Source organism: Haemaphysalis longicornis, unplaced genomic scaffold (assembly GCF_048455015.1).
Source record: "Haemaphysalis longicornis isolate Haplotype H1 unplaced genomic scaffold, Haemaphysalis longicornis Haplotype H1 scaffold_12, whole genome shotgun sequence".
Taxonomy (NCBI): domain Eukaryota; kingdom Metazoa; phylum Arthropoda; class Arachnida; order Ixodida; family Ixodidae; genus Haemaphysalis; species Haemaphysalis longicornis.
The window spans coordinates 92,004,183-92,146,168 of NW_027526225.1; the positions used below are offsets into that span (position 1 = coordinate 92,004,183).

General features: G+C 47.3%; 5 protein-coding genes across 9 annotated transcripts; 3 read left to right on the forward strand and 2 right to left on the reverse strand.

Annotated features, from left to right (window-relative positions):
• Positions 1-34,699: 34,699 nt before the first annotated feature.
• LOC144163023 (protein phosphatase inhibitor 2-like) lies at positions 34,700-52,240 on the forward strand. Of its 4 annotated transcripts, none has more exons than XM_077693805.1 (6): positions 34,700-34,821; positions 36,092-36,253; positions 39,991-40,070; positions 44,215-44,359; positions 48,455-48,506; positions 51,537-52,240. In XM_077693805.1, the coding sequence occupies exons 1-4, from the start codon at positions 34,739-34,741 to the stop codon at positions 44,322-44,324; spliced, it is 435 nt and encodes a 144-aa protein (XP_077549931.1). In that variant the 5' UTR covers positions 34,700-34,738; the 3' UTR covers positions 44,325-44,359; positions 48,455-48,506; positions 51,537-52,240. The 4 variants fall into 4 exon arrangements, with proteins under 4 accessions (XP_077549931.1, XP_077549930.1, XP_077549929.1 ...); XM_077693802.1 differs by lacking the exon at positions 34,700-34,821 and adding an exon at positions 35,400-35,671; XM_077693804.1 differs by lacking the exons at positions 34,700-34,821; positions 51,537-52,240 and adding an exon at positions 35,386-35,671 and having other exon boundaries at positions 45,196-48,506.
• A 4,283-nt stretch (positions 52,241-56,523) lies between these two features.
• On the reverse strand, positions 56,524-65,611 carry LOC144163025 (protein XRP2-like). The gene is made up of 9 exons (XM_077693806.1): positions 65,280-65,611; positions 65,074-65,191; positions 64,265-64,356; positions 63,812-63,984; positions 62,492-62,598; positions 61,736-61,846; positions 60,055-60,132; positions 58,166-58,256; positions 56,524-57,551 (listed from the first exon to the last, which is right to left on the reverse strand). Exons 1-9 carry the CDS (start codon positions 65,363-65,365, stop codon positions 57,385-57,387), a joined length of 1,023 nt encoding a protein of 340 aa, XP_077549932.1. The 5' UTR covers positions 65,366-65,611; the 3' UTR covers positions 56,524-57,384.
• A 357-nt stretch (positions 65,612-65,968) lies between these two features.
• Positions 65,969-93,485, forward strand: LOC144163026 (SPRY domain-containing protein 3-like). Its single transcript, XM_077693807.1, has 10 exons — positions 65,969-66,115; positions 66,382-66,560; positions 71,370-71,567; positions 72,415-72,559; positions 76,818-77,006; positions 78,310-78,459; positions 78,547-78,604; positions 80,287-80,349; positions 81,046-81,206; positions 90,694-93,485. The coding sequence occupies exons 2-10, from the start codon at positions 66,454-66,456 to the stop codon at positions 90,826-90,828; spliced, it is 1,206 nt and encodes a 401-aa protein (XP_077549933.1). The 5' UTR covers positions 65,969-66,115; positions 66,382-66,453; the 3' UTR covers positions 90,829-93,485.
• A 2,064-nt stretch (positions 93,486-95,549) lies between these two features.
• Positions 95,550-101,829, reverse strand: Vps26 (vacuolar protein sorting 26). Its single transcript, XM_077693809.1, has 7 exons — positions 101,710-101,829; positions 100,522-100,741; positions 99,403-99,559; positions 98,514-98,678; positions 97,041-97,216; positions 96,210-96,352; positions 95,550-95,795 (listed from the first exon to the last, which is right to left on the reverse strand). Exons 1-7 carry the CDS (start codon positions 101,710-101,712, stop codon positions 95,697-95,699), a joined length of 963 nt encoding a protein of 320 aa, XP_077549935.1. The 5' UTR covers positions 101,713-101,829; the 3' UTR covers positions 95,550-95,696.
• A 124-nt stretch (positions 101,830-101,953) lies between these two features.
• On the forward strand, positions 101,954-119,304 carry Snf (U1 small nuclear ribonucleoprotein A snf). 2 transcript variants are annotated; one of them, XM_077693810.1, is made up of 5 exons: positions 101,954-102,028; positions 102,248-102,318; positions 104,247-104,419; positions 114,894-115,219; positions 118,992-119,304. In XM_077693810.1, exons 2-5 carry the CDS (start codon positions 102,252-102,254, stop codon positions 119,149-119,151), a joined length of 726 nt encoding a protein of 241 aa, XP_077549936.1. In that variant the 5' UTR covers positions 101,954-102,028; positions 102,248-102,251; the 3' UTR covers positions 119,152-119,304. The 2 variants fall into 2 exon arrangements, with proteins under 2 accessions (XP_077549936.1, XP_077549937.1); XM_077693811.1 differs by lacking the exon at positions 101,954-102,028 and adding an exon at positions 102,061-102,130.
• Positions 119,305-141,986: the final 22,682 nt, after the last annotated feature.

The following is a 141,986-nucleotide window of genomic DNA, read 5'->3' on the forward strand; positions in this document are numbered from 1 at the left end:
TTAAAAAATAGGAACGCCAGCATGTTTTGTCAAACGAACTTTGTTCTGTTGTAATTTGCCGTCTCATGTTCTGGTTCACTGAGCTTGCAATGCCACAAGAAAGATAAGGGTTACCCTATTTATAGTAGGTTCGAAGATTAAAATAATGCGTTTTTGTATCAAGGATCTTTTCGGCAGCCAGATTACCGATCGGTTTGAGCTAATTTTTCGTTCCACTGTTACAACGAATATTGGATATAACGAACTAAATTACTGTCCCGATACTACGTTACTACGATAATAAGATGTTCGACTGCATGAAATTAGCCCGACTTTCAGACCTTTTAACAGGATGTCACCCTAGGACCTGGGCACGAAGGGGCTTACAAAGACGGTAGTGGCGCTGCCGGACGCGGTGAGGACACCGTGCACCAGCAGCAGCGCTGCCACGAGAGAGTAGGAGAAGCTGACGTAGTTCAGCCACATGTAGGCGCCCCAGAATTGGCCCTGGACACGCAGGCTCACCAGCAGCAGCGTCGACAGCACCTGCAGGCCCCAAGGATGATGAGATGGACAGGTTGGGCAGGTTCCATGATCCTCTTTCGAAGCAATGACATAGGCCGTGTTCACACGTACAAACTGACTCCTCAATCACGGCCACCGGTTAAAACGCGCTGTAGTTACACTGTGCCCGAAAAAGGCAGAGAATGTGACCCAGTTAATTTTCCCTGCTGTGCACTATGTAAATTATTTGTCTATTCTTCTGCCCTGTCCTGCCTAGGGCCTTGCTCCAAGGCTGTCAGTATTGTGCAAACAAACAAACAAACAAAGAAACAAACAAACAAACAAACAAACAAACAAACAAATAAATAAACAAATAAACAAATAAATAAATAAATAAATAAATAAATAAATAATGTTTAAGCATAAAAGACAGCACATAAAGCATCTCCCGATACTTTTTTCCGTAGCTGACGGTTTATGGCTCAAAAAGTTATCTTTAGCTGTTTTTTCCATCGAAGGAGGTATAATGCACCGAAGTAGTTCATTAAATTGCTGCGAGATTTTGTAACAAGCCTCAAAATATTTGCGAATTTTCAGGAATATTTTTTGCAAAAACCACTCAACGACTAGGCTGCCATTTCGGGTAAGCGAAAATTTGCTGCTTAAAAACCCGTCTTACGCGGACCAAATTCATATGCCGTTGGCGTCAAATACAACCGAAAGATCTAACAACAAAAAGTCAGAGTATATTCTTGATTGTTCCACGTAAATATTTCGAATGAATGAGGAGAAGCTAGAGTCACTGCGTATTAGGGAATAGCGGGTTAAATTTGGCCATGAGGGGAGGTGGCACACATCGTCTGTCTCGTATAGAGAACAACGTCACCCCCCATTTCCCAACATTTGCCTTTAGCGCTTTACATCAGACCGCAGCTGAAGAGGACGACACCTCACCAGGGCAAAGGCGACTGCAACGCCCCTAGTGGAGCCCATGAACCGCCAGTTAAACACCAGACTTTGCTGTAAAAGAGAGAAAAGGCTGTTGAAGCTATTTTACACTCGGGGCACGGCAGCAAACTTAAAACCACAGGTAACTGCGCATGTTCACAAATCTATGCCCGTGTGCAGGCCTTTTCAAAGTAATTGTTCTTTGTAGTATACTTTGACATTCACATTTAATAACCACCACGTTCCATGCAGAAGTTTCAGTTATCTACCGGTCTTTTAAAGGTGCAGGCAACGTCAACAGAATTTTTTGTAGCGAAGGCTAGACTACGCTACCTAGGGCAGTCTTCCAGGGGTGATCAGTTTTGACCATGAGAGCTAAATGGCAAACCAACCCCCTTCCGCAAGCGCCTGCCACGGGCAGCGGCCAAATGGCCGGGAGAGATAGGCGAGGAGGGAACGAAGACGTTCGTGGGAGCCGCGTCACTGGTCGGCGACTTTGGCTAGTTTCGGTTTTCGAAATTGTTGCGATCCTAGCGGCATGGTGCTGCGGCGTGGCCCTTCCCTTTCCCTCAGCGTGTCTTTCTTTCCACACCGTCAACTCTTCCACGCCTCATCACGCATGCGCAACAGCTCACTGGCGCCAATGTTTTTTTTTTTTTTTTTTCTTTTTCTCGGCACGCACGGCGTGCCAGTTCGGTACGTGCGTGAGCGAGCCGGCGTGCAAAGGGTTGCGCGGGTTGCCTAAACGCCTCCACGGGCTGTAAGTTTCGCTGCGTTATAAAATACATTCGAATGTATTCTAAATATGGGGCAGCGTAGGAATCAGCGTTACCACTCCTGCGCAGCTCTGTGGTGCAGCAACACAGGGCGGTACAGTTCGGCCAAGTTTCTCGCCTTCTCCAAAGACGACAGGTAAGCAAATTAGCTTTGTACAAGTTATAGTGAATTCCTTAAAAGCCGACCGGTTGCACTCTTCTCTTTTCAAAATATTTCGCGCATGTAACGGGAAGTTAATGAGACATGTCGCCCGTCTTGGAGTGGAAACTAATGTGCAAATATATCCCAGCTGTGCAGGTACGCAAAGTTTTAGTAGAAGTAAACGCGTCTTTGGCACGCACACTCTTGCGCGCAAGATCGATTTGTGGTGGCATTGCCGTTTTTTAGATGCAGAGCATCTCATTCCCTCGCCTTGTCCCTCCGGCGTCGTCGTCGGCGTTGTCCGCCCCTCCCACATTCTCCTCGCCACGCCAGTTGCGGTCTCCGCCGCTCACCCCCTCTCCTCTCCGATAGCGAACTCTCTCTCGCGAGGGGCATCGGATTGGATTCGATTGGATTGGCTTGGATTGAATTGGCTTGAACTGGTTTGGATTGGATCTGGATTGGATTGGATTAAAGTGGATTGTGTTGGATTGTGTTGCGTCATAGCCGCGGCACGTTGCGTCGTAGCCGCGGCCGACGCACTGGGGCCGGCGCATGTGCAGTACTCTCTCTTCCGCGGTTTCCTCTCCTTCGGGCGCGCTGCGCATATAACCGGTGTGCCGTTCTCCGGCGAAGCAACATCCACGCTTGGCTCAAACACCTAGAGTCCACGCCGCTTTACAAGTACGCCAACGTCGTCATCGACTGGGACTGGCTTACGCAGCCCCCTCAACGTTATGCGCGCTATAAAACGCGGTCCCTTCGCCGCTCCGCCTATGCGTCGCATCTACACAGGGGTTCCCGCGAGGGGAGGTGGGAGTTTTTTGATTGCCTTAGTAACTGCTGGAACGTCGATTCAGTATACTTATCAAGGTATTTTTTGTTGTTTCGTGCAGTAGGTATGAGTCTATGTTAGAGCCCCAAGTCGAGGACGGTTTGCGACTTCATTGGATGGATTGAGGAGAGTCCGGTGACTCTCCTCAATCCATCCAATGTCATCACGACGCACCTGCTCACAAAGAAGGCAAGATCAACTGTACGCGCTTCTTGCCTTTCACGGCGTACCTAGTACCACAACGATTGGTGGCGTGGAGGTGCTGCGCCCTAAGCATTTTTTCCTCCCCCGTCTTGCTCCAAAACGTATATTTGCGGCGAAACTACTGCCAAGCGTTGCTTCAGTGCCCCGAAAAATCTGACGTGACACTGCGGTGTTCAATGCAAGTCGATTTTCACATGAAGCAGTGGAAGGTCATACCGAAATACATGCGTTGTCTGCAGCCGCCATTGCAAGCGTTTCGCTCATTAAAAAATAATAATAAAACCAAGTAGCATTGCCGGCTTTGCTGTTCAATCTAAACTGCGCGACCGCGTCTTGTCATCTTATCGCGAGTGGGTTTAGTGTTCCATAGTTCTGAAGTTAGAATGGTCATGCCGTATCGGACAGGATGAGATAAGAGGCGCTGCCCAGACACGAGCTAGATGGTAGCTTGTAACAACCTGGCCGATATCTGCGGCTTACAATATAGGACAGATTTTTTTCTGGGTGTCTTCCCCTCCCCTCCCCCCCCCCCCGCCTTCCCTCCTACCCCCGGTAAGCAGACTGTTAATTCACGCGTCATTAGAAAAAAAGACGGGTGCGTTCGATTTGTGTTCTGTGTTATACGACGTGCACATGGTTGCGCATTGTTTTAAATGCAGAGCATTTCAGTAACTCACGATGTCACCCGCGTTGTCCCGTCGTAGTCCGCACCGTCGTTGTCCGCACCCCTCCCCCTACACTATATAAAAGAAAATACTATCCGGCGCCTGGTTTCGATCCCTCGACCCTGCGGGCGGAACGCAATGTACATGGTGCTCTACCCACTGCGCCACAAAGCCGACACAGAATGGGACGCTACGAACGCGCCTTATATCGTTGACTCATTCAAATTACTGCTGAGGAGCGTTCTCTCGTTAGCAGTTGCCACATGTGCAACAACATTAACGTAACGCAAACTACTTAACGTCGTGCGCCCCCGGAAATGCTCTGCATTTGATCGTGCCCCTCGCGAGGGGGATGTTTCACTGCGTCGCCATGCGAACAGTTTGCCAAGCTTTAGTTTCAGTTCTTTCTTTGCTGGGGTGCCGACGAGCGGCGCCACCTCCTCGCACTTCGCCGCGGGATGATCCGCGGCGGGGGCGAGAGATGGCGCTGGCGTCTCCGCGGCCGCGTCTGCGGCCTCCGCGGGCACCGGCGCCGGGTCATCGCCCTTCTTTAAAAGTTTAGTTTTTTGTACGTATATATAATCCAGCCAGGAGTGTCTACAGTGCGGTCATTGTGTCGCAACAGTTTTTTATGGCTGCATTTTGTTGGTGTGAACGTGATTTCTCGGAAGTGTATGCAGGTTAATGGATGGGTCAACGCTTTCTTTCTGAATTTGCGTTAACTCGCTCGAAAGGCAGGGCTTGAAGCATACGTGTGCCTGCATTCTTTTAACATATAGATTCCCAATTATTGTGTCTCTGAACTGAAACGATTTTTTTTAATGTCTAAAGAACATTCCTGTCTCGAGGTGAGCCCAAGAAATAAGTATACATTGAGTGGAACTTTCAAGTTCTTTTCTTCTCCCGCCGAGGTGTGCGCGAAAAAAAATCTGTGTAGGGACAAGAACTTTCGAAGTTCTTTCGTAATCAAGTATTGTGTAGCTAAATGTGTATTCAAGGCTGTAACTCGCAACTTTAGACGGAGACAGATACAAAAAGGGACACAAGGACCTGTATCTGTCTTCGTGTAAAGTTGCGCAAAAGTTACACCCATGAATTCAGAATACCAACTAGCCCGCCTAACCGTGTTATTGTAATGTGTATGTAGCACGTTTTTTAAGTGCGAATGCACTTCTTAAGCGACCCTGAATCACGCGTCCACCGCCGTCCGTCCATCCGCACCACATACCCACTTAGGGCGATTGGCCAAGAAGAGTTCCTTCGCTACCCATTTGGCATATCTTCGTGATACTAACCACTTCCTACGGGAAATTAACAACATAAAAATCCCTGATGGCGCCTTCCTTGTAACTATAGATGTAACTTCTCTGTACACAAATATACCTTACCGAGATGGGATTGAAGCCCTGGTTGAATCCTATAGCATACATCGGGATCACGAGGCGCCAAGCCCACAAGTCATTGAAACTTTGACCAGGCTAGTGTGGAATTAAGTAGCTTTTAATTCCACAATCAGTATTATCTTAAGCGACCCTTAATCACGCGTCCACCGCCGTCCGTCCGTCCGCACCACATACCCACTTAGGGCGATTGGCCAAGAAGAGTTTTTAAGTGCGAAAGCGACCCCACCACATACCCACTTAGGGCGATTGGCCAAGAAGAGTTCCTTCGCATCACCCGTGCATTCGCACTTCCCCATGCTCCCCTTCGGGGAAATGCGGGTGAATTTTTTCCCATTGTACACTATGGTATGCCTAAATTTGCATGTCATATTTTTTGCTTAGTCCAATACTGTGTACATAAAATGTATGTGCAATATATGAGTGTAGTACATGTGTTTTCATGACTTCGAATCAAAGACGTCCTCATATAAATTTTGAATAAACGCAAAGCGAAAAAAACTCCCACCTCCCCTCGCGGGAACCCCTGTGTAGATGCGACGCATAGGCGGAGCGGCGAAGGGACCGCGTTTTATAGCGCGCATAACGTTGAGGGGACTGCGTAAGCCGGTCCCAGTCGATGACGACGGTGGCGTACTTGTAAAGCAGCGTGGACTCTCGGTGTTTGAGCCAAGCGTGGATGTTGCTTCGCCGGAGAACGGCACACCGGTTATATGCGCAGCGCGCCCGAAGGAGAGGAAACCGCGGAAGAGAGAGTACTGCACATGCGCCGGCCCCAGCGTGTCTGCCGCGGCTATGACGCAACGCAATCCACTTTAATCCAATCCAAATCCAATCCAAGCCAAGCCAAGCAAAGCCAAGCCAATCTAATCCAATGCCCCTCGCGAGAGAGTGTTCACTATCGGAGAGGAGAGGGGGTGAGCGGCGGAGAGCGCAGCTGGCGCGGCGAGGAGAATGGGGGAGGGGCGGACAACGCCGACGACGACGCCGGAGGGACAAGGCGAGTGAATGAGATGCTCTGCATCTAAAAGAATGTTTGTGTAACACTCCAATTAATATCACCACAAAGACAACAATTCGACACCAGAAAACATACTATTACCTGCATGTTTTTCTTTGTTCAATTATTAAACACGTTACTGCACACGCAACAAACGACGGGCGGCGGCCATTTCGAGTCATCGCCGCCGCTCGTCCAACTTTCGCGCCTGGTGCCATTGCCGAGCGGCCCATGAGGCAGCGACCGGCGGCAGTCGCGAAAGTTGGGCGAGCGTCGGTTTCAGGGGCCGGAGCGCGGCGGCCCGGCCTGGCTGCCACGAAAAAAATGACGTCAGCAGCGTCCGCGACGTCACCAACCTGCTTTCTCCCCTCGCCACTCGTTGCCATGACGATAAGTGCAACGTTTTTCAGACGCCACGTACCACTAGGGGAGGATTTGGCGCTGTTGCGAATTACGCGGGACCACGGTGGATGCTACAAAGTCGCCACCTGGCGGAGGTAGGCGAGGAAACCGCCATCGCAGAGATAAGCGGGCGCCACGAAAGAAGGCCAGGAAGCCATGTGCGGCGCAGAGCCATGTGCGATGGGTGATGCTTCCGCTATCAACTAGGTTTAACCAAAACTAAGCTGCAGGAATTTTTTTTCATCTGATGAAATCGGACCACCACCGGGTTACCAGTTCTTTTTTAAGGATGTCAAGTAAAAGCTTCGTTCTGGGTATTAGCTAGCTTCATATTGGGTAGCTGTAATAGAATCTGGCAGTGACCATCTACGTCAAGGCCTGAAATTGGTTTCACCAACCTTAAAAATGAGGATGCCCCCAGGCTCGTCGTCTTCTGACAGGTTAAACAGTTAAGACCGCATGCATGATTTAAGAGCCAGGATTCTCCACCGAAAGCGCCTACTCAAAACACGGGGATAAGAAGGTAAGTTGCCGTTGTTTTGTTTCCTTTATTTATGGAGTAGAAAATAACGTTTGTAGGAGAAACTTTTGCTACCTTTTACGCGCTTCGAGAAACGGAGCCTCTGTTTTTATGTTGGCGTGTACGCCGAAGCTACTTTTACAAGCTTAATCGAAGGTCCCGTTGAAGTTGCCGTACTTTTTCGCGAACACCCAAAATGCCCAGCCCGGCAACATCTCATCGACAGGGGTAAAGCAGTGGCAGCTCCTTGTTTTTGCGATACGAGGCAAGTTAACAGAGCCCACTCGTACAAATGGTTCGACGCGAGGCGGGAAGGTGGTTTCGGTTACGTTACGCTTTCACCGGTCAGCTTGAACTTGGAACGGGCGGTTCTTCGACTGCCTCTTCAGCAAGAGGTGTGCCGTATGAACGCTGGGTTCCCGTGAAGCGTTGATCATTCAAACCCTTCGTTTACGTCAAGGAGTTTCATTGTACAAACACGAAATTAATGTTCGTCCATTCTATGTAGTCTATATCTCAAACCATTACCACTCCTCATATGTATTAAAAATATGTCAAGTCTAACACTTGGACAACTGTTATCACGAGCACGCACAGACGGCCGAGCCGGTGCGCCATCCATTGCTAGACCGAGCGACCGAGCGGCGGCGAAGCAGCGGCTAAACCCTCGCTTATTCCCGTGGCGCCGCATCTGCGACGCCTCTCAGCTGCAGATCACGTGACGTGACGTCACACCTACCCCACTCGCGCTCCCGCGGCTCAAGGTCATTGCGACGCGATGAATGACTTAGCGAGACATGGTGTCGGAGCGGTTTCACTCTAAAAAGAAAAGGGAACAATCGAAGACGCTATACTCACAAGCACTGCCACGAACGGATCACAGACGCCTTGCGAAGGGGCGACTTGGTTTCCTGGAACTGGAGGCTGCGATGCCATCTTCGACGGTGGCCCTTCTTCTTTCTTTCTTTTTTTCCTCTGCCTCTAACACGCTGCTTGTGGGCTTCGATGATGACATTGTGGTGCAAAAATGAAAATTGCACGCTGGAGTTGCGTGCACGAAGGGATGTTGTGCGTGTGCGGAAAAAACGAAGAGCGAGATGGAGCAAGGAAGTTGTATTCAGCGTGTTGCAGTTATGAATTGGCGTGTTTAAAAATTACTCATGCGAAAGCCCCATTCTGCGACAACGCGCCGTTGTTGTCGTTGTTCGCCGCTCAAGAAAAAACACACGTGTGGTCCGAAGGGATTAGAAGCAGGGTCTTCCCAGCAATGTCCCACTGTACTGCCACTGCGATAGTTCCGCGTTTTCTTTTGTTGACTATGCATTCCCCGCAGCTTCTCCAGGGTAGAACGAAAGTTGTAGTTGTTCCTTTCGTCGAGGACCATACTAACTGGGGGGATTGGCCAGGAATCAGGAGCATGGAGGGGCAATGTACCGGCTTGACTGAATTCGTAAAGCTATGAATTAAAAAAGTAAACGTTGTCGAATAGTGCGTATCACGTGACACCACGGGAGCAGAACAGAATCTTGTCGAAGAAATTTTCTCCCAAAGACCAGAAAGACGAACGCGAAGAAAGAGACGTAAATGCCATGCAACGGTAAAGCAGTTGTTTTATTTATTTATTTACTTATTTATTTATTTATTTATTTATTTATTTATTTATTTATTTATTTTGTGAGGATCAGGGATGTGCATTGAGACTGTTCCCCGTGAACCTGGCATCATCATCATCATCCATTCTGGTCACCAAGGGGTATGCTCCTCAACCACTCCCAGCTAGCCGTCCATCGTCATTATCATCTGCGGATAATCATCTTCATCGTGGGTTCGGCCTCCTCGGAACGGTCGGAATCAGCAGCTAATAAACGCGTCCTCAAGGAACCACCCGTCTCTCTCAATTTATTTATTTATTTACAGCAACGTCTGTTGAAAGGCACCGTACTGTATCATACATTCCGGTTTGTACAGCGTTACCCAATACACTGCTGCGGGTATGTATCTAGAATAACAGCAGCAACAGCTGTCAGATATGCGCCCCAGCTTAGCAATACATTTTCGCTTTCATTAGCATCGTTTACAAACACCTACCTATCTTGTGCCCCCTCACTTGTCACTTCTGCCCCTCTTGTAGTACCACTTACCACACAGTGTGGGCCTGCCAAAGCACCTCATCTCCCACCGCAATCCCAACCCTTCTCCAAAACAGTAAGAGGGCCTGCTGACCAACTCTGACCGCGATGGCCAAAGCTCCCTGGTCACCCGTCCCAGGACTGCAGCCAAGGCCCACGGTTACCCCTTAACTGTGCAACCCCTCCCGCCGAGTGCTCAAGCACAACCATTTGCCCCGATAAGAGTTTATTCCCTTACCACTTCGTTTTCTTGCTCCTCTGCAGTCCCTGTCAAGAACAGGAAACATTTTTGCCAATAAAGTCTACGCTGACTCGGCCTACATTCCGGACGTCATCTACAAACGGAAAACGCCTAGGCACCCTGCTAGTCCTCGGTGCCCCTACGGCGGCAGCAACAATACACCAATGTTCAGCTTGCTCAACTGACCGCGACCAGTTTCTTACAAAACAAGTACGCCCGACGACTTCTGAAGAACACGTCCAACGTGTCAGAAACAACCCCCAAATGCTAAGGCAAATTACAGAATTCGGTCTAAAGACAGGTCTCTATAAAGTAGTATGATGGCGGATCGTTCACCCCCTCTCTAGATGACCCCCCAAACACACCCTTTGTGGCTCCTGAACGGCTCCTTTTGGATACCCGGATGATCGTCGTATTACAGAGTCCTCGCCACATCTTAAACTGTGCACATGGTACCCCTACGGGCGTAACCATACATAACGTGCTAAGTGAACGTTTAGGGTGCAGTGAAAAGACTCATATGAATCCTCCTCCCCTATATACCTCTTCCCCTTTCCCTATCATTTTTCCCCATGTCTCACAACAGGGCCTAATGGTCTCCTCCTAATAAATTCATCCATCCCATTCTCTCTCTCTCTCTCTCTCTCTCTCTCTCTCTCTCTCTCTCTCTCTCTCTCTCTCTCTCTCTCTCTCTCTCTCAATCGCCTCCATGGTCAACATGGCACCTGGACGGCCCATATTGCTAGGCATTCCGATGTTTCACGCGATCCGGGTAGACAAACCAGTTTCGCATTCTTTCGCAAACATGACGGCGACTGATAATACTTTTAACCATTTTTTTTTCTGCCTACTCGCAACGCTCTGGTCTGTTCCCACGGTCTAAGCTTAACGTTAACGTGAGAATGAGAACATGTCTCGCGCTCAAATTTGTGTTGTTTGAAACTGAAAAGCGAGATCAGTAATACATGTTCCGTTTGAGATTGGCCTGAACCACCTGGCGTGTTCAAAACTACTGACGAGGAAGCTTGCGTCCTCTATTAGTAAAAGGTTAATGCGTGAAAGTCTTGTTGGTTCATTCCAGTAGGCGACACCATTGGCGCACTATAATGCTATGTTTTGGTATATTTTTTAAATTTTTATTTGGTATATTAACAACTGCGTTTATCGCATTCAGGCTTATTTTCGCAGGTCACAAAATAAGTTTACTTCCTTGGTATTGCTAAACGATGGCGGTATAGCTCTTGCGGCTTAAAAATACAGGCAATTACTTTGACGGGATGTTTCGTGAGCGATTTATGAGGAGTCATCCCAGTGGACACGCTGAGGCCGTGTGTCAAAGGCGTGGCACCCAGGCAAACCCGCAAAGAAAAAAAATCGGCCCCAATCCACTCTGTGAAGGTGGTTGGAAAGCAAAGCTGTGAACGACCCCCGCAACAATTACACGTGCGCCGTCACTTGAATTCACACAAGTGGTTTTAGAAAGAGTGAAACCAGAGATTCTACCAGCCGTTACCAGGGATTCGCGGGGGCGCCGTCCCGAACGCAGCAGCGTCGGTCACGGCAGGGCTCGAGCGGCGGACGCCGCCGCTGTAGCCCGGCCATGCGTCGAAAGAAAGAAAACGGAGAGGAGCGTATTTCGAAGGGTGAGACAGCGGAACCTAGCCATCCTGATGTGCTAGCTCGGGCTACACCCCCATGCGACACAAGCGCAGACACCGAAGCAATCCGGCATGTGAGCTTATTGATTCTTATATATACAGATTCAAACTAAATAGTTTCGTAAGTTTGACAATTGTGATAAAGCTGGCGGAACTTTTATAATTGCTATTTATCAGAACCACTTGATCCATTCGTCTTTTGTAATACCTGTTAAAACACAACGGAAATGGTATTCAGGACTTTAGAAAACGCAGTACCATTCGTGACAAGCAGTGCGCAAAGGTGGCGTTTCTCTAGCGGACAGATGCCTGTAAGTGGTCTCTACATTTTGTTTTCCCGCCCTGCAAACCAATCATTAACGTTTCTTTGCCATACGACCACTTAATTCCGTCGAGTCCGGGTTACCCAGGGGGTGCTGTCGAACAAGTTAAGCCGTGCGAAGTAAGCGCGCGATGAACGCGAAGCTGCGCCAAAACAGGCCCAACACCGTCGCTAAAGCAGACGACAAAGCCGACGGAAGTGTCCCGCCGACGCGCCCGCCGGGTTTTGCCCGGGGAACGCTGGGTAATAGCGCCCTATCGCCGCGCCATCTACACTGTGCTCTGCAAGTGAAAAGCGCCCTCGCCTCCCCAGCCGCGTTGGGAGTTTCTTGTCACGCACGCCACGAAAGAACCGTTGGCTGGTAGAGGTAGAAAGCCTTGCTTTAAAAGATAAAGAAACGATGCACGCAGACGACAGGTATGCCCCCGTTAGGGATTCATAGATAAAATCACGTCGCTTGCTATGAATGCAAACACATTTGGTTGCTCAGTCAGACAGTTCATGTTGGAATTTTATTGACTTTCCCACGGCAAAGTAAACTCCTCTTCGGGCTATTTGTGCCTTCGTCCTTCATTGCAGGCGCCGATGTGGTCGTGCGACTGACCCTACATTTATTTACAGAGGAGGATTCGGTGGCAGAAGAATCCCCGCGAGTCGGGGAGCGCCCGTGGAATGCGGCCGAGCAGCGCAGAGGCCTGGGTGTTCTCTGGCGCGTGGCTCGTCGTGCGTGTCGTGACCACGCGCTGCTGACGCTGGCACAGCGGCCCATGGTGATGATAGTGGGTGCATGCTTTGACGGCGAAGAGACCGCTACAGTGTAATTGGCGTGTAAAACGATTTTTAATGTTGCATATGCTCCACAAGGTTCTTACGCAAATGTAGCAAGCAAGTAGTAGTGGCGCAATAGACGTTAAGTATATGTTTGCCGTTGTTTCTGAACAACAGCGGCGGACACCTGACGCGACGAAGTTTCGAACGTGGCGCGCGCGACACGCCCAGCGTCCACGCGCGTTCCCGGGGGCACCCGATGCAGCAGCCGAGCGAGCCAGCAGCACCAGCAGCAGTTTCGGGGGCCCAACGCTGAGAGCAGCAGCCGGAGCGGGCTTGCAGGACTCGTTCTCCCGGACAATCAGACGCCCGCGTAAATCAGCGGCAATGACGGGTGATGCGGCAGGCATGGCGAACATCATGGGAACTACGATGAACCGCATCGTCGTGGTGAGCCCCTCGTTCAGCGAGTCCAGCATGAGCTCTTCCGACTCGGACGTGGACGCGGTGCCCTGCGGGGGGATCACTGGCGAGCCGACACCGAGCATTCACCTGGAGCGCACCCCGATGCGTGGCCTGCGGTCAGGGCACCACATTATCGTGACCAAGGGCCGCGGCGACTTCGGGCCGCCCGGGGTTCCGTCTCATGTAATGCCACTGCGGGGCCTGGAGCGTGAGCAGAAGGGCCAGAAGAAGCAGGAACGACGGCCGGTGCGTATACGCTGCCGCTGCCTGCGCACTTCGGTAGTCGCATTAAGCCTGTTCTACATGGCGTCAATTTTGCCTGGGAATTTGCAGCTGGGGCGCCGCTCGCGCGGCAAAGCGGTCTCTTCTCGCTGCTGTGGCAAATGGCCGAATGTTTGGGACAGTCGAAAGTCTCATGTGAACGCCGCTTGGCGTTTGGCAATTTGCCGCAGCAGTGAAAATAGGAAAAATAGATCGTTTTGCCGCACCAGCGGTGCTCGCGTTCCCGTCTTTATACGCGTGTGAGGACGAGTTATCCTGAAATTGGTTTCTGGACAACTGTATAGGTTATTTCTATCAACAAAATCCATTGGATATTTCAACGGTCCGGCAATAAAAATAGAAATTCCTGAAAAAAAATTAGCACTTCCCATTCTCTCAGGCGCGCAATTATTAAGCAATATTGACCAACACCATATAGGAATGTAGGAGGCCTTTGGAAGGGCAAAGTACGTGTTTTCAAGGAATTCGCAGTACCTATTCAGGCAATTCGTTTTTGCTTACAAATGCTGCCCATACAATTCTCCGAAAACTAATTTCACGATTTTTCCTCGGAAGGATATGAGTACGGAGAACGGTTTCTTAAAGGGGCCCAGAAACAGTCTTAAATGCTAGCAGAGCGTAGTCAGTGCACGAGCTCACGGACACAGCGGCCCCTTTGCACATACAGGATTCTTCGACATGTCAGGGGTATTTCAGAGACCATATCTGTGTACCATTCTGTAACATGTTCATCTGGTGCGACATCGTTTTTAACACGAAAGGGTTTTATTCCTGGATACACAAGATTTCACTGACGTCGTATCCGTCACGGAAATGATGCCAGTGCAACGAAGCAAGCGACCTGTAAAAGGTGCACCTTTGCTCACAGGGTCTTCTTGCGGGGAAGCAACCTTTAATAATAAAGAGTAAGTTATACTTAGGGTTGTTAGTTTTCACGTTTTATATTTTAACACGAAAGTGTTTTATGCCGGGATACACCAAGATTTCACTGACGTCATATCCGTGACGGAAATGACGCGGTACACCTTTGCCGAAGTGACCCGCCAGCAGGGCGTCGCTCGCCAAGCCCACCCACAAGACAGCCGCCGACCCGCAAATCATGCTCAGCTGCAGATTTCGCTGCAAATTTTACTTTCGTGTTTTACCGATTCCTGCGACAGAGGAATGAACCAGTTTTGTTGCTTGCCTCGAGGCAGCAGCTATAAATATAAAGCCCCTTGAACAACTGGAAGCGTATTAAATAAGTGGGACAGTGATCGGGTCAGCGGCCCTACGATGTCTTTGATTTTCATCAGGTGAAGTTTGTGGCAAGGTCAACCCGGAGGTGCAACGATTTATCCTCTTCTTTAAGTGCCCATTTTGATAGCTTGTATTACTGTGTCGTTTTATTGCGCTAATTAAGATTTGCATTCGAAGGTGGACTAAAAATTCTGTCAGTAAGTTTTAGTTATGGGACAGCGGCATCCATAAACGTAGTCAGTACGCGATAAATTTAGGGCGTGCTAATGGGATACACAAACGTATTTAGGAACGCGAGCTGGCGGACCAATATAGTAACTAAAACTCGTTAATTCGAACTCGGTTAATTCGAACTTCCGGTTAATTCGAACTCACGCCGTGGTCCCGGCACAGCCCAGTATATTTCAATGGGGGGGGGGGGGGAAACTCCCAATAATTCGAACGCGTCGGTATTACTATGTGTTGCAAATCCAAAACAAACCAAATTTACCAGAAATGCAAAACAGCGAAACAAAAAAAAATCAGCAGTGGCTTAGCTCGGCTATGCCAGGGTATACGTAGCGTGAGCTGAGGTTCAGCTGGTTATTCTTAGGTTTCCTGGTTGTCTAGGATTAGCTGATTATGCTTGCTGCTGCTAAAACGATTTCCAATCCAATTCAGTCCAGTCCAGTCCAGTCCAGTCCAGTCCAGTCCAGTCCAGTCCAGTCCAGTACAGTACAGTACAGTACAGTACAGTCCAGTCCAATCCAATTCAATTCAATCCAACCAGTCCAGTCCAGTCCAGTCACTGCTCTTCGCGCATGCTCAGCACGGCTCTCCAGGAGCCACGCGAAACGGCTATCAAGCGGCTCCTGCGCAGCGTCAGACTTAGCTACTGCGCAACGGAGGCGCACAGCTAGGCCCGCACGGCGCCAGTGTGTCTGCCGCGGCTGTGAGGTCACTCCTCTTGAATGCGCAGACCGGCGAATGTGCAGACCCAATTCTCTACACACCCGTACTCTAATTATCCAACACAATCCAATTAAATCCAATCCGATCGGATCCGATCCAAACCAATCCAATGCTCCTCGCGCTTGCGCAGAACGGCCCTTCACGGCCCACGCGAAACTGCTCAACCTCGGTGCAGCTTACGCTACAAAACAACAGCGCGGAAGGCGCGCTACGCTCCTTGCAACAGCTTTTTTCGCGTCTACAGAGGGCGCTGCGCCACCGGCGCCAGGAAATGGGGGGGGGGGGGGGGGGGGGAAGGGGGGGGGGGAGCGATGGGAGTTTAATCTGGTTTAATACCGCGGGGGGGGGGGGGGGGGGGGGGACTGATCCATTAGGTTAGTGGGGAATGGGACAAGTGGGTGGAATAACGCAGGCAAGGTGGCAACCGACGTCCCGATACAAAGGGAGGGCCTGTAATCATCGTCATCATCATTGCTCCGGCGCGTGCCATCATTATTTACGAAACATTATTTACGAAACCACCTACCACAAACGTGTAGTAGCGCCTAATTCGCGATAACGAGTCCAGAGGTGGCTTCTTTATGTTGCACCCGCGCAGTGTGGCGCGATTTCCATTCATTCTAGCGCCTGCCCGCTAATTTGAACTCCTCTTAATTCGAGCAGTTTTATGGCCCCATTCGAGTTCGAATTAACGAGCTTTAACTGTATAGGATTCAGCCGTACCAAGTGAAACCGGAAGGAAATTTGTCCTGCTGTGCCTGCAGCTGTAGAATAAATTCTGCACAAGATAAATATAGGCTAACGGTAACAATTGTTCTTAATTGTATTGCTCGATGCTGTCATGGCATGTCGTCACAATAGTCGAATAGTGATCGATATTTTTTGCCCCAAAATAAAAAATGTTTTGCCACGCTCGTTTTATGAACAGCAGTGCTCATATTTTACAGGGGCAGGACGGGAACGCGGTCGACGTGGTGGTCCGCCACGCGAGCTGTTGTAACATGGATCCAAGGTTCAAGGCTGTCCTGTTCTCGATTTGCCTTATCTGCCGCCTAGCCTTGGGCTCATGGCTTTGGACTCTTGTTCATCAGTACAACCTACTTGGCACTAACAGCCGGAGTTCAGCCGCGGATCCCGCGGACTTGCCTCTGTTTTCGGGCTGTGAAGAAATGGCATGCCAGGTCTACAGGGAAGCACTTGAGTCTACTCTCAACCGAAGTCAGGATCCCTGCAAAGACCTCTATCGGTTCATTTGTGACGGATGGGAGCCCCGTTACCATCTCTCCGTCGTCGACACCACCGAAGAAGCTGCGTACAGCCGCGCCCTTAACACCATCCTTGACGAGGAGTTCATCTCGTCAGATGCATGGGGCGTTGAACAGAAAGTGATCAGGTTTGTCAGATCAGGCATGCACTTCGCCGAAATAAGCTTGGCAGATACGAAGAAATGTATGGCCCGCCGACATCTGTCTTGGCCTCCTGCATCTCGCTGGGACCTGCTTGAAGTGCTTCTTGACTTGTCCGGGAACTGGAACCTTCACTGGTTCCAGGTGACCTTTGAGGTGGATCTCTTTCGCGGTGGGACTGGAGAGCCAGTATTCCGGATGAGCCACAGCGCTGCCTTTCGCGCCTGGATCGCTACCATGCGTTCATTTGCTGGCCGCCCGGTAGCATCGACATCCGCTTGCCGGTTTAAAGATATGTTGGGGTTTTTCGACATTTCTGAGTCGAGAGCTGAAGAACTGGCCCCCAAGATCGTGGAGATGGACCGGCTCACACTGGGAGCGCTGGAGCCGGCGATGGCGGAGCATGATTCGAGGGCTCTGCGTATGGCGATCCGCAATCTCTCCTACACAACGACTCCTGAAATCGCGGCCGGTCGTCTGCTTCTCCTTTTTGACGAGTACTTTATATGGGCGCGCCGTTTCTCTGCTAGGGACGTCGTGGAAGTGAGGAACCCGGGATTAATGCGATCAGTCGTATGCTGTACGGTCCACCGGGGAATCGCGGACGTCACGCTCGACCTCACGGGTCTGCCACCTTCCGCACACTATCGTCGGTGCCTCCGCCAGGTTGAAAGCGCCGTGGGCGTCGGATGGACCAGCCTTTTTACAGAGCAGTCGGGGATTGGCACCCTCGTGGAGGACGTTCGACTGGTCCTGACCGACACCGTCGAGCGGCAAGGCACGCCTCCGTTCAGGCTTCAGGCGCGAGCGGCGTCTGCCCAGTGGAACCATGAGAGTCCCCTGGCGATCGCGCTACCGCAACCGACCCCCGGAGAACGGTTCTTCAGAGACGGGATGAACCTGACGAACGTGCGCTGGTGGCTCCAGGAGCAAGACCTCTCAAATGTCCTCAAGCCGGGATCCGTGCTGAACCACCGCTGGAGTTTCCACGGCAACCTGACGGTCGCTGAAGGCTACTTCGTTTTCCCTCTTTACCACCCGGACTTCCCGCCGGCCCTCAACTATGGGGGTGCCGGGCACCTTATCGCCGATGAAGTTTTCAGGGGTCTGTTCTACGAGCCTCGCTACAAACACTTACTTGGCCATCCGCACAGCCATGAAGGCCGCAGCGAGTACCATCCCCTTCGCAACGACAGCGGCTCTGGGGAATCGTCGCGGGACTTTCAACAGCCCAACGTCGACACAAAAGCCCTTCTTTCCGCGCTGGGTGCCTACTTGTGTACATGTCTACTTTTGTAGTATTGAATAATATAAGTACCTATATTTTTTTCAATTTTCAAAGTGCTATATTTTTCTCGCTTACACTTGAGTGATTGCCTTCTTTTGTTGCAAATTGATATCTGCTGTAGTTTTTTGTTCCTTGTTATTTTGGTTTGCAACCCCCCCCCCCCCGCCCCCCTGCCCCCGCTGTAATGCCTTTGTGGCACTGTGGGTAATAAATATATGCGCAACCCGACAGATTCCAAAGACAACGAGTGGAGTATGGCTCAGGACAGGCTTTTCTGTGTGGCCTCCTGCTACGCATTGTGCTCAAGCAGCAACTCGGTGGACACGTTGTACGGAGACGCAAGCAACCGGTGCAACGTGCAAGCTGCCTTCCACTGTGTTGAGCCGCGCGCCCACGACTGAGATCGCCGCGGCTGACCCTTTCCTTAAAGTTTTTCGAGTATTTGAGATGTCCCAATCTTAAAAGCTTTACTGCGGTGCATGGTCTATTAAATCCGTTGCTGAGGGCCCTTGCTCGGCGTGTCATTACTTTACTTCTGCGAACAGAAAGGCAAGCTCCTATGCGAATCTCGCGTTCAAAATCGCAGGCATCCGAGGCATTTTATATAAGCGCCTGAAATAAGCGAGAGTTTTCGAATGCCACTATAGCTGATACATTGCCGATTTTATCCCATGACCTAGAAGGAAGGCCCGGGCGATGTTCTGGCGGCCTTTTTTTCATGTTGGTGATATTAAAATCAGGGCAATGGTTATATTGTCACGGGACAGGACAATCCTTGCGACACCATGGCCCACCAACAAATGACAAGGAGGACGCTCGGGGCGGGGCGCAGCCAGCCCGGGCTCTGCAGTTATGGCTGCATGTAAATAGTTCTTCACTTGATGTAAATATATCGCTTCATCTCCACATGGCTCGTGTCATCTGCCGCCACGTTACAATAGGTTGAAAAGTTAAATTGGCGCCGGCCGGTACATTGAAAGGAGTATCATTGACACGAAAATTATCCCGCCAAATGACATCCGGACGATGTTGACATTGTTAGAAGGTATCTGGAGCATCTCAAATGCGCACTTCCACATTTCGCTTCGCTGAAAAAAGCATGCGAAGTCACGATAACTTCCGATGTTGTTTAAATTCTGCGAAACTATAACCCAAAGTTTAATATGCATAAACTTTAACCTTAATGTGCTGAGACAACTACTCGGTACAGGTGCGCCTAGTACAGGGAAGGTTTATGGAACAATTAGGCCACCTGGGGTGAGGGGGGGGGGGGAGGCTCATACATCGTCGAAAGGTTTAATACGCTAAACCCAGTGAAAGGGGCTCAGCCCTTTTCAATGTGTATGAACTTCAGCGGGCCAATACATGGCTTTAGCTCCATTCGGAAATCGTAGTACTCCCCTCCTCCCAAGCAGCATTCCAGGGATAACAGTATCAGCCGATTGCCAGAAGACAATGACGGGAAGCTAAAATTGACGTTGACCTAATGACGAACTCACCTGCCACCATGTTCGAAGCAGCTGGGTGTCGAACCGGAACCGAACCAGAGCAGAATAGCGGAACCGAAACAGCGTTTTTGCTGGAACTGAACCCGCACCGTTATTTTTTCAGCCCTCTGAACCTGAACGGAAAGTGGTGGTGATAAAGGCATTTTTATTGAGCAGCCAAGGGAGCTGGAAAGGGACGTGGTCAGCCTCCTACGTCCAGTGGGCCGCGAGCCTGCGCCGAATCCAGGGCTCGCTGCACCACGGCTATTTGATGCTCCGGCGCCGAGCTGGTCAGCGCAGACTCCCACTGCTCAAGGGAGGTGGAGTGAATGGGGTGGGGGTGGTGGGGACATGAATACACAAGGTGGTAGGTTGTGAGAGGGGTGCCACATTGTGGGCAGTTGTGTGGAAAATTGGACGGAGATATGTGGGAGAAGAAAGTGGAGTGAAAAAATTTGCTTTCCTGTTCACGACAAAGTGGTTGGACAGTATATACGGTGTTGATATGCGGGATCAGTGTCACGCATTTTGTTGTTGCCGCGAACTCTCGGCAGCTTGCAGGCGATTTTATTGATTGATTGATTGATTGATTGATTGATTGATTGATTGATTGATTGATTGATTGATTGATTGATTGATTGATTGATTGATTGATTGATTGATTGAAAGGTTTAACGCGCCGAAACAGCACAGGTTATGAGGCGCGGCGTAGTGGAGGGCTCCGGATTTTTGACCACCTGCGGATCTTTAACGAGTGCCGAAATCTCGAACACACGGGCGTTTTTGCATCTCGCCCCCATCAGAGCGGCCGGCGGATAAAGGACATTGCGACGCGATGAATAACCTTGAAAAATATAGCCTAGTAGGGCTTTCGCTGTAAAAAGAAACAAGAGAGGATACAGCGCGATGGATAACTGGTCCAACTTGCGATTTAGCTTGAGCGAATAGTGAATTATTACTTCGAGGGCCATTAGAAGCGAGGACTAAATTGATTCGAATGATTGTTTCAACAGAAATTCCGAGTAGCGAAACCGCTACAATTCAGATGGCTTTCTGGGCTTTAGACGTCGACAAGTTATAGCTTCTCCTCACAGACAACTCATGATTAAGATCAAGACCCTCTCAATTATGGGCCTACGGAATGCGAATCGAGCACACATCTTCTACACCAAGTCCTATCCTTGGCTCTAGCCACATAAAAGGTGGGCTATTTGGAACCTTCGAAATAAAAATGTGTATTATAATTTATTGATTATGAGGATTGACGCGCCGAAGCTACACAGGCGATGAGGCGCGCCGTAGTGGAGGGGGATTCGAATTAATTTCGAAAAAATGCGTATTATAGACGTGTAGTGAGGCCTACGGGAGTCATGTGAGCATGGTAATCACAGAAGTAGCGCAGCACGTTTACGGTAATAGCGTACACTCTAAGGCGATGCCGCGCTTGAGATTCCCAATAATGCGCTTAAATGACCAATCCATGCGTCCAACAAAGTGAAAATTCGTGGAATTACAGTAATGTGCATGCCGTTTGACGCAAAAACGGGGTCTGCGCCGTGGCACTGCGTGATGCGACAGCGCAGGACCGAACTTTTGAGTCAAATTGTATCCTCCGCGTCCTTATTTGTTTAAATGTCATTGTTGGCTGCATGATTTGGTCAATCGAGTGTTTTGCGGTGAATCTGAACCACAGGATTGCTTATATGTATATGTAGGGCCGACAATGGCTAGGAAAAGGAAAACAAGATAAAATACGAAAATGAGACAAAGGGAAAACTTGGAAAAGGATCATGGCCATGGTAAGAGAGGACCAAACCGCTGGAGTGCTGCTTTAAACATGCTAATCACAAGTGTAGCAAACACGTATACGTTAAAGCAGATATGTACACAGAGCTGATGAGGGCGATCAACCAGCCTCAGAGTCATAGTAAGGCAGAGAAAGAGAAAACAATGCAATGGGAAAAGGATTGCGACAATCGTAATAGTGGGACACAACTGCACCACTGAACACGTTTCTTCCGTCAATGCTGTCTCTACTGCGACGGACTCCGAAGCGTCTGCCTCAGCCGCAGCTGTGAAATGTGGTCACCCCCGGAAGTACGCCTCAAAAAAGGAAAAAAAAAGATGCAAGGGAAAGCAAAAATGCCGCCTGGCGAGCAAAGGGGCAGACACACGTGCAGCCAAAATCGTCACAGACAAGGATGACCTGTGAAGATGGGCGCAGTGCACAAAATTAACGAAACAAAACACGTTTATTTGTAAATGGGGATCGAGCAATTAGCACTTATCTCAATAAAACTTTCAAGGACTCGAGATTTATCCTAGTTGGCAAACATGGAGCTGTATATTTCCCTCCAGCGCAAGGACTCGAGATTTATCCTAGTTGGCAAACATGGAGCTGTATATTTCCCTCCAGCGCCGTAGGCATCTTACTGTCTGCGTAACACACCAACCCAATCCGCTCGACCACTGAGGTCACCGGAAAGTTCGCATTGGGACGGTGGACGTAAACGTTTAAACTCCCCGCCAGCACAACGAACATGTCATAAATGAGGGCATAAAACCTACATCAACGCGTACCCCCCCACCCACCCACCTGCCAAAATTGTCGCTCTGAAAGCCCTTCAAGCTGAACAAGGAATCAATTGGCTCATGTCGAAGTTGCTGCTCATTCGGCAGAGATTCCCACCTACTCGGCGATCTGGAACTTGCGCTGGAAACGGCGACGGCAGAGGATTTCTGTTGTTTTCGCACCCATTCGCGCTTCTGTTTCGGCAGCCGCCCTTTTTATTCCCGCTGTACTTCCTCCGAGCGAACGACACGCGTCTGTCCATAAGGAGTTGAAACCTGGAAGGACTCGAGCTTTACTCTAGTGGACAAACATGTGGCTGTCCGTTTCCGTCCCACATAGTAGGCATCTCATTGTCTGTGTAACGCAGCAACAACCCAAATCCCTCAACCATTGAGGACAGCTGACAGGTCGCATCGAGCCGCGATACTTCCACGTTTAAATTCCCCCCCCCCCCCCCCCCCCCCCCCAGCACAACGCAAATGTCATCTGTAGCGGCATGCATGCACGTCCCCCTGCTTCCACCTCCAACCAGTGCACGCATAAACCGGCAACCGGTGATAAGCGCGTGCTTAGGCGTGAAATACACGGGCGAAAACGTCCCTCGGAAAACTTTTCAAGCTGAAGAAAAATTATGGGCTCATGTCGGCGTTCACAGCGGGAAAGTTGCTGTGGTTTCGCCTGATAAGGGAGCTACCACCATTATCAGCGAATTGTGCAGCTTGTTAAAGAGGCATCGGGGGTGGCGAGGGGAATGACAGTTGTGAAAGCGTGTCGGCGGTGACGAGGAGTGCCGCAGCGGCGCCGAGTAAATCGGCTTCACCGGAATGAAAACTGGGGGGTTCATACATATACTGCTTCGCAGTAAAAAATTGTCCGCCGATCCGCCGTGCTAAAGTGCATGTTCAGCGAAGCTGTTGTAAACCATTACACGTGGTGATGCCGGGAGGGTATGAAATGTTCCTCGTCGTCTCGGCGGGCTTGTCACTTGCGCTCGGCTTCTCAGGCGGCAGAGCCTGACGAACGCGTTCGCCCTCGAATGACGTCAAGACCCCCATTTTTGCCAGTAGCAGCACACCTAGCCTTTCCCAGGAACATATAGGGGGGTCTCATTGTTCACAGGTGCCTTGTTATCTATCGTGCTGTTTCGATGCTTGTTTTGTGGAGATTTTTTCACGAATACTGAACTCTATGCTGTATGCTTGATTGCAAAGAAATACGGCTTCCCTGGCGGGCAAATGCGTGGTCCTGCCTAGCCTGACGCGTGCGCTCGGCGTCTTGGGTGAGAACTATACTGGATCCAGCCTGGGTTGTTTTGTTTAAGACACGAAATTTTGCGACCAACGAGAGGCTATCAGCTTCGTTGTAAAAACCTCTTCCACACATCGGTTTCCCAAGCTCACGAAATCTGCATGCTCTTTAGTTGTGTCATGTTGGTGCAATTCGACACGGCTGTTTCACCGCTGTCATACTGTTTCTTGATGCTACCGGACGCGCAAATAAAAGAAAAAAAGGTTTAGTCCGTTTAGGGGCAAAGAAAAAAATCCCGAGCCACCTCCACTAACGTGAAACCTGGGGATGGGTGAAGCATGCAGTGTTTAAGTGTATTCTTGGCGCCTTGGTGTTTTTGCCAACGGTGATGAAACCGTTGTGGGGTACAGGTGCTGTAAAAGCCGCATGTCTTTGAAGCACGAAACTGTCTAGCGCGAAGCGTTAACTAGAGTCCCGGTGTTCTTGTTTTAGTCCGCGTTACGTTCTAGCGCGAGGCGTAAAAGAGTTTCCCGGTGCTTTAGTACCGTGACTACATGAGACGACGATTACGACGACGAGAGACTCCAACAGTACCAGCCCCTAAGGTGCTTCGCCGCTAAACAGCGCTGAGTACAGGGCCAATGAAGCAGCTACAGACGCCGCTCGCGCCCAAGGGCTGCAGGCCGCCATCTGGGGGGGGGGGGGGGGGGGGGGGGGAGCAGTTTAGCAAGACTCCCACTTCCACTCCCTCCTTTCACTCACTTTAGGACAAAATAAGATTATCATCATCAACAACAATGGCAGAACGGCTCGGCTTGTCTGCCGTGCTAGGGATGTTCTGACCAGGTTCTTCTTTTATTTCTATCCCCACTCCTCTCGTGTACCGCCACCCTCTAGTGTGGGCTTACCCCTAATACCTATACTCCATCCCTTCCTCCCTGTGGAGCAGTAGGATTGCAAGCTAACGAGCTGCCTGCCAGAGACGCAGGCTAACTTTGTGTCTCAAGCAAGAGCGGCTGCCACGGCTCGCGGCTTTCGGACTATAGGTGGTGTTTATTGAAAAGTTTAGCTGTCAATTTCTTCGCCTGGCAACACTGGAGACGGCCACGGACATGGCCGCTGTGCCACAGACATGGCGCGGCTTGTGCCACTGCGCCCGCACGCCGAAGAAAGAAACACCGGCGTGCGTCGTCTGCTCCGTTTCAACCCGTTTCTCAACGGTGGTGTCAACAGAGATGTCATTAATCGCACTTACATTAGACTCGATGCATTCCTTTGCGTTCGGTCGGGTATACTTTGGTACGTCCAAAACAAATCATGTGCTTAGCACGGACAAGTACCGCCATCACGCGGAGCCCGACGTAACCAGTGACGGCGCACTGACATGGTTGCCTGCATGCGTGCCTCGCCAGTGATTACAAGCTATAAGATGGCCACCCACAACACCTTCTTCCGTGCTAACAAGCGTTTATCATCAATGTAGTGTCGCGTCGGTGACGGCCCCGAAGGGGCGAAGTAGGAGACGTGCGCCGCTCGGGTTGAAGAGTCAAGCCAAAAAGGTAATTTATTCAGAGTGGCGTCACATATATACCCTCGGCGTAGCCCCCTAGTGGTAGAACCACCGAAACGCCGAGATGCGATAACCCCGGATACTACAATCAACAACAACAACCACTCCTCTCCTCTTCTTTTCCCCTTCTCTTTCCAATACTGACTAAATCCTTCCTTCTCCCCCCTTATTTTTGCCTTGTATATTTGGTTTCCGCAGCAAGCTGTCCTTGGCCAATCCCCCTAAGTGTGAATGCGCCATTTTTGTGTGGACCACCATCACCATCAGTTTGTTAGGCTGTTCCTTGAAAAGTGCTATTCGCGTTCTGATCACCAAAGTTTTAAAGGGTCAGAGGTTAACTTTTGTCCCAAGTTAACTTTGGCACCCTGTCACATGTGAGCGAGCCAGCGAAGCAGATCCACCAGGGTCTGGTAGGCCACGATGTTAGGTATACAAGCGGCGTCCACACGAAAGCGGGCAGCCCCGCCAGACTGTTCGAAGGGTAAGCCGAGCAACCGGAGTGAGGATGACACACAGCGGGGCGGCGGCGATGCAGATGATGTCTCCTACGAGAACGACGCAACGGCACTCGACGACGCCGTGGGTACCAGTGACATGAATAACGACGACATCAAGGTGGCTGCTCGCCGCAAGCGCTGTGCCGTCGATGACCCAGTGCTTGAGACACCGTTTGAACTAGGTAAGGAGTTGAGCAGAGCCTGATCCAGGATGGCTTCGGATCATGGCCTGGAGGGGGTTTGGCATGTCCTATAAGCTTAGCCCTTTGATGCCCAAAACTTTATTATTTTGCTTAAGCGTGTGAGAAGTTTCTTTTATCTAAAAGGACTTCCAACATCACAAATATGAAGCTAGAAAAAAAATTTTGTTCATTAGGACGGACACCGGGACACACTGGGAAACACTGGGAAACACTGGGCACTGGCTGACCATATATAACTTGAACAAAAGAGCGACCTTGATCACCATGGTTTATGGTTCAAGTGAAGACAATAACGTAAAGTTTGTATTGCTATCATTTGTAAAAACAACGAAATTGCGTAATTTTGGTTGCGTATCACTAGCCCATTGAGCCACGTACCCGGGTTCGATGCGATTCCCGGATACCCCAAGATTTAGATGACGTCATATCCGTCACGGAAATGACGCCATCAAAACGAACACCGGAGAAACGCCAGAAAATTAGTTTCATTGAAGCGGATGGTGCTGTCATCTAGGAGAGATAAAGGGAAGTAGTGCATCATGATGCTAACAAGCGCCGACAGTTGGCTTAAGCTGCGGCGTAGCGACGCGAACGCCGACTGATTTTATGCGAAGAGAAACGCCAGCGGGTAGCGGAACGCGTTCGCGCGTGCACGGTTCAAGCTACAAGTTCTACCTCTCGCGTTCCATAAGCTGAGATAAGCAGGACTGAAGCGGTCGCACCTATCGCAGCTTTCCTAAAGCGACCCGCTAGCAGGACGTCGCTCGCCAAGCACACCGACAAGACAGCCGCTATCCCGCAAATCATGCTCCTTTCGCCGCAGATTTCGCTGCTCATTTCACTTTCGTGCTTTACCGATTCCTATGAAAGAGGAATCAACCACACCATTTTTTTAGCAAACGGAAGTACGTGCTGCCATCTCTTCTTTAACTTTTCAGGATCCGGGATCATTTGTCTGTCGATAGATGGTGTTAAATATCGAAAAAACCACATAGTGCGAGAGAAAAAAAAACTTTTTTTGAGTTGTTGCTGCTCAGCAACACTGGGCATCATAGGGTTAGCAGGGCTGCCTTTGAATGCACTTGGGGGAAGGGGGTCGAGTACTAGAATGGCGACTGCTTAGTCATTTAGCCTTTTATGGTTTTCTCTCAGAACAGCTGTGTCTGGCGCCCACTCGTAGCTAGTTCGCATCGCAGGGGAACCTTTTTAATGGACTGGACAAGAGGATACGAAAAATATATATTTTTTCGTTACAGCAAATAGATGCACATGCATGCGGAGATCGAAATCCCCCATGTACAATCTTGCGTAATCAATGCGTATGTAGTGTTGCATTCGGGCAGGCGTGCCCGAGCCGAGCTCCGTCGCCTCCGCCATGCGTTTGGTAGCGTGGTGAAGGGAGCGGCCAGCAAATGTTGCTGCCTTGAAGATGACGACAAGAAGCCGAAGGCAAACTTAACTGGTTTACTGCATGGCGAGAGATGAGCCGAAGCAAAACAAGAACAATGCCCTGACGGGCGAGGTTACAGTACAGGACTCGAGCAGAGTGACAGCATTGATTCACTGCTCCAACAGGGATGAACTGCAGCGCTCGGAGGGTCTTATTTATACCCAGAGCGTGAACGGTCAAACAAGCGTTCCCTCTGGTTTTTGCACACGGCGCGACATGGTACAGACACACACAACGCTCTTTCCAGAGTTCGGGACGGGTCGGTTGTAGTTGCGCACGCTGAGTCCGAGAGAGGAGAGAGAGGAGGCCTCCGCAACGGCGTCCGCGTCCTTCGGGCGTGTAGTCACACGTCGCGTTGCCGCCGCCGAAGTTTGAATCACGAAGACAGCGAGGCGCCAGTGATCCGACCTTTCCCACGCATGTAGTGGCTTGTTGGGATCTGTTGGCTGTCGCTGCAAGCCTGAGTTACCGCGAAGAGGCGCCCACTCGAAGGGCGCACGTCGTGGAAGCTCCGCCACAAAGCCGAATAGGGCTGCACGAAGCTTGAAGCACAGCGGCGTCCTGATTCGTAACAGTAGATGCACACATGAGAACTGTAACATTCCTGACTCGACACTCTGCTGTACAGTTTCAACGGCTGTCTGTTTGTTGCTAATTTCGAACGCCGAAGAAAATCTTAGTATTCATAGCCGTGCGACAAATGTGCGACAAAAAATGAGCTCACAAAAAATACAGCCTGCAAACACGAAAAGGGATGCCAATGACAAAAACGATAGATCTGCATGGCCTTGTAGTCCATGTCAGTGCTGAAGGTTTTAAATATTTCACTAATCACTAGCAGAAACTGCTACTAACCGTAGAGGCGGCAGCGCATGCTTCTAGATTGGCTGACGAGACTACGAAGCAAGCATGAAGCAAGCCATGATGCAAGCCACGAAGCAAGCCATGAAGACAAAATACAAGTTGGGTTTATTAGAAAGACTGCTTAGTCCCGATAACAATGATACCGATATCATCGCAATCTTTGAACAAATAACGGAGATATTAAATAAAACGTGTGAAGCAGTCGTGACCCCTAGCCAATTTCCCGCAACTTTTCTATGACGTCACGGAATATTGTATGTGCGATTGGCGGCCGGCTAACTGGCCTGTCGCGACGACACATGACTGGACGTCTGTAATGGGGTCTCTAGTTCCATTTGACCACATCACTTGAATGCTAACGTGCAGTTAACGCACTGAAAATTATGTTTTATTGTTGGTCCGTATGACGTCATTCTTGCTCATAACACGTCACTGTGGCGCAAAACTTGAAAGTTTTTAAATACTTCTTGCTGTTTTTTCGTTAAAAAACATCTTTTGGGGCTGTAATGGAGCTGAGTGAGATATTGAATCCTAGTTCTTCCAAATTGCACGAAGTTGTATTTTCTCTTCATGCCTCCTTTAAGACATCTTAAGGGATGGTCAGGGCTACTGGCCGGAGCTCCCAATTCCCGGAGTATATCCATCGAAAACTCAGCAAGTCGCTTCTGTTAATGTTGTGGAGCTGCCCCAAACTTCGACAACGTGTCCTGAGCTTCCTGCCTTCGAATTCCTAAGTAGATTCTCAAAGAGCAAAGATGGATCACACCCGGGTCACCACTTGTAGGAAAGGAGCTGTGGACTCGGTGAGCAATGGCCTCCTACATTTATTGAGGGGGCGTAAGCCCGGCCGGAACTGGAGAGCGGTGATGGCATACTACCTCCCAGGCGTTCGGTCATGTTTGATCTCTTGTCGCGTGGAACTGCCGACGCTGGCCAGGCACCGCTGATGTTGATTGTGAAAGGATGCGGATGATCATGATAGGGGCGCTAAATGCAGATGATGTTGCCGCCACTACACCTACAACAATCATACTGGCGCCCAGGGACACCTATTCGAAAACTCGAAACTATAGCTCGAAAGCTCAATCACAGTGTCCGTTATACATGGGGCTATATACGTGAGGTAGAAGTTTTGAAGTAAGCTTTTTTTAACTCGAAAGTGATTTGCCGAAGTGCACCAAGATCTGACTGACGTCATGTCCGTCACGGAAATGACATCATCAGAAAAACATCGATTGCCGCGGATGCACCGGGATTTGAACCAAGAGCTCTTTCGCCGCAATGGGAGGTACAAAGCGCGCTCCCGACTGCCCTATAAACAGACGCGTAAACAGGACGACAAACGCGCCTTATATCCTTCCATTCAGATGGTGCTGCCGTCTACGAGAGGCGAAGCGAAGTAGGGCATCCTGACGCTAATGAGCGCTGACAGTTGGCGCCTCGATGCCAGCGCCTACGTGCACGGGGGACGCGCAGCGTAACCTGCGGAGAAGCCTCTAAGGCAACGACCTGTTCTGTGCAACGACCACGGAGTAAGATCGACGCCGACTTGCGAATGTCACGCTCGTGGCACGATCCGCTGCTCCTATCGCTGCAGCGGACGGTGTGTTCACCAAACGATTCGCTGACAACCCGTTTGGTTTCGTTCGCACGGACGGTTTGCGAGCGCCTGTGGTTTCAGTCGGATTTACGCAATGTTCCGGCGCGTACAATCCAGTGTCCAATGTTGATGCGTATAACGATGCCATACCGACGACGAAATATAAATAGCGATGTGCAAATTCATATCGATGCAAATAAACATTCAACTGCTCCTGTGAAGACACATGTCACCTTCGTGTTTTACCGGTTAACCCATGGAAGAGGGATCAACCACATTTTGTGTGTGCGTGTGTTTGTGTGTGTGTGGCAGTTCTGACAGGATGGATGGAAACCAAGGATCTCGGCACGTACCGTCTATTTACGCACGCTTTCAGTCTCAGCTTCAAGCCGCTCTGCAATGAGTGATTCATCCACGACTGAAATGAGGGCATTTCTGTGTGCCCGCGTGCGTTCTTTACGGGTGTCGAATGATGCACACGCCAGTGAAAGGGGTTATTGCTGTACTGGACATGCTTTTTTCGACAGGTCATCAACATTATCAATAGTCTACTCAGGTCCACCGCAGGACGAAAGCCTCTCCCATTGACCTCCAGCCGCTCCTGTCCCGCGCTGCTCGAGTCCACTCTTTGCCCCCAAATTTTCTTATTTCATCCATCCATCGTGTTATCGGCCTTCCATCCCCTCATTCTAAACCCTTCTCTGGGTATCCCCTCTGTTACGTTGGTGGTCCACCGGTTGCAATTTCTCTCCATCCCCACCTTTCTCACTCAAAATTCCGAATTATCACGAACCTATAGTGGAGCCATTGCAGGAAAGTGATATTTCGCATGGATCAGTGAGTTGACTAGGACATGAACACTGTGAAAGAACTTTCCAGAACTCTGAATAGTTTTTGCCTTACTCGCTGTCAAAGGTTAGCGCGCCCATACATTTCAAAGGGATAGTTTCCTTGGCTCTGGAACGTAGTAGAGCTGAGCGCAAAACTTGGAGCTCCGCACAATGCGAGCTGTCGCCCTCAGTATTAGTAGTGCCAAAAATCTTTAAATTACGCTGTAGAGTAATTACTTCTGAAAAAATTGCGACGAGCCAGAAAACTGCACATGCGCTACGTGGCCAGCCCAAGTCCAAGTCCATTTCTAATTCTTCATTTTAACTATGATATCATCTACTCCAATTTGTTACGGGCGCAAAAATGTATGTCCAGCGGCGACACTACAGCGCCTTCGTAAAAAAATCAGTTGAAGAGTTCATTGCTCACCGAAGATGCGCGGGCCTTTGGACGTTTGGATGTAACTATATATAATTCATACCACAAGCTAGGTGCAGCACTGTGGAGGCTACTTGCTGTCCCCCTCAGGGCGCCTAACTCACTGCGAAGGAAGCGACAAAAGGCCTTGCGGTGCCACTTGCCGAGAGGGGAGAAGGGAATGTCCTTTTAGGACCCCCTTCACGGCGAGTTAGGCGCCCTCAGTGGGCGCACTATTGATAACAATGTAGCCTCCACAGTGCTGCAGCTAGCTTGGGGTATGAACTATAAGTCTTTCAATGTTTATTTCTGTAAGTACAATTGAATGAGTTACACATTGTAGGTATACAAGAGGAGGTCCCAAGGTTGGAAACCTCCGTCGGGACCTACACTGAAATTATTTACACCTTCTTTGTCTATAACTAACGCCCTTACATCCCGTAAAAACAAAAAAAAAATTTGAAATGGTGTAATTGACGATAAAACACCCTTTAAAGGGTGTATTCTTGCGTTTTGTTCAAGGGTGCAAGGGTGTTATAAACTAAAAAACACCCTAAAGGGTGTTTGTTCGCTACTAACGCGCCAGCAAAGCGCGTAGGCATAAAGAAACGCGACTTATTTGGGACCCGGATTGATACAGCGACGAGGCAAAGCACACACGGAATGTTCAACACGTGATCTGCTCCGGGTACGACAGGAGCTTTCCCGCAATGCGTGAAGCTTCTCCTCAATACCCACACTTTAAACCCTTTAGGAACCTAGTGGAACCAATATACTGAAGCTATATTTTATATACTGGTAGTTTTCCTTCCCAGGATAACATGATAAGAAAAAAATAACAGAATATTACGAAAACTATCAGTAATCGCGCTGAAACGATCGCCGCCATAGAGTTACGTTCGCTCCTGAGCGCCTAGTGGCCGATGGCTGAACTAGGCGTGAGCCGGCACGGCCGGACTGGAGCAGCGGCGAGCGCGCACTTTCATACGGCCTGCGCACCCAAGAAGGAACCAATACAGCAGATTCTTTACAGTGGGGGCGCTTCGAACCAACCCTCTGCCCTTCCAACCCGCCTTTCTGTTAGTCGACGCATCGCCTCTGGCCGAGCAGCTGTGTGTTTTTGACAGTGCGCTTCGCTGCCGGCGGGCCGCTCAGCCCGACCGGAGCGTGAATAGCAGAATCACGTTTAGCTAAGCGATAACCCTATCTCCCTCGACGGGAAATCATTCGCGTCACTGGTCGTGCCCTGTGCGCGTGCAAACCAAGACATCACCCGAAAAGAAAAATAAAAAATAAGAAATGATATTTCAGTCACGGAAAGTGCCGTGTCTATTTGCCTGTCTCACCATTTTCATATAATACAGTCGCTGATAAGATATGAAGGCCTCGCATATTTTTCTTCATGTGCCCCGAGTTAAAATGTTTCTTTCAATTTTTTGATTAGGCGCTTCCGAGTGATAATGTTAGGCTGTTTGACCCTATTAGACCGAAAATTCAGAAGGGGGAGGAGTCGCCTATTTTAATGACGCACATGTAAATTTACACGGACAGGTATCGCGTGTAACCACGGCAGGGCTAGAGCAGTGGCAAGTGCGCGCGCGCCGCCGCTCTACCTACCCCGCGCGTGCTGTAGGTCAACCGGCGAGGGTTGGTCCGCAGCGACACGAACTAGCGGCGGTCAAAGGTGGGAACTATACCCGAAGCGCAGGCCGTATGAAAGTGCGCGCCCGCCGCTCCTCCAGCCCGGCCGTGGAGCCGGAAAGCTGGGGATGATTACAGCCAATAATTTACACCCGTAAGGGTGTATTTTACAGTGTACCAGCGTTATATCAAAGATCGTTTGAGCTGAGGCAGCCTTCAGTTGAATGGACGTATGGTTGGCCCATGGTCGAAGCATTCCGTCAATGTCACTTCGAGCAAGCGGCTCTCTTTGCCCGCGTCCTAACAACATGCACGTTTTTGAACGTGCGTGTTCTTGAAGCAACGCCGCCTAGACTAAAAAAGGAAAGAAATTCCTCTAGGTGGTGTTGGTTGAAGCGTTGTCCGCCTTGTTGAAGCATCAACTTTTTGTTCAATAAGGTAGTTGATGAGTCACGTGACTTTTCGGTAGAAAGTACATTTGCCTTGCCTAACAAGCAGGACGGCACATCGCCGACTTCTTAAGTCCCAGGAGTCAGAATCCTCGTTGTACTGGTCCACGCTTGTTCGTGAGGTAAGCCTGTGGGGGCGGCGGCAAGTCATCATGAACTAATTCCGACAAAGGTGGGCAACAGAAAAAAAATCGAAGACCCTTTGTTACGAGAAAAAGGGTTAAAACGCGAAACTTTCTCTCATACAACCTGAGTCAAAGTACAAAATCCAAACTGCTTCTACCGCGCCGGAATGGTGCACTCGGATAGACGTCGACTTCACAACGCGAGAGACCCAAGTTCGGTTCCGATCGCGAGAATAAGCGTTTTTATCTATAGGCGCTCGGTGTGCCTTTGCGGAAACCCATTGTGTAAAGTTGGCTTTCCTGCAGTGCGTTTTGGGGACGGACGGTCGCCATCAGTGAGACATAGAAAGCTTCGCTTTAATACCTGCGTGGATGGGGTATTCCCGTCTCTAAAATCAAACACTGCTTGTTACCAGAAGACGTCGTTCTTGTAAAGTATATACCAAACAGCCCCGTCAACTCATGCACATAGTCACAGGAGTTCCCCAAGGCCGGACCGCAGAACTCGAGTTTGTTCTGCAAATATAGTAGATGGAAATGAGTTGCAGCGCTCAAGCAAGGTGTTGTACCCGTTGCAAGTAGTCACTAGTCGAGAGCTTTTTCATGGTGATTGATGGATTGTAGGGTTTAACGCGCCGACGCAACGCAGGCGACGAGGCGCGCCGTAGTGGAGGGCTCCGGATTAATTTTGACCACCTGAGGATCTTTAACGTGCGCCGAAATCTCGCACACAGGGCGTTTTTGCTTTTCGCCTCCATCAGAAAAGCGGCCACCGCGGCCGGGAATCGAGCCCGCGACCTCGTGCTCAGCAGCGCAACACCTTAGCCACTGAGCCACCGCGGCGGGTCATTTTCATAGGAAAGTCTATTGAAGATAAAGTCGACTAACAGCTAGCTGTCACGGCGACCCCGAGCGCGTTGCACGCGTTATCCTGGGACTTAGTTTGAGCTATGATTGAATGGCCGTAACGACGGCATCTGCTTGACACCATGACCTAACGGGTAGGGATGCAAGGGAGCCTCACGGGCGCCCAACAGCTAGTTTGCAGTCTCCATTCGATCTTGACCACTACGAGCCAGTATTGCACATGGCGGATGCGCGCAGTTAGTGCGTGTTCCACTCCGAAAACGAGTATTTAACTCAGCCCCGACAACACAGATCCGGTGGTCACGCTAAGCGCCACACAAAGAAACCCAGGCATACGCGGGTTTCTTGCTACTAGTACTTGATACTAGTCAGTGCCTTGTTCTCAATTTTCTCGCATATTTTGCTGACTTTTCCGATGCCAATAAAACCAGGCGGGTCTACCTTGTTAAGGTCAGGTGAGAAGCACTCAAGAAGCACTTGAAGTCGTGGGAACGCTTCGCACAAGAGTTTGAACGGTTTGAGAGTGAACTTGAATTTGAATTAGGCGGCAAAACCACCCGTAAGAGGCGCTACCAGCGCTAGTCAATTCCAACGAGTCAATTCTAGTTTTTGTTTTTGTTGCTTGTATTCATGCAGTGGGAATATCCTTTGGTAAGGCTCTTTTTCCTAAACTGTTAATTTAGAGCGCATTGAGTGTCAACTTGTGTTTTTGCTTCCACAAAAGCAGCTCTTTTCAATATCCTCTCCATTTTGTCTCTCTCTCCCTCTTGATTTTATTCAAGCGCACCCAAAGATGGCGGAGCAACTAGCGAAGAGGCCTGCTAAGGGAATTCTAAAGCCATCCAGCAGCTTCGAGTACACCGAGGCTAGACGTCAGTAAGTGTAACTTGTTTCAGCAGATGCCGACTTTGTTCAGCAACCGTCCTCTCCTCGTGACAAGTGCGTTCCGGCTCTCCACCCGCCCAGCGCCGTCGTAGCAGCGATCGCTGGAAGCTGGTCGTAGACGAGAGGACGCGCTGGACGGGATGGGCCGTGGAGACATCACTTGTTAATCCCTTCAGGTTGTGTGGTTAGAGCCAAGAAGCCGCTTCTTCCAGGGATACAGTTTCAGGTCGCGCCAACCACGCGCTCCGGACCACCGTTCGTGCGTGGTGGCGTGAATGTCATTGGATCTACCGCGAAGGGAGAGCGCGGAGTTCATACTTTTTAAGCTTTCTCGGAAAGAAGACGAAGAGGGAATGGTGAGGCTAAAGCTAATTTTACCGACGCTTTTTTCGCTCGCAGGAGAGGCGGCTCTGATGCATCAACGCTGACGGAACTGCGATCTTGTGTCAACAAGCTTCCGTTGACATTGGCGCATAGCGATTTGTGGGTTGTAGTGATTTTTTTTTAATTAGAGGACCCCGTATTTCGCGGCCAATCTCCCGGCTGGGTATGTGCCGTTGTAGTAACCGACCAAGTGGGCGGCACCGGCGGCCCGTTGGTGTCGGTGGGCCGGCGCCGATGTGCAAACGATGTCCCATTATCCGCCGGGTGGGGGCCCGTATCAACCGTACCCTCCCGAACAGTACTTAGACCGTGCGTATTTGCAACCAGGACAAAACGTTCCGCCGGGATACCAGCAGCAGCAGCAGCAAGCCTATAATCAGGGCGGGCAACGCTACGCTCAGAGCCCGGGACCTTCGCACGGAATCCTCAAACCATCGGGAAGCTACGAGACAAGGCCGTAAGCTTGTAACATGAGTACAGCGGCCGACTAACTGCGTACCTTTGTCGAGGCCGCAATTTTTGTAGCAGGTAACGCCTCGCGTGGTTTCCCGCGTGCGGCGCAAGTCTCCGTCTGCTTGCAGTTTATTATCGTTTAGTTTTGATTACCAACTACATATTTAGGACAGTTTTAGTCAACAGGGATTTTAACGTAAATTTTACGGTGCATGAGAGTTGGATAAGGAGCATTTTGGGCATGGGGGTCGAGCTGCAATGTGTCAAGGTCGACCTGTTGCGAGTGATTACAACTGTGATGGCTTTGCAAACTAGCGTGTACGCATTGAACGAACGCGTCGTTTTCTGCCTGCCGTTGTACGGTAAAAATGGAGCCAGCGAGGGTGACTCCACGGATCCGTTACTAAGTTTGTGCACTTTGCAGGAGCACGCAAGACCTCAAGTGGGATGAGAAGAACATCAAGGAGACCTTCCACCCAGCCAACAAAACCTACGGCTTCATGAGTATCGACGAGCCCAAGACGCCGTACAGCTACGACATGTCGCACGAAAAGGGTCCCGTCAGTGCAGAAGTCCTAGCGCAAAAGTTAGTGCAGGTTCTTCCCTCACCTGTGGCTTCTGTACATTTAAGGGCTCATGAAGACAGAATACAAGTTTGTTTTATTCATAAGATTTTGCATTTTATAGTGTCTTCAGCGCACATCCGGCAGCAAATGATGCTGTATTCTCTGAGAAATTAATCAATTTTAATTGTCCCGCCAAATTGTGTGTTTTCGCAACGTCAGCAGTGAAGTCATAAGCGCGTGCATTCAAGCGAACTTCCACTGCGTCATTTGGGTCCATGGCCTTGCTTGCCGTCAGCCCTCCCAGATGGTGCTACTATGCTCATCCACGAACCGTTGTCCGCCGTTGCTTTGTTTTTGAGCGTATTTGCACCTGGCTTGTTTTTGTTACTGTAGAAAGCAATCGTTTCGTGAAACATGGGGTATCCTCGACAAACAGTGTCGCGTAAGACAACGTCGCTTACGCCAATCGACCAGTGTTGCGTAAAATAACTTCAAAGCGGTGGAGTGCTGTGCAGCAAAAACAAGCGTAGTGCGCCCAGTACCAACAGCAGTGCGCATCGGTACTTCTATGCTTACGTGCATTTTCGTAACTTTCAACGTTTACTGCACCATTCTTACTGCTGTAAAAGGAATATGCATTACATTTAAGCGCAAATAATTCGTTCGGCAAGCCTATAAGCCGTGCCTAATATGCGTTTGCTTTTGCTGGCCTCGGCCAGCACAGCTGGGCTCATATGACATCACAGGTTCTGTTGCGGGAAATGAGCTAGTGGGTCGCACGGCCATTCCCTTTTTTCCTAATTATGTAGCTTATTTGAACGAAGTGTGTGTTAAAAGTGGTGTCAGTACGATTCTAACGAGGCAATCTTTCGAATGACCTAAACTTGTATTTTGTCCTCATGGCCCTTTTAACCATCTCAAGGTCGCAAGCCATACCGCTATAATAGAGTGCAGTTGCAGTGGCAAACATCAATGCGTCCTTTTGCCGGCTGATAGGGGGCAAATTGAGTAATAACTGCCCTGAAAAAAGAAAAGAAAAAGATGCTGATCGTCACTGTGTGGTTTTTTATGTCGTAGACGGTGACGTTTATGAGGAGGTACTATTTGCTGTTTACGTGGGTTGCTTATACCCCGGCTACACTAGGGTTCGAATCTCGTTTAAACTAAATGTCATTTCACTCAAATAGTGTGCTTCAAATGCCATTCAGAATCCGCCATACTCCACTACAATTTCAATGGCATTTGAAAGCTTTGACAAAAGCTTGCCGTGCTGCATGGCGCTGCTGCTGTCGAGTTCTGTTTTTACACAATAATGCAACAGTCAAATTTAGCAGCAGTCTTTGGCATTAAAATTATATCAAATTATCAATAGCATTAGCCTTGACACTGTTTTTGCTTAATTCTGAATCGCAATCGATGTTTTTTGTGCTGTCTGGCCACACTGGTTTGTCGCTTGCTCGCACTGGCGCTGAGAGTTATTACATCTTGATATCACGATTAAAGTGAACGAGAAGTACATAAAGTCCCACAATTAAGAATATTTTATTTGTTTTAAGTATGTTAATAATGTATTTGTCTATAAGCTGACTTGGAATGCTATGCGTGAGTGCTAGAAATGGCAGTAGAAAGCCTCAAATGTGTGTCTGGGTGCTCATTTGGCTCGAATGTCATTTGAGCTGAGTGGAATTTCAAAACCCAGTGGAGCAGCAAAACTTTGCATTTGAGTCAAATGTCATTTGATCCGAATGACATTCGGATGCTAGTGTAGCAGGGGTGCTACTTTCCTTTTGTATGTCACCTTGCAGTGAAAACTTGTGTGCGTTCTAAGTATGAACGGACGAAACTAACTTGTATTAAACATATCTGGGACTTCGGAATTGCGAAAAAGAGCTTCAGCCGCTACTGCTATCCAGTGGAAATGCAATTGGGCTAGTTGGTGGATTGTGAGAAAAACCCGTGCTTAAATAACATTCCACGAGAAAGGGCTAGTGTACGCCTGCCTCGGCATGTATGTCTTGTTGCGTGAGCTACACTGGCCGAGGTTGAGCAGTTCCGTGTGGCTCCTGGAGAGCTGTGCTGCGCAAGCTCTAGGAGCAGTGACGTCACACGGCGCACAGAACGCTGCTTGCTGCCCGGCGTCTCTCACGCACCCCACGCGCCCACCGTCTTTGCCGACCTCCATTCCGCACATGGCGGCCCGGTCCACTTTATGATCATGCGAGGTGTGGCCGGGTGTGGAACCGATGGCTCGTGCGTCGCAGCAACGTTGGCGTGCACCGGTGGAACCAGCTTAGCTCTGGGGCGATTCGTGACGCTGCGCCGGAGCCGCTTGATAAATATACATGTGTCACATAATGCGTATACCGTGTGTGTGTCATTGAAGCAGCTGTAAGCATAAGCTAATCCTAGACAACCAGGAGACCTAAGGAGAACCAGCTGAATCTTATCTCACGCTACGTATATCCTGGCGTAGCCGAGCTTAGCCACTGCTTTTTTTTTTTTTTTTTCATTGTGTGTGTCTTTCCCACTGCCGCTTTTTTCAAGTTGTCTTTTTCTCCCCAAATTTTAGCTGTATTTTTGTTTTCTCGCCACCAAGCTTTTAGAACCCATCAGGCAAAGATGTTGATGGGTACAGTCAAACCTGTCTATGTTGAACTCGGATGTACAGAACGATTGCTTATGGGTAGGGTTGTTCGTTTTCAGGTTTTATATTTTTTCAAAATCGGGAGGGTAAAAATGGGCGCTATTTTTCGAACTGATATTTGGGGAGAAATCTGGTTTTTGTGAAGCCATTCCGAAATTGTTTTTTTTTTTCAGGTTAAATCAATAGATGGACTAAGTTTATTTTAATACATGCAGTGTATTGTAAAAGGTATCGTGAGTTTTTTTTACTCTAACGGGCCAAAATTGGCGTTTATTTCAAGCTGGCAATCGGGGGGGACTTCAGGATTCTCTTTAAATGTTCTCCGAAATTGGGCATTTGTTTAGAAATGAATAAATAATGACAGTAAATAGCATTGATAACTTCTAGCAAATGAAACATTTTCTTCACGAAAAGCTGGTCATCGATTGTTTCCTCATCCTTGTTTGCATACATTATTGTGATCTGCTTGCGCAACTTGTCGGTCTTCGTTCGAGGCCTGCCTGATCGCTGAACGTATCTCGACTGGGAGAAGGTTCTCTCGACAACAGAGCTTCCATTGGCTAGGCACAATAATGTCAGGGTAGCACTTTCCAGTCTGAGATTGCAGGGGGTAGAGTTATTTCGATACCCAATGAGTTCGGAAGGTGTGTTTGTGGGGCTTGCTTCTAGCAAGTACTGGTTGGGAACAGCGGAACGTCAGACCACCATTGTGCAGATTGCTCCTTTAATAAAAAGGTCCATTCGGGGAGAAATCAAGTTTAACCCGAATCTCCCGAAACTTGTTTTGGGTGTAAGAAACGGGGGATTTTGCCCGAAAAGGAACAACCCTACTTATGGTGCATAGTAAGCAATCCATTTAATTAAAGAATTTCTGTTATGTGTTGTGCATTTTATAGATCTAGTTATCTAATGTATCAAGCTCTTCTCCGACGGGATTTTGGTTCGTTATATCCGGATTCAACAGAGCCGTATTGAAAGTAGCAGCATAAGTCTCATTGGCCAACCAAAGTTGCGTTGGATTGACTGTTAAGCAATGAGCTGGTGTGACAGAAACAATGCCGCACACCTGGACAGAGCCCCGACACTTCATGCATTCCTCCCTTACGTGTGCAGAATTCAGTCGGCCGCAGCACAGCCGCCGAAAGCAACAATGTCTCCCGAAGAACTCAAGAAGATGGCAGAAGATGAGGCAGGTGAGCGAGGCTTGTCTTGTAGGCGTGCGTTGCGGGGCCTGGTTTTTGGCTGGCACCTGTGGTGCTTGGTAGCTTTCAGCAGTTGGGGCAGTTTCTTGTTTTTGTTAGGCAAAGGACGCGTTGTAAGGCTTGCCCTAAATAAAGGGGCCCTGCAACCCTATCGATAGAGGCTTTCACTCTTTTTTTTTTTTTCATTCCTGGAAGCACTGTGAAAGCTGTAGCTATCACCAACACACAGTGGCACTGCATGGTGTGCCCATTGCAGCAGATACACCTTCCAGTTTCTTTGTTTTATTGTGATTTTCTTTAAAGGGGGGTGGGGGGAACGGGCTCTTAAAACAGCTCCTTTTAATTTTTAAGTAAAGCCTGTGAAACTTGCCAGTCTTGCTGCTTTTTTTTCCCACTCATTTCAAATATGCCATTAATTTTTGGGCGAGTCAATTTGTTCCCAAGATAATTGGAGATAATTAGCCATTTTCTGGAGGAACAATAGACAAAACGGTGTTGGTCATAAAACTGCAATATTTATATTTTCCAATACCGCGAGCCCTGGTGAATGCAATAAAGGGAAGCAGTTTTTTAAAGATGCACCGCTTAGAACTAATTTTACGGCTCGTTAAACTTTGATGGCACCAGTGGCCAGGAACCATTTCGAATGCCCACTCCAAACACCAGTGAAAGCTTTGACACAGTGGAAGCTTGGTTTTGCGCACGCTCCATGTGTCCAGAGATTGCTTTTAGATCGACCAACCCGTCTATGGGGAAATGCATCAGTTTTTTTGACAGGACGCCGTCATTTCCACTGAGAAAGTTCTTGCTTTATGAGAGTGAGTGAAGGAGTGATGAAGGAGTGAAAATCTGACAAAGGAGGTGGGGCCACCACCAAGCTCCTTGTGGGCGATCGTTGGCGCACGTTTTTCCGGGTTTGGGTACGCGTGCAATCTTTGTAAATGCCAAAGTGCATGCACGTAACAAGGGCCTGGGAATAAGCCAAGTTGTCTGTCCATTGCATCCTGTACCTTGGCAGTTTGGGGTGCAGTCTGACCTACTTGTAACGATCATGAACTGCCACTAAGCAGTTGTTATATAATTGGGCTGGGCAGAAAAAGGTCATTTAAGGTGTGCTTATTTAACCAGAAATGTGACTATACAGCAGCGCAGACTCTCTTTATACCAGTGCTCGTGCGGACCCGACTCAGTGCAACACACAGAAAAGACCACCGCCATCCTAATAGACGAAACCTTCCGCATCACCTCCTTGACTTCCTTTTTATTATTTTTTTAAGGGGGCTCTTAAAGAATTTCTTTTAATTTTCAAGGGAACGCTGCGAAACGAGCCAATTTTGGTGCTTTTTTCCCACTGATTTCGAATATGCCATTATTTTTTCAGTCATCCAATTAGTTACCATTATAATTCAAGATAATTAGTCATTTTTGGGGAAACAATAGGCAAAACAGTGCTAGTCACAGAACTGTAATCTTTGTATTTTCCAATTCTGTGAACCCTGTGGAATGCAATGAGAGAATCGGTTTTTCGATGCGCTGCTTCGAACTAATTGTAAAGCTCATTAAACTCTGCTGTTTGAAATGGGCATTCAAAATGGTTCCTTCCCACTGGTGCCACCAAATTTTAAGGAGCAGTAAAATTTAGTTCGAAGCGGTACATCAAAGAACCGATTCTCTTGCTGCATTCACCAGGGTTCATAGTACTAGCCTCTTCAGACCCAAGAATGCGGAAATAGAAAAATCTTTCGTAATACACTTTTATTGGATTCAATATCCATAGAAATAAATGCAAAAAAATTACAGTAGCAAAAAAGCAAACGAAAGTAATAGAATTTATGGTACCCATTTGGGTACTCTGGGTTTCAGTGCATGTGGAATGCAAGAGCCAATATTTTCGAAATTCTACAATGCTTCGAAAGTGCTACAAAAATGCTACAACACACTATTATTTGGTTCATTGTCCATAGAAATAAGTGCAAAAAAATTGCAATAGCAGAAAAGCATACGAAAGTTATAAAATTTGATGGTACCCATTTGGGTACTCTGGGTCTTCTTACCTGGTGGACGCATTCGAGCGCTCGCACCGCTGAAAGCCATTTTCGGCGCCTCGCTCTTCAGAGATTCCTGGACACATCGCGCCACCTAGAGGGGCTTAGTGAAAGCAAGGCCTGCTTTTGGCGGGGAGACAACTTCTGACACGCTAGTTTCGAATGGGGGAAAGCTATTGCCTTTATGGTTGTGGTACCCATTTGGGTACCCCGGGACTGAGGAGGCTAGTGAAAAATATAAAGATTACAGCTCTTGGACTAGCACTGTTTTCTCTATTGTTCCTCCAAAAATGTCTAATTATGTTGTATTATCGTGTGGGGACTGACTCAAGAAATAATGGCGTATTTGAAATCAGTGTGGAAAAAGCAGCAAGACTGACAAGTTTCACACAGTTTACTTAACAGTAAAGGAAGCTGTTTTAACAGTGGTGTCCCCCTTAAAGTAATTGCCGTAGGTGCGTTTACGTTTATTAATCGCGTTCAATATTAATAGGAGCCGGTTCATTCGGCTATAACGACGCAGCGCCGGCACTTTCTTTTGACCTAAAAGCTGTCTGAAAAACATCTTCCCTGCCCCTGTTATCCTCTGGGCCAGCACGAGATAAGGGGGGCAGTTCGGATGTCACTTTCTCAACTGCGAGTGGGGCAACTCGGGCGGCAGCAGTTGTGGACGTCTTCTGGCTAATGGAAAGATAAAAGATGCGGAGCGCTGAAGAGCCGTGCGACTCCTGCCGTGTTTACAAACATTCTTCACGCACGTAAGGGACCCTTAGCCGTGTGGAGCATTTCTCGCATATGTTTCTGAATGCTATATTTTGACAACGTGTACAGGTACGAAGTAGTTTGTACTCCATGATCTAGACTTTTAACCACAAAAAAAATTTTGAATGAGGGACAGGCATAGGCGCTATACTTCAAGTTAACTTAGGTTTTATTATGAGGTTTTGTTGTTATGACTGGCAGAGACAATCAGCATCGTACTGATAAGCAGTTCAGTTTGCCACATATCATAGGGTTCAGTTGTTATAGCCAATAACGGAGGGATTATCAGCGTTGTAATGAGGTGCTTAGTTTACCACATGACGTAAAGTGGAGTTAATGGGGCTGCAGCTATTTATTGTATATATCAGTTCAATTGTATGGGGTTTCTCACGCACTTCGTGGTTCATCGATATACTAGCATGCGCTAGGCGGCAACAGTTGTGAGAAACAAAAGTGCAGCCTTTACGCAGGCACATGTGCAGATTTGATGGTTTAATTTGTCTTGTTGAACCCCAAATTCTACGATGTATTCCAGTCTAGAATCAGATTGTTTCAACCGACTACTTGAGACTATTTTGCCTCTGTTTGAGCTTGAATTCTGCAATTTGGGCAGCTCTAGAAAGGAGGCTGGCTTCAATCTAGGCGCTCCGCAGTTGTGGCATTTAGATCACACTCGCTCTACGAGCTAAAGTTCAGTGTGCAGAACAACTGGGTGCGCGACGAAAACGGCGGGTACCACAAGCGAGTGCCCTCGAAAGTTCAGTTTCTTAATTCCGTATAAACACTAAAGCATCAGACATCGTTGCACGTAGATCACAGCACACCATCATTGTCATAGGTATCACCCTGACTCCCCTATTCGCTAATGAAAAATGATGTCATGAGTATGATAAAAATCCCACTCTTAAGCAACAGAGTTAAGCAGGTTTTACCGAAACAAGAAGCAGGATTAAAAGAGGCAGCGATTGATGAGTGAAACAGTCTCTCGCAATGATCGGTCTTCAGGTTGTCCTTATGCTGGCACAGGAATTGACCGTGAATGTGTCTGTGTTGTTACTCCTCCACCTCCTCCTCCTCCTTCTCATTCTTCTTCTTCTCATTCTTCTTTTTATTTTTCTCATTCTTCTTCTGCTTCTTCTTCTTCTCATTCTTCTTCTTCCTCTTCCTCATCTTCCTCTTATTCTTCTTCTTCTCATTCTTCTTCTTCTTCTTCTGCTCCTCCTCCTCCTCCTCCTCCTCCTCCTCCTCCTGCTCCTTGTTGTTGCTGTTGTTGTTGTGCATACCGCATGAGTGACCATGCTTCTTTCTCTGTTTTGCTTTTGCTGCAGCGGCGAAGCACAGAAAGTTTGAGGAGATGAGGAAAAAGCACTACTTCATGGAGAAGCGGGCGCCGGGAACGGTACCGGACGATGACGAGGGAGACGACGACGACGACTAGGACTGGCAAGGCCCGTGGCACGAGCCTGTAATAAGGTGAGGTAGAAGAGGCTGGCCTCTCACCTGCTCGCTCCGCTGCAAGGGGCGTCAAAAGACGGTTGCTGTCTTCTGCTGCCTCTGCCACGCAACTGCCTTCTCTTCTCTTTCCCGCCAGCCTCTCACACTCTTCCCACGATAAACACAGGGGGGGTTTGCTCAAGTCAATTCAATTTTGCCACGTTCCACTGCTTCTAGTGGAACCGTTCGTTACTGTAGGACTTCACGGAATGCCGCCACGACGTGTAGGGTCTGGAGCAAGCGCTTTTTGTGGTTTTGGGTCAAAACGTTCTTATCAGTGCGTTATTTTTAACCTTGAAATAATGCAGCCAAGCATTTTAAAAGAACACTGCAAACACCGCTTATGTATTGATGTCTTCGTCAATTATGCCTGTTTCTACTGGAACCATTCGTTACCGTAGGACTTCCTGAAATGCCACCACGACGTCTAGGGTCTGGGGCCAGCGCATTTTGTAGTTTCGGGTCAAAACATTCTTTTCAGTGCGTCATTTTTAACTTGGAAATAATGTAGCAAAGTATTTTAATTAACAGAACACTGCAAATACGAGTTATGTATTGATGTCTTGCATCAATTTATGCCTTTTTTCTTTTCTTTTATGAAGAATCTTGAAAAGTCTGATTTCCACCAAATTTAGTGTGCAATGTTTTTTCCTATGTAAACATAGTGTTCGAGTATTCTGTTAACTGTTGGCCGGGTGGCTTAATCAAGGGACAGGCAAACAGACAGATCAAAATTTTCTGGCTTAAGTAGCCCAAGAAAGGCTAATGTCCTTAAAAACATTTGCGACCATGGTCTGTCAATTTGTGCTGTACAGGCCTATCGAGCTGCTGTGAACCTCACTCGATTTGACCCTGGGGCAGTCGCTTGTATTGCACGCTGAGGAGATGGACGGAAACGGCCTCATGCAGAATTCAGCTCGCGCTACTCTGTTGTTCAAAAATTAAATGAGTGTATTGTTTTGTTGCTCGAATAGGAGCTTTGTTTCGTAAATTTACATTGACATAGTTGTGCAATGATGCGTTGTCTTTCTAATGGTTTATTTCCCTTTTTATTTTTTAACTGTCAGATACAATTTTTGGTGTGCAAGTAGCAAAATTTCAGCTGAAGTCCAATTTAATTGACATAATTGCAGGGACAGATAATCAAGTTGTAGAATTTTTAGGCGCTTCAAATTCAAACAAACCTCCTGAAAAAAAATGCTAACGTTAAAAATCTCTCTGTGCTAGTTGCACTTCCCATTCTAAGCTTACTAAACATGGAGTGCTTCACTTTAAGCCATAAAAATCATAGTTGAGTAAAATCTGCAATTTTTCTTTTTCTAACAACTTGGATGAGTGTAATAGGTTGCACTGTGTTATTAATGTTAAAAAAACTTCATTTTGTTGCAGCTGTCTTGTAGCACCATATAAAAGCCACCGCCAAAATAAAAGATGAAACTAAATGCACACTAGTCTATTTTTTGGGGCCTTGGTGCCTTTTCTCTCCTTTTCAAACATTTCTCACACGTTTCGATTGGGATGCAAAAGCGTGAAAAAGGAATTATCTGCTGATACAAAACGAAAGCCACCATCGCAATCCGACCTTCCCCTTCCTTTGGTTCTTACCACTTGTAAAACTCAAGGTCACATGCAAGGTCACGTGTGCGTAATTGCAGCTGAGGTGATTGCTGTGCCTTCTGTCCAAACATGGCTGTGCCTTCGCTTGTTGGTACACGCCTACTGTGAGGTCACATAGACAGTACAGTCGAACCCCGCAATAACGAAACCACCGGGGAAAGCCAAAAAATCCACTTTTGCAGGAATTTCGTTGCCGCGAGAATGAAACATAGACAGAAAAAACGGTCACAAACCGAAAATTTATTTCAGAAAGTCGGTTACATTACTTTGCGAGGCTTACCTTGCAGCAATGTCACAGCTCAGCTCTCGCACTACAAGAAGTGTTCAGTGCTAGTCGTCGTGCGTGCCCAGGGACGACCGAATCGTGTAAAACGCGCCCAAAACATCCCGCGTGTTCGTCTTGTCGGCACGTTTTCTCCTTGGCCCTCAGCACCAAGCATCTCCAAGCATGCAAGCAAAGTGGCACCTCGTTGTTCCAATGCTGTTCACATAAGTGAGCACCGCTTTGTTGACGTCCAGACAGGCCACAGCCATCACTGTTTTGTTTTCTGCATGTGCTCAATTAAAGAGTGGTGTCCTTGCTTTTCGAAATAGGAGAGCGAGCTGCAGGGTGTTCTAAACTAGGGTGCCCTAATGTGCCCCCTCACCCACCAAGGGGTGGCGAGGAGGAACATCCTGACACCTTGTTCCAAACTCGTTTCCACCATAGAGTTTCATACTAATATATACTAGAGGGAAATCTGGCGCCACTGTCTAGGGGAGCCGTGCTTCAGCGAGCGTACTGTCATGTACCGGGCAGGCACGTTCCACTTGTCCTGGGCATGGCTCATGAACAGGCTGAAACGTTGGCTATGACTGCAAAGAGGCAACAATATTATCGTAGATGGTTCATTAAATTTGTTTTGTTATAAAATTGAACCTCCAAAATGTCAGTAGTTTTTTAGAAGCTTAATGTACGATGAGCAAAAAAAAATGTTACTTTTTTTTTGTTGATTTTGGCTTCGAGACAAAAAAGAAGCCGTATGGCTAAGCCAAGCAGCAATGGCACCGCCCACGGCGGCCCGCGACTGCAGTGACAGATTTCCCTCTAGTATATATTAGTATGAAACTCTATCGTTTCCGCTATCCTCCCTTTGCCCACCTGGGCCACTGACTAAAGCTATGATGGCTGCCTTATCTTGTAGCGATAAAACCTTATACATTTGGGGTGGCAGAGGCATATTTGAGAGCAAGTGTGTCGATTGCCACACACAACAAACACACATGCGCTGTTCAGCCGGCTAGCGTATACGCCCAAGCCAAGGCCGATCCCCGAGTCACCATGTGTCGCCCCCTGGTGGTGTCGCTGTGAGGCTGCCTTCGCGGCCGCCCGCTACACGGTCTTTTTTGTAAACAAACATGGTGGCGGCAATACAAGTGTGCTGTGGCAAGTTTACGCACTTCGAGTCCGAAAAAAATGCATTTGAACATTTTTGGACACTGTTAGCCTCAGGTGGGTAGGCACAATTCCGACTGGACTTCCAGCGAATTTCGTTCACGCGGGATCGCTTTCCTAAAACATTTCATTGCCGCGAGATATGAAATACATGGGCGTCAATGGACGTTTGCCAGGGATCCGGAAGTACTTCGTTGCCGCGGGAATTTCGTACTCATGGGATTTCGTTATCGCGATGTTTGGCTGTATTACGTGACCATTTGCGGGAGTAGAACAAAACAAAAGCACCTTTTAGCCCTGGTAGTTACAGTTATTTCGAGCCAGTTTGAGCTGTATTAAATTTAGCAAATCAGGCCTGCAGGCATGTGGTGGGGGGCTGGGACAAGTACTGGACTTTAAATATTGGAGACAAACTTGTAATATTTGAAGTTCATAATTAGTCTTGGATTTGGATATTAGAACTTTAGACTTCGGGCGTAACTATTCAAGTAGTTATTCCCCAATTTAAATTTGAAGCTGAAATATTCGCACATCTCTAATCAGGATCGTACAGTTTGCCGCCAGAGAGCACTTAAAACGCAAAGGTGGCTGAATATAGCGGGTGAAACTTATTCAGCAATGCAACTTGGGAAACCTAAACTTCGCTTGCACCGAGAGAGAAAAAAATAGACTAGGTATACCGGTTGAACAGCATTTATACTACGAAGTTATCCACTGCAGGCATAAGGTGTTGTTGCAATACATCACTTGTTCATCACACTCTGCTTTCATATCAGGCTTTACCCCACAGCAGTAAACACTGCAGAAATGCTACAAGCACAACTAAATTATCAGCTTCACACTTCCCTCATTGCGAAAGCTTAGTGCATGCCGGCATGAAAACTGCACCTTTTCAACTGCGGAGGGAGCTCAAATGGCGAAAGTTTACAACGCCATGTGACATAAGCGTCCCCACTGAGCAAATGTACCGCGGATGTATCACAAATGTACCACAAATGTACCATATCTCGTCTCTGTCGCAGAGTGCAAAACAAATTGCCGACGACGCCCGCACAGCCCAGACCACCGCTCTTGGTTGGTACCGTTGCTTTTTCACTGCACAATGCGATTGCCTTTTATTGGTGCACCTTTGATGCTTGCGGACCTTACCAACCTTCCGGCCTTTGTGAGATTCACCCGCGTTCTTGACAGCCCTGCATTCACGCAGTGGATGGTAAACATGTCGAGTATATACCCTGGCACTGTCCAGGCTTTGCTTCTTAGCACAGGAAGGAAGAAATTTGGAACATCTATGTGTAGATATCTGTACATGTAGATTTTTATCTAGACTGCCTAAACTTCTCTGTTTTAGGATTATAGTACAGGTGCCATTAGCGACCTCTTTACACATGTTTCAAAGCTTTTTCTAGCAGCATGCTACTTTGTGCTTACACTTCATGGGAAGATTACATTCTACGGTTGATTCTAACACCACTATCAGCGATGGCACTTATCTGGTTATCTAGAGATTAAATGAACGCTATCTGCTATCCTTGTTTTGTTCTTTGCGTGGACCATTGGAGCCCTCCATATGCGTAAAATTGAAATGCTTCTTGCAGACGGGCTCAAAAGAAAAACTTTGCTGAGGAAAAAAAATGTAATGTGCATGCCAATTACCACTTTTTTAGTTTTAACACGTTTTTAACTAGTAGTGAATCAGAATGGAAAATGAGGGGTTCCGTAAATTAAGACAGAAGTAAGAGTAGGCAGTCAAGAAAGCCAATGAAAGCAAAGGGGAAAATGTGGTTAGTTGTTTATTATTCTTGAAACATGCAGGTTTTTTATTATTATTTTGAAAGAAGAAAAAAAGTGTACAAAAACATGCCCTGCAGGGTGGGATCGGCTCCCACCCTGCGGGCAGGTTAGTCTACACTTTCTTTTTTTTCCTTAAAAAAATTCTGTGTCTGTTTCAAGGATAATAAACCACTTACCACATTTTTCCCTTTGCTTTCCTTGGCTTCCTTAACTGCCTACCCTTATTTCTTCTTAACTAGTATTTATTTATCCTCATGTGCAGAATCAAATAAAATCAAGTTACAATGTAGTTTAGTGTGATCATTGCCAGTAGTAATCATGTTGGCCTTATATAACATAGGTACAGCCAAAAAACATGTCTGAAAATGTTTCGCCGGTTCGCCGGTCGCCGGTTCGCTTCAACGGTCGCCGGTTCGATTCCCGGCCGCCGCGGCCGCTTTTCTGGTGTAGGCGAAAAGCAAAAACGCCCGTGTGTACTAGATTTCGGCGCACGTTAAAGATCCCCAGGTGGGCAAAATTAATCCGGAGCCCTCCACTATGGCGCGCCTCATTGCCTGCGTTGCGTTGGAGCGTTAAACCCTACAATCAATCAATGAAAATGTTTCGTGACGTTGCCAGCAGAACCTGTTTGGCATAAGGTGTTTTAGCTCATGCTGTTTCAGTTTGGCTAATGTGCACTTGGCAAGTATCAGTGTCGTTCCCTTCATACTGTATTCTTGTGTGCAACAAAGAAGGATCTGAGGTCAAGTGCCAGTGGCTATGTTTGCGCACTCTGTGTAGCTCACACCTTGTCGAAGCCTTATCTCCTTTAGTGCTGTTCATTGTGACCAAGACTAGGCGTGCATAAACCGCATACCAGCAATAATAGAATGCTGGCATCCGTCCGTGGTCTTTTGCATGCAGTCGGTTAAAGCTCAGTGCACCCAAGCCAGTTGCGTATCGGAATTTCAAGTTATGGCAACAATTTATACGCAACCTTTGAAAGCGATCTGTGTCAAAATCTTGCATATGGCAGCAGTAGCAGCAGCCTGGCTGTTGAAAGCTTTTTTGATGAATGGCACAAAATTTGGTTATTACTGGCCAGTTTTTTTTTCTTCTTTCCAATGTTAATACAGATTTCATACTGCCAGTTCGTTTTTTTTTTTTTTTTTTTTTTTTTTTTTTTTTTTTAATGCCATGGTGGTGCTGAAAGAATAGTGCCACTTTCAGTATTGGTGGTTCAAAATCAGCAGTCACGTGCTTCTTTGTCAATTGATAGGTTTGTTATTTCATTGCGAGTGCTATGAGCAGGGCCGTACCCAGAGGGGGGGTTTGGGGGTTCGAACCCCTCCCGAAATCTTTTCCAGGCAGCACGTAAACAATACTTACTGTTGCTTTGAGCAAAACTACCCCTTCCCAAAATTCATACCCCCCCCCCCCCCCCCCCCCCCCGAAAAAAATTTCTGGGTACGGCCCTGGCTATGAGTCACAGCAACTTAGTTTCAAATGTTATCGTACCAGTGGTACATCATAGCTTGCACCAGATTTCTTTACATGTCTGTAAAAAACCCTTGCAAGCACAACACTGAGATGCAAAACTAGAAGGCATAAATTTTACGCAGTTTAAATGCTCTAATAGGTGCAGCTTGATAGTTCTGATAGTTATTGTGGTTCACAACGTGTGACAACAAAGTTTAACTTGTAATATTTTTTATTTTGCACTAACTAAGTTGTAAAACATTTAAAAAACTTCAGTAGTCAACTGCTAAATTCTTAACCCTTATTACCCTGATTTCAACCTTTACATTGAAATGCGACAAGTCGAAATCGTGTGAGCACAGTAGTTGGTCAGAATTCTGCTCTGTGTGCTGTGAGCTGTGACTGAAAGGCTTCTCTAAGCTGAAACTTGACATGAGCTGAAAAAAAGTGGACATTCTTTTCATTACATTGCGGGTGGTTAGAATTGGCTTTGTTCCAGGGGGTTAAAACATGCAAAGAAATACAAACAGAACAGCAGTCAGGCAGTTTAAAGCGTTTTAGACAAGAAAAATAACACTTGTCAAAGCTATTTTCCCCGGCCCGCAGCACTCAAATGCCTCCTCCTTTACATGGGTATGACGTGTGAAAAATAGTCTATTTGCAGACAAGCAAGGAGCGTGTGTCTGCTTACTGTCGAAACCAACTTTTTACACTGCTGTTAAGGTCTAACAAAAATAAGAGAGAGTGGGAGCAAGACAGGCTTCTTAAACTAAACTTAGGAATGCCTCTGCTGACCACTGTTTGAGAACCAGTGCCCGAAACGTTTGCACCTCTATTTTTTTGTCTTTGCAGAAAAGCGCTCGTTGGGTCGGTGCCAGGCATACCGGCACTGCCCGCGAGTTCCCTCCCCCCACCCATCCGTCTGGCTAGACTCGAGGTGCTCCGCACTACGAACCACCAGACGCCAAATTCCTCATTGTTTGCCATCCGAGCGGCCGTGTCGTCCCCGCCGACGCTGCGCCGGCCGCCGCCCACGAAAACACGCCCTTTGAGCCCTCCGACATGTGTCCGCTTTGTAGGGGAAAGGACAGAAGTACTCCTAAGTTATTTCCCGGAGCTTTGCTTGTGTCGCAAGCTTGTGTACAATCGTAGAGATTGAAAATTTTGTTTTTCTTTTTTGTTGTCTTTGTCGGACGCCGTGTCGTAGTGCTTTGCCCGTCCCGATTGCTTCTCGCTTCCCACCGCTGCTTGAGACGTGTGAGAGAAGTATGAACTGTGTGTGCTTGAGGGTCGAGGAAGGAAGGAACGCGTCGCCCCCTGGTGCAGACTGGGTGAGGTGTTGGTGAACGACAAGGACGAAGGCCCCAGCACTGCGACTGCGTCCGGTCGGTGGTGACCGCCGGCCCGAAGTCTTCCTCGCGACCGACTACTGCCCCGCACGTGGTGACTCGGTGAAGTGCCCGCTCGCGACGGCGAGAGGGCGTGGTGCATCTAGGAAAAGTCCCTGTGATTTGTGATCCCCGGCCATTAAAGATGATGCAGATTTGTGCCCAATGTGTTGGCCCTTTTTTTCTTGTCATCATCATCATCAGCCTACCTATGCCCACTTCAGGGCAAAGGCTTCTCCCATAGATCTCCAATTACTGTACTAACTGGGACCTGTACTAACTGCGACCAATTTATCCCCGCCAACTTCTTGATCTTGTCTGCCCATCTAACTTTCTGCCGCCCCCTTCCACACTTGCCTTCTCTAGGGATCCATTCTGTTACCCTTAATGACAAATGGTTATCTTGCCTGCCTTCGCATTACATGCCCTGCCCACGCCCATTTATTCTTCTTAATTTCTACTAATATGTCCTTTAACCTGTGCTTGTTCCCTGATCCACACTGCTTTTCTTGTCCCTTAATGTTATTGTAAGATACAATTTTGGGTCTGGTTGCTACCGAGATAGAAAGCTGTGCATTCGTTTCACAGCCAAGTGGACGTGGGTTCAATCCCAGCCACGGTGGCTGCTTTTCAGACGGAAGCAAAAAGCGAACCGCCCACAAATCGAGGTTCCGGCACACATTAAAGATCCGGAGGTGGTGAAAATTAATCCGGAGCCCTCCACTACGGCGCACCTCACATCTTAGGTGTAGCTTTGGCCCATTAAACCCCACAGTCTATTTCCCAGCCAAGTAGGTTTATAAGTGAATATGAATGGGCCATGAAACCTTTCGTTTGATCCTGCAATTTTTACGTGTCACAAGCCTCAGCGAGGCATGGTGAATTCCCGCGCATAGCGGTAAAAAGGTGCTGATCGGGTGAGCAATTGCCAGCATACCACCCAAGGCTACGTCCACCCGTCAGTAAACATCACCACCACCACCACCACCCTACAGAGGCCCCCCTCCCCTTTTTGAAGGCCTTCCAGGTTAGGCAAGCCTACCTCTATGGCTTGTGCAGGCAGCTCTTTCTGTGATTTCTCTGGCAACTCTGGCTGGATAAGAGTGCTGTATAACCCACACAAATTTAAGTGGATTACAATGCAACTTGCTTTCCACTGCACCACCCTTTGCGGTGCTGCAGCTTGTAGGCACTTCTCTTTTTACTGCAAAGCTTTCGTGTCCGCAGATAAAAATACCAAAAAATTGCTGATCGTGTGCATGTGAGCTCGGGCCTCGTGGCGACCGCCCGGAAGTTAGCGAAGCAAAGAAAATGCCTATACTCGGTTACAACTCGAGAACGGCACCACCTCAGGGTCCCGCCAAAGCGCGGGACCCGTGACTTCAGTGCGCGTGCGTTTTGAAAGGGGTTTGCTATGAATGCGTGATATCGTCTGCCTTGTCTCACGCAATTTGTCGTCACTGGAGTCGTTTATAAATATATCAAGTCCAAAAAATCACGGGAACGTCTCACGCCATGTCCAAAATATTGCCAGTAACGCCCTACTTGCGCCGCGCAGAGAAACATCCGGCTACGGTGATAAGGCACAGCAGCAACTTCCAGTGCCGTTCTTAAGTTGTCACCGAGTATAGCGCTCGTGTGCATGCCTGGCGGTGACTGCCCAGCATCCCGTGTGCGCATTTGTCAAGCCAAGCATACCCACTGAGGGAAATTGGCCAAGATTGTGGCGACCGCCTGGCAGTTAAAAAACCAAGAAAGAAAAAACCTTCAACGCATTAAAATGCCTGCAATTTTAGAAGAATTAAAGCCGTTCCACTCAATGTGAAAGCTATCGGGAAGTGCAGAGCAGTGATTCACCATAATGGTCTGTAGCTCGCTGCTTACTGCTACCACCCAATGCAATTCAAATTTGCCGCCTTCGCAGTGCTCGCACGCCCCCTGCCTGAAACAGCACCAGCGGGGGTTCTGTTCCTCTTGTGCTTGCTTTTCCTCCCGCACGTGCTGCCATTGCACTGGCACTTTTTTTCGCTTACTGTCGTAAAAACCGACCCATCGAGCGTTCATAACTGAATGAATGTGGGCGCTGCCGGTTAATTAGGTATATTTTGCTACAACTAGGAATCCACAATACGCTCGAAGAAACAGCAGAAGCACAGAGAGTGTCTCAACTCGAACGGCTATCAGCAACAAATACAGGTCACAAAATCTTTGAAAAACTGCATATCAGATACCACCGACAGCAAGGAAACAAGAGCACGCTCAGCAACGAAGTTCGCCAAGCCCTACGCATAGACCCAATACCTAGGAACGTTCACCCAGAACACAACAAAGGCAGGCGCCAAGCCCGAGCCAAGGCCCTCACGGACAAACTCAGCGAGGATCCCGGCGCTCGCTTCGTCGACGCTGCAGAATACGCGGGCGGCAGCCGCTACGCCGTGGCGGTAGTTGACGCTGCAGGCACTACAAGATCCGCTGCAAGCATAACTTGCATCAAGTCCGAGGAGGCCGAGGAGGTGGCCATAGCCCTGGCGCTTGCCGACCAAGGCTGCACTACAGTCCTCAGTGACTCACGCCAAGCAGTACGGAATTATGCCAAAGGGGAGATCTCACCCAAAGCGGCCCGCATCCTGGAGCGAGCCGACCTTCATAACCGGAAACACATCACTTGGTTCCCAGCACACGAAGGCAAGGTCTCAGAGACAAACGAAAACCGAAACGAGTCGGCCCACGTCGCAGCGCGCGCTCTATCTCTCCGCGCTGGCAACGAACAGGCCACACAACTCTGGTTCAGCACTAAGGACAGACTCGTCAACTACCAAGAGATCACCAAAGCGTATCGCCTGGCTCGCAGGACTCTCCCTCCACCCAGCGACAAGCTGGACAGAGCCCAGGCTGTCATCTTCAGACAACTGCAGACCGGAACCCTCCTAACGCCACTACTTCTGCACAGACAATACCCCGATGCCTACCCAGACAGCAAGTGCAGGGTCTGCCGAAGGGAGACGGCTACTCTAACGCACATGCTGTGGAATTGCAACGAACACCCCGAAGAAGCAAAGTCCGGAACCCTTCCGCCGCGACAAGCAGCGGCGCTGACATCCTACGACCAAGGAGAACAACTCTGGGCCGTCCAGCAAGCCCAAGAGGCGACAACGAGGCAGGCTTCCGACACCCCGCATGTGGGGAGAAGAAACCTAGCCAAGACGTCCCCCCGACGGTGACCTAGGCCCGGTCGACTAGCGTGCGTGCACGCGAGTTTTGCAGGCACATAATAAAGTTTATTCCACTCCACTGCCTCAAATGTACCTGCAGTTTTCTTTGCGCTAAACAACGGGGAGATGTATGAAAAGCGCGAGCAGTTCACGAGTTTTGAACGCTTGTGACTCTATAAACCGCTTGTCTTTCGAAGCTGGGTTACGCCGCGACAACAGAACGCCGTGTGGCTCTGCTTGAGCGAGCTACGGTGACAAGGCTAAAAAGTGTTCAGCACTTAAAAGAATATGCATTAAATCTAAGTGTGCTCATTCTGCAAGCTGGTAAGCCCCGCCAAACTTGCGTTTGATTTTGCCAGCCTCGGCGAATCGCACAGCTGCCCATAATACATCGTAGGTTCTAGTGTGGGAAATGAGCCAGTGGGTCGCATGCCCATGCTCTATTTTCCTCATTATGTAGCTTATTTGAGTGAAGTTTGCATTAAAAGTGCTGTCAGTGTTATCATAGCGAGGTAATCTTTTGAATTTGCTTTCCAACCAATCTTCATGAAACTTTATGGGCTTGTTCGGTTTTTTTAAGCTGATTCCAAAGATCCAATTAGTTTCAGTGTAAGGTATTTAATTTCTGGGAAAACTAAAAATATTTTTTGATTTTTCTTGAAAGCAATGGAAAAAACTAATCAACGAAAAATTACCAAGAAGGCATGAAAAGATACCAGAAGTTGTGGAGAATGAAATGTGGGAAGCAGATTTTTTGTTTTGCAATCACGTACAGGTTTACATCAATTCTAACTTCTAGGTTTGAAGTTAGGCTTCTAGGCTAACCAATTAAAAACAATGCGAATTAAACAACTACTGAAACACAAAATGCAAAATGTGCTTCCCTTACTGGATGGTTTAAACATTCAGCTGTACGCTGCAAAGGAAGTTCTTTCTAGCTGCTATACTTGCTCGGCTGTACCTCTCGAGAATTTCCTATCGCTGCAATACCGCTCGTGGCAAAAAAGGAGAAAATTATTAAAAAATTATTTTTTTCATAATGAGGCCTGTATGGCTTTTATGAGTACCTGGTACTGTTCAAGTACCAACTTTTTGAGGAAAAACTGCAAACTATGGAAAATGTGACACCTAAAAAAATGTCTTTTTTGGGCAATTTTTTGGTCCCAAAGGTCCATGTTGCCCCCTTAACAAGGCAGGTAATTTGTATGCAAGAGAGACTTGGTGCAACTTCAAATAAATTAGTTCGACACGCATTTGGGTAAAAACAAATTGTGCGGTGCAAATTTATTGCTCTTTGGTAAGGTCGCCAAACCTTTTTCAAGTTTGTATTCCATAAACACACACACAAAAGAAAACTCTATCATAATTCGGTTTTCAGGGGATCCCTTGGTTTTCTTTACCTATGGAACCCTACAGGGAAAATCCAGTAGAAACTGTGCTTTGTTGAAGCTCTTCTGAAAGAGCTCCATGCAATGCAGGGTGTGCTGCATTATACTGTCGCTACTAAATCTACCCGCAATAACTGCAAACCAAGGATCAGTGCACTTCTGCTGCCTCCTCAAACATGCCAATGATAGTGTCATGTAAATGCTTTGGCCAACTTAGTTTAAACTTTCACGGTAACCGTCCACGACGTGATGATCACTGTCTCCCTACTGCGACGTTCCGTTTCCAGGTTTGGGCTAGCAAGGCACTTTCTGTTAACCTAGCAGTGTTCAGTGGATAGTTTTTAACAATGCCGCAGTTGTCTTGCTTAGCTACAGAAACAAGCATGCCGTTGAAACTTTGTTGGCCTTGCTGAGAAAGTCACTGTTGTTGAAATTACTTGCAAACCGGGTTCAAGCTACAGCAAGACAACTTTCTTATTTTTACTGTCAGGATTCTTGATGAGAAAAATGCTCCTTTAGATCAGTTCAGCATCTTTTCTTCATAAAAAAAAGGTGGTTTAGTATTTTTTAGGTTTGTTTAGGTGAGGAGAGGAGTCTATTAGCACGTATGATGAAAACTCTGCGTTCCACCGTATGTGCCTGACTTGCAGTGACTTGGAAACGGAATGACGCCTACCCACTGTGACCGAATTGCAGTGTGTTTGAGGTGCCTTCACGAGAAGTTGCACTGGTTGGTGGTGAAGGCGGCTTCGATTTGCTTGTTTGTTGTTTCTGGGTCCTCCGGGGAAATGTAATGGAACCCCGGCGACATAGTCTCCACTTTTCGCAGGCACACTTGTCGACAACCTCTGCCCATGTATTCCAAGGCAACGGCCGATCCTGCGATGTGTGAACAAGTGGAGACTGAAAGTTACACTGACGCGGTCGATTTGTACTCGCACGCAGTTGCAATTCTAAGTCGTGACGTTACAGTTACTGCATTTGTCACCCAGTGTGCGCCCTATCATGCATGCACCGCACACACTCCCACACTACTCTCTACACTGGGTGCACTCTACTATGTAGAGTGCGCTTAGCGTGCACTCTACAGTAACTAACATGCCAAACTATGCTTGCAGAAGCATTTGTCACCCAGTGCACACTCTATTGTGCGTCTACCCTACACCCCTTACACTACACTCTACATTGGGTGCACTCTACAATGTAGAATGCACCCAGCACGCGTACACTCTGCATTGACTAACATGCTGAACTCTGCTTACATTTAATACGATATATTAGCAAAACACAAGCTCAAAGGAGCTTTTAAAACATCTGCACTGACCATAGTTAGCCACGCTTGCCGGTTGAAAAGCTATTAAAACACTTTGGTGTCTGCTTATGAGTCACAATAGTAGTTGTCAAGTTGAATGTTGTGGCGGCATAGGTGTTTTGGCGCTTTGCTACTACGCATGCACAAAAAAAAAGCGATGTATGGTTGGGAAGAGCCTTGCCTCTTTTTGCAGCTTTGTTGTGGTGCCCATTGAAGACAAAACGCGCCAGACCACCTTCTAGGCACGCTTCCTGCGTCTGCACCAGAGTTGCCTGGAATCGGAAAGCATAGCTTGTGTGGGAACTAGTGGGTAGAGTTCAGTTTCGAGGTAACTGGGCGTAGTATTTTGCTTTGCTATCAACCAAGCATTTTTGTGGGGGCAGAATTTTTCCTTTCTTTTTAAGGGCAGTTAATGTCACAAGGGAGAGTGAATGAGTACCAAGGTCAAGCCCATGTAATCAATAAGCTTGTGCATATTCCGTATTGCAAACATTTTGAGTAAGTTTACCGCCAAAGCTGGACTTTATTGACCAATATAGATTTTTTTATGAGTAAACAAGCATGACCATGCTACAATTACCTGATTTAACGAAGTCAGCGGGAACTGCGAATTATTTGGTTAAATCGAGTACTTTGTAAAGTCGGGATTGTCATTTTAAAAGCAGTTGATTCTAAAATTCAATGTGCAAAGGAAGGTGCATCCCAGAAGCTACCATGATATTGTAATTGCGGCGGCCGCAGCGCTTGCTTTCCGATCATTTAGCAATGCACTTAAAGTCCGCGGTGAAAATAAGCCAGCGTGGGCTTGCTTGCCCTGAAGTCGTCGCACCCCAGCAGACGTGCAGAACACAACGATTTTTGTTGTACCACTTCTTAGCCGCTCAGTGAAGCGTTTGTGGCTCTCATATCCTTGAACCACACAAACAGGGTTTCCTCCAACTTCTCGTGCGGGGTGGTCTGGTCTTGAGGTTACTTATCTTCGACGCAATTCCAGACGAATTGGCATAGATGATGGCATCCTTTCCTTTCAAGAATTGTGGAAAGCATGCTGGCCGGGACGCTGTGGTCTGCTGCCACGGGACTGCTGAGTTTATCTAGATGCGTCGTTCTTTCTTTTTTTTCCTGACTCGCAATAATCTTTGCGGCGTTCTGACGAAACACGTTCGAAATTGGTCCTTTTTAGACGTTTCTGTTTCTCGAAATGCGTCGTTAAATCGGGAATGGCGCTGAATCTACTTCGCTAGTTCAGGTTCGTAAAAGCATCGAGCCGTAAAGGCACCTTTGGGAGAATCCGGATTTGTTTGTTAGATAGGGAAATTCGTAAGATCGGGTTTCCTTAGATCGAGCTTTGACTGTATTCACTTCAATAACTTGATTTGTTCACATAATTTTGTTCACTTGACACTTCAGTGCATGCCCTTGAGTGCTAGTGTAATTGTGGCAGAGTTGGGGACACTCCTTGAAATTGTCAAATCTAACCACTAGAACACTTTTAAAAGAATAAGCAGCACGAAACAACAAAACATGTTTAAGTGTAACAGCACAAATAGAACAAGAGACGCCAAAGAATGCACAATACCGCTGCTGCATCCCTCGTCCTTTTGTGCTACTACACTCCAACACGAACACTGACCAACTCGCCCAACTATCCATTTTGTAACAAATCGTGACTTGTATGTCTGTTTGGATTCTCTTTCTCGTGTTTTGTTGTTTTGTGCCATTTATTCTTTTAAAATGTACCAACGCCCGTATCTCCCATTTGACCAAACGACATTGGCGCCACTAATACTATCATGTCAGGAGCAGCGTATCAGTCTGAGCTGAACAGCACTTGTGGGGCAGCGAGCTATGCACATGTGAATGCCCCATATTCACAGAGGCAGTGCAACGAACAGGGGCTATATTGTGAGAAATCCTCAAACACAGTGTTCGATGCGATCCTAACACCTTGGCTTACATGACCATAGTGCCATTTCTTTTAGAATGGGTGTCACTTCCTGTCTCCATGTCTGTGAAGCTAGTAGGTCTGTACGGCTCGCTTAGTAAGGCACACTGCTGTGCAAGCTTTACCTGTGCTTTTATGCCACTTGTGAAGGCCATGGTGTTGCTTTGCAAGTCATCTTCCCAGAAAAGCACCACCAAGCACCTCTGGAAGAAAAGCAAGTCGTGAAGGCATGATGAAAAAAGCAGTCCTGTGCTTGCAATCAACTTGGCTGATCCCTTTTCTGAGTTAACTGTGCTCACTTAGCATCTGAACACTGCCATATTTGAAAGGTAGTGTGAACAGGCATGACACATATATTCTTTGCCACTCCTTCTTTTCCTTTCATTTCAAAGATTTGAGAGCATTTTGATATGTCGGAAATTTCAACTTCTGGGTTTTTTTTAAATGACTGAACAGACTATATGTTGTGCAAGGTTGAGCTTAGTTGCTCATGTGACTAGAAAATGCAAATAAAGTTTGTGGTTTCACTACTTCGATAAAACTTGAAAAATACAACCTTCTTATTGATAAGCCAGAGGCAGCTTGGAAAGTCCTTGATGGGCTTGTAACTATACCAGAGTATTTGGGTTTGTAGAACTTCTTATGTAACCCTTTGCCGGAAAAGAAAAACTGTGCTAGTGACGCCGTAGTTGATGAAAGCCCGCCCACGGGAATGAATTCCTTTTTTGTTGAATTTATGAATCTGCACTGTATTGTAAAGTAGCATAACAATATGAGGCATGAGAGACCTGCTTGAATCCAAAATCCGGCTAGCATGACTGAACGATCGACTTTGTTCAGCTAAAAACGTTATTTGGGTAGAGAACACAACATGCTGCAAAGAGCTTGGGGTTGCATTATAAATTTCAGTTCAGTTCAGTTCCGTTTATTCACTACAAAATATCTAGATGGATATACCGTATTTATTCGATTATAAGGCGGTCACGATCATAAGGCGAGAGTGCAGTTTTGAGAGCAAAAAAAAAAATTGCCATATAGTATATACATACTGAGCTTCGAATGTAAGGTGGGGTATGATTTTGAGACTACGTATTTTGGATAAAAACCTAGCCTTATACACGAATAAATACGGTACATGGATTCCTGGGTTAAAAGTTGTTAAAAATAACTTTACTAGGGCCCAGGCGATTTATGGTGCGGCTACATGGCACTGTAAAGAAATATTAGGAACAAATACAATGTTTCCAACAATGTGTGGTATGTAAACAACAACAACAACAACAAATTAAATTTCAGCAGATATCGAATAACATAACAAGAAGGATACTGAATTAAACATATTAGCAAGCAACACCGTTTGTGAGCAAAATAAAATAGGTCATGGAGATGTACATAACTTAGTGCAACGCAACAGTGACAAATAATTTGTTGAATAAAGGTATAAGCGGAAATAATACAAAAGAGATAGCGGGTTGTAACTCCAACGTAACAAATAACAGCTAAAAATATAAACTCGGACACTGTCAAAAGAACTGAAGCAAGCAAAAACGCCAGAAGTAATTCGTTTCATCAATCCGTACAAAGTCTACAAAATACCGATGGGTTTCCTTAAATGAAAATGTTGCAATGCTTTAAATCTATTAAGAATATCATAAAGGTTGTGCTGCAGAGATTGTAGCTCGTAGTTTTGCCACTATAGCAAAATGGCTTCAACTGCAATCAGGTTGAAGCTATTTAATTGGTAATAAAGAGGCAGCGTATGCTCGCCTTTTCAATGAAAAGCTGTTTTTTAGAGGGACGACTTGCCTCACTGCTGCGCTCGCAGCTGGGGCCGAGCGTGAGGGGCACGTGGCTTCGCATGGGGTCAAAGGTCATGGGCACCGAGCAGGATTCCAACACGGCCTGAGGCGGCACGGCCTGCCTGGCCAACAGGGAAAGTGGCTCAGAGGTCAATCCTCGCCAAATCAGTCACTTCTGATTTTTATAACATTTACAAGACCCACAAATAATTGCGAGACCTAAATATTGGGCGCGTTTAAAGAAACGCAGCTTTTTTTCATTATGGTAGCATGTGCATACACCGGTATTAAATACACCGGTATTGCTGTTCTTTTGCAAGGCAAACGTTTCAAGTTGTAGCTTTGCGAAGCTGCAAACAGGATTGCTCCAAAAATGATCGTGATGCAAGGAGACAGGTTAACAAACTACAGCTTCAAAGTGCCACTTTTCGTGATTGAGAATACCAAGACATGTAGAGCAACATTTTTGCAAATTCACTGATGGTCATGCGTCAAATCCATCTACGAATTGCTTTTCCTGGGCACCAGCTCCACTTCTGAGAATGTGCAGAGCGAAATTTCTGAATGTAGCAAACTGAAGACGGAACGTGAACTCAACACCTAGTAGTATGTTGAAACAGTTTTTTGAAAGTGCAGTAATGCATCTTTCGCTTCGCACTCAAACCGTGCTGCAAGGAGGGCCCCCACTTCTGTGGGCAGCACTTGTGGGATGAAAGCATAACTGTTTCTTTGTGCATGCCTAGCGTAAAAGGCCAGCACTCACCCCCGGTGGGAGCAGAGACCAGTTGGGCTCCGGCCTGGAAGGGGTAAAGTCGTACACCTCGCTCCAGTGATTGTTGAAGGGGCTGAGCCGGGCGTTCTTTAGCTGATCTGAAGCAGGAATGCCGCCACACAATCGCCAGCGAGAAAAGAGAAGAAAGAAGTGGGGAGAAATGGCGGTTTCAGCAGGCCATCCCCACCGGGGAAATAAAGTTTAGCTGGGATGAAGATGCGTAATTTACTACGTGATCGTTTTAGCAGCTCTGAACCAAATGCAGCAGCTGGCGAGCACCGACAGCATTTTAGTTTTGTAGTGCGGTATTAGACCAATGAGAACGGTAGTTCTGTAGTTTAGTTTTAGGCCGAGGGCAGTAGAGTTTAGTTTTAGGCCAACGAGGGCAGTAGTTTCATAGTTTGGTGTTAGACGAACGGAGACAGTAGTTTCGTAGTTAAGTATGAAACCAACGATGACAGTAGTTTCATAGTTTAGTATTAGACCAACGAGGATGGTAGTCTCGTACTTTAGTAATAGACCAACGAGGACAGCAGTCTCGTACTTTAGCATTAAACCAAAGTTTAGTAATAGACCAAGGACAGTAGTTTTCTAGTTTAGTATTAGACAAATTAGGACAGTAGTTCTGTGGTTTAGTATTATACAAACAAGGACAGCAGTTTTGTAGTTTAGTGTTATACCAACGAGTACAGTAGTTTTGTGGTTTAGTATGACACAAATGAAGACAGTAGCTTTGTATTAGAAATACAACGACAGCAATTTCGTAGTTTAGTATTATACCAACGGGGACAGTAGTCTCGTACTTTAGTATTAAACCAACGCAACAGTAGTTTTGTAGTTTGGTATGGGACCAACGAGGACAGTAGTTTTGTAGTTTAGTATTAAACAAATCAGGACAGTAGTTCTGTGGTTTAGTGTTATACCAACGAGGACAGTAGTTTTGCTGTTTAGTATGACACAAACGATGACAGCAGCTTTGTATTAGACGAATGACAGTAGTTTCGTAGTGCAGCATTAGACCAATGAGGACAGTTGGTTTGTAGTTTAGTATTAGACAAATTACGACAGTAGTCCTGTGGTTTAGTATTATACCAACGAGGACAGTAGTTGTGTAGTTTAGTGTTGTACCAATGAGTAGACACGATAGATTACAGTAGCTTTGTATTAGACGCTTCTAATACAAAGTACTGTCAAAACAAACTACTGTCGTTGTTCGCGAACAACGACAGTAGTTTCGTTGTTCAGCATTAGACCAACGGGGACAGTTGATTTGTAGTTTAGTATTAGATTGATAAAAACAGTGACACTTACCTGGGAACTGTTCGTACATGAGCGAGAGACAGCCAAAGCGCATGTCGGAGCAGGCCTCAATGGATGGTTGGGTTGTGCAGCACAGCCATAAATCAATTGCTGTGCAGTCCCGAGCTCGGAGCTGTTGACAGGCAGACGCCAGACGGATCTTGGAGCAGTTGCGGAGGAACACGCTGCACATGGAACCACAAGGGAATTTTATGGGGTCCCATTTCCACTTCCGGAGGCCGCTATTCCACTGGACGCAAGCACGTCTCGTAGAAGTCTAAAAATTTCCTTGTGTAGGTGTTCAAGACATCTTGATCTGCACATTAGCACAGCTACCACACATATATACGAAATCTTGGCAAGACCTCCAAGATGTCTACGAAACACCTGATCAAGATTTTTATAGACATTGTCAAGACGTGATAGAGCCATCCTGTAGCTGAATATGTTTAGGCTGCCTCCTACCTGCCTTGTGTTGGGCCAAGAATGACGACGCAGTCGGTGCAGTCGTCAATGGTCACAGAGTTGAGGTGGTCCAATATGTAGAGGCTAGTACTCTGCATGAGGCGCAGTAAGTTAAGGTCAGTAAAACGAATGCTGAAATGAACTAATTGGCTGAATGTATGCAGGCTCTTGGAGAAGATTTCCGAGCCAGTTTTGGCCGAGTGCCCTAAATGCTCCGGCACAAATGCTTAGCTGCCGATTTGAGTTACAGTACATAATGTGAATGGCTGGAGGAATAATCTCCTATGGCTTACTGTACTGTATTCTGAAAAAAAAATCACAATTTTCTTTATCACTAGACGGAGTATAGAGAGAGCAGTCATAAAGAAAATGATTTGCAATGCTTTCTCAAGCGCTTACGCCGCGTCATCCTCCTCGTTAAACATAGTGCAATTACTAAAAATGTAGTGACGCAAAAGGTGGTGCAAATATTTATTGACCACCTAGTCTTTGTTCCCTAGCTCTTATTTCCGATTTGTTCAAAAAAGAGACAACCTGTAATTTTAGTTGCCTCACCCTTCGTTTCTCTATGACTCAGGAGTGAATAAAAAAAGGAATTAATTCTCCTTGTGCTAAGATTGGTACGTCCGCAGAATTTTTTTTAGTGAAAAGGAGTTACAGGCATTGTCTAGTTATTTCTTTCTTTTTTGTTACTAAAAGATCACTTGTTTAACGAATTCCGACTGAAAACCCTTCCATCCCTCACCCCCCTGGAAGTCTTTTTCTCCCGCATTGCAAAGAACGTTTGCAGGTAAGGTGACTTTACTTACGTGACAATTTTTTATGATGAACTGTTCTCCACCGATACTTCCTGGAGGTTTGGTAATACTTACGTCCTTCGCGTTTACGACAGTATAGTTCGCGGCGTCTACTTTCGGCTTTGCATCCCTGAAAAGTTACATTGTTACCGTAATCATACGCGCTGTACATCTTCCGCCATGGCCTGAAAAAGAGGCTACGGGAAAGCATCACTCACCACGAGTAAGTTTTTGGTTGATCGTAATCCTGCGAATGAGTGCTACCGGATGCAAACAGCATGAGTTTGCGTTGAACTGCTCCCATAGTGCGCGGGTTTCATTGGGATCCCCGCGAACGTCATAAAGAAAACAGGGGTCTATGAGCACATGCAGCTATCTTTCATTTTAGGAGATGTTGTCAAACCAAACCACGCTGTTGCTAGGCGACGGTTGTAGCCTGAAAGCCACGTCTGAAAAGCTTCGACAATTTTGAGGGGAAAACGATATCTTGGCAAAACGCGCCGAATGAAAAATAAATCAATTTAATAGCGGCTTGAGTGCAGTCTCGTACGTCGCTGTTGGCTTGACAATGCAAAGCATACCAACGTAAAATTATTCAAATTTCGCGCTAAAAACTACAACAGGTAATATCTACAGTGAAAACCAAAAAACATTTCACTTAAACTTAGGTTTTATTTTAACAGCAAATTATATTTCAAATTTGCACCAGCAATTTGAAATAGTCAAAATTTGTTCGGCCCAAATATACCGTGTGAGGCCAATGCTGTATCACAATAAACATTATTACTTGAAAGATTTATTTTATAACATTATTATTATGATATTTTTATAGGATTTAAAGCTTTTCACTCTGTGTTATTTTTATGTTCGAAACTAAGCCTTCAAACTGCTTCCTGTGATCCAACCTCTACAGCAGACACCATTGCGCAAAACGGCAAAACAAGTGCTGTTGCTTCTGGTTGCGTGCGTTCCTGCAATCTGTAGCGTTTGGAGTTTCAGGCTGCGATCATTCGTGCTCGTCCAAGCGCATTCCTTCGTGATGTGACTTCCTGAGGTAAGTTGTCGACGTAAGCGTGCTAAAATCAGACCTCACTTAAGCTGTTGCTTTCGCTAGTGCTTGACGTGTAAACACGTACCGTTCTGTATCGTCGCCCTTGATGCCAATGCAAACAGATCACCGCGTTCGTTGATCATGTTTTTACTGTTTGTAATGAATGAATTCACGTCTCACTCTCGTCTTAAATGATTTTTTGCTATGCGTCAAACCTTACCAAGCCGCCTGTTTGAGTTGTCACGAAGACGTGCTGCGATTTAACGCAGGTGGAAGCCACGGCGCCGCCGGGTTTGCTTTTCGATCTCTGGCGGCGAAGGCCGAACTGTCGGGGTGGAAGGATGGACTTGGAAGAGCTCACTCCGTACGGCGGCGGTGCCTTGAAGCCGAGTATGGACATGCGGCAGCTGTTCGTCGACAACATTACGGTCGAAGGCGACACGCTGTGGTGAGCACATCGCATGTTGTTGTGGGTGACAGGCTCAAAATGACACTGGTCACTTCTCAGTTGATGGCTCTGATTTGTTGATTGTGTATTGCAGCCTCTGTGTAACTGACCGGTCAGTGTGAGTTGGGTTAACTACATGTCGGTCAGCATTTCGTCACTTCTGAGTTACGTTCGTGTTCGCTGACTGAGCTGCGCAGGGCTGATGACAGCGCGTTTAAGAATAGGCCGTCTCGGTAACTAAAGCGTTGCGTCGCAGAACACGAGGTCTGGGCTGCGATTTCCCGCCACGATGATGTTTTGTTTTATTGTGCGAAAAAAAAAAAAACACCCCCGTGCATGTGTGCAAGATTTGGCGCTTGGTTATTAAATATCCTCAGGTAATCAAAATTAATTTGTAGCCCTCTGCTACGTCGTTCTTTGTGGCCCAGGTTTAGCTTCGGCACGTGAAACCCCAGTTTGATGATGTGAGTATGAAAGCAGTGCAAGAAACGATGGTGCAAAACTCAAACTAGAGCTGCTGTTGTCAGCCAGGTCCAAAAAACCTGTGATTTTTATGTCTGAATGAGTGCTGTTATCATTATAGCAGTAGCAAAAGCCTGACAAGGGCTCGTTTGATTGGACTGTTCTTATGTGTTTCTTCTAGTCACTGTTGTTTAGCGCTTTAATCTTCAGTATTACAGTATCCGACCGATTTTTCGGACCTGGAGGGGAACAAAAAATAGTCCAAATAAGAGCAGTCTGAAAAAATCCACGAGTCTTTACTCCTATGGGACAACTTTCAGTTCCTCGGGAAAGTCCGAAGTATCCAGCAAGTCCGAATTTTTGGAGGCCAAAAGAACGGTCGGATACTGTACAGCAGCTTGTTTTAGTCATTTCAAACCACTTGTTGTCTATCTGTCTTTAGAACAGGAGGCTCAGGTGAATTTTCTCAGCTTGTAGGGTTGTTGCTGTGCATTGGTGTTTCTGTATTTTGCCATCCGTAGCCGAGAGAAAAACACACCAACAGTGATTTCAGGGGACCGAAAAAAAGCTCAAAAGCAGCTGCTCAAGGTCTCACAGGCCACTCAGCTTCACATTTGTACACCCTATCTTGCCTGGTGGTAGCTTCGTTCTGGTATGATTCATCATCATCATCAAACTATCTATGCCCATTGCAGGGCAAAGGCCTCTCGCTAACTGCGAACAATTTATACCTGCAAACTTCTTGATCTCATCTTCTCATCTAACTTTCTGCTGTCCCCTGCCACGCTTGCCTTTTCTGGGGATCCACTCTGCTACCCTTAATGACCAACGGTTATCTTGCCTTCGCATTACATGCCCCGGTACAATTCGTAACGTCACATGTCGTGAAACGTGACCGGTGTGTCTTCTCTAGCCATCTTCTAAAAAGAGCTTTCACGCGCAAATGTAGGAATAATGTATCTAGCTACTTCTGCTGAGGACATGTTGTTGAAAGAACAGACATTAGGTACAAAATATTTTAAGGCAGGTGGTCTCACTTTTACCGGTGGTAAGCTTTGTTTCAGGTGCAAATGTTTTCCTTGATGTGCAGGTGGAGTGAAATGATTTATACCCGGGCTACACGTACATGAAAGATGACATTAAGTGCTTAATGCTTTAGGTTTTAATGCCATTAATTCGCTGCCACACTCAAAAGTTTAATGTCATCTTTGGTTTAAGGAGTTCCGCACAACTCATTCGCCATCACGAACGCGATGAGCACTAAATGAAACCAACAAAACTCTCAGCACTACAGTGTTGACGTGGAAATGTAGCTGAACTTCGAAATAGGACGATTTTTTGTGCACTCGTGGGGGCGCAGTTCTTAAGAAGATGAGGTTCGTTAAAACAGCCGCAGAAGGCAAAACATCGTGTTACTGGTCGTTTTAAAATTTTTTGGATTTGGCTACTGCTGGCAAGCGACGGCAGCGGCTGAAGCCGCTTTTAGAAACGGCTCTCAACATTTTTTAGAAAAAACTTTTTCTCATGACGTTTTCTTTCACAAAAAACATTCTTGACCCTTGTAAGACGTTTTTCTCTTTGTTAAGAACTTCTAAAATAAGAGTGCATTTCTCTTTTTCGTCAGTATCACTGTCATGCCTAACACAGTCATGCCTTTGCGTTTTTGCATGTAGCATGGCCCGCCCAAATAATGTCATTCGGTATCTTAAGGCCTTAAACAGTTAATGTCATTTTGCGTGTACGTGTTTCACGGGCAGTGAAAGCACGAGAGGTATTGGCTCTATTTACTTCTAGCACATGCATGCTGCCGCATGACAGCTGCCGGCACAAATCAGGAATTATTTGTGCAAATGGCTACGCTTCTCATTGGGACATTGACAGCACTGAGGAGCAGTAAGCTGGATGCAGGGCTCAATATGTCCGCTCTGGGCAGTTTGTGACATGCTCATTTTTACCACAAATGAGAAGTGGAAAGGGGGAAAGCCAGCTTTATTTATTTATTTCCACACAGGAAAGGCATTAATCGACCAGATTTAGGGGAAATCCCAAGGTGGAGTAAGTTTATGCGAAGGAAAGTTTGACATCCACCTCAGTGCAGCCGTACGGCTACAAAGGAAAGCTTTACAGCTTTCTCATAAACTTCGCAGTTGAAGAAAAATTCGTCCTGGTCCAGGATTCGAACCCGGGACCACTGCTTAACCGGAGCAGCTGCTCTACCGACTGAGCTAACCAGGAGGCTAGTCGTTTGTAGCGCGAGAGCGAATTGATCAACAACTCGAAGTGATGGACAGGTATTAAGCTGTATAGCTTTTCTTTGTAGCTGTACAACTGCACTGACGTGGATGTCAAATTTTTCTTTGCAGAAACTTACTCCACCTTGGGGATTTCCCCTAAATCTGGTTGATTAACACCTGTCCATCCTTTCGAGTTGTTGATCAATTCGCTCTCGCGCTACAAACTGCTAGCCTCCTGGCTCAGTTAGTAGAGCGGCTGCTCTGGTTAAGCGGTGGTCCCGGGTTCGAATCTTGGACCAAGACGAATTTTTCTTCAACTGCGAAGTTTCTAAAAAAGCTGTACAGCTTTCCTTTGCAGCCGTATGGCTGCACTGAGGTGGATGTCAAACTTTCCTTCGCAGGCGAGGCATTGTTCCTTATTGAACAGAAGCTGAACAAACTACCAGAAATGTGACCTTTCAGTGAAAGCAAATGGTTATTTATTTATTACAAGAGGGGTGGGCATACATGTGGTGTCATCGCGAAACATTATGGCCCCTCCGTTTGCATTGAGTGTCCTTTTAAAAGAGCCAAAAAAGCACTTGTCCTGTCTCCTTTCTTGTGTACCGTCTTTGGTTTTTGTGCTAAACATATTTAAGAATCATGAACCAACTAGCCCCCCAACAAGTTTTGTTAAATTAAAGAAAATACAAGTTTGGTTTATTGGAATTACTGCTCTATCCCGATAACAATGGCACCAATTTTGCTGCGGACTTAAAACAAACAATTGAGATAGTAAAGAAAACAGGTGAAGCAATGGCGACTCCACAGCCACTTACTGGCTTGTCACGAATTTTTGTTTGTGTGATCGGCATTTGCCGACCTAAGCCACCACCAAGAAACATGATGGAATTAAAATTTCGCAAAAAAAAAAAAAAAAACAGGACGAACAGAAGAAGACACACCACACAACACTGTGTGGTGTTTTCTTCTGTTCTTCTGTTCATCCTGTCCTAGGAAACATGATGGAAATAAAGTTGTGCTAAAAGGACAGGACGAACAGAAGAAGACACCACACAGCACTGTGTGGTGTGTCTTCTTCTGTTCGTCCTGTCCTTTTAGCACAACTTTATTTCCATCATGTCAGACCACCTAGCCCTCCAGAGTGCTTTGACAAGAAACATGACGGGGCCTCCATTTGTAGTGGTGGAGCCCCTAGTTCTGTTTGATCGTATCATTTAAATGCTGACGTGCTGTTAACCAAGTGATAACTATGTTTCTGTTTATTACGTCACTACTTCGATATTATGTCGGTGTAGCTGGAAATTTTTAAGTTTTTTGGGATTTCTTGCATTTTTTTTTTTTGTTTTAGAAGACATCTTTCTTTGCTGGCATGAACCTGAGTGAGTTACCAAAGGCTCTTATCAGTACAAAAAACTGCACGTCAAAGACACGACTAGGACAAAGGGGACAGGATGGGCACAGTTTAGTCTTGTCTTTGACGCACAGTGCCGGAAGATGAGATCAAGAAGTTTGCGGGGATAAATTGGTCGCTGTTAGCACAGGACCGGAATAATTGGAGATCCATGGGAGAGGCCTTTGCCCTGCAGGGGGCTATAGATGGGGTGGTGATGATAATGGTGATTTCCTTCATATTGAGCGAATTCGTATATTGTCACGAAGCCAAAGATGACACAGCTGTCTTGAAGGGAAAACAAGTTTATTGGAGCGAACTTGTGCTCCCCTAACAACTCAAAGAATACAGTGGCGGCAAAGCAGCAGTCAGCAAAGTGACGTGCGCAGGCAAGTGTCGGTGAATTGAATACCGCGACGTCTGCTCTGCAGGCATTTGTCTTTGGGCGCGGGTGTTTCTCGAACCGTCGAATTACATCCAGAACACTGGAGATCAAAGAAGATTGTTCTGGGCCGGCGGCAATAGTTCGAAACACTCTCCCTATCAAAAGAGATAACACGTGCGGCGTAAAACATAAAGAACGGAACTTGCGCTTCACTTGGCTTATGGATAGCACAGATAACACAGCCAGGTGCAGCCGGTTGGCAAAAACAAAACATAAACAAATCCAATGCATGGTTCACAGCAATGTTGTCTTCATGGCCCGTCGGTGTCTCTCAGCTACGACGCAGAGAGCGAGGGCGGCCCGGGCCTGTACGTCGGGGTGGAGCCGGCGAGGCCGTCGCGGGCCTACTTCGAGGTGGAGCTGATCGGCCTGGGCCTGGCCGACCTGCTGCTGGGCTTCCTGTGCCCCAGCAGCAGCGGCACCCAGTGCTGGGACCCCGCACTGGCACTCGCCTGCTGCGTCAGCCAGGGAAGGCAAGTCCTCCTCCTGAGCCAAGTTGCGGGACGTTTGCGTTTCGAGGGGCGAGCTGTTGGGCGGATATTCTGGTAGGTGAGTTCGGGAGACCGGGGGCTGTGGCTGGAAAAGAATGGCGAGGTCGGGATGATGACTCTAGGCCTTGTTATAAGGGGACCATGCAGACAAAACACAAGTTTGGTTCATTCAAAAGATTGCCTCGTTAGAATCGTACTGTCACCACTTTTAACGTAAACTTTGCTCAAATAAACTATATAAGTAGGAAAACTGGGAACAGGCATGGGACCCACTAGCTCATTTTCCACAACAGAACCTATGATGTATGCCGAGCTGTGCGATTGGCTGAGGTCGGCTAAAGCAAACGCAAATTAGGCAGGGCTTATAAGATTGCCCAACGAGCTATTTGCGCTTCAATTTGCGCTCTGGTAGGAACCAGAAAAACAGGCTTTGCCTTCCAAGCCCAAACTTTAAACGGTCGTAACTTAGAATGATACCGTTAGTCTTATTTCACTCCTTGATTTGTGCACAGTTCACTGGTACCTTATTCAGCAGCATCAATCTGGCAGTTTTTTTTTACAAAAGTTGTCAAGAAATCTAATATAAAAATCTGAATAAATTTGAATGTAGTCATTTTGCACACAAACAAATTTCAGATCTGCAATAAGAATGAAAAATTACATCTGTTTCTAATTTTTATCATCATAACTGTAAAAATAAACATTTTCGATCAAAGACCCAAAAGGTTGAAACTTCATCAGACATCAAGTGAAGTGCAGTGCTTTTGCCTCGAGATGTTGCATGCTTGTTTTTTGTTTCCACCAGCAATAATTGTACAACCTTGTGCAGGCTCTCAGAGTGCCAAAGCTATACTCCGAGTGTGGCCTGTAGGCCAGGCGACCGGATTGGCTGTGGCCTCTTCTTTGACACCACGGTGAACTTCGGCAACTGGGGCACCGCGGTCACCTTCTTTGTCACCCACAACGGCAAGGAGGTGAGACTGCCACCAGTGCACCTCTGGGGCGTGCAAGAAGAATGCGTGCCCTCCATTTCTGCGTAAAGGCTGATATACCCCACATGTTCCCCTCTGAATGACATTTCTAAAACCTGTTTTAAACCTGATTTCTCCCTGAAAATCTTGCAAAAGCGAAAAATATTTGTGACGAGAAAACTGGGCTTTAACCTGAGACAATTTTTCTGACCTAGCAGAAGTAAGCAAAACAGATGCATGTAGCTAGGACAAATGTGCACTGCAAAGCAGCTTTGCGAATGCCACGGGGTCACCACGTGCCTGTCAAAAAAGCTCTATCTCGGTGTTTGGGACCGTGAAGCTAGAGAAATTGATTGCTTTTTCTTATGGGCCATATAGGAAAGAAAGAGGAACATTACTGGTTTTAAAGATGAAAAATATTAATTTGCGGATCATTTGGTCACAAAACCTGCAACTGGGGGCCTATGCCAATAGGAAGCGAGGCCTCCTAATCTACGGAGCGTTGACTGGGGCAGCTGCTTCACCGCAACTATGTTATCAGGATGTGAAAAGTGAAGCGTAATGGTGGAGTTGGCCTGATGTCGACAAGGCTTCTTTCCTTCCAAGACTTCCTTCTCCACCTTGTGGTGTCGAGCTGTCTTGGGTCCTGTGAAGGCCATTTGCTTGGCGGCGCAGTTGAAAAGTTTGTTCCGCTGCTTCACCATCGGCGCACGTTCTTCTCGTTGACTCTGAAGTCGTGCTGTGCTTGGAGGTTTGACGTTCTCTTGGCCTCCAAGACTACCTTCCGCTTGAAAGCCACAGTGTAGCGGCACCACTTCGTGGGCGCCATTGTGCCATGAACACGAGCGCTTCACAAGGTCACACGACGTACGCAAGCAATCACAGAACGCTCAGAGCTGGGTTCACAACGTATGGTTCAAACGTTCAAACAGGCAAAATGGAGGGTGCAAACCATAGAGCTCTGAAAACCCATTGAAAACCTGCCAGCTGCATGCCTGTGGCCACGAGATGGCGTTGAGTGTGTAGCGGTGGCAGGAGCACCACGTCCTCGAACCTAAGCTGTCCCCAGACTTTTGGAAACGACTTAAAAAAAAAAAAAGTATCGTCCTAGATTCGAGTAAATACGATAACTACACACCACTTCCATCCCAACTATGGCCTGAGCATTTGTAGCCGCTGGAAACACCATCTCTTCCTTTCCGTCTTCACCACCATCTTTGTCGGAGGCTTTGCTCAACGCTGGCACTGCTTCATGGCGTTGTGATTCCACCACGATTTCTTCCATGGTTTGTGTATCACACGTTGTCATCGTTCATTGCCATAAAACTCCTCAAACGCGAACTCCGCACTGGTGGACCGCAGTTTGTTGTCGTTCACGCACGGCACATCCTCGCCGCTCATGCTGCGCTCGGGCTCGTCAGCTTCTGACAGACATCGGAAACCACACTTTCAGAAACTGTTTCTCCCTGTTTCGCGCATTACGTTCTCCCATGACGCATTTAGATAATGCATTGCATATAGTAGTGACAGTTTTCCATTGCCTTCGGACACATGAGCTTTATGACATTCTTTATGATACGAGTGTCTTAACGGTCGCAACTGGCTTGCCGTGTTCACTGGAAGAAACACGACCTGAAGAGGTGAAGAAGCAAGGCTTCCTTTGGGTGTACCGAGCAATTGTCCACAAACAACAGGCCCTTGCGCGGTTTGCAGCCGATTCTTCCATCGAGGTAGCGCAGGAACAGCTCGAACAAACTACATGTCATCCACACCTTTGTGTTGTTTTTGTAGACACATGGCAGGTGGGTGATGTTTCAGAGACACGGTGGATTCTTTGCCTCGTCAATTCCCCGTGGCCTAATCGTGTTGCTGCCATTGTCGTTGCAGCAGAGCAACACAGTAAGCCTTTCTTTGCTCACTTTTGTGTCATGGCAAGACTCTCCCATCGGGCTCAGTGACTTTGTTGGCTGAACTTCAAAGAAAAGGCCAAGTGTGTCGGTGTTATAAACGTCACATGGGCCATTAGCATTTATAATGACGTGAAGCAGAACGAACCAGTTCTCGATATCAGCTGGATTGGCGCTTGCCGCCTTGTTCACTTGCCGGTAGGAGACGCCATGCCTAGCACGGAAGCGGCTAGTCAACCCATAGGAGGCAGTGAAGTTTTAGATTTTTCGATGCCGAGCATTTCGGCAATTTCCATGGCCTTTTCTTGTAGGATGCTTCTTATCGAAGTTCGCAGACGCTGTTGCCTATTTAAACCACTTCGAAAGTGCTTCCTCCAGTTCCTTGTGCATCTCTCCACAGGCCTGTTTTTTTCTCTGTGCCAAACAGTACTGCATTGGCTTCTGCAGTAGAACCTCGTTGATACATGTAAAAACATCGCGAGGGAGCAATGTACTATCCGGAAAAAAAAACAAATAACGGAATTTTTAGTGTTCACAATCAAGAGCATACTAACCGGGAAATTGTGTGGACGGAGAACGTATCAACGGGGCTCTACTGTATCTCCTTGGGCTTGGACAAGATCGTGTTGAGTTTTGATGCGGGCAGTGCTAGTTCACTTGCCTTTTCACTTGCTAGTTCACTTGCTAGTTCACTTGTCCTTTTCGGGTCCTTGTCGACGACACCTAATATATTCCACTTTTCCTTCAGTGACAAAGGCTTGTGTTTCTTAGATGTCATGACTGCTGAAGCAATGCCTGCACTGCAACAATGAAAATGGCGAAGCAGATGCTTTCCCGTTGACATAAGAAACAAAGGCTACCTTTCCACCTGGTCCACCAGGCAGCATTGCTCCGCGGAAGCTATAAGAAACAATTTGCGGACTTGTCTACCCTTCACGAGGCGGCGCTAGCCACCTTAGCTGTGCAGTGACTTTAAGCGACGCAAGCGGAACAGCGCTCCTAAGCCTCCCGTTTTTTTTATGCCTGCCTGTCAAGCTCGAGCAATGGCGTTTGGCGGGAGGCCATCTGCATGCACCAAAGCTCCGATGCGCGGCCATACGGCTGAACTAGGGGCCCCTATTGCTCCCATTCTAAAGTAAGTGATCTGAAGAGCAATGTTGAACAGGCAACGTTGGCTAAATGCAGCCGTGTTACCACGGGACTCGGGCAAGCCCAGCACTGCAGGAAAGCTGTCACAGTGACCCAGGTGGCCCGATCGCCGCTCAGCGCCTGCCTATTGCGCCACGTGCGCTGAAGTTCGGTCCGCACGCACGTCAGCACGTTTCCTGTTTACCGTAAAATGTATTATTCCGTCGTGGTTGGACAAAATTTAAAACTACTGAGAAATCGTGTTATCCTGGAACTAAGTAACCGAGAAAAAAAAAAAGAGGCATTTTTCATCTTTAGTGTTTACAATTGACAGCATAGTAACCAAGAAATTGTATGAACCGGGAACATATCAACGAGGTTCTACTGTATTGAGTGATTGGCTTTGATATTTGAATGTTTCGATTCGCACACGCCTAGCGTTTTGTTGTCCCTGTGGGCTGTTTTTTATGCCAAAGTCCATTTTTGAGCTCCAAAGGCCAGTTTTGCTGCCCAAAAGTACTGTTTTTGGCTGCTACAAAATCCTATTTCGGTGCTCCAAAAACGGCTCCTACATGATTATCACCCATCAAGTCACTGGGAACAGACCTGTCATCATCGTTCCCTGTGTTCTCCCCATTTTTTACCAGATAATGTCCACGTTGAATACCACAGCAGATAAAATGACTGAACAGAAACTTGGCCGAGCGAAGCAGTGAAAGTGAACTCAGAAACGCGCGCGACGCCCAATGATGATGGCCGTTCTAGCATGCACCGAACGGAGGGCTAATCGCGCTTCAGCATCTATTTCTGGCTCCGTTTGTGCATCTTCTTTTTTCTGCCGTTCATGCATTTGTGAATGAATGAAGATAATGAACGACCGTAACCGGAAAGAGGATCGCTCGGCCGATCTAATGGTGCCAAAATGGCTGCCCCCGGTGTCACCGTTGCGTATATACAGTGCTCCGAAAATTGCTGTTTTTTTTTTTTGTTTTTTTTTTCGCCCTTTTGCCCTGATATTTGGTCACCGCGGCTGCCAAGGGTATTTTTTTATGCCACTTTGCGATGGTTCTTGGCGGAAAAACTTTGCAAACGCACAGGATAGAAAACATAGAAGCCATATATGTGACTTTCAAAAAAACAATGTTTTGGTCATTTTCTTCAAAGTTGAAAGCCGCGTCCCCCCTAAATAACCCTAAGCTTTTGTTGTGTTCTTCTGTCGTGTGCAGGTGGGTCGTTCCAGCTCGTTTGTGTCAGGACGCCTGCACCCGGCCGTGGTGCTGCGTGACTCGGGGCAGCAGGTGCGCATCCTGGGCGACGGCCGGCCCTCGTCTTCGGCCATCGAAGACGCCTTCATGTGCGTCGACTCAAACGAGGAGGAGTGGCTTCGTCTGCATGACGTGCACCTCAACGGCCCCGTGAGTGGCCCCGCCATTTTGGTCAAGGCACGGGAGGGCTGTATTTGGGGACCTTTAAAAAATGACAATAACTCATGTAGCATGTCGCTCCACCGAGGCGCCGGAGCTGAATGTCAATGTGCACTTGTTTCGAAAAGAGATTGCGCTGGATGCGTGGCATCATCTGCCGTTTCTCATCCGGTTTGTTAGTCGTTGCTGCAGTAGTTTGTGAGCTATGAGCAGATTGAGTCTGGAAAAAAAAGAAAGAAAAAGAAAAGTCACGAAACAACTAGTGTCGCGTTCAAAATACAGTAAAATACCACTTGAACGAATGTCATTTAAAACGAACTATTCAGTTGTACGAACTTTTTCAAATACCCCACTGAACCGCCATTGAACCCAATGCAAACGCCCTTCATTTTAACGAAATCCAGTGCTGTGAGCATTTCAGTTCTATGAACATGTTCCATGGCACCATCCTACGTCTCGCAGGTTACGTTGATCACTTCAACAAGTGCCACACGCACTTTTTGTAACACAGTTCTTGTTGAGAACCGCGTTTTATTACCGCGCGACTATGAGGGGCCCCATTTTAACTTTGAACTGCATTGGCTGCCTAGATAATCTTGTAGCCAGCCGAAGTCATAGCCATAGCCACAGCTACATCTTTAGCCCTACAACCACCACAGCCACAAAGAGGAGGCATTCACGTGCTGGTTAATCATGAGTACCAAATGAAAACGCCTTTGCGTAGGATGTTTTGCGTAGGCTCATAGTTCATGAGAGCTCAAGACCAAGAAGCAAGAATAAGATAGGAGGCGAAACTAGGCTCCCTAGCGTGGCCAGATAATGTCACAAGCGCTCGTCATAGGTTAAGCTAGCGGCATCTGCTGCGGGTGAAGAAACTGCGTGGCTGCCGCAATCGGCATTTCTCTGCTCTGCCCCGCAATAAGTGCGGCCGCTATCACTTCGTCCATCAGGTGCCGCCACCCTCTCCTTCGCCGTCGCAGTTACGAGGCTTTGCACTCCGCCTTGGTTTTCATTGTGACATTATCTGGTCGCTCTCCCGCGCTTGCCACAATGGGCCGTTTTGCCTCCTATATGTTCTTGCTCCGTGGCTCAGACAGTGATTCAATTCATGACCACTGCACAAGGACGCGGGTTCGATTCCTGTCCGCGGCGGCAGCTTTTCGGAAAGATTGAAAGATGTTTTAAGGCCAGGAGGCATTTCTGTTGTAACTGCTGTCGTTACTCCTATCATAATTCAGGATTCTGTCGTAACTACTGAACGCATCAGGAACCTGACAGCGAACGTGTTTTGCAGGTCCTAGAGTACTCTGGCCGTGGCGCCAGCATCGTGGACGTCGGGTTGGCCCAGACGCGGTCTCCTCTCAACACCACCAGCCACTACTACGAACTGGAGATTCTCGACCCCGGCGAGAAGTGCTGCATTGCCATTGGTCTAGCTCACAAGGTACTTGTCTCGCGTTTACCCGAGCTTGGTTGTAGACCAGCTTTTTGCGACTTGGACGACAACCTTACCTGTTCTACGAACATGCAGGACTATCCGAGGCATAGGCATCCCGGCTGGAATGAAGGCTCTATTGCTTACCATGCAGGTGAGGGTGGTAGAAAGGTTTGCCCTGTGAACTAACAGATTATGTTTTTGAGTAAGTTGGTCTCTGGGATGGAACATACTGTATTTACTCGCATAATGATCGCACTCGCGTAATGATCGCACCCCTGAAGTTCGTCGTCAAAATACGATTTTTTTTATTTTCCGCGCAACGATCGCACCCTAAGCTTGCCGCAGCAATATGTCGTATGTGTGTCAAGTCTAGCTGATGATGACGGTCTTGCTTAGCTATCTTTCCTCCTTTTTCAAAGTGGACATGGCTACGCTATTGCCACAGACTTTCCAATATTAGCGATATCAGCTAGCACGAGTTTATTATTGGTGAGGAAGAAACTCTCACTAAATGCACATAATGTACTCACAAAACTAAGAAAAAAATTGTGCTGAGCTTGCTGCGTAAGCACCCGTTTCTGCAGTTTTGATGTCCTGCACTGTGACAGCAGCAGCCACTTATTGGTCGACCCATTCTCACCTCGCAGCAAACTCGTTCCGGCGCATTCCGTAATTTATGAAAACACTGCATTTGGCGTCACATTGCAACGCGGCTGGCGGTGGTCCGTGGGGTATTTATTATGTTTTTATATATTATGTTTATTATGTTCAGGAGACCTATGGTAAAAATTCTGACCTGCAACTTGCTTGCGTTTTTCGCGCTGACTTTTTTCGCGAAAAGTTTACCGTGTGCAATGAACGCACCCCTAAATTTGCATCATATTTTCGGATAAAAAGTGCGATCATTACACGAGTAAATACGGTATTACAGCACAAAGGTTGACCGAAGACTTAGAAGGCTTGCAGGACAAGCGCTGGCTCTCAATTGTCACAACAATTGCGCAAAACCATTCAAAGCAGTGTACCAAACAAAGCTCATGCTGTGTTGTGCACTTTAATAGAGGTGTTTTTTTTTTTTTCGTGTATTTCGTGCACTTATACTGAGGATTTGTTGAGAAGGTGAACTGTGTGAAATGGGTGAAATTGGTAGCTCTATTCCCTTTTGCACCTGTGCATACTTGCGGGATATAACGTGAATTATCCGTCATATAAAGAACTGAGAGTCAACGCTTGTCTTGCGTGCCTTCTAATTCTTTGTCAACCTTTGCGCTGTAATGGGTCTCACATGTGTGAACTAGAGTCTGCTTTCTTGTTTCTTGACTACTTTGGGGACGTTAAGTATCCACAAGCTCTGTTGGGGGAAGTTTTGATGCCTTAAAACGATTCGTTCAGTATACAATTGGGTCCTGTTATTAATCCGCCATGAAGTTAAACTTTGCAACAATAAGTTCCCTTGTCACAACATTACGTTGGATCTTGTGTCATGTGTGCACTTTGTGGGACGACAAAAAATTTGGTCATATCAAGAAGTAGAATTAAACAAGACTGAAATCGGGATATGTGGATTTTTAAAAACGTTGACTGGCACACCAAATTTGGCAAGAATTGTGCCGAAAATTTTAGTAGCGGAAGTTGGAATAATCAAATTTGTCTGCGTGATATCTGCATTCCTCGTCATCTTCATCCATTGAATTACGCGGTCGGTATCGGATGACGGTGTTGCATTGCTTGATTGTTTGGTTTCTGTTTATCTTGCCACCTAAAATGACCTAGCCAACCCATATTGTCAATGTTGACCTGTCTTTTCGCGTTTGTGCTCTCTCCTCTTCACAGATGACGGCAAGGTTTTTGTAGGAAATGAAGTTGGATCCAAGTTTGGACCCAAGTGCCAAAAAGGTCAGGGTTTTTGTGCCTTTATTTTTAATTACGGTATTGCGGTGCCTTTGCTACTCCATTGTTGTTAGGTGAATGCCCTTTAAGTTTGCCCCTATTGAATCCAACTCATCGAAAAGCCTTGAAAAATACCGTATTTTCACGCGTATAACCTGCGCCAAAAGTGTGAAAATTTCAGTGGCAAAGTAGGGTGCAGTTATATGCGGGTTTTTTTCCTTTAGTGTAGCTTCACGGCAATGCGTGTTGTGCCGTGAAGATGACCCTGTGTACAACAGATAGGAGTCTGCGGCTCAAGTGGTAGCTCTAGCAACAGCAGTGACGCTGAGTAAATTGTGACTTTTGTCTTGCAGTCAGTGTTTTCTACGTGCTAAATATACGCTTTTTCTATCTGCATAGTATGCGATGTGTTGCTTGAGCAATAGCTCTGGTGCAGCCTTTTCTTTATCAAATGAGCAGGCAATACACGAGGATTTTTTTTTCTTGTCCGGCGGGCTGAAAGTGGGGGTGTGGGTTATATGCAAGGGCGGGTTATACGCGCGAAAATACAGTACACAACCTCACCAGCCAACCCTTTAGGTGCCAAGAAGAGACGGCGTTATCAGCTCTTTAAATTCAACAGTTTTGGTCCAAAAATGCAGACGAATTGAAATAAAGCTTTCCCTTTCCGCAACTGCTCACAGGGGGCGTTCTTGTACGCAGGGGACATCATGGGATGTGGAATTCTCTTTCCCCGTGAATACGAGGAGCCCAGCGACCTCGTCGACAATGACTGTGGCCGGCTGTGGCCTGCTGTGGAGGATGACGACGATGACGAGTACTGGCGAGACGAGGTGCGGGCTGTTGTCGGCATGTTCGTGCAGGTGCGGTACCGATTCTTCTTCCATCCCCAAGCATTGCAGCTGTCATCTTCTCTTCTACAGCTCGCTAAGGTGATCTGATTGCCCCGTAAGTGGGAGCACTGGTTTTACGACAAATTCTTTTAATTTTCAAGTAAACTTTGTGAAACTTGTCAGTCTTGCTGCTTCTTCCCCACTGATTTAGAGCATGCCATTATTTTTTTAGTAAGTCAATTAGTTCGCAAGATAATTAGAGATGATTAGCCATTTTTGGTCAAACAATAGACAAAACAGTGATGGCCATAAAACTGTAACCTTTATATTTTCCAATACTATGAACCCTGTTGAGTGCAATAAAAGAATCTGTTTTTTGATGCACCGCTTGGAACTAATTTTACAGCTCATTAAACTTTGGTGGCACCAGTGGCAAGGAGCCATTTCGAATGCCCATTTCGAACACCAAAGGTTAAGGAGCTGTAAAATTAGTTCCAAGTGGTGCATCAAAAAACAGATTCTCTTATTGCACTCAACAGGGTTCATAGTTATTAGAAAATTAGATTTATTATATTACAGTTTTGTGACCAACACTGTTTTGTCTATTGTTCCTCCAGAACTGGCTAATTACCTCTAATTATCTGGGGGGAACTAATTGACCAAATGAAAAATAATGGCATATTTGAAATCAGTGGGAAAGAAAAACAGCCAGACTGATAAGTTTGACAAAGTTTACTTGAAAAATAAAAGAAGTTGTTTTTAAGACCAGTGTCCCCCCTTAAAGGCCAACTGCACTCAAATTTTCGACAGCGTAAAAATAATGTCACCTAACAGTTCATATAAAAAGGGTGCGAAATGCAAAATCCTGCGCTTCAAACATCAACGCGCGCGACTCAAACGGCTCGCGACATTCGCGTTTTCGAAACCGAAACTGAATAGAAAAGGCGGCCATAGCGGCGGCCGGACGTGACGTACGTGAGGGAACGGAAGCGACCGCGCCAGAGCCGGCGGCCGCTCAGAGCCGCCTTCAAATGCGCGTGGTAGCGCCGCGTTTCGCTTTTTTATTTCCACAGAAGAACTTCCACTAACGTTTGGCCATGATAATGGAGTTGGGCGCAATTCCGGGATCCCGTTGCTATCAATCGAGATGAAGTAGACCGACCGACAGTAATTTTTTTTCCATCATAATAACTGCCGGAATAGCAATTTTTGGCATTGCAAGTAGAAAACGGACCCTGATTTACAAAGCTATTTGCTCGTATACGATATCGAAAAGCAGCTTTTATTATAGCCGACCCCTCGGCTATCACGTCGCCCTCTCTGAAGGGAACAAATCGCACGCGGGCGGAGATAAATCACTATTTACACTATACATTACATGCAAACAGCTTCGTGAATATCGGCCCAGTATTTTTTCCCCTGTGTGCACATCGAGAATCGAATTATAAAAGGATCTGAAACTATAAGCCCGCCTCCAGAGCTAAATGACGCACTAAAACGCGAAAACACTTCCTATCTACCGCTGTTTTCTACTTTAACCAGATACAGGTACTGTTGAAAACGTTTTACTTTCAAATAAACTAAATCTAACGCTCAAAGTAAATACTTCACTTGGGAATCGAACAAAAATATAATCTATTGTTTAGGAGAGGAGCAGTTTAGTTTTCGCACTTCCCAAATACGACGGCCAATATTTGTGCGCGTGTATTTGTTACTACGAGAAAGGCTGATTTTGGTTCACTTAGCTAGGGAGACAAAAGTCGCACAAATGTTTAAGCCGCGTGTACACGAACTCTATTTGGGTCGTAAAACTTTTGGAAATGTCTAAAGGATAGAGGTGGCGTTGGGCCAGCCCAAATGAGGCCAATATTGAACGTGGAAGTGCAAGTGGTCAATAATTTATAATATATCTTTTTTGTTCTGTGGTAAATGCAATAGGAATGACAAATGTAAGGCAAGTGCTCCCTTCGCGCTATTTTTTTCTTTGAGTAAAAATATTATTTTCAAGTAAAAATAGTTTTGCTAACTCCAACACATTCGCAAGCGCCGTAATAGGTTTAGGCTTCTAATCATTTTTTTTTTGCATTGAGAAAAATGGGGGATATTACTGCCTATGCGGTTAGTTTAAACATTTGATGGCGACGCCGGTACAGCGCGCTGGTGTAGCAGAGAAACCCCGGGCGAACGCATCCCTGCGCCCGGCGGAGCGCCCTGCAAGTCGCCGGAGAAGCGCGAGCTTCACAGGACAGGTTCCCCAACCTCCGTCACAGGCCGCTCGGAACTTGTTACGGCGACTCTCCGCCACGTGCAAACGTCGTCTGCTCGGAGGTACTTTGAACGGCGGTACCTAGCGCTCTCTGTGATTACGAAGCTAAGGATTTCGCCATGGTGATTTTAAGAGCATAGACTACTTATTTGTACAAAAAAAATTTTGAGTGCAGTTGGCCTTTAACTCTTTCGCTACCGCCGGAAAATTGACTAATTTTAGGGGTCCAAGAAAACATTTTTTTTTCCTGCTAAAAAATTGGTTAGGCACTAATTGCAGGAACACAAAATGCAGATTATTTAATGGCCTTTCCAATAACACCAGTTTTTTAAAGGTTTTTATATATAATAGTTGTAAAAAAAATATCAAAATCAAAATTTTTGTCAAGTTGTCGAAAAAAATGATAAAAAAGGTGTTGTGTATATAAAACCACCAGTAGTAGAAAAAAATTAGAATATAAATTTTGTAGGAAAACATTTCAAAAACACTCCCTAGAAAAAATGTCGACTTGCGCGGAACAGTTTGTCAGATATAAAAAAAAATGTTAGCATGCACGGTGCTCGTGTCATGCAGTGAAGCCCAACCTCCAATTCAAAATGTGCAATTTCGGGTGGTTTCCTGGGATAAATCTGGCGGTTTGTCATTATCAGAGGCACCAATTTGCCCCCACATAACGTAAGAACATCTTGTCAATGGCTGACTTTGCATTTACAGCGAGCACAATATTTGGGACAAGCACGCGATGCGGAAAAAAACATGCATGAAGTTGGAAACGGAACGCCGTGACTGATGCTTGTTGTCGTTCACGGTCAGTTATCTCTCAAAACATAAAGCTGAGCTTTATTATCATCTTCTTACTCGCAATTGTAGCCTTGCTCGCAAAAATGAGGTACGATGAGCTAGAATCGTGCCCTGCGATCTTTGGCCGAGTAGCAGTTGCGCGATGAAAAAGATCAGCACAACGAGCCTCCTCTATTGCAGCACCACCTAACATTTTTCAAATGAAACAGTACAAAAACTTATCAGAGACTCCGTCCGAATAGACAGTTCAACCAAGCAGCAACATTAGACACCTGGATATACCCTCGCATGGAAACGAAACTGGAAGGCGAACAGCTGGCAGTGTAAGGCCGGTTTGAAGCGCTATCCTCAGCGGAACAGATATCTGGCGACTGGGTGTGATTTTTTGACTTGCATCTGAAGTTCTTATCGCAGAAATCGGGTTAGGGTGGGGGGAAATCAGGAGCGGCGTGCTTTGTTCGAGGATCAGTCGCGGACGCTCCAGGCGCCATGGCAGGTAGCCTTGAAGTTGGGTAACTGCGTAGTAGCGCTAAATATGAATTTCGTGATGCAGAAACAAAACCAAAACTGTTGTAAACTGTTTGCGAATGGTCCTGGGGTAAGTAGAACTACCACAGTACTTAGAACAACTTGCGCGAAGGCAATAAAACTGCCTAAAATCATAAAGTAGCTTAGCAACCAGGCACTGCTTGACATTTTCAGCCGATTTCTGGGATTATTACTGTCAGAGTGCGAACCTGACGATCGAAAATCGTTTGCTGGTTCACCATTCATGCCCTGATAGCAAAAAACAAACGCTGGTGCAGAGTAATTACGAGTGGCACGCATTCTTCGCTGGTAGCAGTGACGCGCAATGACCACGTCCCTTTTCCACACCCAGGTGATTCAAACGCAAGTCAAAAATCACGTTTTCGTTGCAAAAATGAAAACAAAACTGATTTTGAAAGGCCATTTTCTGATCTAACTCCAAACAGCTTTACTTGTTCGAGCAACGCCTGGAACGCTATGAAAACACGCTCCCAAAAGTATCGATCAAATCGATCGATTTTGATAGGCGCGGTAGCGAAAGAGTTAAAGCCATGTGCTTCATTGAAGAGAATTGAGCATGAGTCCCGAGTTCTGGGGCACGCAGGGAAGGAAGGGACGGTGGAATTGCGACTGTGCGTTTTTCTCAACAGCATTTGTGCACCCGAGGCTTTCGAAATAGGCACTGGAAGCGTGCCACGCAGCTCGCATGCATGGGAAAAAACGGGCCCAAACTCCGAATTCCTCCCCAAGAGGAGCAAGTGCACAACGGAAGCTTCAACGGGTGCACCGCTTCCTGTGATTCGGTGGCTGGGATGTAGAAGAGTTGTGCGAGGTGAAACGGGGGGTGATTGCTGCGAGAGTCGCATCACCCAATTTTGAGTGCTTATTGCTAGCCTTGTGGCAGCTGTAAGCTTCTTTCATAGAATGGCTTGCCAAGCTTCTGATTGTCTTGGGAGCTGCTCCTGCCTATGCAGCTTGTTTGCTAATGCAGAGAGAGAGAAAAATATTATTAAAATGAATAACAGAGAGATGTTGGCCTGGCGGTACAAGCTCTGGCCACTTACCGCGTGTGGCGGACGGGTAGGAAAGCTGTGTTGACGAATGACGTGGTGAGGGAGAGATAACGCACCCGACTGTGTGCCAAGTGTGCAGAAGTTAACTGTATTTTTTAAAGTCATGCTGGCCAGTAGCTATAGGTGGCTTCTTGTATTGTTTATTTATCCACATTTGAGCTGGTATACAGGGTGTTTCACCTAACTTTAGCCAGAGTTTAAAAATATGTCGATGCACTCTAAGACCACGCAGCCAAATGCATGTTGCTCACTTTTGTATGTAGTTTCTCAGGCTAGCTTTTGTATTTTGCCTAATTAGATAATTAGTCAATTTTAATTAGCCAACTTTCGTACCAACGAAGCTAGTCACAAAATTCCAATTAAAAAGTTGCAGAGCGGTTTTCAGAATGTCCGAATAAACAGTTTTGGTCTTTCTATCGATTAAGTATTACACAGCAATGAATGGCACGTTAAGTATGGCACAGCGACGTAGGCATTGGCTGTGCCATTTTCGATGTGGTTCTCTCGCGACAGATCGTCAAGCGCTTATCGATAAGCAGGTGCAGTGGTTATTGCTTGTCCTGGTGGAATCAACAGGTTTGTCACCTGCCGACACTTTTTAAGCGGCTGTGCACCTATGATTGTACGTGGAACGTTTGGGAGCACTGTAATCATGACATGCAAGCAGGCATGTCACTTGGTGGTTTTTTTTTTGTATTGTATTTTGCGGGTACTTCAATAAGCGGAAAAATGCTAATACTTGTTTATTCGGATGTTTCGAAAACCGCTCTGCAACTTTCTAATTGGGATTTTTTGCCTAGCTTCGATGTTGGTACGAAAGTTGGCTAATTAAAATTGACCAATTATCTGATTAAGCAAAATACAAAAAATAGCCTGAGAAACTACATACAAAAGTGAGCAGCATGCATTTGGTTGCGTCGTCTTAGAGTCCATTGACATATTTTTAAACTCTGGCTAAAGTTCGGTGAAACACCCTATACGCCTCGAGCTTCGCGATCGCTGCGCAGCCTGCCGCCGCTTCTCCGCGGCGTTGACGGGATTTGCACCGCGTGGCTGATAGGGGTTCGTGCATTGTTTTGGTTCTGTTTCGCTTCTTTTCGCCTTTCAGCGCCCTAAAAACTTATTATGGTGACGTCTATAGGCAAAGAGTACGTATAGGTCACTTAAAAAGCAGCTGTGTCTTCGTAGACTACGCGATCGCCTGCAAGAGCTACCCGGGAGGCGGTTCTGCGCGCTTCGTCGCCGCTCTTCCGGGCTTCGGCTACGGCAGCAATATCACCCATGTCATCTCCAAAACATCAAGCACAAATGAATTCTACGGTCGCCTCGTTTAGACCTGATACTGGCACAATGAGAGGTTGGCTTCATTTTGCAGCGTGGACAACCAATGCGGCTTCATTTCGAATATGTACGTCGCAGAAAAATGTGTTTCGGGGATGTGATTACCTAATCCCGGAAAATAACTAATGCTTGTTCTAACAATATAAACCATGCGAAAATGTTAAGTAAATTTCAAGCCTCTGCGTCGTTAAATATGTGCCCACACACGCCGTATGGCAAGAATCAAGGCAAGTTAATGAAACCACGGGGGAAAAAATGCTGTGCAATAATAGCTCTTACAGAAATAAAAAAAAAAACAGTGCAGCTTCTGATATGCTAAAGACGTTCGTCGAAACGTAACGCAGGTAGGGTTCACTAGACCAACTATACGCGAAATGCACTGCTTTTTCGCCATACATCGGTGGGGAGGAGGGGAGGGGGACGCTGTGTACAAATGTGGAGGGGCATCAAGCAATGAACGGTTTAGTAATCCCACACACAAATCTCGCGTTCACTTTCCTTTTGTTTTTCTACTTCAGCGAAGAGCTGTTCATACGGCGGACGCATTTCTGGAAGTATACAGGGTACGCTGTTCAACAATTAAGCGATGATTGATTGATTGTAGGATTTAACACGCCGACGCAGCGCAGGCGATGAGGCGCGCCGTAGTGGAGGGCTCCGGATTAATTTTGACCACCTGGGAATCTTTATCGTGCGCCGAAATCTCGTACACACGGGCGTTTTTGCTTTTCGCCTCCATCAGAAAAGCGGCCGCCGCGGCCGGGAATCGAACCCGCGACCTCGTGCTCAGCAGCGCAACGCCTTAGCCACTGAGCCACCGCGGCGGGTCATTAAGCGATGAAAGGTGTCGTTGGAAGAGTGTGGTATGTGATAAGGCCCTCTGATTTCAGTTTCTGCTTTATTCTGCAGGCTCCCTGTGCCATATGACGATATGTCGAAGAAGCATTTAGTCGCGGACGCGGATTATATTCTAAGCCCGTCTCCGAGCTGCGCGCAAAGGATATATGTAGCAGATGAATGTTTGCGGGCGCTCACCTCACGACAAGATGACTCTGTCGTGTGCTGATCCCGGAGTATAATTATGCATTGTCCATCGTACTTTTGTTGAATATTCCCGAAATTTACACAGACTGGCTTGTAAATGGTGGTGATCAATATCTGAGGTATAATATTGGCAAACGTAACTGGCGCGCTGTCAGGTATGAGTGCTCCGCTGATTATGTAAGTGCACAAAACCTATTTAAATCGTAGTGTATAGCCGTAGCATAAACATCTGAGGAACCTGCGGTTATGGAGACACAGCTAGTAAATTCAGGTCAGTGTAACTACAATCGGCTCCATCATACGCCGGTTCCGCGACGCTGGCCTGTGGCACACACCTGGCGCTCATACAGACAAAATATACCACACTAAGGTCGCGTCAGGAACATGTCGGTAGTACATGTGTCATCCGGAGTTCCCCAGGGTTCGGTCCTGGGGCCACTTTTGTTCTTATTGTATGTAAATGATCTGCCTAATTATATATCCACAAACATTGGCCTATATGCTGACGATTGCGTGTTATACAATGTAATTAACAAGAATGATGATCATATTTTATTAAATGATTCTTTTGCTCAATTTTGCAGGTGGTGCCAGACATGGCAAATGAATATTAACTTTACAAAAACAGTCACTTTATCTTTCAGTACACGCAATTCCGTTTCTTTGTTTAATTATTCTTTCAACGGCTCTTCCCTACAGCGGGTGAATGAATATAAGTACCTGGGCGTCATCTTCACGCCTACCTTGTCTTGGTCAAGGTACATTGATTATACATGCAACAAAGCTCTAAAAAAGTTAGGCTACCTAAACCGTACATTGCGGGAAGCTCCACTCGAAACGAAATTAATAACATATAAAACGCTCATCCGACCCATCTTAGAATATGCCTGTACCATCTGGAATCCTTATAAAGTATCTGAAATTAACACACTCCAATCTGTTCAGAAAAATTCCATTCGTTTTATTTTTCGCCGCTTCGATTGGAGCTTTTCGCCGTCATCCCACCTTGCTACACTAGAATTACAACCGCTGTCGGAGCGCCGTGAACGGGGATGTCTTAAATTTTTACATATTCTTACGAATACTCCGCGCTACTCATTACAGAACAGCTATTTGTCGCCCGATAAACTTAAATCTACTAGAAATAGCCACAAACTCAACCTTGCAACTTTTCATCCACGAACTAATCTATTTAAGTACAGCTTCTTCCCGCGAACAATTGAAAAATGGAATCTACTACCAGGTGAAATTAGGTCATTGCCTTTGGAAAAATTTCTTCAGAATTTAAATTGATTGCGTTATGTCAGTTTTGCATAATTTCAATGTCTTGCTGTACTTATTATCTATTATGTCTATACTTTATGAATAAGTGAATTTCAATGTGTTGTGTTTTTATCTGTGTTATTCTGTGCAGAAAATTGTTTTGCATTCTATGTACCAACCCACTCCTGCGATAGCCCAATTGGGCTGCAGTATGTATAAATAAATAAATAAATAAATAAACAAATAAATAAATTTGCACTCTCGTAAGCGCACCCCATTTGCGAACAGAATGACTGCTCCACATAAACATTGGATTTCAAACGCCCGCAACCGGTAAATCTCAGTCGTGAACGTGCCGCAAAAGCAGCGGCGGCACTGGGGAGCGGGGCGCGGACTCCCGCGGCTGCTTTCGAAACGGGCCACTAGGGGGATTTCAGTGGCACCCCTACAGGCTGCGCTCGAGGCGTATATACAGTGTGTTGCGACGATAACTGGAACACTTTAAAAATTTTTGCTGAACGATCGGCCGCTCTGTTCGCGCTCAAACTTCACACAAAGGTCGCATTTTGTGGTATATTTTGTTTGACACCGGGAACAACAACGGTAGTTACCTGTTTATTCTGAAAATAAATAAAAACGATTTTCGCCTATGGGAAAATGGCGGCGATTTGGACGTGCGAGCCCGAAAACCGGGTTTTCTGATCGTCTGTTAGCTCATTTCTAGGTGCATTTTCTGATCGTCTGCTGCACCATTTGGCTCCGTACGTGAATCCCAAACATGCGTTTCACTCTGCAGGTGGTTCCGTCGTTCCAACATCAACTTGCGCTGGCTCGCATGTCCAAATCAGCGGCCATTTTCCCATAGGCGAAAATCGTTTTTATTTATTTTCAGAATAAACAGGTAAGTACCGTTGTTGTTCCCGGTGTCAAACAAAATAGACCACAAAATGCGACCTTTGTGTGAAGTTTGAGCGCGAACAGAGCGGCGGATCGCTCAGGAAAAATTTTTAAAGTGTTCCAGTTATCGTCGCAACACCCTGTATATGTGGTTGGCTGCTCTTTGGTGTCCCCCAAGGCGGCGTCTTATCCCCGCCCCTTTTCTAATGTAAATGAGCCGTGCTGGTTCTCTTGTGTCCGCACTAGCCCGTTTCCAACAAAAGCATCTTTTCACCTTTTTTCTTTTATCTCCTCATTTACCCAGGTGTACTTCACGCTGAACGGCGTCACGGTTGGTCGGCGGCAGGTGGCAATGCCAGTGGGCGGTCTCTACCCGACAGTGGGCATGTTGAGTCGCCGGGAAAAAGTCAAAGTGGACTTGCACCCTCTCACGGGCTGAAGACCTGCTGCAAGAGACCTACAGAGTGTGTGTGTGTGTGCCTGCGTGTGCGTGTGTGAGAGGAATGGTCAAGGCAGTTCGCAGCCTTTGGTGACCACGAGGTGAACAGTTCAAAACACAAAAACGTGCTTTGAAAAAGCGTGCTGCACCTGGTACGCTCTTTTTTGAGTCGGAGAACGATTTGCAGTTCCGTGGTTGTAAACGGCTTGGAGGACATGACATGGTCACTTGACTTTCAACTCACTTGTCAGGAGTTAAAAAGTCAGCTGGAAGTCGGATTGTATCGTCTACCTCCATCCGGGCATCTGTCGTATTGTTTATCCCCCTCCCCTGTGTAGAAAGAACCCACAATATTAGAAAGCTCCGAGCAGTTGGTTTTTCATCGACTGACCCGCATCGGCAGGGCTGACATTCCTGTGCGAAAGAGTACTTGGTGACGACAGCCGGGCAAATAGATGCAGACTTGCCTTTGTTGACATTCTTCGTGCATTGTCGACAGTTGAGGTCGCTGACATATAGTCAAAGCACAATTTAGTCATTATCTTCCGGGTACCTTTTTTTTTTTTTTTTTGATCCCCTAGTCGTCTATTCTATGCATAGATGTACAGCCTGCTTTTAAAGGTTTGAAAAGCAACGTTCTTGCCCCTTATTCTAGCACTGTCATTATGTAAAGTAGCCAATCCCTAGCTGTGCCCAGTGCAAAAGCCCAAGGAACACAACAAGGTTGGCATTCGCTATGCTGGCTTGCTGGTAACAATTACCGGCTGCAGAAGCATCGGGTGGAGTTCAGAACAGTTCAAGGGCCTTATGCGATGACAGTTTCGGTAATGCGAAAAGAATGTTGATCACGCCAGCTTCCTACATTTACTCATCAAGCCGGCCTGAGCAGTGGTTTTTAAACTTTAAAAGCAGGATGTTCTAGTTCAGGTATTCATCTCTTTAGCAAAATGTCTGTCAAGTTGGGTGACCTATGTGCAAGGCTAGCCATGCCACCACTGTACATAATTGGAGCTCTGAATATCTGCTTGCCATGCTCTCTTAGAAGCAGTAGTGCGCGCTCATTCTGTCGGTGGGTGCTGCTATTTTGGTCCGATTGCATCCACATGGGTGTGTGGGTGGCCACTGTGCTGGCGGGTAACCTGCTGGGTGATAATCCGTCGATTGATTTTGATCAGCTGATCTGTTTAATGTGGTGTGCCGTCCCTACATCTTTTGCATTGTGGCTCGATCAGCTTAGAACTGATCAGATGTTGTGAATTTCAAATTTTGAAAAGCCTGTTTGCTTATTTGCTCCGATTCTGTCCAAAATTGTGCACACTGTCGTTACAAGCTTAGTCACTTTATCACTGTGCATTCGTTTTGGTGTTTAACTTGCAATGCCTAGGTATGCAGTGGAAGAATTGTGGAACACCTGATTGCTGCCTTGCTAGGACTAGTTTTGCTATGACAACAGATGTCCTGTTACGGCAGTGGCATGTTGTGAATGGCAGTGTTTTTTTTTTTCTTCAGTATTTCACGTTTTGCGCCCAGAGGTGGATATGGTTTGCTGCAATCACACGTGCCTTTTGTAGCTCTGTATGCGGGGTGAACCAATTTTTTTTTCTTCAAATTTTTTAGTGTTGTCTGCGCCAGGTTACTGCAATGCTGATAGTTCAGCAGGCAGGTAGCACTATCTGCTTTTATACGCAGTAACCAGTCTGCTTCACCAATTCTGTGAAGCAGTTCAGTTTTACAATTCAAAGTCATTTATAAAAAATAGCATCACTTAAATTAAAAAAAAAAAAAAGATGACAGGCTGGCAGGACAGAGGTTCTTCAGCTCTTGAGGGAACAAAAAAGTCTGTCCATACTTGTATAAATCATATTGACAGGTGCTCAATATCGAAGGCAGTCAGAAGCACCCATTTGCAATCTCCTATCTGTGCACCTCACAGGGGAAGATTGTTAAAACACTGACTCAACTAAGCATATTGAAAGAAAAAAAAAAGTGAACGAGCCATTATAATCGCTGTATCGGTGGCAATCGTTACTTTGCTCAGTCCTTGCCATTAACTATTTTCCTTGGAGCTTATGTGCACGAAACTTGCTTTGCACTTCTACTCGGTAGTCGCAGCTCTAAGTGAACTTTCTGCCGTCCCCACACTGAGTTAAACTGCACTAAAATAGTTAAGTAGATGGGTGTTTAGTTGGGCAGTTTTGTGAAACACTGTAGAACAATGCAATCTGTGATAAGCCCGCTGCGTTTTCAGATGTTCAGCGTGCAACATTAAATATCGCCACATTGAAACGTGTGGACATGAAACACCGAGATTTTAAATACAAGTCAGTTGTCTGATGTTACCAGGCATGTCTCTGAATCGGAGCAGAGGTACCTTAAGAGCAGTGCAAAGTTCACTGTCGCATAATTAGCTTGTAAGATAGCGCTGAATCGTGTGTGTGCCTTGGAACTGGAATATTGAAGCATTTGTTTTGTTGCCAAAAAGTGCGGTGGTACCTTTTTAATCGAACCTTGTCAGAAATGCCGAGTGTTCTGGTAAGGGGCACATTGGTATCAGCAGCAGCAGAGTGGTCGGCGAATGATGCTGTTAGCTGTAGAGATAAGCCGCTGTTTTTCTGCCATATTTTCTTATTAAAGGTAGCCCAATTCCTGCTGTTAAATATGTGTCACTTCTCTTTGTGTCGGTCATGGTTCAACAGCCAAGACCTAGGATCGCAGCAGCTTAGTGTGGACAGGTTTGCTGCGAACTTTGTATTGTTGGTCTCAAGGCCATGTTTCAGTGCACAGAGTCACGGAAACGGCTGTCGAACAAGTTACACAATCGATTCAAAGCTGGTGCACAGAGTAAGACAGTTAGCAGTAAAGGTGCCATGAAGACAAAATACCACTTTGTTCAAAATATGTTTTTAACAAAAAAAAAAAAAAAGAAATACTAAGGTACTTTCAAATCACTGCTTCACTTTTTTTAATATTTCAATTATTTGTTTGAAGTTATCAGTGATTGAAGTTATCAACGAAATTGGTATCATTGTTATTGGGACAAGGCAGTCTTTTTACTGAACTAACCTTGTATTTTGCCTTCACAGCCCGTTTGAAGGGGCCTGAAGACAAAATACAAGTTTGTTTACAATACTCGCCGCGGTGGCTCAGTGGATAAGGCGTTGCGCTGCTGAGCAAGAGGTCGCGGGTTCGATTCCCGGCCGTGGCGGCCGCTTGTCTGGTGGAGGCGAAAAGCAAAAATGCCCGTGTGTACGCGATTTCGGCGCACGTTAAAGATCCCCAGGTGGTCAAAATTAATCCGGAGCCCTCCACTACGGCGCGCCTCATCGCCTGTGTTGCGTCAGCGCGTTAAACCCTATAATCAATCAATCAAGTTTATTTTATTTTAAAGATTTGGTGTTTCAAAGTGCCCCCAGCACCTGTTTGGCAGCAAATGGTGCTTTCTTCACTGATAAACTAAATAATTTAAGCTAAAATTTCGATTCTCCCGCTGAATTGCGAGTTTTGTGAACGTCGGCAATGATCTTTCTAGGGCAGGTATTAAAAGAAAAGTCAGTATGTTGACTAAGGCCGCCGCCAACGGCAAGAACATGTCCCTTTTTACCCCTTTTTACCATCTTCCTTCAAAGATGTGGCAACAATACCACTCAAGGACTGCTGTTCACACTTTTTTTTTTCTAACTGGACTTGTACCTAGCTTATCGTTATGATTGATAGTAATAGTGTCTTGAAACATTGTGTATGACTCAACAGGCAGGGTCGCATAAGTGGCGGTGTCGCTTATGCCAGTTGGCCAGCGTTGTGTCAAACAAGCTCAACGCGCTTCATCGCTTTGCAGCGTCGGCCGGAATAGGGAGTGCCGCACGTATTAGTGCTTCCTTCCATGTTTACATGTTCGTAACTTTCATTGTTTACCCCACCATTCTTACTGCTGTAAAAACAATGTGCACTAAATTTAAGTGCCAATAGCTCGTTATGCAAGCTTATAGTCCGTTTAATTTGTGCTGGATTTTGTTGGCTTCAGCCAACTGCAACAAGCTGCCTATAATACGTCATAACTTCAGTGTGGAAAAGTCGCTAGAGCGTCTCATGGCCATTCTCTTATTTCCAATTACTATAGAGATTATCTGAGTGAAGTTTATGTTAAAAAAGGTGACCGTGTTACTCTAACGAGGCAATCTTCCGAAAGAACCAAACTTGCATTTTGTCTTCGTAAGCCCTTTAAATTCACAATTTCAAAGTTGAATGCGTCCACCATCGCACGTTGTCTCACCAAGGTTCTGTTAGTGGTTACAAATATTTAAGTATGCTCTTTCGATGGCTGTGATCAGAATTCTAACCACAGTTCAACGGAAGGCACTTTGCAACAACACCTAAATCACTAGACATTTTATTCATAATACACAAATCGTTTCTCTTTTTCCCAGTGAAGAATGCTTGCATGATCATCGTCTACTTATATACACTTCTGTACAACACGGGCACACAAATATACTTGAGGAGGAGGGAAAAAAAAACGTTCAGTACAATAACGAATAATAATAAAAAAAACAGATCGGGGGGCTTCGGAAGAAACGCGACGCTAGCGTCAATGCGAAAATGGTGGCCGCGTCGGAATGTCGCGTATTTACATCTGCCCTCCTCCGCCCAAGCGCAATCCGCATGCAACGAGAGAGCAAGCTCTGCGGTCAACGGTCCGTCCCACATCGTGAAGGGACTTGTGGCTGGATAGGTCGTGGACCGCTTCAGCCATCCCCACTTTCAAAAAATTTCTTCCCAGTGGCTCAAAAGCGCCTCTGCCGCGAAGAAGTGGGGAGAGACAAGCGTAACCAGAACTGTACACGGGAACGGTCTTAACAGGCGGGCGGCAGCTACTTGGTGCTGTCCCCCGCGGCTTGGTCCGGCTGCGGCTGCGACTGCTGCTGGATTGGCTTGCGCGTCTTCTCCCCTTTCCTCCACAGCACGATCTCCTGGAAAATGCAGAAAGGGAGAAGAGTTTGCTTCCTCTAGAAGGTACAAGCGCAGTTTGCGTTGAGTGATTCGTAGCAGCAACATGAGCCACTCTAACCTTGGCTGTTGGAAGAGCTTAAAGCAGCTCTGCCACATCTTTTCCAAGGCAGGCTGCAAAAGGCTTCGCAGTGCTGCGGAATTCTTATGTCTCTGCACTCCTCAGAAGAGTAAGAAGTTGACTCTCTCCTGTTGTGCACACTAGCACTCTATGGTTTCGGAGTCAAAAGGGTGTCAGAAGGGTGTAAACGATGGAGTTTTGCAATGTTGCACCATGGCTGCTAGGCTTTGCCAGTGCAGTAACATAATTGTACCACGGCAGTTCAAGATGCCTGCGGCCAGGTATGTGATCTGTGGTAGAAGGGATGGCTTGTTACCTGCTGCTTGAAGTAGCGGCGCTCCTCCTCGTCCACCAAAACCAGGTTGAGGTAGTAGCGGACCGAGAACTTCTTGTTGATGTCCTTCATCGTGGGCGTCAAGTCGTAGCCAGCCAGGAAGAGCCGGATCGGTATCGACTCGCCTGTGTTGCAACAGACAGAGGCACACAACACAGTGAGAGGACATTGCGGAATGCTCTGCAACAGACAGAGGCACACAACACAGTGAGAGGACATTGCGGAATGCTCTAATTCAGTGTTCGCTCTTCGTTTAAACAAGGGGGAGCCTTTTAAACAGCTTCACTGATTTACTGATGCACAAAAAGGGCATTGAACCATGGCCAAAAAAGCCTACTGCCTGAAAGATTGTCTTAGAAGAATCATTGTAACTACACGGCCGTATGTCGACAGCTCTCACTGTAGGTCACATCACTTTGGAGGGATTGTCTGTGTTTTTTTGTTTTTACATTCTCCTCTCTTCGAAGTATAGGAAGGGCAATACAAGTAATGGTGCTAGGCAACGCAATACAAACATGTCCTCCACTGTTACTCATTCGAAAGATCATTCTCGTTCTCAGAGTCAACACCGTTGGCTCTGAGCAAGTCCAGTGTTGGTCTCTCTTTTTTTTTTTGCCTGCTCTGAGCAGCTCCGAGCAGCTCCGTATTTTATTTGTCCATAGAACGCCTATAGCAGGAGCAGTGTTGGTCTGCATGAAGCTGCTCAAGAGCTGCTCTGAGCGGGCAAAAAAAAGAGACCTAGTGTAATGAACATGCGCTGAAGCTGTGCTTGTAGGTAAGCTAAATTCTAATTTCCCGAAGAGGTGCGCTTACCTCGAACAGGTGCTCCGTCCATGATTTCGTACTTGGCGATGGTCTCGTTCTCGTTGAAGATGTTTGGTCCCGAGCCGGTGGTCTCGCGCTTGATGATGGCAATCTCCATGTGCTTGATTTTGATACGTACCAACAGAAAGTAGATCTTCCCCACTATGACGTCCTTGAGGTGGTACCTGCGACAACCGGGCAGGTACTTTGACTATGAAGGAACTCGAGGACACAAGAAATTCCTTCGTTGTAGTAGTTTCCAAGAAAATGGGTTTTCACATATCAAAATATGAAAATGTGATTGTGCAAGGCCTGTGAGAAATGTTTAGATTACAATTATCAAATATTTGTTTGGCATTTCAGTGGCTAAACTTTCCTCTTATCAGCATGCTCAGAACGGCAGATAACCTGTTCAAAATAACAGCCATCTCACCTTACTTCCCTCAAATGTCTAAAAGATAGCGAGGTAAAAGTGATATCAGTGACTAAAAATAGCACAACTGCTGTGCTTTCTGGATAATTAAAGGTGCAGACAACCTATTTTTGTCGAGTATATATTCTCTATCTCAAATGAAAGGGCATCCCTTAAAACGCCTTAACGCGAAACGGTTTTGCTGATAACGCCCCAGAATTTTTTCAATCGAAATTTTTAGATCTATGAGCCGTATGTGTCCTCCCAAAAATAATGCTGGCAACCATGATGTACAGCAGCGCGGCAACATACTTTTGCCAGTGTTCGAGATGAAATTCGGTACTTAAAAACTTCAGCTATGAAAATTGTAAATTGCAGGCTTTCTCATTCCTTTGTGTTTTTTTAATCGCTAGTCTATTTTGCACGGCGGCGCCATTTGTTGAGATAAACGATAGGTAGAATGCTGGCTTCATGTTGTGGAGGTCGGCAGTTTGATTCTCCCAGGGCGCGTCCTTCTTTCTTTTTGTTTAAGTTGCCGTTGGCGTTTTTGGAAACTGAAAACGAATATTTCAGCAGAAGAAATGCCCCTGACGCAGGCAGAATCGTCAGAGCACTTTCACTGAGTCTGCTACCGTTGATTCTGGCCATGGAGGTTCAGTTAGCCACACTGAGAGCAACCCTGCGACGGAGGGCGGCGTGTCTTCAAAATTTTCAAAAGAATGTTTAAAAATATGTATACAATTTAAACTTATACAAATACTTGTGTGAAACGGTTTTCAATAAGTGAGTGAAGATTTCAGCAGTTTCCCTCGCTGCAAGGTTCGCAGGTCATGTGACCGGGACACATATTGTAGTGCCAAGTTTCTACACTACGAACCGCCACCCTTCAGATTTTGGAAAGTTTAGAGCCAAATTAAATTATTTCCGCCAATTTGTTTATAAATTGCCTGTGGTTACTCGACCATACAAAACGCTGGCTTTCATACAAGCTTGAGTACATGTGTGCGACAAAAATCGGTGGTACGTCCCTTTAAACCAGCACAGCCTCCCGATGACAAGCCGGCACTCACTTGGACTTGTTGTACTCAAACTCGATGTGCAGGCAATCCTCAATGCCCACTTCCATTTTGATTGAGGAGTTGATCTCGGGGTAGGACGACAGCGTGTGAACCACCATGTCGAGCTCCTTGACAATGTCGGTCAGGCGACGAACGATGGTCACTCGCAGGAAGTACCTGCAAGTGGACACCACGTCCCATGAGTCTTGTCCAGTGATGTGTGCAAGGTTTAATTTTGCAACACCCAACCCCCTGTCCCAAATGAAAAAAAAAAAAAGGAGATTGGGAATGTGAAAGGAGAGAAAAAGTCAAAAACGCACACAAAATATGCAGAGATACCTAACGGAATTCCTGCTTTTCCTTTTTTTTGTGTGTGTGTGTGTGCTACTTCAACATGACCTTCTGGTTGCTTAGTTTGTTTTTCTTCCACGATATTGCGCACTAACGAGTGAGAGCAGACATCGAAGCCACTTAATAAGGTGTTAGGCAGCATTCGTGGTCTCGTTTTCATATTGTAAAGTTTAACATTGCAACACTGCCGGTACATTCCGCAGTTCAGCGAAGTCCCAGTAAAGGAAGGAAGGAAGGAAGAATGTAGAAGAAAGGCAGGAAAGTTAACCTGGCTAGAGCCTAGTTTGCTATCCTGCACGTGGGAAAGGGGAAATGGGCAAAAAAGAGAGAGGAAAGAAAGAGGAAAAGTTGGACCAGACACGTATGCCCAGCACTGAGGCACTGACAGTGATTGACACTGGAAGTGACCAAAACTTTGCACTGTACTTCAATATTGCAAAAGCTTAGAGTCAGATAAAGGCTAATTGGGATATTGTTGGAACCAAAAGCACAGGGGCTGTTGCCCGTAATCTGGGTGGTCTCGAGCACAAGATGACTGTCACAAGCTTACCGTAACCTGACATTGGAGCCAGTGTACGATTCGTATGGCTTCTCCACGTTGACAAATTCGAAGCTGTAACTAGCGTTCTGCATCAGCTCCCCGGGCCGCGCCAGTTCTTTGACCAGGGACGCAAATTCGTGGTGGTTCCCACGGTCGTAGTAGAGCTCTGGGTTAGAAAAGAAAGGAATCAACATCAACATTGAAAAAAAACTCAAATCCAAAAGACCACGTTTATGGTCGTCACAATTCAAACTTCTTTGCAACCACATAGGAGGGATGTCCTGCTTCTCATTGAAGTGCAGTTGGCATCAGCCAATCAGGATCATAGATGCGGCACCAACAACCAATAAGAGGAGCAGACATAGTAATACCACTGGTCTTTGATTTGTCCATGCTGCCCGCAACCGCTGCCTGTCAATGCGTGAAGTTTCACCCTTTGTACTGTCAAACACCACACTGCAATCACAGCAATCTGTGCTAAGGTTGCCTCGTGCAATTAACCAGCTCTTGTCAATACGACGCAAACCTCATGTCTAAAATGTTAAAGCAGTACCTAGAAATTCCAGGCTATAATCACTGATAGTGGAGGACTTGGGAACGATAACTAGCACTTCAGGGTACAGCAGAAGTATGCCTAGGCCACAGCCACCATGATAGGTGAAAGTGCCTCGAAAGTTAATCTTTTGAAAGTCAAGACGTGCATTCCAAATCAGATAATGTTGCCATGAGTGTGCGTTATTTACCTAAAGGGACCTCTAAAGTTAAGCTTTTGCAAGTTAAGACAAGCATTCGAAATCAGATTACGTTGTTAAGTGTGTGTTACTTATCAGAAGTACCTCAGAAGCTGGGTGTTGCAAGTTAAGACAAATTAAGGTCAACTTTTGAGGTCCTCTTGATGGGCAGGCTGATGTGATCTGATCACATCCCTGTGTGTGTGTGTTCATTTTTGGATAACAGCAGTGGGATATCACAGCCCTCTTTTGAAGTACATTTGGCCTATCTGAGAATGAAGATAAGAACAAGTCCCGCTGCACATTAGCTGCACGGCTTAATCACTCCTGTATGAGGTGTTTTCTCCACAAAGCGGTGCGTCAGAAAGAAACGTAGCTTAAGAGGACAACAACTTGCCTATCTGTCCTATGAACTCTATTTTAATGCCTTGGTGCTCAAGCTTGGAGCCCGGCTTCTTGAGGGTCACGTTCACTTTCCCCGAAACAGACTCTCCGTCATAGTAGAGCAGGTGCTTTTCTTTCTTGCCATCTTCCGTCTTGATCTCGGCCATCTTACGGTTCTCCGTGCTATTGAGAATTATGTCGATGTCGGCGCTCTGCCCAAGCCCAAAGAACGCCTGCAACAGAGACACAGCGCTGGACTGGGTGGGAAAAGGACTCTTCCATACGCAAATATTGCATTATCTGTACAAAATAATTGCCAAGGAAGCTGCCATTCGTCTTACAGCACTGGATTCCCTTAACACTTCAGGTGTGTACACAATTACCTTAGTACTGCTTACTCTACACGAGGTAGCGCTGATTTTACAACACATCGTGCTTTTTGCGGCTACGGGACGGGCTTGCACGATCTACGCGTAGTCCGAGCCTTCCGCCACACCTTACGTCTCTACATACCATTCCTCCTTTCTTCCAAACGGTCTTTCGACGTGTCAAAGCACGCAGGAGGTCCCCTATCCGTCAGTCAGCGAGTGCTGCCCGAATCGCAAGAAAGCGAGCAGACAATGCTCGCGCCGCGACGGGTACAGGCTACACGCGAACACGAGAAGTTGAGTCATGTCATCTTTTTGGTTTGTTTGGCGGCGGAAGTTGGCTCTCGGGTTGACAGTGTCGTCTGCACTCGGCGATAGCGAAGCACATTCCAGTGCCCTTGAGCGAGTCATGCAGCGACGAAGACGCTGGGGTAGGCCCATTTAAAAACACAGACGCAGATACTGCCATGATCCTGGTGTGAACGCGCCAGCATTACGGGACAACACGAGCACAGCCTCTGATCCGGCTGGTGCGATCACACGGATAGGTTGTGGACTGGGCAGACGTGTAGAGCTTGAAAGGTTTAAACAGATGTCTACGACTACGGTCGCAACGCCAGTGAATCACGTTCCGCAAGATTACGCGAGTAGCTCGCCTCAGTGGGCGTCACTGCCGGCTGCAACGGTACTTTCGACGAGACAGACGCGGCCGGGTGTGGGCAAAAATCGACGGCCAGAAGCTCCGGTCATGCGATCTGCGTACGCGGCACTGGTCTCATGCTATCAAGGACAGAAACGCGCAGATCGAAAGTGAAATGCGGAAGGTTACGAACCATTTGCACAGCTTATGGGGACACCAACACTACGCACCGCTTCACATGCACCTCTTAACAGCAATCATGCACTCTTTCGCCCTTTCCTAAGATGGCTGATCATTTCAGTCAAATAATGTAGTCTCATAAAAATAAACTATTTTAATTTAATAACATTTGAAGTTAGTTTTTGTAATAAATAAACGTTAAACTTAAACAAATTATGTATATTAAAAAATAAAAAAACTTAATTTCTCACTAGCGTCACCTTTGTATCTGCCAGCTTGTTTACAAGGTTTGCAAGCCTATTGCAATTGTGGACTGCCGGCGAATTGAGCACGTTAGTACACAAATATTCGAAATATCTGATTTTATAGCTTTATTGTCGCTAATACCTACAAAGTAATGACTATTTTGACTCGCTGCTTGAGAGTAGTTTCGGGTAACAGTAGTTTTGCCGTGTATTGAGCAATGGGAACGCTGGAGCCCTTCATTGTCGCTATCGCTTGTCTACCTGTTACTAGCGTTTAGTTCTTTTCTGCTTTCCTGGCTCTCGCAGGAACATGATGGATATACGGCCGAACAACACCATCTACATCAACAACCTAAACGAAAAAGTGAAGAAGGATGGTAAGTGCTTTAACCCGGCTTTTTTGTTCCCCGCCTTGTGGGTACTACATGGTTCCTGTTTGCATTGAGTGCTGATTAATGGCATCGTCATTGTTGTTGTTATTAACGCACTATGAAGATACATTGAAATACAAACAGCGGAGAGCGTGGCTTTCAGTTCGTGCTACGTATTCTGGCCACGAACTGCCTATGCGCACTAAGAATAAGTTGCGAGAGTTCGCGTCCAGCCTTGATGTTAAAAGAGCATTATTCTACGTGTGAGCATTTTGCTGGGGCCTACCGCAGTGTTTGGCGCCGTTTCATCCTACCTCATTCTAATTCAGTCGCTGCATGTGATGACAGCGCCCCCCCCCCCCCCCCCCCGGTAAAGTTGGATAGCCATAATAATAATAATACTTTTATTCGTACTCAGGGCGGGTACACAGCCAGGCTTACAGGGCCTTATCAGATTTACAGATTATTGGATGCAACTCTAGTGATGGCTACGTTGGCCTTGGCTTCAGAGTAGTAGTGGTTCGGCTGGTTGAGTAAAAATCAAGACCGCTCTCACTGCGTGTATTGTAAAGTTGGAGTGCAGCTTACAAAATGCCAGCCACAGCGACAAAAGGGAGAAGAGGATGCTTGGGGATATTCAAACCCGCGACCATAACGTCTGCAAGCAGAGGCGTAACTTAACGACCAGCTGGTTTTCTCTCTGTCTGTATGGAACTCGACACTTTTCACGTCAGTTCAACCTGGACGAAGCTTTAGCATTTCTTATCATTCTGTCTGAATGGAATGCTAGACACTTCCTAAATCAAAATGTTCACACGTTGAACGATGCTCTTTTCATATCAAGGTTGGACGCGAACTCTTGTAATTCATTCCAACTGCGTACACAGGATCCATTGCCAGAATGCACAGCACGTACTGAAGCCACGCGCTGTGTTGTTCGTATTTCAATGTATCTTGATGTACCGGTCCTCCAAAGTTTAATGGAGCACGAGAACGGTGGCTGGAGCGAGCAAAACTGCATGTCAGCGCAATCTATGAATTGATACACCGCAGGTAGCGAAAGTGTGTGGGCCCATTCAGCTGACCTATCTCAATACACTGACGCGCACTGACGCTGCTGCCATCTTTGCTCGCCAGGGGCACTTCCAATGCTTACGAGTTAAGCTGGGATACCCTTCTTTTTTGTTGGTGTTTTGTTTCAATTTGTTTTGAAGCAACGGGCCTCCGATAGGTTCACCTCCTCAATTCTCTTGAGCGCGCATTAGAACCATGGAAGCAATGCAGCTAATACACGCATGACCTGTAAGTTTTTATTCAGTCTTCATGCGTTTCCTTGAGGCAAGCACAGTTAAGGTCGCAGTTTCTGAAGGATTCACTAGCGTTTAAGCCTCATGGCACTACGATCTTACCGCCGGTGTAATCACAAACCACAAGAGGGTCGTGGACAAAGTGGTGGCATTTTTAATAAAATGGAACCAATACGCCTCTGAAGATCAGTTTTCCTCCCGAAACGGGCAAACAGATTCGTGCATAAAGCATTGAAAGTGCCCCCGGCGAGGAGGGATGACAGCAGCGCGGGAGCCGGCGATAAGGCGAGCGTCAGCGTATTGATATGCGCCAGCCGGTTGTGCCCACACACTCTCGCTATCTGTGGTGCATGTATTCATAGATCGCCGGCGCACGTTATAAATCCCCAGGTGGTCAAAATTAATTCGGAGCCTTCCGCTATGGCGGGCCTCATCCCTTGTGTTACGTCGGCGCGTTAAACCCTAAAATCAATCAATCTAGTCATAGATCGCACTAGCATGCAGTTTTGTCCACTCTGGCCACAGCTGTTGTACTCCGTTCAACTTTTGGAGCACCTGCACAGGCTTCTGGTGACTGCTGTGGTTGGATCCTTCCCAGCGCTGTCCTAAATCCGTCTTCTTTTACAGAGCTCAAGAAGTCGCTGTACGCCATATTCTCACAGTTCGGCCAGATCTTGGACATCATAGCCCTCAAGACCCTCAAGATGAGGGGCCAGGCGTTTGTCGCCTTTAAGGACATCAATAGTGCCACGAATGCGTTGAGGTCGATGCAGGGCTTCCCGTTCTACGACAAGCCCATGGTAAGGACACGTGCCGATGTTTTTGGGTGTGTAATATATCAGAAAGGAGGACAGAGGACATCGGCATGTGGCAAACTAGTGAACACTTCCATAATGAGAGGGTTCTTTAAAGGCCAACTGCACTCAAATTTCACCTTGGCCAAATTTGTTTTTAATGCGTAGTAAGTACCCCCAAATAAGCTGAGACACAAGTGGTAGCCCCGTGAAACGCCTCGTTAATCAGTCAGAAGCGTTTAAAAAGGCTCCGCCGCAGACCACTCTGCACCTGCCGGCGGATCGCGTAAACAGCCATGACGCGCCTGTGACGTTCCAGCCGACGGTGGCTTTTTCCTCTGGCCAGCCACGCAGCGGGAGAACCGGTCGAGCTCTGCTGCCCCGTGCGCGCGTAGAGCTTGCGCGCAGACATTCTCCCGAACTGGTGACCGTCCGGCCGCTCGCTGGACGGCTGCAACGTCACTGCAATGGCCGCGCTCCCCTCGGTTTCGGTTTCAAAATCGCCGATTTTTGCTGGCCGCTTGCGGCGTCCACGTGCGTATTTCAGCTGTTGTATTTTGCATGTTGCTTTCTTTTTAAGCAGACTATACGGAAATAGGGTTTTCAAGAAGTCGAAATTTTGAGTGCAGTTGGCCTTTAAGTGTTCTTAACGAGCATGGGCTGATGGGCTTGTGGTATTTTGATTCTTTAGGCACAGGGCACAGAACAGAGGTGTGGATACAGGTGCTGACTAGCAACTGAAATGTTTATCGATAGGGTGGACATATATAGAACCCGGTTGTACGACTTTCTCGGGACTGTGAAAAAGCGTTGTAAAATGCGGGCATCGTAAAATCTGAACAACAGCAATTACACCTATAAATAGTTCCTTGCGACGGATTTGCAAAAAAAAACTTTGATTTAAATTACAACTAACGCTTTGCAGGGTTTGGAAACCCAAATCACTAAAAAAAAAAAAAGCATGCCCTTCTATTCTCTGATGATGGATGACCCGCAAAGCTGGACGCAGTCGACGGAGTGCACAAAACCACGTTTGTTTGTAATTTGCGATTAAGCATACTACCTGGCCTTTGGCTGAAGGAAACTAGGAAGGACTCGAGCTTTATTCTAGAGAACGACCATGGGGCTGTCTGTTTCCCTCCGGCGTTGTAGGCATCTTACTATCTGTTTGACACACCAACCTAATCCACTCGACCAGTGTAGGCACTAGGCACGTGATATTTGGCTGTTTGACGTCCACGTGTAAGCCTTCCGCCAGCACAACGGACATATAATCAGTGACGGCATGAAGCCTATAGCTTCACTTGGAAACGTCCCCTTGCTTCCTCCCTCCACACTCCGTACATGCACGCATAAACCGGCAAATAGCAGGTGTGAAAGAGTGGTCGGTGGCAAAAAGGAACGCCGGAGGGTCACCGAGTAGAGTGGTTTCACCGGAATGAAAATCGGGTCAGCTAGACATACCTCTTCGCATTCAAAATTAAATGCGAAAAGAATAATGCAATGCAGGTGCCAATCACCCTGTATTAAGACAAACCATGTACCGCAGTCCACTGCAGGGATTCCCTCCAGCCAGTGTGAATCATGGCACATGCGTGTGATTTGAAGGAAATCGCGCACGCGTCGACCAACCAAGACAATAGCGCCCCCATGCGGCTTGTTTTACTGCGCATAGTTCCTAGTTTACACATTCTTCTCTCCCTCGGTCGCTGTTAATCCAAGCAGCCATCACTCCCGCGGCAAAACAAGTAACCCTTTCCTCTTTTTTATCGCGTACGCAGTGACGATGTTCCACTTGTTGTATCTGGGTGACTAGCTGCGGGAGTGATGACTGCTTGACGGAACAGCGACCACAGGAGAGGAAAATGCATAAACTAGGTCCCAGACGCCACGGAAATGCCGCGCAGGGGTGTTGTCGTCTTTATTGGTCGAAGCCCACGCGATTACGTTCAAATCGCACGCGACTGTACAATCAGGAAAAACACACGGGGAAGCCTGAACTCGCAAGCGTAACCTTGTTGGCAATTTGCTGCTGAGTGGGAGAAATGAACACTTGTACACTGCCCCTGCGACTGCTGTTGAAGAAGAGACGCCAGTGAGGATAGGGGGAAAGTGATGGGGCAGAGAAGCTTCTGGAGGGAAGAGAAACAAGATATGACGCAGAAGGAAGCTGTGCTGGAGAAAACTGATCTCGACGTCCGTAGAACAGGCCCACGGCACTTTCATCTCATCCGCCGGTTGGTAGCGTGCTTCGCATGGGCTGTCGGATAACTCGGGTCAGGCGTTAAATCACTTCAGATAATCTAGGTTTTTAATGCATTGTTTCTACGGGGACTTCACTGGGACTTGACTAGCCCACCATAAAACCAGGGCTGTTGTAAAACCCTGGGGGCATATAACTGGGGTTCCGCTGTATAACATTATAACAAACAGGACAAGTCCACTCGCGGTATGTTAATCGCCTCTCATGGACGGTCAGTCGGAAAGCAAAGTTTCTTATCCGACAACGCTAACGATGGCATGCTTGCGCAGTTTTTGCTGAGCCGATTAATCTTGGTCTCGATGATTTCGCGGGTGGTTCTGTCATGACCATTGCCTGCCACGCTACACTTACAAGACAGTGGTTTGCGACCACAGTGCTGACGGTAATAGTCAAGGTGCTCGGCTGCAACAAGCTCACTGATGTTCACGAAGCTGGTCGTTTATGTGTCTTCCCGTTTGCACAACATAGATAATAAAAATTAATGCCATTTCACTCAATGTGAAAGCTGTCGGAAGTGCAGAGTAGTGATTCGCCGTAATGGGCTGTGGCGCTGTTACCCACTCAGTACTACCACCCAAAGCCATTCAAATTTCCCGCCTTCGCAGTGCTCGCGTGCTCCCTGCCTGAAACTGTGCCAGCGGGAGTTCTGTTCTTTTTGTGCTTGCTTTTCCTCCCACACATGCCAGCATTGCACTGCCACTTTTTTCGCTTACTATTGTAAAAACCAACCCAACGAGTGTTCCTAACTAAATAAACATGGGCGCTGCTGGTTAATTACGTATATTTTGCCTCAAATGTACCTACAGTTTTCTTTGCGCTAAACAACAGGGAGATGTATGACCAGCGCCAGCGGTCCACGAGTTTCGAAAGTTTATGACTACAAATAAACCGCTTGGCTTTCAATGCCTCTGTGGGATGCCGCGACGACAGCCGCTACGATGGAATGCTGTGTGGCTCTACTTGGGTCCATTGAGCGAGCTATGACAACAAGGCGAGCCCCTAAAGTGCTCTGCGCTCTGCACTTTAGGGGCTTAAAGTGTTTTAAGTGTTGCGGCCAGGCACCTTGCCTATCTCTGGCAGCAGTGAGGTTGCAAACCTCTGCTTGATAAGCATCGTGTGGCAAGCAGTGCTCATGACTGAACTGCCCGCGAGATCAAAGAGGCTTTCGAGATTTATTGGATAAACAACTGCGCAAGCATGCCATCATTAGTGTTGCCAAATAAGAAACACTTTTTTGGCCGAATGTTCATAAGAGGAGATTTGCATACTCCGAGTCTACTTGTTTTGTTTGTTACAACGTTGCATATGTTCACCCTATCAATGTTTCAGTTGCTAGTCCGCACTGTGCCTAAAAAATGCTTTTAGCAGGCAGGGGGGAGACAACTGTGCCGAGCTGCTCCTAAAGCACACAAATTGCAAATGTTGCGCCAAACTGCTTTAAACAGGCCTGATACACAGTGATTTTGACGCTCACATAAGTTTCAATGTTGAGGAAGGCCTGCTGCCTCACGGACACCTGTTTTATCATCGCTCACTCACAAACACACAGATGATACAAGAAAAAAGACTGTGATGTGAAGCAACTGATGGCTTCTAAAATGCGATTGGGCTTCACTATGGCAGCACCGCTTCCTGATCCTGTTGCTACTCTACTTCAGGCAGTAAGTGCGCTTCGCTGATATTTTCCCTGAATTCGGGTCACCATCATCATAACCAGCCTATCTACGCCCACTGCAGGGCAAAGGCCTCTCCCATGGATCTCCATCTATCCTGGCCCTTTGCTAACTGTGACCAATTTATCCCCGCAAACTTCTTGATCTCATCAGCCCCACTAACTGTCGCCGCCCCTTGCCATGCTTGCCTTCTCTAGGGATCCATTCTGTTATCCTTAATGACCAACGGTTATCTTGCCTTCGCATTACATACCCTGCCCACGTCCGTTTCGTCTTCTTAATTTCTACTAATATGCACTTAACACGCGTTTGTTCCCTGACCCACTCCGCTCTTTTCTTCTTGTCCCTTAACGTTACACCTATTATCTTTCGCTCCATTGCCCGCTGAGTCGTTCCCGCTGAGAGAGAGAGAGAGAGAGAGAGAGAGAGAGAGAGAGAGAGAGAGAGAGAGAGAGAGAGAGATTTTATTGAGCCGGTGAAGTGGGAGTGGTTCCTTATTCCAGGAAGCCATGCGATGAGCCGGCAGCCTTCGCTCTGGAGGCCAAACGTGTCTGGACGTCCAGATCGCTGCTGGTCACAAGGTTCTCCCACAGCTCAGGGGTGGGAAGGGGGGATGGAAGAGGGGGGAGGTTGGGGTTGTGCTTGCACTCTAATATGATGTGGGGAAGAGTACCGGGTTGTAAGCAGAACTTGCATGTGGCCGGGAATTGCGTGGGAAACATGCGATGGAGGCGGACTGGGTGAGGGAAGGTATTGCTCTGCAGTCGGCGAAGTAGGGATGCTTCTTCTTTTGAGAGTTTAGGATGCGGAGGAGGGAAGTGCTGTCACTCGAACCGGTAATATTGAGTGATGTCCTGAAAAGTCAGTAGAGGGACGGATGGTTCGGTATCCTCAGTAGCCTGGAGGGACAGGGCGCAGGCTTGCTGGTGAGCAAAGTTATTGCCCGTCAGTGAGGAATGGCCAGGAGTCCAAACGAGGGTGACTCGATTGTTGCTGAAGCTACGAGGGCGGTCTTGGTGGTGACTACGGCTACTTGATTCTGTCTGTTGGGGTAGGTGCTAGCGTCCGTGTAAGAGACATCTGCACGCTTTCTATAGATGGTCTCGTGCACTTGACTTCGCGCTTTTCGGCGGCCGGGCTGTAGGTCCGGGTGCATATTTTTTGGCAAGGGGCGAACCTGGATAACACTCCTCCAGTTATGAGGGAGGGGCTGAGAGGCAGTGGATTGGCATGGGACGTGAAGACTTTTCAGGAGGGCTAAGCCCGCAGGTGTTTGGGTGAGACGGAGACGTTGACTAGATAAATGGCCTTCAATAAGTTCTGACACCGTGTTGTGGAGGCCCAGTTGTAAAAGACGGGCCGTGGAGGTGTTCATAGGAAGATTTAGCGCTTGTTTGAATGCTTTTCGTATAAGCCGGTCAATGGTGTCCGTGTCACTTTTGGTGAGGATAAGGTACGGTGCGAGATACGTGACACGTGAAATAAGGAGAGACTGGACCAGTCGGACCATGTCTTTTTCCTTCATGCCACGGTGGCGGTTAGAAACACGTCGAAGCATGTGGGAGACTTGGTTAAAAGCCTTGGAGAGCTTAGATAAAGTTTCATTGTTGCGTGTATTGGCCTGGATGGTGAGGCCTAAAATCTTAAGGGAGGAGCCGGGCCGTACAGTATGGCCGTCGAGGTGGATGCAGATTGGTTCTTTCTGTAGAGCAGATGGATGTTTACGGATTATGACAAGCTCAGATTTTTGGGGGGAGCATTGAAGTCCCACGGAGGAGGCATAGTTGTGAACGACGTCGGTAGCCTGTTGAAGGTAGTCTTGGATGTTTCCCATGGAGTCTGTGTCTGTCCATATGGTGATGTCGTCTGCGTAAAGTGCGTGATGTATGTGAGGGATGGCGTCAAGTTTCTGGGGCAAATCCAGGAGGGCGAGATTGAAAAGGAGTGGAGAAAGAACTGAACCTTGAGGTGTTCCCTGGTCCCCCAAAGCAATAGGCTGGGATTTAATGTCACCTACACGAATAATAGCTTGCCGATGAGTAAGAAAATCTGCAATGTATGAGTACGTACGGTGGCCGCAGCCTGTTTGATTGAGGCGGGATAAAATGGAGGAATGCCAAACATTATCAAATGCCCCTTTTAAGTCCAAGGCAAGAATGGCCCGAGGGGAGCAACGAGTCGCTGGAGCAAGGACTTCTTCTTTAATTCGAAGGAGAATATCTTGTGTGCTGAGATGCTTCCTGAAGCCATACATGGTGTCGGGTATAAGGCCTTTTTCTTCAAGGTAGGGTTGGAGGCGCTTCAGTATCATTCTTTCCACTAACTTGCCCACGCAGGAGGTCAGAGAGATTGGTCTTAGGTTATCAAGATGAGGGGACTTATTTGGCTTGGGGATGAATCGTATTTCAGCCGTCTTCCACTGGGGAGGTAGGTGACCTGAGCTCCAGTGCGAATTGATGTGGTATAGAAGGTGATCCAGCGAGCCGCCGTCCTGGTTGGCAAGAAGCCGGTAAGTGGCTTGGTCTGGTCCCGGGGCGCTATTTTTATTGCATTCGAACAAAGCTGCTTCCATTTCGTAAAGTTGAAAGTCCTTATCCAAGTCACTATTTGTCGATCCCGTGTAAGGAGGTGGGTTGAAGTGGCGAGAGGTGTTCAAATATTTAGCCGTGAGTTTTTGGATGAGATCTTGGGGAGATCCGTTGAAGGAGCTTAGGGTCCGGGTCATATTGCGTTGGGTCTCACTCTTGCTTGAGAGCGGGTCAATGAGGTGCCTAAGGAAATACCACGTTTTTCGAGTGGTAAGGGTACCCTGGATACGCCATTTCCCGCTGAGATGTTGAACCCTCTTAGTGAGCCTCCAAGTTCCTGCCCCATAGGTGAGTACCGGTAAGATGCAGCTGTCATACACTTTCTTTTTGAGGGACAATGGTAGGCTGCCATTCATTATCTGAGAATGTCTGCCTCATGGTTGGGATCCGGGTTCACAACTTGGCCTAAGTAGATATATTCCCTTACCACTTTCACTGCCTCGCCACCTATCTCAAACCGCTGTGCTCTCCCGAGGCTGTTGAGCATTCTTTAGTTTTCTGCATATTGATTTTCAGGCCCACAGTTCGACTTTGTTCGTCCAGTGCGGAAAGCATGCTTTGCAATTCCTCCCCCGAGTTACTTAGCAAGGCAATGTCATCAGCAAATCTGAGGTTACTGAGGTATTCTCCATGAACCCTTACTCCCACCTGTTCCCAATCCAACGTTCTGAATACTTCTTGTAAACATGCTGTGAATAACATTGGAGAGATTGTGTCTCCTTGTTTGACGCCCTTCCTTATAGGTATTTTACGGCTCTCCTTAGGGAGGACGATGGTAGCTGTGGACCCATTGTAGATATCCTCTAGTAATCTCACGTAAGGCTCGTCTACATTCTGATTCCGCAATGCCTGAATGATTGCCGAGGTTGTGACAGAGTCAGATACTTTCTAAATCTATGAAGGCTATATATAGGGGTTGAGTATACTCCGTGCATTTCTGAGGTTACTGAGGATTAGGGTATATGCTGTCAACTGGGTTCCCGTTTTGCTGTTTTCTCGGTTGTGGTACTGAACAGTGACGTAAATGTTGGGATAATGCTTGAGAACGTGGGCCAGACTACAGGGAGTTGCGCAGCTCGAAAGACGGAGTTAATTGGAAACAATGTGGTGCCCACAACTTCGGCGTTGTTTGTCCTTTGGCGCAAATCTCGGTGCGTGCGTCTTTTGTTGGGGTTCGTGAAGTGAACTTTTCACTCATTGAGATGTTATACAACACTAAATTGTTGCTGTGTGACAACGAGCTCGCGAGCCTCGGTAAGGGAACGATTGACGTGCAAGTGACGGCCTGCGCTGCTTTGCCGCAACATGTTCAGGCAGCGCCCGATAGTAGGGCTGTTTACTGTTTCATTCGAGTAATAATAATTGCTGCATGTTAAGTTAAATTTAATGCCAAAAGCGACGTGGTGAAACAGCAATGCTACTCAAATTACTATGGGGGCGAACGTGTGCCTCGGAGATTGAAATGGGAGAGCTAGTGGACTGTAACAGCAGTCATCTCGCTTTGTGTCACTTTTTCCACGACTCTACACTCGTTCTCACAACACAGTCTGGGATTACGAAAGGGATTTCAGCATTTAAATGGTAAAACAACACCTTAAAATTGCACAGTTTTTAAAGGCAGTTTCATTGTCAATGCAGTGCAGTTTGTACTTGGGGCACTCTAGTAGACAAACATTTTCCCAAAATGTTCTGTGTATTCCAAATTTATTAATGAGTGTCCTCGTCCCCCCAAATTGCTACAAATTTGATTTCTTAAGCTCCCAGGACAGTGTACTAAATGTCGTAAACTGCTCCAAATCAAGGTTTCTTCTGCTGCGAAATTGACATTTTGCTGCTCCAAAAACTGCTCCCAAATATATTTCAGCCGTCTCACCCCTGAGCATGGCAGCATGGCATGTTCGTTGTTTCTGGCTTGTGGGGTCTTTGCCTGCTCCTTGTGCATAGATAAGGTGACAGTGTCATAGATGTAACAGTGGGCAGTAGTGTTGCAGAATTGGCAGCACCATTTCATTACAACTCGGTGCGTGAAATAAGCATCTACAGCTATTCTCTTCCTTTAAATCATTAGGAATGCGAAATCATGGTTCGTTCCAGCTCCTGGAATGACTGAGCAGTGCTGCTGCATTTCTCAAATTCCCAAACTCGAAGTAAAAGCTCCTGATAGTTCTATCAAGTTGCCCACCAGTGTAACGTAAAGTTGAGATCAAATCTGCAAACAACTGCAAAAATGTGCAAAGCACTGCCTCAAAGTCAACATGTGGTCACGAAGATGGCTAATCTGGCGCGATCAAGCTTAGAAGGTTTGCAACGAGCAGAAGGGACAGAACTTCCCTTCTTCTTTACAATTGGGTAGTATTCTTTGCACGTACAGTATTTGCGTGGTCAGCTTGTTGTATTCATGGTGATTGCTTAAAATTACCCAGCTCATGCCTGGCTCTAGAGCAAGCCATCTTGCTCTCTGATTTTTGGATATGCACGTCAGCACCACATGCAGCGCATACCTTCCCTGCTCTGTGACAAAATTGCTAGCATTGAGCACGTTAGTACAAACTCCATCGTACCAGCTCGAGGGACTTGTAGGGCAGTGCCGTGGGACAGTCTTAGAACATGATTTTGCACTTGCTGTACAAAAATTGCTCTTTGTTTTCATAATCATTTGCTAATTTTTCAGACATATTCTGGACATTTTTTTTATTTAATATGGAGGTGCTGTTCTTACCTGCCTGCTCATTATTTGGCCACAGGCTTGCGAATTTCCTTGCATTTGTGTTTGAGATGCGTGCAGTGACAAGAAATGCATGCTGGTAGCTCTCAGATGTTTTAGGCACCAACTGTAGTGCCTGGCTTTTTGAACGACGTGAGCTATAAATTTGCTCATGCCAAGTGTGGCGCTGCTGTGTTTCATAGTCCCGGGAATGCGTTTGTCAGTGTTCTCAAATTTGCTCACATGTCACAATGCACGATGTTACAGGACCACTTGATGATGGCAGCCTGGGGGGAATAACTAAATTAGCCCGGCAGCCCCTGAATACACGAACACAATGGAGTACCCAATTAAACGTCCTACTTGAGTAAGGGCATTGACTTAAAACTGATGAGTACAGGCTTCAGTAATCTGCTACTTTTATCTACGCATGCTAGCAGTGCTGAGTGCTGGTGATTTCCCCCCCTGTCGCATGTTTTCTTCATTGTTCGTTAGTGTTTTTTTTTTAGGAGGTTAGAAAATTACCATTTGGCACGTATATGTATGTGGGTCCACTGTAGTGGGTCACTGAAAGAGCATAATTATGATTCATAGGAGTCCTTCAAAACACTTGAATTTGAAAAGCTCGCTTTCGAGGCCTTGAAAGTCCTGAAACTGTTACACACCGTTACAACTGTTACAGACCGTTACGGACTGTTACAAATCCCTGAACTTCTTGAGTTTTCTTTTTAAGAAGCATAAAAGTAACGCGAGGTTCTGCAAGGACTGATTGAGCGTCTGTTGTTTTGTTGATCTTCTTTAGCCGATAAAAGTTTGTATTCTGTATGTAACACACTGAAAATGTGCAACCGGGTAACTGAAACAAACAAATGTCAGGAATCGAAAACAAAAAAAAAGCGATGCTTGAGCCATCCTTTCGGCGAGGGAACTTGTATGAAGACGAGTCCCCTTGTTTAAAAGTTAGCTCTATCCATGTTCCCATTTTGTCATAATTTCTTATCCCCCGAAGCCACCGTTTTCCCGTGAACATCGATCTGAGATTTGTAAGACAATGTGGTTAAAAATCTACACACACAACCTTGAAAACCTTTTTGTCGTAGAACACGGAACCTTGAAACAAGGTTCAGGGTTCTGTCGTAACACAGAAACTTGAACCTCGAGAACCTGTAATTTTTGTCGTAAAATTCAGCATGAGCTGCGCTACGGGATGTGGGAGGCAGAGATTGAGGTCGGAGTGGTTATCCATGCGCAGCGCATCCAGTACGCCAAGGAGGACTCGAACGCGGTGGCCAAGATGAAGGGCACGTACGTGGAGAACGCGCGCAAGCGGCCGCCGGCCGAGGGAGAGGCGGCCCCCAAGAAGAGCAAGAAGAAGAAGGCGGCCCAGGCGGCGGCGCCGGTGGGGGCGCCGGCGCAGCCCGCCATGATGATGATGGGCGCCGCGGGCCAGCCGCTGCCCATGGCCGTCCACGGCGGGGTGGTGGGGGCACTGCCCGAGCAGCCGCCCAACCAGATCCTCTTCCTCACCAACCTGCCCGAGGAGACTAACGAGATGATGCTCTCCATGCTCTTCAACCAGTGAGTGCTGCTGCTGCCTCTGGCGTCGGTTTATCCAATTTAAGGGGACGGGCGACCGGTTTTTCCTCTGGCTAGTATGAAAGCCGGCGTTTTATACAGGGCGTTTCACCTAACTTCAGCCAGAGTTTAAAAATATTTACATGCACTCTCAGACCACGCAACCAAATGCATGCTGCTACCTTTTCTGTGTGTTTTCTCACGCTATTTTTGTATGTTGGTTGATTAGGTAATTAGCCAATTTTAATTAGCCAACTTTCGAACCAATGAAGCTAGGCAAAAAATCCCAATTAGAAAGTTGCAGAGTAGAGTATTTCAGCGTATTGAAGATGCCCGCGAAATACAAAAAAAACACCACGTGACGTGCCGGCTCGCGCGTCTTGATAACAGTGCTTCCAAACGTTGCGCGCACGAACTACCATCAGCGTGCCGCCGCTTAAAAACTGAAAGCACAGATGACAGACCTGTTGATTCTGGCAGGACAAGCGATAACCGCTGTGTCTGCTTATCGCTATTGGCGATCTGTCGCGAGAGCAGCACATCACTAGCGCAAATTGCACAGCCAACGCCTACGTTGCTGCCCTGTCGCCTTTTAAGCGGCGGCTTGCTTGTGTAGTTTGCAAGCGCAACGTTTGGAAGCACTGTTATGAAGACGCGCGAGCCGGCACGTCACGTGGCATTTTTTTGTATTTCGTGGGCATCTTCAATACGCTGAAAAACACTAATACCTACTGGATATAATGACAGAAAGTGTTTAGACTGAGTTTTTTTTTTTTTTTTTGCCTAGCTTTATTGATTCAAAAGTGGGCTAATTAAAATCCACTAATATACCGAATTGAGCAACATACAAAAGGTAGCGTGAGAAACTACATAGGAAAGGTAGCAACATGCACTTGGTTGCGTGGTCTTAGAGCGCATCGAAATATTTTTAAACTCCGGCTAAAGTTAGGTGAAACACCCGGTATACTGGGGTAATGTAATTTCCGCTAGGGGTAATTGGGGTAATTACGCAAGGGATAACTGGTGGGGTAATGTCGCAAGGAATTTCTAAATAAACAGGCGGCAGTAATTCTAATTTTGCACTAAAATTTCGGAATCCTCAAAGGTGGCGCCATGTAGTGTCTAAACGTAACACTACTGAGTGTCCAAACGACTCCGGCATTTTCATTATGGGATTCAAAAACCGCATTAAGGAATAGGAGAGGTTGCACTATATTGTTGTTTTAGCCTGGGACATGTTTTTAAATACCTCTTTTAATCTCGTGCGCTGTTAAAAGTGTATTTGCTGCATGCTCACTGTCTTTTTTGTCAGCAGCCCTTTTGGTGGACCATGTATGGCTGGTAGAGCCAAAAATGTTTCAAAAGTTCTAGGGCGCTATCAGCAAAACCGTTTCGGTTTAGGGTGTTTCAAGTGATGCCCTTTCATTTGGGATAGAGAAAATATGCCGTAATTACCCGATGCTAACGTGCCCCCGATTCTAACGTGCACCCGATTTTCCAGGCAAAAAAACCGAAAAAACTTGCACCTCCGTTTGCAATGCGCAAGGAACTTTGTGAGCAAGAAAAACGAATGCGAGAGAAACGGGCGATTTATTACCCGAAGTAATCTCGCTCATCTCACTCCTCGTCGCTCTCCGAGAGCTCCTTGTCGCCTTCCGCTGACCGCAACATCTCGTCATTGGTGCTGTCAAGCGCGTTCGCGATGCCACACTTCTGAACGAACGTTCAACCATGGTCGATGGGATCGTGGCCCACGCCTCGAATGCCCATCCCGCGAGCTTCTCCAGAGGTGCACGCTTCAGCCAACCGCTCGTTGTGAACGCGTGGGAGCCGCTCGTAAGCCGCGGAAGCGGCGCACCTTCGTTGCCGCTGCTGCCATTGCTGTTATCAAGCACGCAAGTAGAATAATTTGACGATTTGTGTGAACGCCGAAAGAAAAGCCTAGGCACCTAGATCCGAAAAATTGTTGCTAAAAGCTTTGGCGCCATCTTGAGATGGCGATGGCGATGGGTGGAATGAAATTTCAGCTGTTTCGGCAGTTTCGGTTTCGTATCCGATTCTAACGTGCATGCGATTTTTCGGCCTATTTTTGCGGAAAAAATGTGCGTGTTAGAATCGGTTAAGTGCGGTACTCGACAAAAATTGGTTCTGTCCCTTTAAGTGTGTAATACCCGTGCCGCATGTGCACGAAAAATGACATTAAGTGCCTGATGCCTTAAGTTTTAATGCCATTAATTCGCTGCTACACGCAAAAATCTAATGCCATTCGCTCTAATGTCATTTTTGGTTTGAGCTCCGCACAACTCATTCGCCTTCACGAACACCTTAAATCTGCCTACTCTCGAACGCGATGAGCACCAAATGATTAAACTGCTTTTTTTTTTTTTTTTTCTCGAGGAAGCTAACTTCCTTTTCCCTTTCTTGTCTTTGTTTGTTTGTTTGTTTGTTTGTTTATGTGAAACGGTTTTATTTTTCCTCTGTCATGGTCAACTAGCGAGTCATAAGTGATCCCCTACTGCTGGAATTTTTTTGTCAGACCGAACAATGTGTTGCACACTACTGTTGCCAAGCAGACTTACTTCAGAAGCTATCACATTGCTCTTAAAAATCATTCGCAGCTGCTTCTGTAGTTTTATATTTGAAAATGTGAGAGGGGAGGGTTGCATAAACATCATTTCGAGGAACTGCAACTTCGTGCGACACCAAAATCGCCGATTTTTTTTAACTGGCCTTGTTTTGTAAAGAAAAGGCGTTTTTTTTTTTTTTTTCTATATGAAGATGGCGCATATCACTTCTTTTCTTGCCACCTGAAAGCACTAGTAATACAGCATCACTGCTGTTGCCATTCTGCTCCTCTGGGCTTTTTCAGCTGTTCTCTTGCAGACTTTGTGAGTGGACTCTTGATTGAATTCTGAATGGGAAAGAACAGTGTTTTCAATGCCCTACCAACAGCGCAATCGTTACTCCCTCAAGTCTAAGGGCTGCAGGCATCGACTGCAGTTAACTGATTTCCAGTCCCTATTGAGGTCTATTTGTGAAAGTCACCATGTATATGGTTGACTCCCATTGATTCGACACTTGTGGGACTACAAAATGTGGTGGAACAATCTGGATCAAGACATATTCAGAGTTCATTTACGGCTGGCAATGGTCTTTATCTTGGTTTGCTTCTTGCGCTTGAAGCTTGGGTCACTCGGCATGCTGCGAAGAGTGCTGTTAGAGTTAAATGCTGCTCCACCGTCACAACAAAAAGCTCCACAGGTGCAAAAGCTTTGTCTAGCAAAAGCTAATGTTTGTGCCAAACCTAAGAGCAATGTGTCGAACAAAAAAAATTCCGGTTCGGTTACGGTTCAGGTTCGGGAGAATTCATTTCATTCCGGTTCAGGTTCAGCATGCTGAAAAAATAACGGTTCGGGTTTGGGTTCAGTTCCGGCAAAAATAGCGGTTTGGTTCCGGCTTTCGGTTCAGTTCGGTTCGGTTCCAGTTCGACATTCTGCCTAAGAGCATCTTGCACTGAGCTAAATCTGTTTGTTTCTCAGGATAATAGCTTTTGACGCTACTGCGTTTGATGGAACGCTCTCAATGCGTTTGTAACGCAGGAGCTTCCACTCTCGAAATAAGTTTTTCTGCCATAGCAGGTGTATGTGGGCTGGTTGAGACCTTTGTGTTCAGCCATCCTACGCAAAAGGCTGAGTTAACCAGTGTCAGTTGCTTCTGTGTCATGTGAAAGTCCGGGACATGACGTATTAATGGCGGTGATTGTTCAACTGTTCAGGTTCCCCGGCTTCAAGGAGGTGCGGTTGGTGCCTGGCCGACACGACATCGCCTTTGTGGAGTTTGAGAACGAGATTCAGTCGTCGGCAGCCAAAGAGGCGCTGCAGGGCTTCAAGATTACGCCAACACACGCCATGAAGATTACGTTTGCAAAGAAGTAGTGGACACTTTCTTCTATGCGCTGCACTCGCAAGTTTTGTCGTCACGTTTTTTTTTTTTTTTTAATCTCTCACTCACTTGTGAGGTTGCCTCATTCAATCGTGTGTGCAAGTCATGTGTGACTGGGCAGTAATAAATAACTTCATCACTCCTTTTGGGAGAGTGTCTGATGTTTGAAATGAAATGCAGGCTATCCGGTATGAAGGGCATAGCACAAACTACATCCTGGTTTTATTTGGCAGAAGCAACCATTAATAGCTTGCTGAACTAAACTTTGGCCATGAACGATGTTGTTTCGCCAGAAGAGATTCCTAACATAGGCAGCTCTAAATTTCCCGCTACGTAATGTCAGCAGGTACCAAAACCAAATTGTCAGGTTGGTAACTACATTCAAGAATTCAAGCAGTACCATGAAATGAAACCAGAGACATCAGTACTGTTGCTCAATCATGTTTATTTGGTGTTGGCTGTCTGCCAATCACACAAACTAGCTCCTGTGATGTCATAGGGGTGTGCGAATAACTGCTGGTTCGTGGCCACTCTTTCATGTGTGTGTGTTTTTGTTTGTTTGTTTGTTTAAGTGCAGAGCACTTTAGGGGCTCGCCTTGTCGTCATAGCTCGCTTGCTGGACCCAAGTAGAGCCACACGGTGTCTGTAGTCGCGGCGTCCCACAGAGGCTTTGAAAGCCAAGTGGTTTATATACAGTCCAATCCCGCTACAACGAAGTCCGCTTCAACGAAATTTCCGCTTCAACGAAATATTTCCAAATCCCCATCAGCTAGCCATAGAAGTCAATGCAACAAAGTCCTCGCCACAACGAACCATTTGTCTGGCTTGCTTTCGCTTCAACGAAATTTTTGATGATTTGGGCTGGGTTTGTACAATAAAATAAGCATAGCGCCAGCTATCTGTAACTTTTTATACATTCAGGACGCTTAGTTTCACTGAAAACATGTGCGGTGCGCCCACACTGCCACCCAAAACAACAACAAAAAAAAAACTCTTAGGTGGATGCCATTGTGTGATGGTGATAACGATGCGGCGGGCCGTCTTTACACGAGGCGCAAGCCAGGTTCGCTAAGCCGGAGCTATAGCTAATCCGTATCCAGTTGAAATCGCGCGATTGTGCTGTGCTGCTGGCATGGCTGCTGGCGCAGCACCATCATGTATGTGTTGTAAGCAGTTGCCCTTGCAGTTTTCCTGCTACAATTCTTCAAAGTCAAGAGCAAAAATAATGTTTTCGTGTTTAGTCTTGAACCCGCAGCGGGCGGTCGCGATAAATGCAAGCGCGCGCGGCTTGCCTGCCAAGGTCAGTTGCTGTCGTGCCTAGTCAGAGAATAATTAAGATAACGGCGCCGTTCCTGCCACAAGCGAGAGGGGGGCTTCCAACCTCATAGCAGCTATCTGCAAGTAATCAGCTCGGTGGAAACGCCTTGTTGTACAGCAATACGCTTTGCGCCTGCATTTCTTCATGTCTTCACCTCTCCCCTTCTCCTCAGTATCGCGCCCTTTGCATGCTGGTAAAAAAACAGATAACCATTGGTACGTTTGTTATCTGACTAAACACGATGTTACTGCGCGTCACTCTTTTTTCTAAACATTGTATTATGCTGCCAATGACGCGGAAATATACCGTGCTATTTTTCTTGCCCCTCCGTGCTGTGATTTCGCCTCAATGAATTTTCGCTTCAACGAAATTTTTTGCACGTCCTGTCAATTTCGTTGTAGTGGGATTCGACTGTAGTCATAAGCGTTCGAAACTCATGAACTACTGGCGCTTGTCATACATTCTCCCCGTTGTTTTAGCGCGAAGAAAACGGCAAGTACATTTGACCCAAAATATACATAATTAACCGGCAGCACCCATGTTCATTTAGTTAGGAGCAGTCGTTGGGTTGGTTTTTACGATAGTAAGTGAAAAAAAAATAGCAGTGCAACACCGGCACATGCGGGAGGAAAAGCAAGCACAAAAGAACAGATCTCCCGCTGGCACAGTTTCAGGCAGGGGGCACGCAAGCACTGCGAAGGCAGGAAATTTGAAATGCGTCGTACAAATCTGTTGAATTCATCAGGAGAGGAATGAGACAGGGTGGCGAAGAGCGTGATGGGTGGTAAGAGTGAGCAGACAACGGCGCCACAGCCCATTATGGCGAATTACTGCTCGGCACTTAGCTTTCACATTGAGTGGAACAGCTTTTATTTTTTTCATTATCTAACTTAATAATTGTCTGAAGTTTGCTTTTAAATTGTCATGATTGTTTTAAATGCAGAGCATTTCTTTAACTCACGATGTCACCCGGCGTTGTCGGCGTGCCTCGGCGTCTGCAACAGCCGTTCCAGGTGCGCCCTCTCCCCCACTCCTCCTCTCCCGCATCACGCTACCCTCCTCGCTCTCAACAACAGGTCCGCACCCCTCCCCCTGCACTACCGTAAAATACCGATCAAGCGCCCCCACCCATGCAAGCGCCCCCCAAGCATTTTCCCGGAATTTGGAATTTCTGTACACGACCAAGCAAGCGCCCCCTCCCACTTCCCGCCATTCCGAAAGCGTTTTTTTTTTCAGGCTTTTGGATGCCACAGTGTTCAAAGCCGATACCGAATCCAATACAATCCAAGTCGTTGCTTCTACGAGAACGCGTTACCAGTCGTGTTACCAGTCATCGCCGCCATTTTTTCGGGAGCGGTTGTCTTTGTTCCTATGCATTCGTACACGGTAAAAAGGAAGCTCGAAGTAGTGGACTGGCATTGGAAAAATGGCAAAAACGTGCACTTCACTTCTGGCGTGTTCAAATAGGACGGTTAAAGGATACGTGAGTGGGATAAGAACTACGAAGTTTTGCTGCAACAAAACTTTGTTGTCCCCGAGGACCGTGACGAGCTGCAGACCGAGGGCCTGAACCTTATTTTGCGATCGAATTCTGAAGAATCGTTTTGCGGATTTAACAGTGATTGAAGTGAATGTGAAAATTTACGTTTTTACCATTGCCTAGAAGTGTCACGACTCATAAATAAAAATTTTTCATAATGAAGGCTACAGTGCCTTTCTCGCGATCGCCACCATTTTGTGCCGCCATCTTGAATTTGGGGCCCGATCCGAATAAGGGCCCCCTCCGTATCTCTAAGCCAATTATCTACAAGTTTTGGGGGGGGCGCTTGCTCGGTATTTTACGGTATATAAAAAATAATACTATCCGGCGCCTGGTTTCGATCCCTCGACCCTGCGGGCGGAACGCAGTGTACATGGTGCTCTACCCACTGCGCCACAAAGCTGACACAGAATGGGAGGCTACGAACGCGCCTTATATCCTTGACTCATTCAAACTACGTCAAGAAGCTGCTGATACAACGCATTCACTACCACCAACTCCCCAAACACTAAACGTTAACGCAATACACCCACCCCCTATGCGACGCATTTACTCGAGTCCCCCTCGCGGGGAGATGGGCCCTTTTTTCTGATGTGGGAGTCTTTTAAATGAACCAAACATATTTTGTCTTCATGGTTTTCTAACACTGGGCCAGAGGCCAGACTTGTTAAAATGAAAAAGTGCAAACTGTGCCTACACTGCAAACACCTGTGGCATAATATTCTAGGTTAGTAATTTACAGCAATGGGTGTGTTAAGTGGAAAAAGTATCGAAATAGTGTTTGGAGACAAGCGAAGGAAAAGGTCGTAGCACAAATATTGGCAGGGGACCTAAAGTCAATTGTAATTTACAGTAGAAGTTCCCAGTGACTGGCACCAAGATTTGCCTGACAATTGCTAAATGTGGCAGCGCACCTTCTGTGACTTTCGGCCGTTCTTGAGTGTTTGATGAGAGGTTATCTAAGAATCTGCATGGACTATGGCGGTGGCCATGGCGGCAATCACTTGCGCAGTATCTGTCGTTGCTGTGACGCAAAGTGTTATTTAATTACAACCTCTCCTTAGAAGATGCTGCTTAAAAGTCGTGCCCATTTATTTGTGCAGTTAAATATTTGTCTATAAATTTCACTTTGCTGCCAAGTGCATCCACAGATTTCGCCAAGTAGGAGCGTATTTTATCTTGCAGGGCAACAGGATAGCTTGGCCGATCCTGTGTCTACGACGGTGGTAGTGGTGTCATAGCTGTCTGTGGCAATGTAGTTATCTTCCCATTTGACCACCGGTGTGTGCCATCGCTTCGTTTTTGAGCACACTAAAAGGTGCCTTTGTAAATATTCACATATGCAGTGTTGACCTTTTAAAAATTTAAAGCCGTTTTACTCAATGTGAAAGCGGTCGGAAATGCAGAGCAGTGACTCGCCAAAATGGGCTGTAGCGCTGTTATCCACTCACTGCTACCACCCAATGCTATTCAAATTTTCCGCCTTCCCAGTGCTTGTGCGCCCCCTGCCTGAAACTGCGCCAGCGGGAGTTCAAGTTCAAGTTTATTCAAAAATTAATAATTACAGTATTGTTGAATACAATAAACATGCTACAGGAGGAGGTCCCAAAGTTAGTTAGAAAAAGAAAACTGTCGGGGGGACCTCCTATGACAAAACAGATTTAGGGAATGTTGCATAATTAGAGCAATGATTCCATTCCATTCTTTTTGTGCTTTCTTTTCCTTCTGCACGTGACGGCGTTGCACTGCCACTTTTTTCGCTTACTACCGTAAAAATCAACCCAACGAGCGCTCCTAACTAAATGAACGTGGGCGCTGCCGGTTAACTACGTATATTTTGCCTCTAATGTACCGGCAGTTTCTTTGCGCTAAACGACGGGGTGATGTATGACAAGCACCAGCGGTTCACGAGTTTCGAACGCTTATGACTATACAAACCGCTTGGCTTTCAAAGCCTCTGTGGGACGCTGCGGCGACAGAATGCCGTGTGGCTCTACTTGGGTCCAGCAAGCGAGCTACGACGACGAGGCAAGCCCCTAAAGTTCTCTCCACGTAATAAGCGAATCACAGATGGAACCCTTTGTCCAAGGCTTCAGTATCTTCTGCTTCCGTCTTTGCCTGGGTAATTAGGTCCTTTCGGTATTGCAGGTTGGCACTGGTGAGGGCAGCCTCCCATGATTCTCGTGGAGTTAGTGGCGGGTCCTTTTGATATTGTGACCCTGCCCAGAAATGTGGGCAGGCTCGCGTGGCGTGGAAGAGGGTAGCGATCTCTCCACATAGCTTGCAGTCCTTTGTGTAGCAGGGATGCCATTGTCGGGAAAATCTTCGCCCAGCAAGAATTATGAATGAAAGTGTTCGTTAGTATTTTGCATAGCATGTGGGCTTCAGTTGCCGCGTGGGATCGGATATGTAGCCCACTCTTTTCTGGCGCTTTGAAAGTATTCTACGTACGGGGTGGTGCTACAGTATCGTAGGGCATCGGCCACAGGTGGTGGTTAGTGAAGTTGCACGCTCACCTGTTCACCGCCTCGTTACCTTGCAGACCCTTGTGTCCAGGGTCCTATGTTGTGGACTTTCCCTAGAGATTCCTGAAGTACCCTTTATAGGGCAAGCGGTATTCGTATTCCTCCTGCCGCGAGCATTTGCACTGCCTCTAACAAATCAGTGATGATGTAGAAGCCGCAGCCGTTTCGTTTTCCACAGTGATTGGCGGGGCTGAGGGCTCGGTCCCCACGTGGATTGTGGTGGTATTTCACATGGTGCTGCAGTAGATGGTGTCCCCTTCACGGGTGGTCACCATGCTTGGCTGCATTGACATGGTGTTCGTGAGCCACAGGTGAGGGAGTTTTTTATTGGAGGTGAACCGGGGTAGGTTGAGTGCAGCTTTGAATGCTGTGTGGATCATGGTGTTGATTGCGAGATTTTAAAAAATAGCAGACTGTAAGCTATATAAGGCATAATGTGTGCTTGTACTATTCAGACGGTGTCTTCTTCCCTCATTCCATTCTGCTTGTTTGTTAGGCACCTGGTTGAGCAGGATTCACACGACGGAGAAATCCCGTCTTTCTGGGATCACACAGCCTGCTCACGTGACAAGTTTTAGGCACTGCTGCAAGGCTGGGAATGCCCGCGGATGCTCCGGAAAAGAAAATCCACATGTTTTCGCTCAATGGCGGGCCACCTGCGTGGGGAATGGAACCTGTTCTTGGCACTGCAGTCATGTTATTCTTGGTTGAAGCAGGTGCAAGAACGGTTTTTCGGCGCGGCGTGGTCGACACATGTGGGAGGGACAACTTCGGGCGCTGGAGAAGCACGCCTTGACATTTGGGGGCGCTGTGAGCGGTAGAGAGCTAGTGTGTCCCAATGTATGCCTTTCAGAGCTGCCTCGCTTCCTCACGCTGTCGTCTGCTAGTCGCTCCGCACGTGTGGATGCAATGCCAAGCCGCACCATCTGGTGATGTGTTGACATCACATATTTGTCTGCCTCCGCGGGCCTCCTGGTCCATCATGTGAATCCTACTTTATGCGTGCCAATTAGGAGGATCTAGCGTGGAGTTGCGTTAAGGTGGTGTCTGCTTGAGCATTTCCCTGCAGGTGCATCTCGAGTAGTCTTCTTTGCCTCCACTTGGGTATGGGTGCTGTTCCTGTGTAGACTTCCATTGGGGTGTTTCTGGACAATTTAGAGTAATGCTGTGGATCCGTTGGAATTCTGAATTTTCTGAAGTGCATTGTAGCCTGTTCTCCGAGGCCAGATTAGGTATCCAATTCACGGCATTTTGGACATTTTGTGCCTTTTCTTTCAAGGCGCCTCAGTTTGCCCATAGTGTAATATCATTGATGTAGATCACGTGTCCGACATTTGGGAGCGCTTGTAGTTGTTTGGTGTGGTGATTTTGGCCATGGTGATGTTGAATAGGAGGGGGGAGATGATAGATCCCTGTGGGGTACCGATGTTTCCCTGCTTGAATGGATCCGTTTGGAGTTCCCCCAGTCCGATCGTCGCTGTTCTGTTTTTGAGGAAGGCTGCAACATAATTGTAGGTAGATTCTTTCGCCACAACCTATTTTGGTCAGACAATCTAGTATGGCTCGGTGGGTGACATCAAAAGCACCCTTTAGCTCGAGGGCTAGTACCATGTTTTTCTCCAGGGACATTTTTGTGTCCATTACTTCTTTTTTGAGTAGAAGGAAGGCATCTTGCTTAGAGAGATGTCTAAAGCCGATCATGCTGTTTGGAAAGAGATCATTGCTCTCCATGTAATTGGTGAGTCAGTTGGCCACAAGTCGTTCATGCACCTTCCCCAGGCACGAAGTTAAAGGGGCCATGAACACAAAATGCAAGTTTGGTTCATTCAAAAGATTGCCTCGTTAGAATCATGCTGACATCACTTTTAATGTAAACTTCGCTCAAATAAGCTGTATAATTAGGAAAAAAGGGAATGGCCATTCGACCCACTAGCTCATTTCCCGCAACAGAACCTATGATGTCATACCAGCTAGCTCTGCGATTGGCTGAAGCCGGCAAAAGCGGACGCAAATTAGGCAGAACTTATAAGCTTGCAGGACGTGCTATTTGCGCTTAAATTTAGGGCACATTCTTCTTATATCAGTAAGAATAATGGGACAAACAGTGGAAGTTATGAAAACACGTAAACATAGAAGTACCGATGCATACTGCTGTTAGTACTGCACCCACTATCCTTTGTTTAGATGCACAGCACTGTGGTGCTTTGGGGTGGTCTCAGAAGACACTGGCCGATTACGGTGTGACCACATTTGTCGAGAGAGCACCATGTTTCACGAAACGGTTATTTTCTCCGTGAATAAAAACAAGCCAGGTTTAAATACGGTCACAGGCAAACCAAAGGCAGAAAACGGCTTGCCGTGGTGTGGTGGTGCCATCTAGGTTGACTGACAGTAAGCAAGTCTCCGCTCCACACCAAGTTTAGCTGAAAGACCTGTTCTTATGATGCCATGGCAAATGGTGTTCAAATTCACGTTTTGATGCGAGAATCAAAATTTTAGCTTAAATTGATTAATTTCACGATGAATTTCATCGTTAGCTTCCGGACAAGCATTGGGGGCACTATAGAACACGAAATCTTTTCGAATAAAACAAACTTGTATTTTGTCTTCAGGGCCCCTTTAAGGAGATTGGCCGTGAAGCTTTAATTGTAGGCGGTTTGCCTGGCTTGGGGATGATGGTGACGCCAGAGTGTATCCACTCTGATGGTAGCTTGCCCTGCTGCCATAGTTCTTTATGTATTGAACAAGGCCTCGGACACGACCGTCACTGAAGTTGCCAAGCATTTTACATGTGATATTGTATCGGCTGGGCGCGATGTTCCTGATCATACTTGTCAGTGAATGGAAGATCTCCTCCTGTGGGATGTCTCTGTCTAGTATGTCATTTCTCATGCCCACATACATCTTCTGGGGTTCTGTTGTTCTTCCCAGGGCTCCGTATATGGGCTGTAGGACTAGCAGTAGGTCGACAATATGACAACCTTAGAACTACAGCACTATCTGGGGTATCCAAAACAAAAAGTGGTACTGGTCCTCAGGAGGGCGCAGCCAAGCGCGGCTTATTTAGGATAATCACACAGGCTTACTTTAAGGTAAATACAGACTATAACAAAATAATCCACCATCGAGTGAACCACATCACGCGTTTCGTTCTGGATACCCCAGGTGGTGCCACTGTTCCAGGTAATCGTTTTGTCCAAGATGGCCGCTGGCTCTCGCATAGCAGGCGGGTAAAGCTGGCTCAAAAATGTGTCTAAACACGAATGCCGCCATGATGCCACGCTGTAGTTGCCAGATCAGTAGTTGAAGATATGGCTAACAATTTTTCTTGAAAATGAGGCACAAATTTAGGGCCCTAAGCTAAAATTAGGCAACTTTTATGGCAATAACTGAGTTTCTTTACGAGTTTGTATGCTCTTTATTAGTTTTCTTGAAGTATTCATGCTTGACGAACAAAAATAAATGAAATTATAAGCAAAAAGAAGACGTGGGGCTGAGGCGCCAAATTTAGTTTCGGTATATTGTGAGGAGCGTCAGTCGTGTGGGGCTAATTTACAAAGGTTCACTCTAACACGCCTTAGTGTCTGCTGTGTCACTTCGTTGCTTGCGAAGACTGCCGACGATACGGAATAAAGCCGCCGCCGCCGCCTATCTTCAAGGACACCTTCTCTACATGTCCGTAGTGGCTGCTGCCGATTTGAACTCGCCGTCAGCCGGTCATATCATGTTACGCGAAACATGTATGGGCAGATCGGCTCCTTTTAATCGTATATGATTCGTAAATTAAAACAAACAAATGTACGAACCATTTTACCATGCCTACCGTATAACTAGGCTCTTGTTTACGGGTGCTGTTATACTTTCACTGAACGGTGTTTTACTTGAGTCAGAGATAAAACAACCGCCAACTAATAATAATAATGGTAACTTTATTTGCACGATAAGGTGGTTTTCTAGAGGAGGACAAGGCGAAGCCGAAAGGTAATCCCGAATGTAGGTGCAGAAATCTCCTGTATGGGTGTGTGCGATTGGTGCATGCTCCTTCGATCGCTGAAACACGCAATCTGAAATTTTCGAGAATATATTTGATGCATTGCATGACACATTTCTTAAATTCGGCGGATCAGTGACGTTGTTTAATTACGCATACCTGCACCTCTGCTCTCATATGGCCCATGTATATACCTGCACAGAGGAGGTGGGGGAGGAGTAAACTTCGTTCATGTGAGATGGGCACCCGTGTGGTGGGGCGTTAAGAAAAATTCTTCTGTCCTTCCTTGGGTGCATTCGCCAATGAACGGAAACGGCCACTTCTGTCCACGCCCAATTATCAGGACCACCCCGCCTGCAGGCAGTTTTACCTGAAATGCCTGCGGGTTCGGCCGGAAATCTGTCTGTCAACAGAAACCGCCTAGGAAGCATGTTGAGGTAACACACATATGCGCTTTCTTGGGTCGTGATGGGACCGTCATGTATTTTGTGCAAGGCGAAGTCGACGAAGGATATACATCTCCCTGGAAAAGTAAATTATATTTGAGTGCACCTGTAAATTGTTATTGCCGCTCATTAGTTCAATCATAGTGGTTAATTTTGAAACAGCTGCCAAACATAACTATAGCAGGTGAATCAGACTGCCTAGCATGAGACTATCAATCGCTAATATAGAGTATTCAGACACTTAATGTGCATTGCATATGGCAGTCATTAAGAAAGCCGACAATAAATTGAATTCTCAATTTTATTATTTGCGACAGTTACATCTGCACGTATCGGTTCAGTCAGGGCCATCTGGAGACGTTCTTCAGCTGTATACACTAGATAAAAGGAAGGAATGCGATATGCGAATGCGATACGCGATAGAACGAAGGAATTCGATATGTGTAGCACAGCCTTCTCATTTATGCCAACATCAAACCGGTGGCCACAAAGGTGCCACACCAGACCTTGTAGAATTTCCACGCTTCAGCGTGCTCACAGCAACAAGGATGATCACGAAGTTGCATCACCGAAGCTGGGTTCCAGTAATGCTGTAGCTGATTATGAAAGTTCTGGCTAATGCTCATTCAGATTGTGGTCATCAGCATTCTTGTTTTCATCAAAAATTAAGGGCCATCGCAATGCCATCAGTCCCTGTATCATAAGCAAAAACAAACACAGAAAAAGCAAGAGGGTCATATGTACAAGGAATTCTTATCCAACAAATTTTATTTCCCCACCAGTAATACCACCAGACCTCTAGGGAAGTTTGTGATGGTAAGAGCAAGGCTAAGATGACCTAATGTGTGACTTCAAAGAAAGGAAGAAACTGTAGAAGAAAGCTAGGGAGGTTAACCAAGGAAAGAAGAACTGTCCAGCTGGCTGTGCTACATGTGGAAATGGAACAGGAAACTTGAAAGAAAAGGAAAGGACTGGCATAAAATAAAGGATAAAAAATTCGGGAGAAAAAAAAACATGGCGTGGAAATGGCCAGTAGAATGACAGCACCATGGGCGAAAAAAAGATAGGCATAAAACAAGCAGGCAAAATGACAAAATGGGCAAACGAAGGATGCTGCATACTGGTAACACCCCTACAGCACCTGTGACTGTTCTCTCTTAATCACTGCAATCTGCTTCTTCAAGGCAAGAACTTATTTGGCTACTTTAGCTCCATCTTGTCTAAAACCACTGAAATATGTCTGATTTTCTGTGTACATAATGTAAATAAGGTACATAATTTCTAATTTTTTTAAATTTCTCCTGAAGTGTCTGCTCCTTCGTGGAAGCTTTCGTGACTAACTGCCTCGTAGAATTGCATTTGCTTTGTTCATTTTTTGCTCTTTTATGCTGCCTCTGCTTGTATTTGTTTATTTCGTTCTTTTCCTCTCCTCCAGTGCTTAGGTTTTTTTATTATGACATTGTTTTTTCTTCAAAAAGGTTTTTTGGCTTTTAACCCTGTCTGTTTTTTGGCTTTAAACCTGCCATAACTTTGCTGGAGGAACACAATTTTCCTCTTTCTTTATTCTGGGAGAGGGGGTATGAAATTTTAAAAGGTAAAGAGCCCTGCAGCGACTAATGAACACTTGCACTACTTTCTTTGTAGTTGGAAGTACTGAAAGCTATAGTTCCACAAATCCAGAATGGAAATGCGCGTTCTACATGATATCTTCTAGTCTCTGGTTTGCTTTTGTCGAGATTTTGTTTAAGCTGCTATTAAATAGAATTATTGCGACCTAATGTAACCTGACAACATTAATCATGTACCTTGTGTGACGTCCCCAAGCATACAATCAATGACAAATCTTCTAAGCGTACCTAGAAAAACGGAAAATCTCTTAAGAGAGTTTCTTGATGCACATAACTTATCAATATTAGGCTTGGGTATTTCACGGTTATTGAATCTAAGCTAATGCAAGGGCCACTACCTAAAAGCATTTCAACTGGAGAAAAAAGTTGACACACGTGCTGCAGGGGCCTCGTAGACAGGCACAGGAACAGGCACAGAAAGCATGTTTGTTTAGCATAAAGTGCAGTCACAAATACGATTTCCATTTACATGCATTTCTTGGAAGCGTTGTCCAGTTTGAACTTCCATTCGCTAGAACAGCAAGTAGTTGTAAAGAGCACCTCAATAGATTGCAAAACAATCAGCTGACGCATACAGGAGGGGGGGGGGGGGGGGGAGGGGAGGCGTGTGAAACATGTTAAAATAGCGCTGTACAGACGGGACAACAAAGAAGAGACTACACAGGACTAGCGCTGCATATCAACTGAACTCTATTAGCACACACAAAATAATATATACAGAAACAGCGCACGCGCGAATACAGGGAAGCCACCAGAAAAAAAAATCAGGGGAAAAAAGCAATCATGGGGAAGTGATTTCTTTTTCAAGGAAGCAGGAAAATAAATGGACTGGGGATATTATTAAGCTCTCATGGGAGCTCACCTGCATTTAACACAGTCCGGAAGCGGGAATAGTTGGGGAAATAGGATAGGAGAAAGAAAAGTAAAGATTAGAAAGGTGAGGAAAGAGTAGAGAAGAGTAGTTCCACTGTGGTCGATTCCGTCGCACACAACACACCACAAACACTGTTGGCTGGCGTAATGCTGCGTCTGGGAGACGAGAAACCTCGAAGGGAACAGTGAAGCGCGGAGGCGAGCATGGTGCGACGAAGAGCGAAGTCTGCGGCGGTCCCGACCGCTTTGGAGACGGGTACTAAAAGGGGGGGGGGAGGGCGGGAGTTGGCACTTGACCGCCCACACCAGCAGAGCGAAAGCCGGGCGACGTCCAAGGGCCCGCACTTGCAACGGGCCGCCGAAATGAAGCCCCTCCGAAGCACCGGAGCACGAGAAAACACGTCCGCTCAACTCCGAAGCGACGACCGAACTCCCCTGACGCACCGGCAAAAGCTACCTCTCCGAGCGTACGAAGTACCCGCTAATCTACGCGCTACCCTTCTCAGTTGCGGAGAATGCAAAACTGCATCTAACGCGGCAGCATGGCACAAAAGTTCGCTACCTACCACAGGAAAAACTTCACACAACGTTTGTGCACAGCAAAGTTTTCACGGCGCACTCACAGCAACGGTGGCTGCCATGATGGAATGCGTTGGTTACTAGGTGAATACCGACTACTGCCGCCAACTCTAGTAGGCAAAAAGGCAGCGGGCAACGCTGTGAGGGTGGCATCATGTCAGCGCCCGGGTGTAGCACGGTTTCAATGCACGGGCTGGCCGGGCAGCTTTTGCCGGGCAGTAGTATTAACTCTATGTCGCATAGGTAGGGTGACTAGAATGGGAAGGTGTGATGACCGCGGCGCCTTTCCCGTAGAGCGGGTGTTCCCCCGGCGCGTGCCTGCCGCTAGGGCAAAACAGAGCGCTGTTGTCAGGGGCGCCGTCAGCGTTTCCGCGGGGGAAAGCCAGTCCAGCGGCCAGCCTCTGTATCAGCGCCTGGGTGCGGTCTAGTCGCTGATTGATTGTTGGGTTTAACGCGCTGACGCAACGGAGGCGATGAGGCGCGCCGTAGTGGAGGGCTCCGGATTAATTTTGACCACCTGGGGATCTTTAACGTAAGCCGAAATCTCGTACACACGGACGTTTTTGCTTTTCGCTTCCATCAGAAAAGCGGCCACGGCGGCCAGGAATCGAACTTGCGAACTTGTGCTCAGAAGCGCAACGCCTTAGCCACTGAGCCACCGCGGCGGGTAGAAATAGTCGCTGTGTGTTTTGCTGCAGATTATTGCATATTTCGTGTATGACTGCACTGCTGTGCGGTGGCGAATATGCCTTCTACTTCAAAGAAAAAACTCAGAGATGGTTCTTCGTGCTAGGGTGCAATTTCGGATACAAACCTTGTTCCGAAAAAGTGTCCCTCTTTCGTAACCCGCGTGTCAAGACCTGATTTTGAAGTGGTCGCGTGCTATTCCGAAGGCCGACAAGACGCTTCAGGACAATTGGGCTGTTTGCGCAAAGCGCTTTGACGCGACATGAATAGTTCTAGCATGTCATACATTTAAAACCCGATCTAACGCAGCCACCGAAAACCGCGTATTTTGTTAAATCGGGAACTTCTACAAATCGGGACTGTCATTTCACAAGCAGTTGATTTCATAAATTCCGTGTCTAAAGGGAGTCGCATCCCAGCAGCTACCATGCGCGATTGTAATTGTGGCGGCTACGGCGCACGCATGACGATAATTAAGCGATGCACTAAAAGTGCACGGTGAAAATAATGAGCCAGCTGGGGCTTGCCTTGAAGTCGTCGCACCCCAGCAGTCACGCGAAACACAGCGCTTTCTGCTGTACCACCTCCCCGCTGAGCGGACCGTTCTTGGCTCTCATATCTTTGAACCACGTAAACAGGGCTTCCTCCAGTTTCTCGTGTAAAATATGTGTCCTTGAGGTTATTTTTCTTCGACGCAATTCCAGAAGAATTGACATGGATGATGGCGTCATTTGCCTTCAAGATTGTGGGAAGCGTGCTGGCCAGGACGCCATGCACCACGGGATTGTTGAGTAATTTATCACCTAAAGTTCCGTGAAAACAAATGCCTCTTTTTTCTGACGTGGCGCAATCATCTTCGTGGTGTTCTGTCCGAACACATTCGAAATTTCTCACTATTAGATCTATGCCTGTTGCTCGAAATTCTTCGTTAAATCGGGAGGTGGCGGGGAATCTATTTCATTAGTTCGAGCTCGTAAAAGCATTAATCAGAATTTGTTCGTTAGATCGAGTTTTGAATGTACTATTTTACAGCGACTAAATCTAGTACGTGGTACAACTACAAACAATGATGCTCCGCAGCTGAAGCAGCAGCCCTTATTGTGTGCTAAACATGGGTCATTTTTATTTGCATTTTGATTACAAAACAAACGATAGCAAAGGCAAAAAAAAAAAAAAGGCTTGCCGTAACGTGAAAGAAGCAGCAGAGCTGAACTGCATTCTGCTCCACGCAATAAAGTTTGCTCGGCTAGGAACATGTGGCATCTTTTTGTTTGGTTTTCGAACTACATTGGGAATGAAATGACTCCAAGACGTTGCATTAGAACGTATGCCACAATTTCATGTTGATTTGGCTGGTGTAAAGTTACCTACTTTCGAACGTAATTACGCCCACCCCCACCACCAACAAAAAAATACGAGTGGCAAGAATAAACATGCCGCGTGATCCTAGCAATTAATACAGCACTCACCTCGAATTAAAAAAAACAATATTTAACATAGACCCTGCAAAAAGCCACAATTTCATGTTGATTTGGCTGGTGTAAAGTTACCTACTTTCGAACGTAATTACGCCAGATTACGCCCACCCCCACCACCAACAAAAAAATACGAGTGGCAAGAATAAACATGCCGCGTGATCCTAGCAATTAATATAGCACTCACCTCGAATTAAAAAAAACCAATATTTAACATAGACCCCGCAAAAAGCCCTGTACCCCACATAAGCTCCCGCTCAGCGGGCATTTCTCAAACGCCTGCTTGCTTTCTGGCAGCTTAAAACTCCGACGTATTTAGCCATGTCGCAAACCCCATGTTAGCGGTAGCGCAACACAGGCCTTGCCTTGTCTAAGGAACTGCGGTATTAGCTACAATTTCCAGAGCTCAGTAACGCGTCCCCGCCGGGTCGTGGCAGAGACGCGTAGCACGGAGAACGGCCAGAACGGCCGCGCGAGCTGACGGCGCCCCTGACGGCAGCGCCGCCGCGCGGCATTCACGCGAACGGGGGCCAGCTTTTCCTCGCCGGTCATCACACCTTCCCATTCTAGCCACCCTAGCATAGGCCAAAATTGTTTTTAGCGTGTAGCAGGAAAGGCCCAGCAGTCGTCGGCGTTGACCGGGGCGAAAAATTCCGTAGCGCCGCCTTGCGGCGCCCACTGAAACTAACGGCATCGTCTGGCGCTGCCGGAAAGGACCGGAAAGTTCTCACCGATCGCGAGTTTCGTTAAAGCGTTACCAAGGAGCTCTAACGCGGTTTGTTTTCTCATTAAACAACGTCGCCATTCTTGGTGTTCCACAAAACACCTCAAAATGCGCCCTTCGCGTTAAAATCTGAGCGCGAAATGAGTAGCGGTTGGCGCATTGTTGTCGATGCCTGTTACGCGAAGCGCGGTCAGGGAACATGTATTGCCTTGTGCAACGAAAGCGCCAGACGGATGAAACTCCGCGTTAGTGTTAACCGCCACGACGCACACTCCGCGGTTTCGAGCCAACCCGTTTCGTTTTAAAGGTCAGGGGCGCACGCGTGACGGAATGACGGAAAGGGGGGCAGCGGCAAGCCCCTCACCGCATCGGTTCTGCGTCTCCCCGTTTCTTGCTCTTCATCCCGTCCTAGCGTCGTGGCGGAAATTTATTTTCGACGGGGCGGTATAACCCCTGCGCCCGTTTAAAGCCAGGCGAGGTAGCGCACACGAGGCGCTCGCCGGGCACGCAGACGAGACGCTCGTGCGCGTCAGCTCCCAATTTAAAAGCCGCTCGTGCGTGCCGCTTCGCGATGACAACAAAAGCGGCTATAACGAGCAAAACACTAGGAGGAAAAGGAAAGCGAAATGCGACGGTGGCCTTGGCCTCGATGTGTGTGAGAAGGGCACGTAGTAGCGGGTTATGTTACGGAGAGGAAGTGCTGACTCGGCTGCTCCAAGTTGTGGGCCGCGCCGACCGGACGGCCGCAGACGATAAGGTTCGTCCCGCGCTCGCCGACTCGGCCTCGTAATTTTTATCGCTACTCTGCAAAGGGTTGCACATTGTTACGATTTTTAGCACTTCTACGTGAGGGAAACTTTTGAGGTCGGGAGGAGGCGGGATTTCGAGGAACTAGCTATGCCTAACATCAAATAACGCGGCTATCAAGGATTGTCTCTTTCGCAAGCTACACCCAGGCGGCTTCGATGTCTGCGCCGGCAGCAATTTTTCAATGGCCGTGAAGAAAATTACAAATTTTCTATTGATTCGTCAATGCGTTCTTCCATGGTTTTTGCGAGTTTTCTTTTTTTTTTTTTTACTACACCTCTCACTGGTCCGGAGTGACCACCGGGTGACCACGGAGTGGCTTGGATAAATAAAGCTCTCTCTCTCCCTCCCTCCCTCCGCCCCCTCTCTCTCTCTATCTCTCTCTCTCTCTCTCTCAAGTTCTCCCAATCCCCCCCCCCCCCCAAACTTTGGAATGAAATCTCCTGCTCCCTCCACTGATAAAGCTTTGGGTGAACTCTACACCGCTGATTCACTTTTGACGCCTGAAATTTTACAGTATGGGAGGAGGGGGCAAAACGTTTTATTGAGCAAAAAAAATTCCCTCGCACTTCCCCGAGGGGGAGAGTGTGTAAGTGCGAATGCACGGTTGTTGATTGCGCGATTACGGTGGATATCGTGATCTTGGAGTGGAGAGGAGGCGCCCAACACCCGCAGTCACTGAGCGGAGAGAGGAGGAGGAGAGTAGCGCCCGCCGTTACGGCGAGGGCTACACGAGCGCCCTCACGCGTCGGAATGCGGAGCGCCCGCTACGCGAGCGAGAACTCTCCCGCCCGAAGTGGAGAGGAGGCGCCCAACACCCGCAGTCACTGAGCGGAGAGAGGAGGAGGAGAGTAGCGCGCGCCCATCTCCCCCCGTTGCTAGGGAAGACGAGGAGGAAGACGCGGAGCGCGCGCACCCGCAGCTGTTGCTATGCGGACGACGGCGGCGGACGATTCAGGCTCGCTTAAGAAGTGCATTCGCACTTCAAAAAAAAAAAAAAAAAAAGAAGGTGGGTGGCGTCCTCAGTTCGGGAAGCCGCGCGCTTCCGCAGCCCGGGTGGCCCAGTTGATCAGGCGTTGCTGGTCCTCCGGGTGCAGGCTGGTCAGTGCGAGTTCCCGCCGCTCAGGGGATGGGGAAGGGACCGGGACGGGATCGGGATGGTGCGGGCAGAACCATACAAGATGGGCTGTTGTGGCGGGGAGGTTGCAGGAATGGCAGAAGTAGGAGAATGTGGTAGGGGAGATGTGCGACAGTACGGTACAGTTGAAGTATGTGCCTGTCTGTAGCCGGCGCCACGTCCGGGCCTCTGCTGTAGGGAGCGACAGGTGGGGAGGGGGGTAGTGGAAACGAGTATGGCGGTAGTGGGCAAGCAGGTCGATGTATGTGAGCGGCAGAGGGTGGAGGGATGGTGCGGATGCCAAGTCGTCTGTCCTTGGACGGGAATCCCGGAAAATGAGTTCACGGGCAGCGGCATGTGCCGCCTCATTCCCTGGTAGGAAGGCATGCCCAGGTGTCGACACTATCTGGATGGTTGGGGGAGCCTTGAGGGATTGAAGTATCTTGAGAGCCTGGTAGGGAATGCGGCCAAGAAGGTAGTAGCGGCAGGCCTGCTGAGAGTCTGTTAAGATGGTGAGGTGGCCCGTACTTGTAGTGGTGGTGGCTGCCAGGGCTATGGCGGTTGCTTCTGCTGTTGGGGTTGTGGTGTTAGGTAAGGTGGCCAAGGTGAGTATAGCACCTGTAGAATCCGTGACTGCCAGGGTGGCACGAGATGTGGAAATGCAGTGCGCGATGTCGGTGTATCTGCTGTCTGGTTGGCCAGAATAACGTCTGTTGAGGTAATTGACCCGAGCTTTACGGCGGCCCTTGTACTCTGGGTGCATGTGGCGCGGTATGTGGGTTACTCTGATGAAGCTACGTATAGGTTGCGGGAGATGCTGGAGTGTCTCTGCTGGTGGAGGGGTTGGTCGATCCAGAGATCGGAGGACCGTTCTGCCCGTAGATGTCAGGGCCAGGCGGGAGAGTTGGTTTACCTGCTGTGCTTCCAGGAGTTCAGCAAGAGTGTTATGCACTCCTAACTGCAGTAGCTTCTGGGTGGGTGTGAAGGCAGGAAGACCGAGGCCGATTTTGTACGCCCGACGGATGAGTGCATCAATCTTGGAGTGTTCTTGAGGCTTTAGTAGGTGCCGTACGTGATGCGACTGATGATAATGGCTTGTATGAGGCGGCAGGTGTCTTGCTCACGAAGACCGTGCTGGTGGGTGCAAATTCGCTCGATGAGATGAATAAGTTGTGTGACTGTACGGTGTAGTTGTGGTAAGAGGGCAGCACCAGAGCCGTCAGCCTGAAAGGGTACGCCCAGTATTCGGAGTGTCGAAACTTGAGGTACAGGGGTGCCTTGAAGGAAAACTGTCGGATCCGGAGTAGGTTGTGGGGGGCGTCCTCTAGTGCGGGCTCGAAGGATAAGAAGTGCAGTCTTTTGAGGTGAGCACGTAAGCCCGCGAGTGGCGAGGTACGTCATTGTCGTATCAATTGCCTGTTGCAAACTGTCTTGCTGGTGCCCGGCAGAACCCTTGTTTATCCATAAAGTGAGGTCGTCTGCATAGAATGCATGATGTAGATCCGGAATTTTGGCGAGGAGCTTAGGGAGGCCCAACAGGGCGACATTGAACAATAGAGGCGAAATGACAGAGCCCTGGGGTGTCCCTTTTGCCGGTGTTGAAAAAGTAGGTGTCTGATGACTACCGAGACGGATGGAGGCCGTTCTGTTGGTTAGAAATGCCTTGACGTAGTTGTACGTGGCCGGGCCGCAGTGGGTTTCTTGAAGGCCTTGCAAAATAGCCTCGTGTGTCACGTTATCAAAATCTCCCTGAACGTCTAGGGCCAGGACACAGCTGGAGTTGGTTTTACTAAGTTGGTCGATAATGTGCTCCTTGATTTGAATTAGGACGTCTTGAGTGGAAAGGTGATTACGGGAACCGAACATAGTGTGGGGGAAGGGGTCATGGTTTTCCAGGTAGGTGGTCAAGCGGTTGTGTACTAGATGCTCAAAGAGCTTGCCTAGGCATGAGGTCAGTGATATTGGGCGGAGGTTGGTCGTTTTTAGAGGCTTGTGAGGTTTGGGGATCAGGGTAATGTTAGAGTGGCGCCACTGGGGAGCTACAGTGCCATGCTTCCAATGATAATTGAAGAGAGTAAGTCCTCTTGGGCCTCGTCATCCAGGTTGCGGATTAATTTATTGGTTATCTTGTCTTTTCCTGGGGTCGTGTTGCGTGTGAGTCTGCCGAGTGCTTGTTGTAGTTCAGATGAAGTGAACGGAGCGTCGAGTGAGTCATTTGGGGGTCCAGTGTAGGCCTGTTCAGGTGGGGGTGGGTAGGTTGTTGGGTGCCCGAAGAGGTGGGTGCGAATTGAATCTAGGGGGGAAGGTGGTGGTTATGAATGAGACGTTGGATTTGTTGCTGTCCTAGTCTGCGAGGGGCTTTGTCGCCTAGGAGCTTCCTGAGAATATGCCAGGTTCTTTTGGTAGTGAGCATGCCCTGAAGTTGATCGCAAAAGCTACGCTAATTTTGATTTTGGAGGATCTTGGCATAAGTTGCTGCCTATTGAGTAATTTCGGCTATTCTTTTTTTGAGGGACCGGTTGTGCTTCCTTTTCTTCCAACGATTAACTAGACCGTGGCGGGCTGCCCAAAGATGATGTAGGTGGGCGTCTGCTACTGGGTTTTTGTCGGTTAAAGGGACAGTGCAGGTGTGCTTCCGGACCAGACTTTCGAGGGCTTCTGTCCAGGCTTCAAGGTTTTCTTCGATTGGAGGAAGAGATGTAGGGTCTTTACGGAAGGCTGCCCAGTTTGTTATGTGGGCTTTTCCGATTTTGCGAGCCGTTTGGAGGTTGGGCAGCTTGATTTCTATAGTGATCGCTGCCAAGGGTATCCGTACGGAGGGACCAGCTTAAATGGGGAACGTTCCGGGCGAAGGTGAGATCAGGTGTGTCTCTAGCGACACTGTTTCCAAGGCGGGTGGGGGTGGTGAAGTCATTGTATAGGGTTAGGGAATGATTTTGTGCTGCATGGAGGAGGGCTGTTTTTTTTTTTTTTAGAGGCTTGGTGATATCCCCATGAGTGATGGGGGGCGTTGAAGTCCCCTAGTACAATGAGAGGGCTTTGCTGCGTGCGACTTTCGGCTTGCTTCATGAATAAGCAGATCAACGGTCTTCAGAGATGAGAGCGGCGGACTGTACACGTTCAGGATGTAGACACTTGGGAGATTTGGGCGAGGAGGGAGAATTTCAATAAAGGTGTGGGCGATTTCTGATGCAATGAGGTGTTCCTGCGCAGTAATATGCTGCGCTACTAGAACAGCTGTTCGGTGGCCTGGGTCTTGTGTATACGAGCAATAGCCGCGAAGCTCGGGTTTTGGGGTATCCACTTCTTGTAGCAATAACGTCGGGCGGCTCGGGTGCGATGTAAAGGTTTAGTTGCGCTTTTTTGCTATTGAGGGACCTGCAGTTCCACTGGTAGATGTGCAGCTGAGAAGGGTTAGGCATTATCTTCCGGGAGGGCTGTGTCCATTGCTACTGAGTAATCGTCGCGTGCGGGGGACAGTTTGACTTTCTTGGTTTGTGGAGTAGTGGTACAGGGTGTTGTGGAGAGGGCTTTTTCTAGAGTGTTAAGGCGGGAGGTCAGGGCGTCAGTGAGTCGCTTAATTGTTGCCGTTGAATTCGTGATTTGTTTATTGAGTTCGGTTAGGGCAACGTCGAAACGTTGATCGACAGTGGGAAGCACTTGTGTCTGAAGTTGCTCGTTTACCAGTGATTTGATTATCTCGGTTGGGATGGATAGGGGAGCGGGGTTATCTGGTGTCTGGGGGGAAGGTGGACCTGGAGAGGAGGGGGCTGGGGTGTTGGCGGCTTCGAGTGCTTCTAAGCGAGCCGTGATTTCTGTTTGCTGGCGTTGAATGTTTTCGAGGAGTTTGGTTAGGGAAGGAAGGAATGTGGGCTCGGAGAAGGGTGGTTGGGTGGTTGATTGGGGAGGGATGGGGGGAGGTTGGGGTGCCGAGGGGAGGGATGGGAAGTCCTGAGCGGTGGGGGGTTGCGAGGTTGCGACACAATAGTGGACCAGCCTACCTGGAGTGGACTGCTGGGTTGGTGGTGCTCGGACGGCTGGTGGAGGAACGGGGTGTGAAGACGTTGCTTGGGGGCTGGGCGGTTGGGGACGAGGCGTTTCGGGCAGTCCTTGCCGGCCGTCAGATGCGGTTGTTGGCACAGTTTACACATCGGTGCGCACTTATGTTGATCTGTAGGATTGTCGAGGCCACAGGATGAACACTTCACGGAGTCCGGATGCGGGCAGATGTCCCTGCGGTGGCCGATGTCCCCGCAGAGGCGGCACACTTGAACAGTCCGTCGGAAAGGTCGGCAGCGGTGGAGAATGCATGCAGCCTACGCGCTAGAACGGGACCTTGCTTACGTTGAATGTTAGCAGTGCGGAGGTAGTGCGGCCCATCATGCGCGCGTGGATCAGTAGCGGTTTGTTCGCTGCTAAGAGTTCTTGGAGAGCTTCTGGGGTTGTTCCTTCCTCTAGTCCGTGTATGACACCGCGACAGGTATCGGGCGGCGGCTTCATGTACGGCTCGAGCGCGTGTTGCGTATTGTCGAGTTGAATGCAAGTGATACGGCTCAGGGTGAGCGCAAAATGTGCGTTGGCGGTGCTAGCCACAAGAAGGTTGTTTGGGGGCTGTGCTTGCACGATCACCTGGTCGAGAAAACTTTGGCGGGGAAGGTTACTTGCCGTTGCAAGACTCATAGCGATAGTGCGGGGGTCCACTTGGCTACGTTGAGGCCCGAGCGTGGGCGGTAGATAACCGTGTAGTTCTCTTGCGGCAGTCATGGCAGGGGCACTCGAGCGGGCGGATTAGGGTTAGGCGCAGCGGGGGGGTAGGAGCCTGGCCCGTCGTTGCTTTGATTTTTGCGCGGATAACTTGGTTGTCGGGTGGTAGAGTGCGTCCTCTGAGGCTGTAAAATTGACACTCCATGTTGATGGTTGGCGCGGTCATGGTCGGTTGTGAAGCCGGCGCGCCTTTCAGCGCGTTCGGCGCAAAATCGCTCGGCTCGCTAGGCCTGATCAGAGGCCTAGCAAGGCAGCGGCGTGGTGGCGAGCTTGCGGGGCGGCTGTCGGTCTTCCAGATGGTCGATGAGGGTCCACGAAGTGTCAAAATGTTCCTTAGCACGCCAGGAACGGGTT

Excerpts from the sequence above, each read along its gene's own strand:
- LOC144163023 (XM_077693804.1), top strand. The coding sequence starts at position 35,460 with ATGTCCCATTATCCGCCGGGTGGGGGCCCGTATCAACCGTACCCTCCC. Across the intron at positions 35,672-36,091 it reads GGAAGCTACGAGACAAGGCC|GAGCACGCAAGACCTCAAGT; the intron begins GTAAGCTTGTAA and ends TGCACTTTGCAG. Across the intron at positions 36,254-39,990 it reads GCAGAAGTCCTAGCGCAAAA|AATTCAGTCGGCCGCAGCAC; the intron begins GTTAGTGCAGGT and ends TTACGTGTGCAG.
- LOC144163025 (XM_077693806.1), bottom strand. The coding sequence starts at position 65,365 with ATGGGAGCAGTTCAACGCAAACTCATGCTGTTTGCATCCGGTAGCACT. Across the intron at positions 65,192-65,279 it reads CAACCAAAAACTTACTCGTG|GGATGCAAAGCCGAAAGTAG; the intron begins GTGAGTGATGCT and ends GTAACTTTTCAG. Across the intron at positions 58,257-60,054 it reads CAAGTGGCATAAAAGCACAG|GCAACTCTGGTGCAGACGCA; the intron begins GTAAAGCTTGCA and ends TTCCGATTCCAG.
- LOC144163026 (XM_077693807.1), top strand. The coding sequence starts at position 66,454 with ATGGACTTGGAAGAGCTCACTCCGTACGGCGGCGGTGCCTTGAAGCCG. Across the intron at positions 66,561-71,369 it reads GTCGAAGGCGACACGCTGTG|CTACGACGCAGAGAGCGAGG; the intron begins GTGAGCACATCG and ends GGTGTCTCTCAG. Across the intron at positions 78,605-80,286 it reads CTCTATTGCTTACCATGCAG|ATGACGGCAAGGTTTTTGTA; the intron begins GTGAGGGTGGTA and ends TCCTCTTCACAG.
- Vps26 (XM_077693809.1), bottom strand. Across the intron at positions 97,217-98,513 it reads TTTGAGTACAACAAGTCCAA|GTACCACCTCAAGGACGTCA; the intron begins GTGAGTGCCGGC and ends CGGTTGTCGCAG. Across the intron at positions 96,353-97,040 it reads GGACGGAGCACCTGTTCGAG|GCGAGTCGATACCGATCCGG; the intron begins GTAAGCGCACCT and ends GTTGCAACACAG.
- Snf (XM_077693810.1), top strand. The coding sequence starts at position 102,252 with ATGATGGATATACGGCCGAACAACACCATCTACATCAACAACCTAAAC. Across the intron at positions 104,420-114,893 it reads CGTTCTACGACAAGCCCATG|CGCATCCAGTACGCCAAGGA; the intron begins GTAAGGACACGT and ends ATCCATGCGCAG. Across the intron at positions 115,220-118,991 it reads CTCTCCATGCTCTTCAACCA|GTTCCCCGGCTTCAAGGAGG; the intron begins GTGAGTGCTGCT and ends TCAACTGTTCAG.